General features: G+C 32.0%; 5 protein-coding genes and 1 pseudogene across 12 annotated transcripts; 3 read left to right on the top strand and 3 right to left on the bottom strand.

The window, feature by feature from the left end:
- Positions 1-11,437: 11,437 nt before the first annotated feature.
- Positions 11,438-33,580, bottom strand: LOC143071783 (uncharacterized). Of its 2 annotated transcripts, none has more exons than XM_076246360.1 (12): positions 33,437-33,580; positions 27,435-27,589; positions 25,212-25,355; positions 23,957-24,127; positions 21,479-22,944; positions 20,292-20,398; positions 18,807-18,897; positions 18,223-18,304; positions 17,812-17,882; positions 17,248-17,343; positions 15,671-15,820; positions 11,438-13,967 (listed from the first exon to the last, which is right to left on the bottom strand). In XM_076246360.1, exons 4-12 carry the CDS (start codon positions 24,100-24,102, stop codon positions 13,903-13,905), a joined length of 2,274 nt encoding a protein of 757 aa, XP_076102475.1. In that variant the 5' UTR covers positions 24,103-24,127; positions 25,212-25,355; positions 27,435-27,589; positions 33,437-33,580; the 3' UTR covers positions 11,438-13,902. The 2 variants fall into 2 exon arrangements, with proteins under 2 accessions (XP_076102475.1, XP_076102476.1); XM_076246361.1 differs by having other exon boundaries at positions 33,485-33,579.
- Positions 33,581-33,593: 13 nt separating this feature from the next.
- LOC143071784 (E3 ubiquitin-protein ligase RNF103-like) lies at positions 33,594-38,729 on the top strand. Its single transcript, XM_076246362.1, has 3 exons — positions 33,594-34,070; positions 35,248-35,497; positions 36,028-38,729. Exons 1-3 carry the CDS (start codon positions 33,845-33,847, stop codon positions 37,568-37,570), a joined length of 2,019 nt encoding a protein of 672 aa, XP_076102477.1. The 5' UTR covers positions 33,594-33,844; the 3' UTR covers positions 37,571-38,729.
- Positions 38,730-40,903: 2,174 nt separating this feature from the next.
- On the bottom strand, positions 40,904-71,222 carry LOC143071791 (triacylglycerol hydrolase DDHD2-like). Of its 2 annotated transcripts, XM_076246371.1 has the most exons (20): positions 71,017-71,222; positions 67,447-67,809; positions 66,420-66,851; positions 65,769-65,956; positions 65,109-65,252; positions 61,461-61,524; positions 59,055-59,144; positions 58,534-58,675; positions 57,778-57,880; positions 57,411-57,516; positions 55,098-55,228; positions 54,682-54,798; positions 54,256-54,351; positions 50,916-51,025; positions 50,014-50,233; positions 48,311-48,322; positions 47,815-47,908; positions 46,994-47,188; positions 44,391-44,529; positions 40,904-44,098 (listed from the first exon to the last, which is right to left on the bottom strand). In XM_076246371.1, the coding sequence occupies exons 1-20, from the start codon at positions 71,156-71,158 to the stop codon at positions 43,780-43,782; spliced, it is 3,207 nt and encodes a 1,068-aa protein (XP_076102486.1). In that variant the 5' UTR covers positions 71,159-71,222; the 3' UTR covers positions 40,904-43,779. The 2 variants fall into 2 exon arrangements, with proteins under 2 accessions (XP_076102486.1, XP_076102485.1); XM_076246370.1 differs by lacking the exons at positions 40,904-44,098; positions 44,391-44,529; positions 46,994-47,188; positions 47,815-47,908 and adding exons at positions 64,551-64,568; positions 68,343-68,381 and having other exon boundaries at positions 48,227-48,322; positions 71,017-71,211.
- Positions 59,556-60,990, top strand: LOC143071792 (uncharacterized; annotated as a pseudogene).
- A 76-nt stretch (positions 71,223-71,298) lies between the features above and the next one.
- LOC143071785 (transmembrane anterior posterior transformation protein 1 homolog) lies at positions 71,299-86,941 on the top strand. Its single transcript, XM_076246363.1, has 11 exons — positions 71,299-71,447; positions 74,474-74,604; positions 76,401-76,525; positions 77,337-77,499; positions 78,468-78,603; positions 78,915-79,012; positions 79,471-79,621; positions 80,372-80,481; positions 80,717-80,776; positions 83,764-83,909; positions 86,270-86,941. The coding sequence occupies exons 1-11, from the start codon at positions 71,417-71,419 to the stop codon at positions 86,817-86,819; spliced, it is 1,701 nt and encodes a 566-aa protein (XP_076102478.1). The 5' UTR covers positions 71,299-71,416; the 3' UTR covers positions 86,820-86,941.
- Positions 86,942-105,335: 18,394 nt separating this feature from the next.
- On the bottom strand, positions 105,336-113,312 carry LOC143071793 (uncharacterized). Of its 6 annotated transcripts, none has more exons than XM_076246376.1 (3): positions 113,237-113,312; positions 107,804-107,872; positions 105,336-106,610 (listed from the first exon to the last, which is right to left on the bottom strand). In XM_076246376.1, the coding sequence occupies exons 2-3, from the start codon at positions 107,862-107,864 to the stop codon at positions 105,496-105,498; spliced, it is 1,176 nt and encodes a 391-aa protein (XP_076102491.1). In that variant the 5' UTR covers positions 107,865-107,872; positions 113,237-113,312; the 3' UTR covers positions 105,336-105,495. The 6 variants fall into 6 exon arrangements, with proteins under 6 accessions (XP_076102491.1, XP_076102488.1, XP_076102490.1 ...); XM_076246373.1 differs by lacking the exon at positions 113,237-113,312 and adding an exon at positions 113,083-113,223; XM_076246375.1 differs by lacking the exon at positions 113,237-113,312 and adding an exon at positions 112,509-112,583.
- Positions 113,313-115,724: the final 2,412 nt, after the last annotated feature.

Raw genomic sequence — 115,724 nt, forward strand, 5'->3', positions numbered from 1 at the left:
GTTAGGAAAATTCCCATTGTTATATTATAGTTCACTTCTGTGTGTGTTACATTTTAATGTTGTATTTCTGTTGTGTCGTAGGTCTCCTCTTATATTTGATGCGTTTCCCTAGGCCTCAGTTTTAGTTTGTAACCCGGATTTGTTTGGTTTTTTTCTCAATCGATTTATGAATTAAGAACAGTGGTACACTAGTGTTGCCTTTATTTATTTAACATTTGTTATTTCGGGGACTTTTATAGCTTACTATGCAGTATGGGTTTTGCTCATTGTTGAAGTCCATACGGTGAATTATAGTTGGTAACTAATATGTCATTTGGTCTCTGGCGGAGAGTTGTCTCATTGACTATCATACCATTATCATGGTCTTATGATGTGTATAATTGATTGTTGGTTGCTTAACGTTCAGTGGCAAATATTTCATGCATATTCATGACGATGTATCAAAATAATCAAACTATGCATTATTGCATAAGATTGCAGTCATTTTGGTACATCAACCTAAAATCATAACTCTATATGATAACGGTAAATAAGGGTGTACACATATTATTTAAGGAACTTTAGGTCACAAAACAGACGACAATATGAGCTTAACTATTTCACAGATCTGCTTATATTTATAATATTTGAACAAGAATATCGCTGTTAGGGCTCATAACATAATTATCTTTAGAACAAAATGGTAGTTTAGCTTTGTGCCATACTCAAAATGGTTTAATTCTTACTTTCAGATGACACCATTCTTTACTACTTATTCATTGAGGATATGTATGATATCATAAAAACATCACATATTAGGGTCAGTCATGGAGGTCTCCATAAAACTAACAAAGAACTCAAAAAAAAAAAATTGCTAACATTAGCCGGGAAGCAATACGCATATTTACAACCAACTGTGAACAATGTATCTTGAAAAGAAAACTTTCTGACATATCAAAACTATAATTTCTGCTGACTTCAACTGTAGAGGGCAGGTTGACCTTGTAGACCTTCAATCTGTCCCCTACCAGGAATTTAAATGGTTAATGCATTATCAAGATCATCTTACTAAATTTAGCGTGCTTAGAGCTCTGAACTCTAAGAGAAGTTGCATATCAATTACTTGACATTTTTCTTCTCTTTGGTGCACCCCATATCCTCCAAAGCGATAATGGAAGAGAGTTCACTGCACTTATAATTTCTGAACTGAAATCGTTATGGTCAGAATTAGTAATAGTTCATGGGCGACCAAGACATACCCAAAGTCAAGGGTCTGTAGAAAGAGCAAATGCAGACATTAAAGAAATGCTCATATCATAGATGAATGACAATGACACACAACAGTGGTCTGAAGGTTTGCGCTTCGTGCAATTTCAGAAAAAATAGATCATATCACAGAGTAATTGATTAATCGCCTTATCATGCTCTGTTTGGTTCTGACCCAAAGATATGTTTATCTTCATCTTCTTTGCCCAAGGAACTTTTGCCAAATCTTGAAACTGAGGATGATCTGGAGAAAGTGTTTAAAGAGGTAAATGAGATTGATGGAACGGATGAAAACACAGATGCTGAATCGGTAGAATCAGAAAGAGAACTTAACGATTATGGATCAACAAGTACAACTATTGAACCCCAATCATTCTTGCTAGAAAACGTGCATTGTCTGGCCAACAAATCCAAGAAGATGTCCTTACAAGAAATACAAAACAGAAACTGAGCGAGTTCTCTGTTGGAGACAACGTTATTATCCCAATACCACAATATGACCGAGCACCGACCAATCCGAGGAATATACAAGGTGTTGTTGTAGAGTAGGAAATTTTGGATATCGTGTAGGGACAATAGCTGGTAATTAATCAGGAGTCTTAAGCAACAACCAATTAGAATCAATTAGTGACTCTTCTTTGTCCGTTACACAAATTCCAGATTTACAACTTTCCCTAAGGGAAGCTGTAAAAAAAATTTCAAAAACTGGTGGACAGGGTTATCTCTCTTGCAAATGTAAAGGCGGTTGTAATAATTCAAAGTGTAAATGTAAAAAGCTAAATTTATTGTGTAATTCGAGGTGTCATGGTTCGCTAACCTGCTCAAACAAATAAGAGCATTATATAGTATTGTATAGTATTGTAAATATATCAGTGTGTTTCATATTGATTCGTAATTCAAATTGAATTTATTTTTTATCATTTGATTTGAAACTTATTATATTTAAAATATTGTACAAGTTATAAGTGAAATTTAGCCTTATTTAGTACAAATTATAATGTGTACAGGCACTTTTTGTACAAAGTACAATTTGTACAAAGTCAAAGTACAAATTACAATTTGTACAAAGTCAAAGTACAAATTATAATTTGTACAAAGTCAAAGTACAAATTATAGTTTGTACAATTTTTTTGTACAAATTATAATTTGTACAAAATGATAACTTGTACAGAACATATACAAAATACAGATCTAAATATGTACTCGTAGTAACTTAGAGCTAGTTCAAAGTCAGACTCAACTAATGTATTTTTGTATTCTTGTCTTTCATTTTTGCTAATATGCTTTGTCTATACGTCTTTTTTCGTTTCTACATATGACGTGGCTTTGTTTTTATACATCCCGTGGTTGTGTTATTGTTCTCTGATAATATCTGTATTTTTGTCTTTCAATTTTGCTAATATAAGGGGAGGCGTCCGCAAACATGTTTGGAAACGCTACGTTCTGTGTGTGTTTGTCACAATTTAGATTCGGTGGATATCGTTGGTAACTGTCTAATATATTTTATTTATTGTTCATTGTTTTTAACATAAATCAGTTGATTGATTTTCATGTTTAAATTATTTTACGTAATAATTTAAGTTCTGTACAACATCGCAGATCTTTGTTCATAATTAGGTAAATTCAAATTCTTGTTTGGCGTTAAGTGTTAAAACATTGTATAATTATATAAAGATTATTGTTTAAACCGCAATAAAGATTTTTATTTAAACAAAATACCAGCTAAAAGAAATATACCTGTTTTCCAAATCTAACGTATGTTTCCATTGATGGAAATAAAATTAATTATTCAGATACCGGTAGTTTGTTTTGTAAAACAATCTTAAATGGTTAATGAAATCCACACTGAGAGAATTAATAATCATTTTACCAAAAGTATATTTGCCTTTGATGGTTATTATAGTTTTAATTATAACAATCAAACCAAGTCGAAATCACCAATACTAATTTAAACAAAGACTATATTGCAAAGGAAATATGAATACCTACAGTTATTGTAGTTCGGTTTGATTATTTTCGTAAGATGAATTCCTCAATTTTCTTAACGTTTTCTATAGACTCCTATTGACTATATAATGACTCTGACAATTAAGTGTCATATGACAAATAACCGCGGACATTTAATAAAGATTTGTCGGTCATTAACTATGATAATCTACAGGAGAAATAACAAGACAAATAGATATAATTTACTCTAAATTGTCAATAATAGATCTTAGAAAACGGAATATTAAACGTTAACCCTTAAGATACTAGAAAGATGTTATTACCAACAAAACGTTGTTAATATATCTGTTTTATAGAACATCCTTTTATGTCTGTGTGTAATTGCATCCTCACAGTGATTAATATTTCTTTTCCAATACGTAGATCCTAAAGCCTTTGGTTACATCTCATTGTTACTACCATGTCATTACGATAGACCGGAAAACAACCGACACTTCCCCCCGTTCTCGTCTTTAATAACGGTTTTAGATGGAAACAATATTTTGCTTCAAAGCAAATGTTAGAGCTTGTTATCTTCCGCCAAACTGTTCACAACTAGTGCAATTTATAATTAATTGAAATGATTGATGTAATTTAGGAGAAGTTTATGTTTCAGTTTTTTCAAACAAATTACTCTATATTTTCAAAACTTTCCTTAATTATAGCAATGGCTATGAGCGTTTTGGAAAAGATAATGCCAACATTTTGAAATAGACAGATTGTTATGGTTTATATAAAAAAAACATACCGGAGGGATAACAAAAGCTTTATGTGGATTAAAAATGTAAAATAAAGGTTTGGAATTGATTTCCTGTATGTATCACACCATCTTATAAAAATATTATTATTCAGTCCTATTAATTCATTTCGTTTCTCTCAGATCCATATTGTAGGAGTTCGGAGGAGTATGATTGGGATTAAATATGTCTTTATTACATTATCAGGAAAATATAGGGGCTTCATCTGTGATGGTAAAATAAACCATACTACCAATATCGTTAAGTACAAGTAACAAAAAAATCAGAAAACTTGAAGTCCATGTTTAATAATTACTTCGATTTTATTTATTTATTTTTTTCATTTTTCAAGTACTTTTTAAAATAAAATTGGGAAAGGAAATTGGGAATGTGTCAAAGCGACAACAACCCGACCGAACAACAGCCGAAGGCCACCAATGGGTCTTCATGGTAGCGAGAAACTCCCGCACCCGGAGGCGTCCTTCAGCTGGACCCTTAAAGATATGTATACTAGTTCAGTGATAATGGACATCATACTAAACTCCGAATTATACACAAGAAACTAAAATTAAAAATCACACAAGACTAACAAACGCCAGAGTCTCAGTCCGAGTCCGATGTCAGACGATGTAACAAAAGAAAATAAACAAAATGACAATTATACATAAATAACAACAGACTACTAGCAGTTAACTGACATGCCAGCTCCAGACGCAATTTCTAATTTGAATATTTTTTTAAATGTAAATCATGATAAAAGAAATATAAATCTTAATCGATCTATAATTGATTTATAAATCTCAGTATTTTATTCGAGATTTATCAAAACATATTGATGCAGAAGATGTATTAAGAATTTTAGTCCAAAATAATTTTAAAAATAGAATGATTCTTTAAATTTATCGATTATTTTTTTTTGGGAAATTAAACTAAACCCAGTACCAAAAACCTTTCGTTAAATTGATAGATCCTTGGTGTGTTGGTCATGACATAATGCTGTTTTGTGGCTGTAAACAAAGAAAATCCCAATAAGTATTTCTCGTTTATTTCAATTGAATTAGTTGGTCATGTACATTGTTTTAATCTAACGAGCGATATTCACGCAATGTAAACCATAAAGATTTTTATTTGCCGAATTTGTTCGATTTATATCATGAAAGTAATTGTAAGAAATAAGATGCAACATATAATTCGCACTTACTCCAAGCATTTGTTTACCAAATTTTATTGTATAATATATTAAACAAGGTTAAGACAAATTTTTTCCTTTGTCAAAACTTTTAAAAGAGGGACGAAAGAGACCAGAGGGAGAGTCAAACTCACATAATATATGTCTATTCGTTTGATGTGTTTTATCATTTGATTTTGCCATTTGGTTAGGGACTTTACGTTTTGAATTTTCCTTGGAATAACGTTTTTGTGATTTTACTTTTAAACAGCTGTTAAATTGTAGGTATATTTTTTTTTATCGATTAATTCTTACAGTACGAACCACATTGATATTGTTAAAAACATAGTTTGTCTTGATTAACCGAACGTCCGAAGTATAAAAAAAGACAATTCGACCTTTTCCAATTTATTTTTTCAATCTATAGTATGCAAACTATGAATTCCAGAGTTTAACAAAGAGGCAGCAGCCAGTAGTTTTCCGATTTTCGTATCTCGTAAATTCATCTATTGCATAAAGTTGATGAACGCTGTATATGTCAAAGAACGTCAAGTTTTTGTTTTTTTTCCCTATAAAACGTTTATCGGGAGATACCACGATCTTGTTGATGAATATTCCGTATCTTCACAAATAATACACTAGTGTATTAAATAAAATTGAGAATGGAAATGGGGAATGTGTCAAAGAGACAAAAACCCGACCAAATAAAAAACAACAGCAGAGGGTCACCAACAGGTCTTCAATGTAGCGAGAAATTCCCGCACCCGGAGGCGTCCTTCAGCTGGCCCCTGAACAAATATATACTAGTCCAGTGATAATGAACGCCATACTAATTTCCAAATTGTACACAAGAAACTAAAATTAAAATAATACTAGACTAACAAAGGCCAGAGGCTCCTGACTTGGGACAGGCGCAAAAATGCGGCGGGGTTAAACATGTTTGTGAGATCTCAACCCTCCCCCTATACCTCTAACCAATGTAGAAAAGTAAACGTATAACAATACGCACATTAAAATTCAGTTCAAGAGAAGTCCGAGTCTGATGTCAGAAGATGTATACACTCTAGGTGCTGACATTGTTTGTCATCTTTATAACGTATTGCAGTATTCTGTAAATTATTACTTTTACTTTTAGTATATGTTTGGTGATATCCATTTAAGGTGACTCAGTACTTGTACATCCCGTCATAACGTTGTGCTCCCGGAAATTTTGATGTTCCTTACTTTTATTTGCTGATGTGCTTTGTCGGTATGCATTTTTGTTTTTCATTCTAGATATATTTGTTTGTTTTATAGTGATTAAGATTATAACATAATGTTGACTGCTGTACCCTTATTTGTAACATTTTTACCTTTTATGTCTTGTATAATCCTGGTACCTTTGATAACTATTATGTCTATATAAAAAAGAAGATGTGTTATGATTGCCAATGAGACAACTATCCACAAAAGACCAAAATGACACAGACATTAACAACTTTAGGTCACCGTACGGCCTTCAACAATGAGCAAAGCCCATACCGCATAGTGAGCTATAAAAGGCCCGATAAGACAATGTAAAACAATTCAAACGAGAAAACTAACGGCCTTATTTATGTAAAAAAATGAACGAAAAACAAATATGTAACACATAAACAAACGACAACCACTGAATTACAGGCTCCTGACTTTGGACAGGCACATACATAAATAAGGTGGCGGGGTTAAACATGTTAGCGGGATCCCAACCCTCGCCCTAACCTGGGACAGTGGTATAACAGTACAACATAAGCACGAACTATAAAAATCAGTTGAAAAAGGTAACTATTATGTCTGTTTGTTTTGTTCACACATCGTTCTCAATATAATGAAAATATTTGCAACTGTCATACAAGTGAGAGGTTAAGAGAGCTATAAAAACATGTTTTATCAATCATTTTCTACAAAGGATTTATCCCTCCCTATTTACATTGGCCGATCTTTTTTCTGATTCAAAGCAGGACCAACTCTTTCAATCTGTCTTTTTAATTGTAATGGGGAATATTTGTGTAAAGTATAGAAAATTCAAAAGTTTTCATGCTGTTGCAAGATGAAAGAGTCTTACAGCTCTCAAACATCTGAGGATTTTTTCAGTATTTACATCTAATTCACACCAACTCTAGAAAAGGTACATTATTCCACAATAACTTTGATGTTGATAATTTAGATTTTTGGTTTCATGGAGCACTTCATCAATATACCGTTGTTTGTATGGATACGTATGTAGTTTAGGATTCCAATAGATATTTATCAAGGTACCAGGATTATAATCTAGCACGCCAGACGCGCGTTTCGTCTACGTAAGACGCATCAGTGACGCTCATATCAAATTATTTATAAAGCCAAACACGTACAAAGTTGAAGAGCATTGAGGATTCAAAATTCCCCAAAAAGTTCTTCATCTTTGGTTGATATTCCAAAAGAACACGGAACTGACCTATGACTATCAGTTATTTCCTCTTTGGTAAGTGTTGTGAGGGTATATATTGTTGTTTCCTAGTGAATTGTCATTACCTGATTAATTTCTTAAGCCGTTAATGTTATGTAATTAACACACAAAAACGACGTTGTCTGGGGTTTTATCTGCAGAGACAACAACATATTTTTCATGGAGGTAGGACAAGTGTTTTGCACGTTTGTGTCTTAAAAGATTGATGTAGCATGGGTTTTCATAAACCCATTCACTTTCTTATTTGTATTATTGACCTCGCAGCCTTTATCCAGTCTGAAAGAGTATCTGCGTCTTCTTTTTCGTGTTTAACCTTTTGTCTAGCATAATCCTCAACTGAATCCATCAGTATTTTGAAGTTGTGTTTCTAATTGATGGATTTAGACTCGTGATTTTGCGGGTCTTTGGATAATACATTTCGCAGAGAAGTTTAATTAAGAATGTTAAAGTCACGAGTAATAACGTGGCCAGTCGGATTTTCTATGAACGGGATACTAACACAGGTGCAATCATGAGGTTTAGACTTGAAGTCGTCAATATTCAGATCCGGCAACACGTGTTTGAAATTTAAAAGTGTAGTTGCAATTGATTTGGTAAAGTTATAATAATTGATAGATACAGATTGATCTTTAAAATATCAATACTTATCAAAGATACCAGGATTGAAATTGTACTTTCGCCAGACGCGCGTTTCGGCTACAAAAGACTCATAAGTGACGCTCGAATAAAATAAAAAGGTTAAAAATGCTTAATAAAGTACGACGTTGAAGAGCATTGAGGATCAAAACATTCCTTGAAGTTAGGACAAATACAGGTAAGGAAATCTACTCCGGAGGTAGAAAATCCCTAGTATTTCCAAAAAATCGAAGTATTTTCGGTTTAACTGATTTGTGATGGAGGGTATTCCCCAAGTTGATGGCATCTAGTGTTTGTTGGCAAAGAACGTTAAAGAAATGATCTTTTTCTTTTTTATTTCCAGTCTGCGACTTGCAATATCCGTATTGATTTGTATTGGTTTTGTATGAGGGTTTGTTACAGTGGTTTTTAAATAAGTCGTAGAGAATTACGTTTTGGAAGTGATAATGAACAAAGCTTCGTGCCATAATGTGCCTTATATTCCTGCGATTTATTTTCTTGTTGTTTTTTTTTTGTGTGTTTAAATTCATCATTTACCTTTTTCCATGTAAAGTATATAATGCAAAAACCATGCAAGGTTCCCCTGACCGAAACCTAGACTGACTGGTAAAGAAGGACTGTCCTTTGCCAAACAAATTTGAAAAATAAAATAAAGAGTAGAGTGATGAATTGGTTGCCTTCCCTATTTTGCCAATTTACACACAACTAATAACAATTGTCAAACAAGTGGGCGCTTTAGCTAGCTATATATCCAGGTTGTGACAAGTCAGGAATATGGCAGTTTTTTTTATTGGATAGTACTTTAATTGGTCAGTTTTTGATGACTTCACTTTTCTGGAATTTTCTGGAATTTGCCTTGGAGATCAGTATTTTTGTTAGAAAATTTTGTTACTCCTCCTTGACTCAAGTAATTAATGGCAAAACCAAGTGATCAATCTTTAATACAATAAAGGCATCAGTTGAATACCGCTGTTCGAAGAAGAATTTGAAGAGAGAACATGTATAATGAACTCGATGTCAATTGGACCTGCTTTGAATTTGCTCTTGAATTTTTTTCTAGATAACATTTTTGTCCGCTATGTAGATTTCGTATATCATCTATTTATCGGAAATCCTGTCGACTAAAAGAGGGACGAAAGATACCAGAGAGACAGTCAAACTCAAAAATCGAAACTAAACTGACAACGTCATGGCTAAAAATGAAAAAGACAAACGGACAAACAATAGTACACATGACACAACATATAAAACTAAAGAATAAGCAACACGAACCCCACCAAAAACTGCCAGTGGTGAACTCATGTGCTCCGGAAAGGTAAGCAGATCCTGCTCCACATGTGACACCCGCCGTCTTGCTCATGTTATAACAAATTCGGTAAATAGTCTAAATTGAAAGGGACGGGAATTGTAGTTACGACACAAGAAACATATCCGCAATCATCTGTGAAACGGTAATTTCCATAACAGTCAACCAGCTCGTGATGGCGTCCGTAAATAGTTATCAATGGCACCAGGATTATAATTTAGTACGCCAGACGCACGTTTCGTCTACATAAGACTCATCAGTGACGCTCATATCAAAATATTTATAAAGCCAAACTAGTACAAAGTTGAAGAGCATTGAGGATCCAAAATTCCAAAAAGTTGTGCCAAATACGGCTAAGGTAATCTATGCCTGGGATAAGAAAATCCTTAGTTTTTCCAAAAATTCACAGTTTTGTAAACAGGAAAATTTACGAAGGGATGATTTCAACTTCACCATTTGGAACCTGCCTTGTGAGCAGCAACCCTCTATCAAGAAAATCCTGATAAGATATACAAGCACGGGAATATCGTATCAATTGGGAGATATATACCCCGTATGCAGGTGCTGCTGGAATGTTGCTACTTAGAAATGGAAAGTGCACAATTGGAAAGCTGAAATGATCTCTTTTAACGTAAACTGTGCACCTTTCATTGCGGACCTGTTTCTGAATTATTATGAGTTACAATTTATGATTTAAATCAGCAAAGACCGATCGAAACAACATCTGATTAAAAAATTTAATAACACTTTCTTGGATGATACATTGGCTCCCAATAATTACGACTTAAGTATGTACACTAACGAGATTTATCTTGCCCAACTAACTTTAAATAAAGCTAATACTAACAATGAACATTGCCCTTTTCCGTATCTTGATATCAATATCTTTAACGGAAAGCTTTATACTAAAATTTTCATTTCCTATTGTTAATTATCCATTTTTAGAGGGTGACCTTTCCTTATCACCATCTCATGGTGCTTATATATATATATCAATCTTTTTCGACATTTACCTCAAAAGCTAACCGATCTAAAACAGACTTATTCAGAAGGGATATAGTTATGATACTGTTGTCCAGTCATAAAGAATGGCATATTTTGGTACAAATATTGAATCACTCATAGGGTCTTTGCTTGGAAATAAACACATTTATTCCAAAACCAGTTATTCTAGTATATATTTTAGGATGTATGATACTAAACCCCAAACGGGAGGGATCGTGCTTGATTTTCATATGATGAAGACATAATCCTATTATCAGTTTAATTGAGGTCTGGAGCTGGCATGTCAGTAACTACTGGTAGTCCATTTATGTATCATTGTCATTTTCCTAGGTTTCTTTTGTTACCTATTTTGACATCCGACAGACTTCTTTTAAGCTGAGTGTTATTGTACTTATTGCTGTGTTTCTTTATTCTGCATTAGCTAGAAGTATAGGGGAGGGCTGATAATCAAAACATGTCTATTAAGTATTGCTGCGCCTGTCCCAAGTCAGGTGCCCCTGGCCTTTGTTAGTCTTGTATGTTTTTTACTTTTAGTTCATTTATATGTATTGGAGTTAAGTATGATGTCAATTTTCACTGAACTAGTACATATTTTTATTTAGGAGCCAGCTGAGGCCCACCTCCTCGTGCAGGATTTTCACGCTGCATTGAAGACCTTTTGGTGGGCTTCGGCTTTTATCTGCTCAGTGGTCAGGTTTGTTGTCTCCTTTACATATTCCCCATTTCCAATCTCAATTTTATCTCATTATCTGTTCACTCCACTATTCTCATTTCAAAGCTTAATTCACTTCAAAATTAAAGATGGCTTAGCTGAAGGTTAATTTGGTCAAATAATTTTCCTCTTAAAGAGAAAAATAGTCACTATACATATAATTAAAAAGGCAAGATGATAGCATATGTTTAAGTTTATTGTTTTGACATAACTACATTAAAACAAATAAAAACAATATTACAAGCACTTTTTTGGCATTGATTATAAATTACATTATTAAATATTGACAATGGTATACATAGAAAGTGGCTATCTCACAAAACTTTGACAAATAAGATATAATGTGACCTTTTGCTCCTAATGATGCCCACAATAAGTACTCAGTAAATATGCAGTTGGTCAGTAATTCAAATTTATGAAAACACACAGTATATGGCATAAGCATATGAAGCTTGGAGTCACATGTCAAGAAGCTATGACTTAAAGTTGCTGAGTGTGGACAAACTAATGCCATGAACAAACCAACTTACTGTAAAAAGAGTGGTTAAACTCAGAATGGGGATATAAAATATTATGTGTACATAGTAATTGTTTCTTTGTGGTGTTTTGCTGGCCAATGTTCTATCACAAAAACTTAATAATTAAAATGGTTTTAAATTATACAATTGATTCAAGACTTTATCATAATTTTGTTCTTGCACTTTTTGTTGTGTTGAAATGTGCTACTGAAACTATTTTATCTTACCTCCTATACATTTCTAGGAATATGATTGGTTAAAGCGTCCGCGTGGAGACCTTGTATATTCAATATTAGGTTAGAAGGGAGGCAGGGCTCAATTCAATACACTGTTAGTAGTGGATTTATGACTTGGCACTGTTTGATTATTTAAAAGTATTGAAAGTTCTGTTTAACATTGTTATATCAAGGTTGTTGATAATAAATAGTTATTATTTGCATTATTTTTTGAGTGCAGACCAATTGAAGAAGGTTCTTAAAATTGAACACTTGGAACACTTTAATATAGAAATAAAAATTTGCCAAAGTATGTATTTTTTTTAAGTAACAAGGTTTCTATATTTCATTGTTCTGGAATGTCTCTTATGATTTATCAGGAATTCAAATCTTTGCAAGAAAATGTATGTACTTTAAGAATAAAAAAAACACATTGTTTTAAAAAATTACAGTTTTCCAATTAACCAGGGGTTTTAATATATATAACATGATAGTCATGATGTCATGAAATTAAAATCACTGTTCATGTTAGAAACCAACTAATGTAGTTCCATAAATGAAGTGAGAAACATGTAACTGACGATCAACTGCTACTAATTCAAAAACGAAGTCTACAAATTTTCACATTTTGTTAAAAGAATCCGAACTCAATAAAAACATTTCATAATTAAGTTAATTATTATATGTACATAATGTTTAAACTTGCAAAATAACCTATATAGTGGCTCATTCAATGCTAAAATGAGTTATTTAAATGTGGTCTTATCAATAATTTCAAAGTGGTATTTTTAGTTAATATAAGAGAATGATCTCTATTTTAATTTGATTTTTCAATGTTAAAAATACTCTCAACAATGTTCTATTAATCAGAAAAAAAATCAAGTAAAAACAAAGATCAACAGACCAAAACCTCTATTTCTACAAAACATAAGCCTTGTGTAGAATAGCAAGACATAGTTTTGTGTTAAAAACATCATAAAATAGCTATGCACACACATCCATTTAGACCATCTAATATTTTTTTAATTGCTGAAAATGCTATGAAAACTTTTTATGATATATACAAACAAAGCTAGGGAAGTGCAGCAGAGTAAAAAACAAGAATTTGAAATTACAGAGCTTTGTGAATCTCATTTAACCAATTAAATTAAATTTAGAATTATTTGAATGCACACTATGATATGTCAAAGCTTTTCTATCTACATATATAATTAGAATATTAATGTATGAACAAAATCATTTTATGTTGTTTAAAACAACTAAACAAATTTATAAATAATTATGAATTGAAATAAAAAAATATACTCCATGCTGACTCTCATACTAGCTAAACAAATATTAAATATCCATAAATTATACATGAATAAGCATGAAAAAAATATTTTACAATTTGATCACAGTAAAATAATTTAAAATGCTTTAAAAGTTTTATAACAGTAAATTGTTATCAATACTACATATTTTCTCTCTATAGATAACTTGTATCAATTCATGAATTAAATAACATGTCCCATAAACTTATCAAAATTCAACTTCAATAACTATAAAAAGTCAATGTACACAATTTAATTACATACCATGTCCAGAATTTCATTCACAAACCTAACCATACAAAGAAACATTCATTATTTGTTTTCTTGTTTTTAGAAGAAGAAAAAAACATATTCACAAATACTATCAACAACACAGTATCAAATATTTACAATTCCTCTTTTAATCCTGTCTCTTTCAAACGTATGTAAAATCTCTGTGTAACATTTTTTTTTTCTGATTGCTTCCAAGTCCATTATTTACAGAAGGACTTACACCTGGAAAGGATTAAACACATTCTGACTTCTAAATAAAATGTCAATTGATTGACATAAGTTGGTCCATTAAACAGATAAAGGTCAATAAGGTCAAGTGTTTTATTCTGAGGTAACATTTCCTTCCCATATATCATCTTTCTGTTTACGTTCTTTCTTCTTCTTATCTGTAAAATAAAACAAATATTGAACGTAAATGTTATTTGTGTTAAGTTCAGAATAAAGGGGCCATTTTTTTTGTTAATGTAAAATAAAAATTTGTAATTAATATGATAGTTGTGCAAACATAAATACAGAATGTTAATGGGGAATGTGTCAAAGAGACAACAACCCAACACTAGAGCAGAATACAGGACAAAGCCATCAATGGGTCTTCTAACAGCTTCTTCTTACAGGACTGATCCCCTCTGCCCTAGGTTTCTGATTAACAGTGTATATCCCAATCAACCATTGGGGTATATTACATACTTCAAACTATAATTCTCCAATCTTTCAAACTTAAACACATACCGGTACATGTAATTCTTTGCTCAAGTCAGTTATCAACACAAAATCAACTTTATCATATTTAAGGGTCATCTAAGCGTAAACAATAAAGCACATATTAAGCTGATAATTTTTCCAAAGTGTAACAATGTGAAAAGCCCATACCACATAAAAAGATAATTGTGAAAACTTTCAAAAGAGATATTTAATGGCCTAATTTGTACCATTATAATGTACGTAAAATCAAATATCATAGACAAGAAACAACAACAGTCACTGTACTACATGTTTCTGACTAGGGACAGGCACATACAGAATGTGGCAGGGTTAACCATGTAAGGGAGAGCTAAACCATTCCCCTAACCTGGGACAGTAGTGTAACAGTACAACATAAGAACAAACAGTGAATTCAGTTGCTTGATAGATCAGTAAAACTGATATATGATTACTCACATATACTTAAACCTAGTACAAAGTAATTTTCAACTAATCAGCTGCAACTAATAAATAAATCATGTTCTTCCAAACTAAAGAATCAATCAGTTCACATCCATTGGTTTTAGTGAAAGAAAAGTGCAATGACAATGGCAAAATATAAGTAAAAATATTGACAAACAAAAGCTGGTAATGATGCCATCAATGATGACAAAGAAGAACATATGTGGTGGATCCTATAATATTGTTCACATGTGATTTTTAGAAATCAGTTAAAGGAGTAGGTACGGTAAGGGCAGATTTTGGCCTCAAATTTCAAGTTCATCTGACGAAAGATTTTAGACACTTTTTATACACTTAAGTGTCTATTTCAGTTGATTCAATTAGTTTATGGGAAAGATTTTAACTGATTTACTCATTTAAAATACTCAAATTCTAGCTTAAATATGAAAAATCTATCAAATATGCCAAGAAATGTCTCTTTTCAGATGTTTTTTGTCAAAAATGAAAGTGGCCGCATCCGTGTTCATCCTCAACCTTTATATATGTTATGTATTATCGTCAAATACAACTTACATTTCAATATAAAGAATGAACACAAATGCGGCCACTTTCATTTAAGACGGAAACCATCTAAAATTTAACTAAAATGCTAAAATTGGGAAGATTTCAGTAAATTAGCATGACTTAATGATGCTAGTACACGATATATGTACATTGTTTGGTCAAAAACTGCTCAGATTTATGTAGCAGAAACATTTCCAATAAATAACTCAAAGTTTACATTTTAACAAGTTTGTAAAACTGCTATATTTTGGGGCCAAAACGTGGTCTTACTGAACCTACTCCTTAATCTTTTTGTATAGGTGTGTTAAGACTAAGTGTCAGTGTATCTTTTGGCATTGGTATAGCTTCTTCTTTCATCATCAATCTGGTGTAGACTTCATACCTTTAGCTTGCTTTAATTTTCTTTTTTCCTCAGTCTCCTTTTCTCTCTGTTCTTTAGAGACTTTTGTCTTTAGTCCCAGTGCTCCAGTTAACATTCTCCTAGCTACTACAGCTGTTGTCTCTGGTCTTTCCTTGTACGGTTGTAAAAATTCTGTAAAAGATGTGTTTTCATTTAGAACAATCAAGGTAACACAGGTATCACAAATCTGATTATAGGGTTTCAACAGAGAAATAAATATATATGACTCCATATTAAGATTAATGTACTGTCTGTAACAAATATTTACAGATGGAAAATATCTTTGTGATATAACTAAAGTCTACTTTTATTGACAATTTCTAATGGTGAATACAATCTCAATTTTGTCTCAGGTAGATATTTCTATTCAAACAGCTTACAAGTGAAATATATATTCTATGATGTATTAAATTCACCAATATGCATGCATTCTCCAATTTATTGTATGGTAACAATTGAAAAACTGTTTCAAAATATTTATTTGTCACTGATGCCATCACTATTTTGAAGCTTTAATTGCACAAGTGCCATAATATATATTATAATTTACTTAGTAGCAAAAACAAGTAAATTATATGTGTAATATAATTTCTCTAATTTTTGTGCTATTTTCACATTTCCTGACCGGTGTGAGAAAAATATTTCTCCTCACTAGTGAAATATCTGTTCTCTGCAAATGATTTGTCAAAATTTGATTATGACGTCAAAATGTTTTGTTTTCTTCCGAATTTTCCTATTGTGACATCATGAAAAAAGGCGACCATGCCTGATGACGTCGCATTTAAAGAACACAAGTTTCTGAAAATCTTTGAAAAAGAAGGCTAAAAGTCATCAGAGAAACAGATTCCGACACTATAACCCTTGTATTACGATATTTCTCCACTCTCGTTAGTTAAATTTTATTATTTAATAAGCTTGGCAAGCCTCACGCTTTAAATAATAAAATTTAACTGTCTCGAGTAGAGAAATATCGTAATACACTTGTTGCAGTGTAGGAATCTATATTTTTCTAATTCTTACTCAATTCATACTTTTCCTGACTTGTTGATTATTTTTATTTAATCAATGTGTGGTTCGATTGATCTCAGTTTACCATTGACTAAAATTCAATTATGACATCTAATTTTCTTGCTCTTGAAATTCTCATTGTGATGTCATGAAAAAAGGTGACCATGCTTGCTGACATCACATAAAAAATACATTCTTTTGCAGATCATTTGAAAAGAAGGGTTATGATTGTCTGCATACCTTCTAAAAAAGCATTGGAGACACAGATTCCACCAGTCTACCAAATCTCAGGCAAAAGCATATTTATCCACTCTCAACAATTAAATTTTAAATTTTAAAAACGCCTGGCTAGCCTCACGTTTTAAATTTGAAAATTTAAATGTCTGGAGTGGATAAATATTGTTTTATACTTGATGCAGTGGTGGAATTTATTTTTATAGCATTGCAGCAAATCTAATATTTTCTATTACAAAGTGTGGTTTCAAGCATAACATACCCAACAGCTGTCTTAGCTTTAAGTTAAATCTCTTCATGTTTCATGTAATACATACCAACAGCTTTTTTAGCTTTTATTTTAGATTCTCTGGAGGCTAAAGACAATGGTCCCACTTTTAGTAAAGGATGGGTAAACTGTAATGCTTCATTTGCTGTAAAATCAGAAAACAAATCTATAACAAACATATTTACTTTCTTTAGCTTAAGATATATTTTCAAACATTTGAAATGTTAAACATGCAATTCTTGACTACATATAAAATCGAGAATGGAAATGGGAGAACTGTTAAAGAGACAACAACCCAACCAAAGAGCAGATAACTGCCGAAGGCCATTTATATGTCCCATAAGTTTGCACAATCTATTATGCAAAATAATGCCTGATCAATCCAATTTTTTTACACAAAAATATATGGCCAAATTCCCTTACGTCCTGTTTAACAAAGTATTGACCTCTAGATGTCTTCAAGTTTAAGTTGTTGTCCGATAAACGTATACTGGAAATCTATTTTAAACTATATTCCTATATTTGGTAATGAAAAGAAATAAAACTGCAGTATTATCTCATATTGGTCAATTATGAAAAGCATCAATATTCAATTGAAATAGTGTTTGTTTACCTGCTATCACACTTGAAAACACTCCTAAAGCATGTGTATCATCTACCCATTTAATATCAAATCCTTTTGATCTGAAAAAAACACCAGACAGATGAATAAACTACTTTTCATGAATAGGTAAAATAATTCCATTTATACATTTCCAGCTATGAAAGTAATTTAAAAATAATTCATTGGATTCAAGTTACAGATTACATGATGCCTAACACTAAAGGATTGCTTGCATTCATTACATCATTTCATTGTCAGTCAAACTAGAATAAAGAAAACATTGTTCAGTTTTTGACAGTCTTCACAGTATTAAAAAATATATGTTTAACAGTCAATTCTATATAAACATATCAAACATCTATAAAAAAAAAAAGGCAGGATCAGACACAGAAGATTTATTCCTTTGAGAGCAAAACTTACTTGAACATGCTAAAAGCTGAGAGGAGATCTTCTGTTTTCATTTCAGATGAGAAGTCAAATATTTCTATCACATGATTCATACCTAAAATGATTATCAGGAAATGCATTGATAAAAACTGTACTAAAATGGAGGTCAACAAACAATTGATAATTTGTGAAAAGAAACAAGATTCAACAAAGAGAGATAATATCTCCAATTTCTAAAGTGAACTGCTTAAGTGTGTACTTTGCATTTAAAACTAAAGTTTGCCTGTTTTTAAAGTAAGTCTTCTTTGTTAATATACAGATACTGGTTAAACAGGTTACCCATCCAATGATTAGACTGGTAGTAAAAAACTATTGCTTCCCTTTCAAACACAATGATGATCCTAATTTATTGTCCATCAACAAACAAATAAACTTGGTGTTCTTTCACTGAATGAGATAATCCAGCTAATTCACTGAATGAGATAATCCAGCTAATTCACTGAATGAGATAATCCAGTAAATTCACATAGTTTTGCTCAGTTTTTTCTCTCAAAGAATGATAATTCAAAACTATTCCAATACATTGTAGTAAAGACTTATATTAACATTGGTTTTACCTTCACAATCTAGTTCTGGTTCCTTTGGCTGGTAATTGAGGTAGTTTATGACAGGCTTCTTTACTTTCACTTTACCAACATTACCACTTAACTGAAAATAACCAATAGGTCTATTGAAATATGTACAGGTGAAAGATCTGATAAGCAAACAGTGATCCTTTATTGTCAAACATGCTGTATGCTGTATATGTTCACATTTTTAATTAAAAATAAATTACTGGATGGAGAGTTACCTTTCTTCCAGACTGATCTCTGAAAAGAGGGTACCAGCTGTTAGGAAAAAACAAGACTTGGCATCTCTAACTGTCTTATATCTAAAATATCAACAAACCTTATCATCAAATTATGAGCTGATTACGAGGTGCTAAAAATTGGTTGTTCCTGGATCACAGAGTTAGTTTAGAAATCATATAATTGTGATGTTTGGAGGACATTTCTTTGAGAACCAATTTGATTTTTTTTTGTTCAATACATTTTTATTTGTCATTAAACACAGTAGGTTCAACAATATAAACAGAAAAGCCTACCCTTCCATAATATCACTGTTTTGAGGGATTTTTTGTTGCTGAATCTTATCTGATTTTCTGTTTTGTTTTTTGTGAATTGTTTTATCTTTTTTTATATGTTTGTTTTTTTTTTTTTGTTTTTTTTTTTTTTTATATGCCATTTTCTTGCCCCTATATCATGTATATAAAATGTTTCCCTAAAATAATTTCATATTTCTTTTCTTCATATGACATCACATCTTTTTCACTGTTTATTCTTTCCTTATTAAGAAAAAGTGAAATTTGTATATATTTTTTTTTTATCATAACCCATTCCATAAGATTGAGAATATGTATCATGGATATGTTCTAAAACCTTTGCATATGAACTTCAAAGGAGTAGGTCCAGTGAGAACCCTTTTTAGCCCCAAAATGTAGCAGTTTTACAAAATTGTTAAAATGTAAACTTTTAGTTATTCATTGGACAGAAGAATGCTTCTGCTACATAAATATGGGCTGTTTTTGACAATACAATGCACATATATTGTGTAGTAGCACCATTAAGTCATGCTAAATTACTGAAATCTTCAAAATTCTAGCTTTTTAGTTAAATTTTAGACGGTTTCTATGTAAAAGGAAGTGGCCGCCTTCGTGTACATCCTTAATATGGAAATGGAAGTTGTATTTGATGATACTACATAACATATATAAAGGTTGAGGATGAACACGGATGCGGCCATTTTCATTTTTGACAAAACCAATCTGAAAAGTACCATTTTTCGTCATATTTGGTAGATTTTTTATATTTGAGCTTAAATCAGATCATTTTTAATGACTAAATCAGTTAAAATCTTTCACATGAACTAATTGAATCAACTGAAATAGACACTTAAGCGTTTAAAAAGTAGTCAAAATCTTTCTTCAAATGAACCTGAAATTTGAGGCCAAAATTGGTCCTTACAGAACCTACTCCTTTAAGCATTGTGAGGAAGATCCCTACCTCTTCTAAAGTATTAGGATCAAGACTATCCCCATCATCATCAAACATTGTATCCCATGATGCATCCTCATCAGACTGAACAGGCTTTTTCTCTGGAACAACTGATTCTGAAAAGACAGATTTAACCATAATCAAAAGTTATATTCTATCAATTTATCATAATGTGCAAAATGTCTTTCGACTCTGGTCTAAATGTTTGTATAAATCATTGAAATTCTATACAGTTATCTCTTCATTACTTTAAAGTCATATGAGCGTTTCCTTCTCTTAACTTAAATCATTGAATTTAAGAAAACATTTTCCATTTCAAACAATAGTTTAAATTCTTATATAATTTTTTTTCTAAACATCCCATACTATATAACGTCACGGTACCCAAATTGCACATGTTTAGCAAAAATAGCAGCGGAAATCTTACAAGATTTCCTAGAGACTAACATGACTAAACAATTTGTATTTTTATGATTTGATACTATGCACATCTTTCAAAATAGTTAAAAATATTTAGACATACACAAAACGTTCACAGTATTTATCAACAAATGAAGTGTTTACTGAGAAAGCAAAATGTACGGAAACGTCACCATGGGACATCATCAAAACGTCATCTTTTTGAAATTAGCGAATACAATATGTTACAAGTATCAATTTCTTAAAAAATGCAGAGCAAGCATGGTCTAATATCCAATTGTTCAAAATATTTGAAGAAATTAAACAAAAGCTCTGTTATTCGACTTTTGACGATGCGATTTAAGCATGGATGCAATTTGGGCACTCCTCATTACAGAATCATTGATGGTTTGGAGGTCAGTTCAGACCAATTTTTCTATGATTCCATATGGATTCAAAATCAAATTGGTGAAACCATATAGTAAATAATGATAAACACATAATGAAAACTTTTGTCTGAAGCATAAATAAACATAGGTTAAAAAATTGTCAAAATAGGTGCAATTTGGGTACCCTCACGTTACCTATTTATAATTTTTATAAAAATGATCTTTACAAACAACCGACTCTTTGAAATCTAAAATTTAAACTGTAATTGTTCCCTACTCCAGTTTCATACATCATGTACATTGGGAAGAAAAACAGACAAATGTATGGGCAATCATTCAGGGTCACAAGCATTTACTATAACAAATTACGAGCAAGAGAAATTTAATATATATAGTGTAATTTAACACCTGTTTCTTGCTGATCTATCTCCACTGACTCAGCAGGACTGTCTAGTTTCTTTTTCAATTTATTTTTTCCTTTTCCAGTTTTCTTTTTTCCCGACTTCTTCTTATAATCATCCTTTTCTTCACTTTCTGCTCTTTCTCTTTCTGCAGTTGATTCATTTGTCTCGTCAGTGTACAAATCCCATCCAAATGCTGCTAGTTTATCATTACGGACAATGACTTTGGAAGAATTCTTTACTCGTTTTTCTGTGTTAGTGCTGCTCTTTTCATCTTTTACAGGTTTTTCTGAGGTCTTACTTTTAACATTTGTTGTCTTTTTTGCTTTAGGTGCTGAACATGTTAGTTCTTCATGTGAACCTGAATCCGAATCTTCATTTTCCCAAGAATCAGGCACTTCAGATTTTGACTGATTACTTTTACCATTGAAATCAGGTTGCAAACTTTTTTCATCCTTTTCTCTTCCCAGATGGTTTGATGAATCTTTCTTTGAACATGCATCCAGTACTGTTTTATCATGTGACCCTGTTACATCACCCGATTGGACGGATTGCGAATCTAATGTTCTAGCACCTGAATCATGTGATATTGAAATACACACTTCTCTTCTGTTGCTTTCTGAAGATAAAACAGTGTCACCTGATATCACATTGTCACTTTGTTCATGTTGTTCTGGTGCACCATTGTTAGAGGTCATGAGATCATTAGAAATGTCATTATTTTCAATTTTCCCTGAATTGTCATGCTTGTTGGAATGTTCATTATTTTCTATAGAATCTGGTTTATTTGTCCGATTGTTTATATTTGATTGTTCTCCACCTAAAGTTTGTTCCCTTAATAAATCTGATGACACAGTATCTAATTTATCATGAACTTTTGTACTAACATCTCCGGTACCATGTTCTGATTGAACTATATTCTCACATATATGTACAGCATCATTTGTTTCTGGTCGGGGAGAAATATCAGGGTTCAAATGTTCAGTAGTTTTACATAATTTTGTGTCCTCATTTTTGAATGACAAGACATCTCGAACAAGTTCCTTCTCCTTCTTGCAACATGTATCCACTTCAGTGTCTATATTATGTGTATCTGCATTGTCAGCATCCCATTGATCCCCATCAGAGCCTCTCTCTGAACTCTCACTCAATGACTGACCCTTTTCTTGTTCCCTCCTCCTGCCTGGAGGCATGTAAACCTGAGCTGTTTTACTTTTTCTTGGTTTAGTTTGTACAGGCTTCATATCTGAACTAGTCAAGTTTTTCTCAATATCATCAGTCTTTTCATGTGACTCTGTAGCACCACCCTGTGGATTTTTGAGCTCAGATATTGGATATTGGTCACATTCAGTAGAATTGCTCTGAAGACTTTGACTTTCTTCTGAATGAGAATTGCCACAACTACTTTCTTGAGATCTCCTTCCCCTCGGAACATAAAGTTGAACTTCTGGCTTTTTCCCCCTACCTTTGGACCTGCAACCATAAATATATGTAAGTTATGCAAATATTCAAAGTCCATGAACCATGACTGAGGGTACATGGCTACACAAACTCCATGGAAATAAGATATGCCAATGCCAATACAACTGCAAACCAAATGCCATTTACTTATCATAAGTTGTTCTCTTAACACAAACATAAACATTTACTTGTAAACTATGTGAAATTCGGTCAATGAACTATGATTAAGGGGTGTGGCTGTATAATCTCCATAGAAACGATGCCAATAAATTAGCATACCAAATATCATTGACTTAACATTAGCATTTCATCTGATCTAATCACAAACTAATACATGTAGACCAAGCAAAAAATTTGAAGTAAATAGACCATAAATGAGGGGCAGGGCCAAACATTCGCCATGGAAATGAGATGTGCTAATGCTTATACAACTGAATACCAATTAACATTGGCCTACCACTTGTGTATCACTATAAACTGACCTAATCATAAACTATTGCATGTTGACTAAACAAAAGTTGCAAGTCAATAGACCATGACTAAGGGGGCATGGCCAAATAATCTCCATTGAAATGAGGTGTGCCAATCGAATTCCTATACAACTGCATACCTAATATCATTGATTTACCACTTGTAAATCACCATAAACTAGACCTAATCATAAACTAATACATTGTCGAAACCACCGCCTTCTACGCTGCTGCCGGAAACAGCATACCTATGCCTAGCTTTTTGACTCTGTCAAGGAGGACAATGAAACGAAAGTAGTTCTAAATACCAGTAGATTCTTACCTGCTAGACTAGTTCAACAATAGTACAAAAAAAGCATCCTATATATTACCTCTCTATACTGAACTATTATGCAATTAAATGTTATAAGACAGAGAATTTAACTAATACATTTTACTAAATAAAAGTATAATACTAAGGGATGTTTACATTGACTAGCCATGAGCGTCTCATTGTCAGGGATTAGTAGTTTTTAAATATCTTAAACGTGTACCATTAATCATGTGTTTATTACCTTTGAGGGTCTGGTTTGCTGTTATGATGTTCAGAATTTGGTATCCCTGACTGTCTTACACCTACTGGTGATATTCCTGGACTATCTCCATCCTTTACTCTTCCCCTTGCCCTACCCCTACCCACTGAGGGTTTGGGGTTAGACATACAGATACCTGAGTTTGATGATTCACTGAAAAATAGTAATACAATCATTATCTTAATGTGCTACTGTCATGACTGTCAAAATGTATTTCTTTCTAAATATTTCATGTCATATTTTTCATGTAAAATATATCTATTATTAAACAGTTAAGTACATGTATGTTTCTGTGTTGTAATTTTGAAGATGAACATGAGGTTCAGAACTTCAGAGGGTAAAGCACATAAAATGAGTCCCCTGCCACTTGTATTCATCCAAGTATATAAGTATTAAAGAAACCATATTGTCTTTAAGGCACTTAAAATTATACAGCCGTCAAAAGTTAAACACTTATACAACTTTTCACATTTGAATAAGTTTGTAACCTTGATCTTATCCTCAAATATTTAACATTATTCATGAAACTTCTTCTGATTATGACAACAATAGCACCTTACAAGTTTATTGATACTCTTCATACATGTATTCAGAACAAGGCACTGCTTTATTCTTTTTTAATTTTACCAAATCTTGATACTGAGCATAAGTGATAAAATTTACAATATAAAACTAACAAGATGTGGTATAATTGCCAATGAGACAACTCTCTTGCCAGTGACTAAATGACACAGAAGTTAAAACATCTATAGATCACCAATGTCCATTTTGATTGCAAGCTTTGTTCAAATTTTGATGTTGTAAATTTAATTGAGACATAAACAGGTGTAATTTGCAACCAGATGTCAAGCAAGCAAGCAACAAGCTACATTCAAGCATGTGTAGTGGGTCTCATTGGAGTCTAAGCGTGACACGGGATTGCTGATTTTTTGTAAGCGTGACACGTGAAAGTCAAATTATTGTGTCGGAAAAACGGGAAATGAGGTCTAGCGGGACCCGGGAAATGACAAAAAAATGAGAATTGCTTATGTACATAGTGTAAGCGGGATACGGGAATCTGACAAAACAGTATAGGGGATCCGGGATCGGAACCCCCCAATGAGACCCCCTGTGTACTTACTCGCATTATATATAAATTATAGTACTTTTATGAAATTTAAAAATAAATATATATAGTTTTCATTACTTCTACATGGTCTCCATGTACATGCAATAAACATGACAAAGAATTCTTTACCAGATAAAATCTGTATGGTCACAAATAACTAGTCTCCTGAGTATTCCTTGTCCAATGGAAAAACTTTTCAATTCTTTATATTCCTCTGTGCATTTATGGGCTAGAAATCTGTGGAAACTGTTAAATGGTGGAAAGATCAACACACTGAAAATAAAAGTATACTTGATTAGTTTACATTCTACCAATAGGTTCATAGGGAAATTAAAATTATCGTTAATTAGATCTGTCCTTGTACTGTTTCACTAATTTAGTTTTCCCTTTTTTTCAAAGAGTTTCAAATTTTGAAATGACTAATAATGTTCTTTGGATTCTTTTGGTATAGATTTTCCAAGATCAAGGAAAACTTGCCTTCTTTTGGATATTTTGATTTTGTGGTTTTGCCAATGTCTGTGTACAAGCCTACATAGAATTTGCAAATTGTAAAATACATTTAAAATCTGATTTGCCTTTACCCACAAACCCACTTCAGTGAGGATCAATGCATTTGAATGGGGACATAAAAATTGATTATCCTCAATTGGCCCCCCCCCCCAAAAAAAACACAAAAAAACTTATTTGGTACGGGATGGGAGGCACTTAAATTAATAAAAAAAATTGGGTGATTGCATTTTATTAAGAATTTTCAAGTGTTTTAAGTAAAATGATTATTTTTATATGTGGTTGGTCACGTTTTAAAAAAGTGCCTCCAATGTGTTTAGTTCTGGAACAGACCTAACCTTAAATGATCAGTCTAGAAAAAATTACGTAAATTTTGTACATTATATATAGCGATTCATTTTTGTTGGTGTAAAATTCCATGATAGATCAAACACTGTTGTTCGTGTGTTTCTTTGTCAATTGTATTCTCCAATTTATTCATATTGTAGTCCTGTGGTGTTGAGTTGTCATTTTAATGTTATATTTCACATGGCTATAAAAGGGGAGGTTTGGCATGCCACAAAACCAGGTTCAACCCGCCATTTTTTCCTATAAAAAAGTCCTGTACCAAGTCAGGAATATGGCCATTGTTATATTATAGTTCGTTTCTGTGTGTGTTACATTTTAACGTTGCGTCGTTTGTTTTCTCTTATTTTTGAGTGTTAATTCACATTGCGATAAGACGTGTCACGGTACTTGTCTATCCCAAATTCATGTATTTGGTTTTGATGTTATATTTGTTATTCTCGTGGGATTTTGTCTGATGCTTGGTCCGTTTCTGTGTGTGTTACATTGTAGTGTTGTGTCGTTGTTCTCCTCTTATATTTAATGCGTTTCCCTCAGTTTTAGTTTGTTACCCCGATTTTGTTTTTTGTCCATGGATTTATGAGTTTGAACAGCGGTATACTACTGTTGCCTTTATTTATGGTACTGGATACAATTTTATCTGTTTTCTTACATCATATTTAATTGACTATCTTAGGTTTTGTCTACAATATTTTTAAGGTGTGGACCTAATAAAAAATTTTGACTACAGTTAAGAGAGCATGGTCAGAATTTTGTTAGCCAAACATAGCACAGAATATAACCTTCAATATGACTTAATGGTGGTTAATCAAAGCAGAGCCTTGGTTTTCTCTGTTGAAGTGTTACATTACTTCATGTCAATTGTCATGGCCGCTGATAGCTTACTACAGTAGGGGGTCTTCTTACTGTTGCTTTTCATCCACATTATTTAGTCTCTCAGGTTGGTGGATAGTTGCCTCATTGGACCAGATCTCCTTAATTTTACATTTAATGCCCATGCAAATCTAATATGGTGAGTCAAACCCTTTTTTTTTTTACTGTACTTTGATTAAATTAAAGCAGCACTGCAGGAAGAGAGAATGAAGTGTATAATAAACTATATAATATACAAGTGTACCTTGTATAGCGATATATAGTATGTTGTCAATTACAAATTTGAACAAAGGCTCACTACATTTTTTGGGTATTATCATAACCTCCCTACATACCCTAGGTATCCACTTCAGGGTTCACCAGGCATTAGTTCCCTTTCATTTGTAAACAAACTAACTGAGTTCTCTTAATATTAGGTACAGAATTAGTCTGAACTCTGAAGTCCATTTTGGAAAGGTTTACAACAACAGAAACATGAGAAAAGGATAAGGGAAATATAGTTCTACAGCCATTAAAACTATTTTCAGCTTAAATTCATTGGTGATACAATGTATAAACATAGTATTTACAACATTAATGATATGAATGTAGTATTCAGAATGCATATTTAAATTGTTTCTATCTTACCTTTTCTTTGTACCACTTTGTATAAATTTCTTTAAATCTGTGTTTATGTTTTCTATAAATATTTCCTCCAATGGACTTAAATATCGACTTCCAAAGAAGGATGCCAGATCGAGTCTGTTAATCTTTATATTTGATTCCACCGGTACCTTTCTTCACTGCAATAATAAACATTTAAAATAAAACATATATCAAACATTGTCAAATTATGAATGTACATGCATTTACAATATCCTTCAGCAAATAGCCTATATGTCCATCTGATGAGTTAAGCCTTTTTCAACTGATTTTTATAGTTCGTTCTTATGTTGTACTGTTATACCACTGTCCAAGGTTAGGGCAGGGTTGGGATCCCGCTAACATGTTTTACCCCGCCACAGTATTTATGCATGTGCCTGTCCCAAATCAGGAGCCTGTAATTCAGTGGTTGTCATTTGTTTATATGTTACATATTTGTTTTTCGTTCATTTTTTTTATACAAATAAGGCCGTTAGTTTTCTCGTTTGAATTGTTTTACATTGATATATCGGGGCCTTTTATAGCTGACTATGCGGTATAGGCTTTGCTCATTGTTGAAGGCCGTACGGTAACCTATAGTTGTTAATGTCTGTGTCATTTTGGTCTCTTGTGGATAGTTGTCTCATTGGCAATGATACCACATCTTCTTTTTTAAATATATCCCAGTACAGAGTAAATATACTGAGTAAGGAGACTAAAATATTCACTGTAATGGCAGCTTCTAATCATTCTTCTTAAAAACTTCATGTACATCAAAATTTTGCCTCTTATACCCCAGTCCCACTAGGCCACGATCGCACTACGATCTGTGAAAAAAATGAAAATTTTGACGAGCGTAGTGTGATCGTGTAGATCGCAGTGAGGTCGTAATACGGTCGTGGTGAGGTCTTGGAGATCGTGATGAGCGTGGCCAACTTTGAACATATTCAAAACAAGCGTGGTGCGGTCGTGGCGAAATCAGGTCGTAGTAGAAGCGTAGTAAGAGCGCAGTAAGGTCGTGGTAAGATCGCAAAGGTCCTTGTACCATCGTAGCGAGAGCATGATTCTATTCGGGGAGACTACGCTACGATCTCACAGCAACGTTATCACAACCTCTCTACAATCATCACGTTCTCACCGCGACCCACCTACGCTCCCACTACGACCATACTACGTTTACACCACACTGTTCAAGACCATAGTACGATTCTAGCACGCTCATGCCGTCCTCATCACGCTCTTCTTACGACCTGTCTACGTTCGTACTACAACTATTTCGAGTTCTTGTCATGTGCATGTAGTAATGCTTCTTCAATCAATAACTCAGATACAAAATCTTAACGACCAAGCCATGATGTTGTTATTGAGACAGCGAAGAAAAAGGATTGGAAGAACACTTAGACGGTGTATAGGTACTTTTGGATTCGTCCTTGGTTAGCAACGGATAGGAGACTCCAGTTTGGTCATTATTATCAGTTGATGAACGAGTTAAGAATTGAGGATGAACCTTCCTTCTTTATTTTTTTAAGAATGCCCTTGGTGGCATGTCTGTTTTGTTTCCGTAAAATATTCTTATAAATGAGTAATAGAAGGAATGAAACAGTATTTATATGGAGTTCGGTGCTGACATTATTGTTGAGAGCGTAGTAAGATCGCGGTATGAGCGTGGTATGGTCGTAGTAAGGTCGTGGGACGAGCGTGCTATAATCGCAGTAGAAGCGTGGTAAGATCGTGTTGCAATCGCATAAATCGTGGTATGGTCGTAGTGAGAACGTGAAGAGCGTAGAAAGGTCTTGATAAGCGTAGTGAGGTCGCAGAATAAGCGTGGTGAGAACGTGGTATAATCGTAGCGGGATCGTTGCAGAAGCGTAATGAGGACGTAGTAGCATTGTGAAAGCAACGAAAATGTACATTTTCATGCCGCTCATACCGCGACCTCACCACGATCTGATTCTATTTTAGATCGTGGTGAGCGTAGTGCGATCGTGGTCTAGTGGGACTGGGGCTTTACAGAAAAATGACTTGAGTGTGTAGGTAACAGTAATATCTTAAGCTATCTTGCTTGCTATAGCTACATGTACATGTAACTGAACCATGAAATCATTATAAGCTAAGGTACCACCTTTATGCAGGAGGAGACAATGAGTAGGCACAGAACCAATCAAAAGTAGGAGCAATATACATTGTATAAATATTGTGAAACCAATTTTACAAGTTACTTATTAAAATATGTTTTCAGGTTAAAGGTGTGCTTGATTTGCCAATTCAATTTCAGTCAATTCAAGGTGAACTGATGGAATCCATATATAGAGTTTTTTATAATTTGTCAAAATGTAGTTTTATCCTGCTTTTTTTCAAAATGCAGTGGTGACCCATACTTTTTAATAACAAAAAGTATGGGTCACCAGATATTTTTTTTTCACGATACGGGTTGTGCAAAATTGTCACATTTTTTATAGATTATGCATGGAAAATCCAATTTCGTTTGATATAAGAAAACTACACTATAGAATTTTAAGATAAAATAAAATCTGAGAAAATAGCCTTTTAACATGCTTTGAGATAAGAAAAGAAAAAGTGGGCCACCGGTCTTGTTTTCTAGTTACATATAAAAATAGGTAAATTCACACTTTCTATTATCAAAATCACTTTATTTGAGTTATCTCCCATATAATCTGAGTTATCTCCACTTATGTGGCAAAGCTGAAAAAAATGAGTCAAACACAAATATTGTGTCTTTTAGAAAATACAGTTGTAAATATGATAAAACATATAGTTTTTATAATAAATGGAAGAAAAAAACACTTTTCATGACATTTTTATATATGTTGATACATATATAAAAAGGTTATAATTGTTTGATTTTAATGTGTAATTGTATGGGGGAGTACTGCAGAAGGTGTTAAATTAAACTTAGGGGGTCAAATCACAAATTTAAAATTATTTTTTATGCACTCCAAACTCATTTTCAATTATTTTTGTGTTTTTGTAAATATATATATATAGGCCACGCAGGGCAAAACAGTATATAATCTTCAGATAATGAAGGACTACTGAAAACCTAAAGAAGAAATCTTCAAGATGTTCCTTTTACCATGCAATTGTAAAAATGTTATTGTATTGTTTTAAAAAAAATAAAGATTGACAAATCAAACACCTCCTCCAAATGCTATACACTATATTTTACAGACTGAAAAGCCAGTCATGGTCGTTTAACTACCATAATCAACACTATATTCTAAATATAGAAACACATAAATTTCTAATCTAATTTTACAATGTCTTTGCACTGTCCTCAGAGGCGGATTTAGGGGGAGGACCCAGGGGGCCCGGGCCTCCCTTTTTGGGAAAAAATTTGGTTGCTTATATAGGGAATCACTGAAGCGTGACTGGAGCGGGCCCCCTCTTAGGTCAGTCAGTGGGCCCCCACTTATGAAAATTTCTGGATCCGCCACTGGTCCTTCCTTTTGATTGCAATTGGTTCTCTACTCAAATATAAAGGTTTAATCTGCCTAAAAAAAGGGTGATACCTAACTAATAATCCTTACATATTTCACCTAGCAAGCAAGCTTACCAAAAATATTTCCTTCAACTACTATGACTACACACTTACAAGTCATTCTTCTGTAAGTCTCAGTCACAGAGGGTGGTAAAGGGTTATTTTCGTGCAACGTGATCGCCGTTTTTTATTTCACATTCAACATTATTTTACTTTTTTATTTGACGTTCAGTAGTGCAAGACGGGTGCCTCATTCAACGTGTTCTGCTTATTTAATTTAACGTGCATCGTGATTTTCAAAGTCATATTTTGCATGCTCAGTATTTTCAAATAAAATTCAAACACTTGGCAGGGATCATCAAGAAATACTTTTTTAAAAGCCATAAACCAATTAAATCATAAATGTGTATACTAAATTGGGAATATCAAGTAAAACAAAGAGTTAATATATACAAAAAGACAGTGATTCAGTCACAAAAGGTTCACATTTTATATATATAAGAGTATTTATTTTTCGTGCAACGTTCATTACAGAAATGATTTCACGTTCAACGTGAAATTATGTCTTATTTCACGTTTATTCCGTGCAAGAACCCTCCCTTTACCACCCTCGTCACACATTAGGATTTTTTACTGCTTTCCTTGTTTGGACTACTCCTGATTAAAACTTGTCATAAGTCAGATCAAGATCCTGTGATTGGTGGTTATAAATTTTTAAAACATTGATTTAATAATCAAATCAGATATTGTTTAGCAACCGCTGGTCTAGCTCAATCCAATACACCTTATAACTATATGTCCGCCATTACTAGATATCACACAGGTTCCCGAAAAATTTTGACGTCATAAAAAAAAATATCTGACGCCACAATGGAAAAGTGATTGTTGTATGCATCAAAAGTTCAAGTGGCTGTGTCAGCCGGGCCACAGGGGCTTGTTTAGTGGGTCAGACGAGGTTTTACTGTCAATGGCGTTCGCTATCCTATATAAAATACTTTAGTGGGTCAGACGAGGTTTTACTGTCAATGGCAGCGATCGCCATTGACAGTAAAACCTCATCTGACCCACTAAACAAGCCCCTGTGGCCGGGCTTGAATCCGGGTCCGTCCGCCCTGATTCTGGTTCGCCCTAGTTTCTGTTCGCCCTAATACCTGTTCGCCTCGAGTCCGTTCGCCCTGTTTTTATTTTTTAGTATAGTGTTGCGTTGTGTGTATATAATTGAATGTGTTGAAGTCAGTCTTAAATTTGGCCGAATATTTACGATGTATCATGTTGTTTATAGCTAGCTAGCTGCTACTAGGACTAGGTTATAAGTTTCTGTACATTTCAGGACTACAAGATATTGTGGCTTCAAGGTATTGCCTTGAGGACTAAGTTTGTATCTGTATGTTATTACGTTACTAGGAAATTTAAGTTTCTGTGAATTTCAGCACTACATTGTATTTTTAAATGTAAAACAACTGAAGACTAAATTATTTGTATGTAATTGAATATGTTGAAGTTTACATTCACCGAATATTTATTTATGATGTATATTCTGTGGTACTGCTATCATAGAAAATAAGTTTCTCAGAATTTCAGCACTACCGTGATTGTATTTTAAAATGTGAAACAACTGAAGACTAAGTTGTTGTCTTGCTGCTACGAGGATAAGTTTCTGTGTATTCAAAGACTACAAAGTATTTGACATAAAACAACTAAAGACTAAGTCTATATTTAACTTTATTGATATATGTTAACAATATAAAAATATTCAGTAACAGTTATAACAATTAAGATCAATTCCGAACTGTACTTCGCACACTTTTATTTCCTACACGAATTTATTTAAAAGCACTAATTTGAATTACTATTAGTGAAACAAATACCAAAAACACAGTCACACTGCTGTACATTGATCACTTGTCATCAGTGTTTTTACCCATCCAAGCTGACTATTTTATTTGAGAAAAATGTTATTTTCATTATTAATCCATCAAAGACAATTCATATAACAATCAGTGATATCAAAGATTTCAAATGATACCTTATCAGCAATCAAAATTTTGGCAAATATTCTGTATTGAACTATATATATATATATATCGTTCATTAATGTAATATATGCATAATATCATTAATGAATATATGGCGAACGAACCCAGGGCAAACGGACTATCAGGGCGAACAAACTCAGTGTGAACGAACCTAGGGCGAACATGTAATCAGGGCGAACGATCCCGATACCACCGGGCTTAGCGATATTAAAGGTGTATTGTGATCAGATTAATTTGTACCTTTTGCTCACAGAAAAAATGACCCAATATGTCATGTACGTGTCAATAGTAAAGGTTGCCATGTTAGAGTCATGTTAGTTACAACAATATTTGTTTTCAGTGTACTATAGGTGAGCAATATATGTAATCATTTGCTTTTACAACATGCATTTTGTCTTTTTGATTTTGAACTATTGACTATTCAACTGTTCAAATTCTTGGTTTGGATATATGTTTCATCATTTAATACTAACAAGGTGGCGAGTTCGTCTTCCCCTTTAAAGACCTATGTACTACTTCACCTCAAATAAACATGAATTTTTTCAAAATAGCTGCCAAACACCTCTAAAGTACAAACAATAAGCTGGAAGTTCTGTTGTCTCCGTCAACGTTTTGGTTTTTAGTTTCTCACTGACCTTTGTTTACTTCCGGTTGAATGGCAGCTTTGTAAAGTTGACGAAAGTTGTCTTTCGTCAGATAAAATGGGGGAATTTGCCATTTACCAGACCTTTCTTCTGCATTAAGTGATGCATTGTATTGAAACCTAAATTGTCTACAAAAACTGTCATTTGATTTTGTTGTCTTTGTAATCAAATTTTCTGGGAAGTTTAATGTAGACGTGTCACTTAATATTTTGACATTTGTTCCCGCCATATATAACAATGTTCATCAAGCTAATATTGTTTCTTGTATACATTGTTATACTTTTTCTGCTGACACGTATACTTGAAACTTTAACATGGATTGAAGTGGGTAATCTGTCACGTCGACTCCTTGATCCAATGACCATGTCTGTCATGAAACTGAAGGCCTTGCTAGACCAAAGAGGGATCAGTTATGAAGGAGCAATAGAGAAACAAGAGCTTGCTGAATTAGTTGAATCATCAGGTTATACAAATAACAATTTGATATTTTAAGATATGAAATGTAATCTTAAAAGTTGACAGATTTCTGTATCAAAAAAAGATACACGAAGAGATGTCACCATATGATAACTAACAAAATAAAATGATTCAGGTTACCTGATGACCCGGGCCTCTTGTTTTATGGTTGATATGCAGATTATAAAAAACTCCATATACAATGCGTTCAAGCATAAAATATATGATAATTTGATGACACGTAAAAAGTTACATACTTAGAATAATAGAATGAAAAACACGATCATAGTTTCAGAAGGAAAGAACTTCAGATTGATTTCAAGTTAATTCTATTCAAACCTAAATATGTTAAAACAGTTGGAAGTCTGCGAACAAAAAAATCTTTGTCTGATCCTACAGTAGTATGTTCATAAAAATGAGATGGTCATGTGATTGCCAATGGGCAACGTTAACGATCCACCAAAGTTCAATTGACAATGATATACATGTAAGCTACTATCCATCATCATACATGTATGGCCTTCAACAATTAGCAAAACAAAACTGTATAGTCCGCTAGTTATGGTCCTGACATGACAAAATGTGAAACAATTCAAACAAACCAAAACAATTTAAGGTTCATTCTCACAAACAATGTAAACAAAACACACATTTTTCAAGATCTTACATTACAATGACAAATGTAATTTGTCCAGTCTTATCTAATTGATTTCCAGAGTGACTTTACCATTATTGAGACACATACTAATGTACAAACTATGTAAATACAGTCCAACTGAAAATATGTGTTATAATTCCTAACCACAGTTTGTGCCAAATACATTTTCAATAACAAGCCTATACATGTATGACAGTGAAAAAATGTATGGCAAAGCTGCTGTCTATTATTTTGGAAGATGCCCTTAGACAGCTGACATATGAAAGCTTCTGATCTTGCAAACTACAAGAGCATTTGTCAATCATGTTATTACAATAACATTTTCTATTAATATTACATAATTTCTAATGTAAAGTTAAAACTATACATTCATAGAATATAAAATGGTCCAGATCTTCTGACACCAGCTGCCTACTGTAGCAGAAAAAATACAATACATGTTTTCAAACTTAAATTTTGTTTGCAAATAGAAAATGCAAAAATGTATTCAAAATTTTTTAAAATGTATATTTCAATATGATTTCAGGTGCCATTGCTGAAGACACAAAGACAAATAAGGAAGAGGAAATCTCGACAGTTGCTGTTACAAATTTCACAACCGGAAGTCTGTTTGATGAACATGTAGAGGATGCTAAGGATAGCATTTGGTTGGTTTATATCATACCAGATCAAAGCCATGTCAACTACTTAGCAGATACTAGCTGGAATATCATCAAACAAAAAATGTCTGCATTTGGAGTTAATATAGGAGTTTTTGATTGTAGTTTAGACCCTATGTAAGTACAGATATGAATCAATAAAAAGTGTATAGGTTACAACCTATAAGTATGATAAAAAGGTACAGTGAGAATGATTCATACTTAAATTGTCCCAAATATGTCGTTTTAATCTTTTTCATCTTATTCTTTTTGGCTGTGGAAACCACTGCACACCAAGTTATGAGTTGTTCGGTAATTGTCCTTTTTTTTAAGTTTAAAATACATGTAATTGATTTTAAATTTAATGCACATCAATTTAAAAGAGTGTTTGGATTGGTTTCTGAGTGGTCTACAGACTATTACAACCTGTCTAAGTCCCTATACATGTATACAGCTATCTTAACTCAAAGATATGTTGTGTAGACATTTTGGTGTTTACCCCGGTATATTTATTGTCGGTCAATTTTAGTTGTTATCCAAATATAATATACCGGTAAGCCAAAACATATCTCTCTATTCTTATACTGAAAAAAAATGTAACATACTATTGCAATTTACATGTAAAGGCCACAGAATGTTATCATTTGTCTTTATTTTATAATTTACAGGTACTGTGCCAGAAGAGATTGGTATTACACATGTCTTATACTTGGTCTCCCAGAAGAATTCCAGACAAAATCTAAAGTTACTTTGTTTCAATATACAGGTCCATTTAAAGTTAACAACATCCATTCATGGATTAAAGAAAGTATCAGTAAGAAAGTGCACACAGTGAACAGCTTGAACTCATACTCCAACAATTGGATGCAGTACATAACTCCTAAAGATCCGTCAGAAGTTAGGGTGGTCATGTTTTCCAAATATCCATCCATTCCTCTATTTTATTCTTCAGTCAGTGTCAAGTTTCCAGGTCGTGTCAAATTTGGTTTTGTTGATAGCGGAAGTAAAAGTGGAAAAGATATTCTGTATAATATTCAATCAATAAAACCTCCTACTTATCTTATCATTACAAGTGAGTACATTCTGGTATATGGACAAAACTTTGGAGAAGATCTTAATTTCAAATCCATGGAAACTTATTTGAAAACTTTATATCCTTGTGTCAATGATATCTTTATTTTGAGTTTGATAATATGTAATTGTGTGACACTGTTGGAAATAAGTTTAGCACAGGGAACATTTATAAAGAGATTGATGAAGTTTATCTGGTGTATTGTAAAGATTAATATGTGTCTGTTATTAATATGGATAGCTTTATTGACACTTTTACAACTTCCCTTAATGCATAACATAACAGTTCTGTGTTTAAAATTACTAAGATTATGTCGACTATCAACATTTGGAACTCTTTTCTATAAAGATTATTGTTTTTACTCCCGTCACTTTGTTTTTACTGAAATATTTTTTTGTTTATATCTTGTAACCGTTGGATACATACAATACAAACGTAAAGGACCACTAGAAGAGGAAGAGGATGTTGAAGTCGATGAATGGAACTTTTCAGAGTTTAGAACCTTAGAACATTTATTTAGTCCCACAGCAGGTTTGTTCAGATCTGCTGGAATCCCAGCAATTGATCCAGAAAGAGTTCATATGAGAGATATGCCTACCCTTAGACAGATATGTAGCATCCCTGATGATTATATCACAAAATTACCCAAATGGCAATTTATAATGGACAAAACAGTTGAAAATCTTGGAAACATTGACATTATTTCTCAGTCTGAAGAAACATGTAAATGTGATTGTAATTCAGATCCCCCTGGCAAAACATTCAGTACACAATTATGTGAAAAGTGTAGAAAAATACAAAATGAAAGTAATGGACCAAAATCATCTCCATCAGTAAAAAAGAAACACTTACATTTGGACAGATTGAAAAATTCCGATCCTACAACTACCGACCAATCAGACACGGACCAAGAAAAGGATGCCATGGAGGACGAACATTTACACTTAGAAAATAGTCAGTGTGTAATATGTCTGGATGATTACACAAAAGGTGTGTGGCTGTGTGGATTACCATGTGGTCACAGTTTTCATCAAACATGTATACACATATGGTTAACACGGGACAATCATTATTGTCCTGTTTGTAGATGGACTTCCTACACACCTAAGCCATCTTACATACACTTACATTCAGAATAGTCTGTTGTGTTATGTCCAATTTTGGTCTATCTCTGGAAATACTGTTGTAATCAAGAATTTACATGTAGTGGATTTTAGTTTGTTGTGAATTTGTGTGGATCCATTCGTGTATCTACATGTACATGTATTGTGTACATTGTATATTGATTATACATTTGAAATTAAAAATGAGCAGATAAATTTAATTCTGGTAAAGAGAAATTAATTTGTTTTTGATCTTAGACTTTCTTCCTGAAACGTATGAAAAACTATCGTAATATTAGAATAAAGAAAAGCTTTAAAAAAATATTTAGTGAAAATATGATTATGTCTAAAAAAGACTCTTCAAAAGTATGAAACAATTTTCACATATAATTCTTATGATTTAAAATAGTAGGAAACCTTTTCTGTGATGTGATATTGGTTGTACTTTTATGGATGGCTATTTTTTGTTATAGTCCATGTCATGTGTACTGCTTTGTTAAAAATGTACACAACATGTTATACAATGCATCTTAAAAATACAAAATAATTATAATTGATGATTGAAGAAACAAAATATAAGCATTTTTATTTGTTTTCAGTTTTATCTAAGGATTTCAGTTCTAACATTTTTTTCTTTCAATAATTATACAGTTGTTCTTTGTCAGTTTAGATCAAAAGGAATCATTTAGGATAATAGTCAATACATAAAAGTGATATTTTATTGAAGTTAATTGTAAGGTTATTTCACAATCTAATTAAAATTAAATCTCTGCACTCGCTCATTTTTTTTAGGCATAAAAAAATGAGCCAGCACTGAGATTTAATTTTGATTAGATTGGTTATTTCATTGTTATTTTCTAAAGTCCCAATTTTTTTTATTTCATTAATTGTTTATTTGTTTGAATTTATTTCAACAGTAATTGTATAATATCACTTCAAAAAGGAGTAGTTTTTCGACTAAAATGTTTTAATATTAGCACTTCAAAAACAAGATCTATATAACAAAAATCTCTTGGCATATGACAATTCTCTACTTATATTTTACATCTATGCGTATACAGTGCTGTTTTAGCTATCTGAAGTTGTTATTTTTTTTTTGTTATTTAGTTTATTTGATTTTACTTATTGAATAGTTAATAGTTATATATAATATATATTTTTTTTTCATTATTTGAATCATACTTCTACTACTATATATACACACTCATTAGTGCGTGGCTGAGCCATAACTTAACTTATTGTTGTTAGTATCAGTACAACCAAATCATATTTTGAGAAAACCAGTATAAAGAAAGAAACAAATTTTATATTAGTGCACTATATACATTTTTAGCTTGTATATTAATACATGTAGATGTAAACATAGCAGGTTTTTGTTTGTCATGTTTTCAACACTGTCTAATTCTTATATAATTTGGCACTGAAATGCAGGAAGATAAATAATGAAAATATACATGTATATGTTTTCTACATGTTCTCAAATATTTTTTTTGAGGGGGGATTAAATTGCAACAATTGACAACTATTATTGTATGACATCAGATGAGTAAAAATACACAGGATTTATTGCACGTGTGAAACATTACTAGGTTTTTGTTGCATGGGGATATTACAGTTTTTCATTGCACTCTTGCATACCAAAAGATAAAAGAAAAAAGAACTATAGTTATATCCTCAAACAAAAGAAGTTTCTTTATTTCAGTTAAAGTGCATGGTATCTGTTCAGGTTTTTTTTTAATGAGATGATAAAATTGAGAATAGAATGGGGAACGTGTCACAGAGACAACAACTCAACTAAAGAACAGAATAAGATTTTATGAAAGAAAGTTTATCACAGTAGGTCATCATTTTAGTTTTGCTCATTAAATGAATTAAAAATTTAGAAATTATAAGGTATATTAATATTTGAAAGTATGAAACATGTAAATGATATCATATTTTTTGTATAGTAACAAATTAACAACAGTATTTACTTGAAATAAAACAGAGTAGTACTAATTGTTATCTATATGATATATTTGATGAATAAAATATCATTAATTGATAATTATTATTTATTAAGCCATGAATCAATCATTTCTGTATATATATGATTTATTACCACATTTATATTATAGAAAAATTATGACAGATTAGGTCTTGAAAAAGTAAAACTGGCAATTAAATTTGTACAGCATTTTTGGTATGTGAAGCATTTTCTGAAACTTCAATAATTGATCTCACATTTTCATCTGTTGTTCAGCAATTAAAATAGCAAATGCGTGCAAAAATCTAAATATACAGTATCTTGAATTGTGAAGATGGAGAGAAAAAAAAAATATCTTTTTATCTGGTATAGCTTCCACAAAAAATATGGAGACATAGTTATTCAATAGCCCTCATTCCTATAAGGATGAATTGATGATGGTGCTTTTTTACTAAATTGTAGATCTTATTAAACTGTTGACCAATGATATAAGGAGATATGGTATGAGTGCCAATGGGACAACTCTTCATTGAAGTTACAATTTGTAAAAATAAACCATTATGGGTCAAAGTATGGCCTTCAACTTTTACATTTTCTCTGTATTTACTCAAGTTTCTGCAAAAAAACATGTAGGTAAATACATGTAGTATCATTAATGAACAATTAAACTCGGAACGAGTCAACTGATTATTTTGGCAATATAAAGTTATTTATAAATCTTGCCCAGCTGATCATTTTTGTCCAGCCTTGACAAATGATAAAGCAAGACCTAGGCATGCTGTTTCCCATAGGGTTGCTATTTCAACAATTTGTTAAAGTTTGCCATTAGGTTACCTTAGGGGAGGCCACTATAGACAATTCAATGATATTTGGTATGCAGTTGTATAAGCATTGACTCATTTCCATGGAGATGATTTAGTCTTATTCCCTCAGTCATGGTTCATTGACCATGAATGTTTTGCATATTTTACATGTTTAAGTATTGTTATTTTCATTTCAACATTTAACAGACTATTATTTGAACTTGGAATTATTTTTAATTATGGAATTTCTATTATTTTTATTTGTGGTAGTCTTAATGCCATGCTGTGGTCTGTTTTCTTCCACTGACTGGTTTTGATTGCCCCTTTCGTATTTTTTATTTTTACCAGTCAAGTTTGCAGAAATATAACATAACTGATTCTCTAATTGGTCAACTTAGGTTTATGAATTTCTCATGTCAAGGTTGTTAGCTATTGGATTTGTGTTGCTCAGTAATCAGTTTTCAATGTAGTGTTTTGTGGGTTTTTTTTTTTGTTACCATTTTATGTCATGGTGTTGTTGGTATTTTTTTCTAATAATGATTTTTAATTGTGATTTCTATTGGTATAGTCGGCCTCTTGATTCAACAAAAGAAACAAAAATACAGCACCATTAAAATTTTAATAATTTATACTTATGTACACCTTCATGAAGACACACCTTTAACAATCAAAACATACAATGTTTTGTTTTATTTATTTAATCTGGTGAAATTGAATTAAAAAAAGAAAGATTATGGTGTATTTATTCATTCTCAAAATCACTACATGCACATGAAAAAAAAATCTTTTTATACTGTAAAATAAAAATTTCAACAGATACATAGTCAAAACATGGATGACCTGACTTCATCATGAACTGTCATTTAATATTTTATGTCTAATTGCAAAACAATTTAAGTTCAAGTCAAAAATACCACATCTGGTTTAATGCCAAATAGAATATTACAAAAACAAATTGCTTCATGCAGTTATACATATATTTTTAAACTTTTAAAATGTTCTGTGAAAAAGTATGACATTTGAAGCTTAGAAAGGCAGCTTTCTCGTCTTGTTATTTTGGTTAAAATTATTAGTGACACCGGAAGTGAAGCGACTTCTTGAACAGAAGAAAAAATTGTTCAAAAGACTTTTAAATAGATTTTATTTTTAAAAAGCATGTAGTTGAAACTTTATGGCAATATATGATAATTTCCACTTATTTGTAATTTCTTGTTGGTAGTTCTTGTATGGTTAAAAATACACTTCTTCAATGCCAATACCAAGGGACAAGCTAAAATAGTTATAGTCATGATTTTAAAGTTAAATAAAACAATATTTCTGTTTTAATGTATGAATAATAGAATTGCCAATATGTTTATTTGTTTCATATTTACCAGGTTTGTTTCAATCAAACATTTATTACCTATTTCGTCTAAATACCACTAATTTCATTTATAATGCATTTCATGTTTAATTTTGTTTTTCATTAAGCACTGAATCATTCTCAAAATTGCACTACCACTCATTTACTCAATCCGCATACAACCTCACTTTAGTACAAATACATATATAACATTGAAACTAGGTCCTTTGAGGGGAAGGGATGTTCTTTGATATACAGAGACAAACTTTTCCACAGAGACATATAAGGTACTGTGAATTTTTCAGATATAAATAAATAGTACATGTATTTCCTGGAAGATACACATATCTTTTCCTTCATATTATAAGGTATTGCAAGGTATATGTATGTGAAGAAAAACTAGATAGCCATTTTCAAACTTGTACTTCAATCTTTTGCTCAGACCTCTCACTAACTACAACCTTTAATAATAATTTATATATTAATCAAAAGGATATTGATAAATGTATCAGCAACAACCTCCTTTTTTGTAAATATTAAATTGAATTTATATAACTTAAACCAAAACTTTATAATTCCTCAAAAAACAAACCCTAAAAAAATTGGAAGAATAATACCACTAAATTACTGGAATGGTAAATAAAAATAATTCTCTACAATAATGACAGAAAACAGAAGAAAAACAAAATAAACAGATAGATTTCAAACACTGATTTATAAATCATACACACATAATAATGCAGATTAAATGCTAATGTTTTCATGAGGGGGTTTATTGCAAAATAAAAATTTGGAATGCACCCATGGTTACCATGCAGGGAAAAATTAATGACAACACCCAGAAATTGATGTTGAATTAAACATTCTCAAAATTAATATATTTAAGGTGGTACCTAACACTACAGGGAGATAACTCTGTAAAATCAGCAGAACGTTTTAATGACGTTGTGTTCTTAAGGGAATATTAAGCTTCTCAATGATCAAAATGAGTGTTTGTCAAACTGCTATATAACCAGTGTAATTTTTCTGATTAAACGGTTGGTTCAATTTTTTCTATTTTTTTATATTTTTGTCAAAGGGTCAAAGTAAATACTTTGTCAAAATTTTAAGAAAATTGAACGAGCCAAATTAATTTTAGTTCAGGTGTAGGTGCCACCTTAAGCAGGACTTCACTGAAAATGTTATAATGCTGTTAAACCTCGATATTATATATATAACTAATCATGCTAATCATGAAAACATATTGCACCAACTTAAAATTATGTTAAAATGAACAATAAACCTATACAGATATGACATGACAAGAATAAAAATATATCAATGACATACATCATTATTTCATTTCAATTTAAGGAATACAATGTGATACATATGGCATTAATATCAAACTACTTCACTGATAATGACTTGTTTCTTAAATTTATCTCATCTCATGTAACTTAAAAAGTATATATTCTTACCACCAATGCAATATAAATTGTACATGTTTTTAACACCAATGTAATTACTTCAAGTGCATATATCAGTTCTAAAAGGTAACTTCATTATTTCAATATTATGCTTCAAAAACCAACAAAAAGCTGACTTGGAAACAATGAATTGATACCAAAGTTATATCAGAGGATAGTAAAGAGCTTATTTTTAGATGATCAAAATAAATAAAACCAAAAACTTCATCTTCAAACAGATAAATCACATCTATCCTTGTAAATATTTTGCACATTCAATTTTGGTTCCATTTTATAAAATACATGTACTGTAAATTCAGAAATTATTGTGATGTTTTTATTATTGCCAAAAATGCGACAGTTATAGAATTGTAATAATTTAATCTCGCACATTAAAGTTTTGTATATGAATTAAACACGATTTTTCTCAATACCGCTAAATTTAAAATCACAATTTAGTCTTAAATGCCAAAATCGAAAAAATAAATGCACACAATAATTTCTGAATTTACAGTATAATTAAAAAATGTTTAAAAATATATATGGCAAATTATGCTAATGCCAGATAAATTACAGAAATTTCAGTGTGTTCCGTAACTGTCACTAACAAACAGTATTATTTTCAGCAAGACTTTCCATTTACCTTTTCATCAATAATAAAAACATCACAGCATTATTTCAATAAATCATTTCTTAAGAAATCCTTGCATTGGAGGAGGACCAAAATTATGGCTGGGTGGTGGAGGTGCTGACATAGGTCTATTCATAGACTGAGGAGGCAGTCCAGCTGACATTTGAGGAACACTAGGAGAATGTCCCATAGGGGGCACTGCTTGTGTGAACTGAGGAGGAGGAGGTCCAACACCACTCTGTGGCTTATTGTATAAAGGTACAGGTCCTGAGGGAAAAGTGTTCTTAGATGAATCTGGTCCAGGCATTTGTGGCATCATTCCTAAAGGTCCATATATTTCTCTTAACACTAATAACACTGTGTCCTCTGACTCCCTAAACAAATAAAACAAATAGTCAAATTAGCTGATGCTAAAAAATGAACAAGGGGGTAAAATGCAGTTTTTGGCTTACATCTCTGAAACTAAAGCATTTAGAAAATTTTTTTGAATTATAAAGAAAATCAATCATTTGTAACATGAATTACTTAAAATTGTTTTATTTCAGATTATATTTAAGATAATTATCAAAATAGTTTTGTCATGTTATATACTAAATTTCTGTATGATGGTTGATAACTGCCAAAAGTTAGCTGCTCATTTCCTAGATCTAAATCTTAATATCTTACCAATAACATCCATGACTAGTTAAAGCAAATATATAATCGTTAAAGCTTTCTATAGGTCGTTCCTGTAGCACATAGTCTATCCTACGACCTTCATTTAATTGGCCTACTACCATGTCATCTTCATAGTTTGATACTTGTGCTGAAAAAAATTTTGTTAACATTGTTTATAATTTGAAAATTAGCCATATCAATTCGAAATAAGTATTGTAAATTCAGAAATTATTGCATTCATCTATTATTGTAATTTTGTCATTTAAGACTAAAATGCAATTTTAATTTTTGCAATATTGAGAAAAATCCTGTTTAATTGATATAATATTACAAAATGGGAGTTTAAATTATTGCAATTATAACTCTGTCACATTTTTGAAATAATAAAAACATGGCAATAATTTCTGAAGTTACAATAGCAGTCATATATATATCCACTGTCAATTCCATTACACATATTTTTGTTGACAGAGGATTGCAGCATACAAGGAAGCTATTGTACAAAGAATTTGAAGTTATCTCTTTGAAAGAGTAACTGACACCATCAAATATTGGTTGACTGTCATGCAATTTTTTGTCAAAGATGACCACAGATGTGTTAGGCTTAAATTAAAATATTGTTTGTTTGCAGTTTACCGACCGACCCTTGAAAATCCTCCCGACTGTGAAAATTTTATTGCTTTAAATTTGAAGAAATTTTTTTAATACTTCTATTGACGCGATCCGGAACTTTGGGTCCTTTCCGGAAATGATTAAAAGTCTGGGTCAATTACGCATTTCAAGTTCGGTTTTTCTTAGCTTCCCGTCAAGCGTTCATGTGACCATTTAATGATAAAGCACATGGAAATTGTTTACAGGTATCCATGAAGTCACGGAGGAGTACTTTACGCTGTCGTCTCGTGTCAATTTTAAGACAAATAACAAACAAAAAAGTTTATTAGTAAACTGTTTATACAGATTCAGGCACATGTAATGATGTGTGATGATACCATTGACGATGATGCAGGGGATATTCATAACTGACACGATAACCATTCTGTCTCAAACAAATCGGGTACAGAATCTGTGGAGCCTGATTTTATGGAACCAATTTCAGTGGTTAAATAATTCGACAGCAGCTTGAAGTATGGCATATTTTCTACAAATCGTTGTGAAGACGACAAAGATGAAACCACTCCTCTGTGACTTAAATCTTCATGGATATCTGTAAACACGCCTGTACGGAGGAAGGGATCATTTGAAATGTTAATGGATATAGATCATGCCAAATCAATAAGAAGCAACCCTAACTACACAAAGATTTAGAGAAAATGAATGGTTAGCTTGAAAAATAAATATACTCTCTCTATATTAAATCTATCTTCGATTGCAATGAGTATGCTCCTTTAGGATAAGGGGGCTGCCCCACTCATTGCAATTATTCTCTTTCTTACAATATTAAATATACCCAAACTGTGTGGCCTGTGTGAATTCAATTAAAACATGTCCTTAGGAGCTATGCTGCCAATTTTTTTTATGCATTAAAAACATTTCAGTACAGACCATTTACTTTTAATGGGGTGCTATGGATTTCACCCCAAACTTTAGATTTCTTTGGTTTTCATTAAAGTCTGGCAAAAATATAACCTTATCACATATAATTAAATATTGTTAGAAATATGAAAACAGTCGAATGTCTTAATACTTTTTTTTCAAGTTGCCTTTTTTTTAATTGAGGAAGATTCAATGGTTATTTTTTTTTATTAAAAATACACTCTTTAATACATTGTCTTATAAATCTTTAATATCTACATTTTTCTGATGAAAATACTCTACTCATGAAAACATTCTAGTCAAGAAGCATACATGTCTGAATATATTTCTTTAAAACAGTTCTAGTCATAATGACATTCCTTGTTTATAAGTGTTCCAGTATTTAATAATTATACCATATTTTATGTCATAAATTGGATAATGACACTAAGTTTCAGTTTTGGTTAAAAAGTTTTTTATCTGAAAATGCCTGTTCATTTGATGTTGGTTTTCAGCATGTCCAGTGTTTGTTGTTTTAAAATGTTGTTTTTTCTTCACAAGAAACTTGGTTTAGTGTAACTGCTTGTTTAAACTGTATTTTGGCTGATAAAATAAAATATTTTTCCTACCTACCGACCCTTCAGTCTGAAGGTACAGTCGGAAAACTGCAAACAAACATATTTTTAAGGTTGGCCTTACACATGTCATATCCATAATCTTGTCCTATGTTCTTTGACTATGACATAAAGTATAGGACTTCACTCTAGATCACTAATTGAAAATAAGCAGCATTACTGGTAGCCTTTATTACAACAGACAGTATTGATTCTTTCAGAGCCACTAATTTCATCCCCTGTGTTTGCTGTGTGGCATTGTATTTACTTTTAATTTGATCCATGGTGTTGTTGGTTTTCTTTGACACAAAGGTTCTGATTGCCTATGGTTTCATCTCCTTATTTTTTAAAGGGTTAACATGATGTGCTCAAATTTCATAAGTTTTAAATTTTTCAAGATGTATTCAAAATGTTACTATTTTCCAATTTTGTATCATTATATGGATGTGTATACCTATTATTTATTAAAGTTTTTAAGACACTTACAAGCTGTATCCGACTTGTCATCATCTAAGTCATGCATGACAGAAGACATCTGAGAATCTACTTGTTCTTCTAATGATAGCTGAGAAGATTTGTGAGCTTTGGCAAATTCATTGATAGAATTCCATGTACTTTTTAATGATTCCATTATCTTATGTTTTATATCTGCTCCTACTCTAGTTAAACTCTCTTTCAGTTCTGAAATATATAAGATCTAGTGTAAATCACTTTCAAATACTGTTAAAATAGAAAATGTATAACTGTAGGATATTTTGCATTACGACACAGACATATGCGTCTAAATATATATTTTGGTATTGAAATTTAATGTGACAGTCTATGGAGTGAAGAACAAGTCTCTGTAATAGAGGATATGCTATGCATGATTGTTTTCAATGTTGAAGTAAATTAAAGAAGCAAATAACCAGGCGATTTCACAAGATATCTCAAGATATTCTTAATGTAGTTTAACAATCTTGTATACATCTAACTTTAATTAACAATCATGTGATTTCTTATGTGTAACAGTAAAATGCATTGAGTGTGTAGGTAAACATGGTAAAGGTAATATCTTTGACTAGCTTGCTTACTAGCTGAACCATGAAGTAATTATTAGGTAAGGTATACTACTCTCCTTTAAGAATAGACTACTCCTACAGGCAGATAGGGTAGTATTACCTAACCTAATAATGACTTCATGGTTCAGCTAGCAAGCAAGCTCCTCAAAGATATTACCTTTACCTACACACTCAATGCATTTTGTTGGAGGGGTCTGCTCTACCATAACTATTTTGTCCCACTTTTGTATTTCTATCTGCTCTTACCTAAATGAAGTCTTTTTCTGCCTTTATGATGTGGAATTAACACAGGTTTACAACTGGATGTATATGCATTGACAAGAGGTTCCAATCTATAAGCCTACAATTTATAAAATGTGTGTGAAAAAAGGGACATAACCATACAAAAATCTAAAAAGCATTTATTTTTCTTAGTCTTTTTAAGTTTTCTTTGAATGTTAAAGTGAGAGACCACAGATTCTTATCTATATTTTTTCATTAACATATTTAATGTTTACAAAATCACCCACTGTGGCAATTCCTAAGTTTATTTTAAAATTCATATTATAGCTCTGACAAGTTATGAATTTTAACAACAAAAAATTATTGCTATATTATACAAATACATTATGTAATACAGTAGTTCTATTAAAATTCTCTTTTTTGCAGAAAAATGTTTCTTAATTATAAAAGGAAGTAAATTAAAAATTTAGCAATTATTCTTCTGTACAATAATAATAATAAATACTAATTTCATACTCACAACAGGATCAAACTGAAATGAAATAAAATGAAATGAAATTTGATGTTTTTTTAAGATTATCTTTTACAAACATTCATTAAAAAAACAAGAATGTGTCCCAAGTACACGAATGCCCCATCCGCACTATCATCTTCTATGTTCAGTGGACCATGAAAATGGAATAAAATCTCTATTTTTTTTTTCTCCAGTTATATATATATTTATTGAAATCTTTATAAATATAAATATCAAAATTTTTTCAGAAATTATTCAAAATACTCTTTATTGAACTCGGTATCTTATCTTAGAGCTATTTTTCAAATGCATGTAGTTTATAGGTTTTGTTGCCTCTTGTTTGCTTTGTTTGCAGGGCTCACGCTACCAGGCGACTTGGGCGAAGAAGTCGCTTTCCCGACCGTCACTTCGCTTTCCCCGACCCCCAAAAGCAAAAACAAGTCGCCCTGTTCTTGACGATACTCGCTTTCAGTCGCTTCCGTCATCGGACATTTTCAATTTTTACCAAGTTGATGAAACATCAATTTTTTATTGATAATTAAAGAAATTTAGACATAAACGATTCATTATCTTAAGAAAAGAGGTTGAAGCATTGTCTTTGCAGTGTGTAGCAGGTTATTTGATAAAAATACAACTTTTTATCACTTCGTGCATCCCGCAAGTTCCGGTGCTTGTTACTCGAAAACGTACATCAACCTAAATTTCGGCGGCGAAATAAGTTTGTTACTTCATTTAAACGCTATAAAAGTTGTCTCCAGTAAATGTTTTATCCATTTATTGCATTAAAAACGTCATGTTCCTTTCCAAATAACTTGTCAAACATCGTTTATTTTTGTAAATTTTCTTGCATTCGTCCGCCATTGACCGATTTCTAAACAACGGATCTGAACCGGACCAGCTATGAACGAAATCTGTATGTTTACAATAATTACTATGGACGCACGGATGGAACAGCTGACAGAAGAATATTGATCCCAAAGGGGAAAATTACGTATTCCACCACATTAAGAGACTTTATCTAATTGATTGGTGTATATAATTCCCTATATTTTTTATGGATTGTTTCAAAGTTGCTTAACTCTGAGACTATTAATTATATTATGGCCCAGCTTAATAACTTTTATATTTTTTTATGAGAAACACTGAATTTCACACACAAGATAGATTTGAATTAAATTGTAATTGATATATTATAATTTCTTTACATTTTTAAAATAAAACAAATATTTTTTTTAGTGCTAGATATTAAATATTTAGTTGGTAGTTTCTCACAAGAACCTTAGTAAAACTTAAACACTTTTAATTTGAAATGTTACTTTAATTGTATACTCAGATATGAATTGAATAATATAAAAAGAACATTATTTACATATGACCCTTTATACTATTGTAATATCCAAACATTGTAGCGCACCGCGCGAATGAGCACTTCTCTTTCAAATCTCACCACTTCTCCCTATCAGTTTCAAAAAGAGAAGTCACTTCTCCCTATAATTCTGAAGTAGTGTGAGCCCTGGTTTGTATAAAAATTTGGTTAAGCATCCAATAACATTATACAAGCTGAAACCCTGTCTATCTATTGATTGCAGATGTCAAACTTAATTACAATGCTTCAGTAAACCTTTATACAAACAAAGCAAGCTAGGCAACCAACTCTTTAAACTACATGCATTAGGAAAATAGCTCTAATGATATTTGGTATCACTTACTGGATGAAATACATTGAATACTCTGGGACAGGTAGGAAGTTTGAAATCTTCCCCTATATTCTGTACTCCTCTGGCTGATAGGAATATACCAATAGGTGAACCAAAAGCAAACAGTGAATTTGGCTGGAAGTCTAACTGAGGATATTTAACAGATGGTTGCCCTGTTCCTGCAGATCCCAATAAATAATCCACAGTCATACTGGAAGATCTGTGAGGACTACTGTAAAATAAAATAACATCTCACTAAGACTATCAGTAGATTAGCAAGTACATGTATATAACATGCATATATCAAAATAAATAATCCACAATTTTACTAGATATATACTTTCCCCAAATGGTTGATTATTTTATTTTTATAAAGTCTTTGTGTGTTTCATGTGATCTCAGTTTAGCATCGGCCAAATTCAATTATGAATAAAATTGTATTGCTTTTCTCAAAATTTGCTATTGTGAAGTAGGAAAAAAATGTGACCTTGCCTGATGATGTCACACACATACATTACTGAAATTACTAGAACTTTTTTGCCATGCCAGACGCTTTGTCTTAGTGGAGAAATATTCATACTTGATGCAACATAAAAAACACTTTTCTATCTGTGTCTTTTTGATATACATAATACCCTTCTTTCTCGTTTTAAACATAAACATGTTTAACATTGCTTTTTTTTTTCATTCATGCCATTTTAAAATAAATACTTTCCTCAATCACATTTATTTTTAAATCCCAAATTTGACCCTCATTATTGAATTATACATCCTTGTCTTATGATCTCTGTTAGATAGTTATTGGTACCACACATGTTTGATAGTTGTCTCAAGAGTACTAAACAAAGAGAAATGAATCTACAGTATACCCAGTCATTGGTTAAAGTGTATATTTCTGAGTCAGATAGTGTTACCTTTGTTGACTAGCTTCTTGTTGTTTTTCCATTTCCTGTTCTATCTGTTGTCTAATTCTCCTTTCTTCTTCTGCTTTCTTCTTTTTATCTGCTGATTGTTTCTTGTTTACCTAGTATAACATTTATATAATGATAACATTATAAGTAAAATCTTTTTCTCTAATTCTTAGTCAATTTATCCCTTTCTGCACCCATTGTATAAAAAAATTTAATCAACGTCTGGTTCGTTTGATCTCAGTTCTTCATTGGTTAAAATCTGATTATGACAAATGAATTTTCTTGCTTTCCTCTGAATTTCCTATTGTGACGGCATGAAAAAAGGCGACCATGCCTGATGACGTCACATAGAAAGAACACATCTTTTTGAAGATCATTCAAAAAAAGGAATAAGTTTGCCTGCATATTGTTTGAAAATCATTAGAGAAACAGATTCTACCACCAAATCTTGTGTAATACGATATTTATCCACTCTCGACAGTTAAATTTTAAATATCTAAAATGCTCGGCGAGCTTGCGTTTTAAATTTGAAAATTTAACTGTCTCGAGTGGATAAATATCGTATCACACTCGATGCAGTGGTAGAATCTATATTTACCTATAAATGATACCTCCATATGTTGTATAAAATATCTATTCAAGCAACCTTTGTCTTGCAATCATATTCTGCTATACTATGACTTTCTTATATCAATTAATTGATGGTTGTCTATTTTGTATATCTTTTACCTATATTTTACATTATTCCTAAGTTATTATGCATACATTGTGTATAAATATTATGTTCATATAAACCAAATAAAAAAGAAATTCATCGTAAATGAAAAATATTCTTCAATCATTATCAAATATGCTTTAATTGATAAATGAATAGGATGATACTGTCTGCTTACATTTAATAGTATATCACTAGGATTGTAATAACATGCCCAAAATTAGTACTTGTATTATATGGGTTACAGTACTATCCAAATAAACACTGTCATATAATTGCCATAACATATTTGTATAAGATATCCTGAAGCAAAATATATTTGGATATGACAATGTGATAACTAATCAGAGATCTCAAAATAAAACATTTCTGACATGATTTACTTAAATGCACAATATCGTAAGGTCTGAAGAAAATATCAGACTTAACTCATAATTATAAATATACGACAGATTTTGAAATCTTCTTTTATAGAATTTGATAATTTAAAATTTAATGTGCCAACCAGATGCTCTGCAGGGTGTAGCTTTATACGACTGCAGAGGTTGAACCCTAAACGGTTGGTGCAAGTATAGACATAACATTCAAGCTGGATTCAGCTTTAAATTTGGATTGTGATTAAATAGTTGACACAGCATAGGTTTCTGACACAGAATGAATGTGGTCTAATGAACTTAAAATTTTTGTTTTGCCTTTGAGCAATTCACTATGCTGTTGAATATTAATCCTCTCAAAAAAATGTTTGAAGAAATTTTCTTTTTATTTATGAAATCTGAAATGAGAAAAATTGACCCCATTCTGGACAAAGAAAGATAACTCCAATTGAAAATTTCTTGTAATTGTGCAATATTGTGCAATTAGATATTTCTTGCTATAGCGCAATACTGTGCAATTGAAAATACTTGCTATTGCACAATACTGTGCAATTGAAGATTTCTTGCTATTGCGCAATACTGTGCAATTGAAGATTTCTTGCTATTGCTGAATACTGTGCAATTGAAAATTTCTTGCTATTGCACAATACTTAATATAATAATTTTGGATCCTGATTTGGACCAAATTGAAAACTGGGCCAATAATCAAAAATCTAAGTTCATTTTTAGATTCAGCATATCAATGAACTCCAAAGATTCAATTTTTGTTAAAATCTAACTAAGTTTAATTTTGGACCCTTTGGACCTTAATGTAGACCAATTTGAAAACGGGACCAAAAATTAAGAATCTACATACACAGTTAGATTTGGCATATCAAAGAACCCCATTTATTCAATTTTTGATGACATCAAACAAAGTTTAATTTTGGACCCCGATTTGGACCAACTTGAAAACTGGGCCAAAAATCAAAAAATTAAGTACATTTTTAAATTCGGCATATTAAAGAAACCCAATTATTCAATTTTTGATGAAATCAAACAAAGTTTAATTTTAGACCCTTGGGGCCCCTTATTCCTAAACTGTTGGGACCAAAACTCCCAAAATCAATCCCAACCTTCCTTTTATGGTCATAAACCTTGTGTTTAAATTTCATAGATTTCTATTTACTTCTACTAAAGTTACGGTGCGAAAACCAAGAAAAATGTTTATTTGGGCCCCTTTTTGGCCCCTAATTCCTAAACTGTTCCGACCTCAACTCCCAAAATCAATCCCAACCTTCCTTTTGTGGTCATAAACCTTGTGTTTAAATTTCATTGATTTCTATTTTTCTATTTACTTATACTAAAGTTATAGTGCGAAAACCAAGAAAATGCTTATTTGGGCCCTTTTTGGCCCCTAATTCCTAAAATGTTGGGACCAAAACTCCCAAAATCAATCCTAACCTTCCTTTTGTGGTCATAAACCTTGTGTTAAAATTTCATAGATTTCCATTCACTTTTACTTAAGTTAGAGTGCGAAAACTAAAAGTATTCGGACGACGACAACGCCGACGACGACGTCAACGTGATACCAATATACGACCAAAAAATTTTCAATTTTTGCGGTCGTATAAAAAGCATCCTTATGTTAAAAATGTTTTCTTTATCCAAAGATATTTAGAAGGTATCAGTCATTAATTCTTACATTTTGAGAATCTCATAATATTGAAGACTTCAAAGAAACAGTCACATATCTATGGATATGGGTATGTATGTATATGGGATACTGTGTATAAGAAAATTGTTTAATGTCAAACTGTATACTTTTAGGTGATACACATATATTTTGATTAACTTTTAGGTGATATACACATATTTAGATTAAGCATTATAAATTTTTATTGAAAAAATTATGTTACAAACTAACCAATCTTGATGACTTCTGAAATGTTTTTAAAATGTTCATTTAGTTTTTCATATCATTCATAAAAATAATTTTACATTTTATATTATATCTTTCTTCTAACTATAATTTCAAGTAACATTTTATATAAATATTTATATACTTTTATCATTTTATAAAAATGTTTAAAAAGACAAATACATATTTCACTGTCCAGCAAAACTTTTGCATGAAATTGTAGCACTTACTTAAGCATGATATCTTTTATCAGTTCAAGAGTTTTGCTGCAATAAAACCATTATTACTGCATTAACCTTAAACCATTTTTTACTGGGAGAAATGGCATTATATAAAACTTTTGATGTATGTTACCTTTTTCTGTTGTTCTTCCTTGAGAATACCCTGCAGTTTCTTCCTTGGACCCATGGGTAAACCTAGGTCTTTAAGATCACTCTCACTACACATGGTCTGTAAAACACATGTCATCAACTATTACTTCTTTTACAAATCATGTGATATGATTTATCAGTTTTTATATGACTTCATACTAACAATCTGAAACAGCTTCAATACATGATTTATACCATTTTTACCTCAATATTGAATATAAATAAGTAAGGATTCAAATTAAATTTTTAGTATGTAAGGATTCATCTACAAATAAATAATTAATTAACCAACAGTGATGTCCCTTTTTAAAAATAAATTTCATCAGTTTTTTTAACCCTAATCTTAATAGCATTTGTTTATCTAAGGTCTTGTAATTGCAAGAGAATGTTAGATTATCATGTGACTTACCAGAGCTTCCATGTCAATCTGTTCATCGTTAAACACCTTTACTTTCTCTTTCAGTCCAACTTTAGCCAGGAGATCTTCTAATGTCATCTCTGATTCTTCTTCAGTATCTTCTTCAACCTACAAATTAGATTTATACTTATAATTCGCAGGCTATATATGGAATGATAAACTTTTGTCTTGAAGCCACAAAAACTCTCTTGTGTTTTCTTGAACATTAACAAGATTATCAAAGCTTTTAAATTTGAACTTTAAAACAGAAAGTTAGATAAAACTATATCTTGTTTGATCAATATTTGCAATATTATAAGTTATACGGTTTGCTACTGACCCCCTACAGATCCATAGTAAAACTAATAGGGGTGAGGACAGAGGTTTGATAAGTAATCTTATTATCATTTAAATTATAAAAAACTCACCTCCCCATTCAATGTCTCTACAGGTTGGATTACTTCTGGTTGTGTTGGAGGGACATACTGCTCCTGTGTGGGAGTGTCATCAATATCCTCGTCCTTCTGGTGAAGAAGTAGGTCAAACAATACACAACACCCTAAAATAATTATAATGTCTGATGAAGAAGTAGGTCAAACAATACACAACAGCCTAAAACATTTATAAGGAGTAAACTTATATAACAACTTTCAACTTATGTAAAAAGAAATAATCCTGCATATTATTTCCATGAAAATAAAACCATTTACCTAATTTAAACTAATATTGATGATGCAGCGACAGTGTACCTAATATCAAAATGATTTTATTTTAATTCTCTCAATTAATTTCCTGATTTATGACTTTTATTTCTAGCAGCAAATATTACAAACATATTCAGAACAGTCATGTATTAAAATACTAGGGATGTCAACAATAGACATGTACAGTAGTACAGATGTTGTTCTTGCTATAATCTTAACAATACCAGACTGATATGCTGTCAGATTGTATTGTGCTAGAACACAAGACATATTACACTACAGTGTTCTCCCCAGAAATTTTGGATAGCATCACATTTGGCGTAAAAAAAATAAACTGTATTTTATTCGATGTCATTTGTTGCACCACGTAGCAGTAATGCTCTATTTCCTTTATGTTATATGTTTATATTGTTCAATTCATAACTGAGAATACAATTAACTATACCCATGACAACAGTTGTTTCAATTTATGTTTTCTATATTCATTTATAGTTACAAAATTGTTTTTCCTCTTGGGCCACATATAAATATATGTGTGGTTTCAGTTACCGTACCTACATTTACCCAACACAAGAATGAATGAATGAATGAATTTTATATAAAAAGGGATGAGAAAGTATCATAAAGCAATTTCATTTTTTTTTCTTTGTCATGTCTATGAAATTCATTGTTTCATGGTAGCAGGTACATGTACTCAATGAATTAGTCCCAGTTGTTTCTTTCTACTGTAAAATTATATATAAAGGGAAATTTATGAAAATAAACAATGTTTGAAAAAAGATTAGGATTGCATGTGATGCTTTTATGCATTAAAGGGATGAAAAATTAACTAAAGCCAATTATGATCACTTTATGTATAGATTATCGGGTTTTCTACACATTGATATCGTAAAATATCAGCCGCGAGCCACAATGTGAACCTTTTTGGCGAGTGAGCATAGCGAACGAGCTAAAAAGTTTCACATTGTTTTGAGCGGCTGATATTTTACGATATCTATACGAAGAAAACCCGATAATCTTTTTATCGTTCTATTACTGGTCGTTTCTTTCTCCCTAAGACAGTTTTACGCTTGACAAAAGCAAGCTTGATAACATCTCCTCTCGCATTGTGACGTCGCTGATAATGCCTGGTTTCGTTTTGAAGTCTTATACGAGAATACGGAGCAACAGAGCAGGGTGATATAGGCGGAGGGAAGGACGATAAAAAGAAGTATCAAACTTATTTAGTTCAAATTCAAAATGTTATATATATACACTCTTGATTGACAAGTATAAATTCCAGTAGAAAAGAAAGTAATTTTTTGAAAGTAGCAAAAATATACGACCAAACTTCTTTTCTAAAGGGATAAATCGTCTGTATCTTTGAATTTTCATTATGCAAACGTAGATATTGAATTGTTTTATGATTTTCTAATTACGTTTTCTGCATGTCGAAATTTGCGATTGAACCACGTGGTATAAGGCATGTCACAAGTGTCAGCTTGGGGTATTAATATCCAATCAGTTATCACCCAAAAGGCAATTAACACCTATTTAATCACTCTAAATTGCCTCTTTTGTCCGACTTGAAGGGATTTCAATTAAAATTGATATATCTTTTATGATCACAAGTGGTAATTAGATGAAAGTTCAAAATATCGGACATGGTTTTACGATAGATACAAGAAAAATAGCATCCTAAAAATAATTATAGCGTCGCGGAAATTATTATAGCATCTCGGGGAAAAAATCATGGTGCCGCGACACTAAAATGGGGTGGGGAGAACACTGCACTACTAAATGCATTATTCTGACATCATGCTGCATAGACTATATGTTCTTACTTCTTAAGACAACCATCTTCATTGAGAGACAAAAATACTAGTTCATGAACCCTTTACATTCCCAATTTAGACAAGCAAGCTACCAGAAGACCATAAAGGTGGTTGATAATAATATTTTTAAAATGCATTACATATAAAGGTTTCCTCTACAGTCTTTTTTAACTTGAGCTCAATTAAATTGTCATGCTGAGATAACTGTTTGGCAGAAACCTACCTAAACTATGCCCTGCAACGGACACTGCTCCCTGAAAGCTGGGATTTCTGTTACAAAACAGCTGATACAATCTGTTCATTTCTGTACCAACTGTGTCTGCTATACACTACATAAAGAACAAAAATAGTTAATCAATTGCAGAACTTCCATTCATATTTAGTATCATTACTATTATTTACTCAACAAAATATAGTTGACATGATTTACTATAAAAGGGATTTTTTTTAACATTACTTGAGACTTCATGGAGCCATCTCCTCATCATTTATTTTAAGTCAAGCCATTAGACAAATTAAAATAGAATACTAATATTACTCTCATTTTCTTTAAAATATAATCAATCTAAACCCTGGATTAAATGAAATACCTGAGCATAAACTGGACTAGTATAAAACAAGATATCCATCAAAGTGTCATTTACAAAGTTACGAAGCTTCTGAGTACTTGGTAAAGTGATAGCCTTCAGCCGTCTGTAAAAACGTATTCAAAATGAGGTAAATTTAGTCCTATGCATGGTGTTAAATCACATACAGGTACTAGCATTTAAGTAGAATATTTATCAAACGTTAATTTCAGCAACATATGAACAAAAGCTAAACTGTCACCTTCCCTTTTTATTCATTACCAACAAGATGTCTGGAGCCTGTAATTCAGTGGTTACTTTTTTTTCTGTGTATCATACTTGTTTTTCATTCATCATTTTGTACAAAAATTAGGCAGTTAGATTTCCATATTTTACATTTATCATTTCTGAGGTTTTCAAAACTAAATATGCTGTTTTAGTTTTGTTCATTGTTTAGGTGATCTCTACTTGTTAAGTTCTGTGTTATGTGGTCACTTATTTTTGTATTTATTCATGTGTCATTATGACTGAAATACCCCTGCTTGCAGCAAATGAGATATCCAATGGTGTATATCTTTAGTGTTATTTTCAATCAAAAGATAACATCTTCATCAAAAGGAAATCTTTATCATTCAAATGCGCATAAAAAACAGCTCACAATTTATTAGAGCAGCTAAAAGGTATAGGCAATCAAGCATTATAAGTGCTACCACCATTACAAATAGTAGGTAACATATCGAGAGAAAAAAAATTGATGATCATTATATACAATAGACATACTGATCTACTCCAGTGGCATCTCCATGTAACACAGAATGCCAAAGAACAGGAAGAAATTCAACTCTGCCTATTCTGTTCTCATCCTTATACTTTCTAAAATGGCTATTCTGCAGTTCAAGCGATATTGAACGGAAGTCATCAACTGAAATGAAAAGAAAAAATATAACACAGATGAGTACATTTGATTGTATAACCAATTCAATTCAATAGCCTGTCAGTATACCAAATAACAAAAGAGAAAATCTCTAGAATAAGTTCTATCTAAATAACAAAATTGCAACATAATTTAAACATTGTGAAAATGGTTTAAGTACTGCTTGAAATAATGACTTGTAATTAAATGATTTTAAATCATATGATACACTTTAAACAATATATATATTTTTTCAGATAGCAAATTTAGTAATCTTTAGTTTTTTTTATCCAGTTGATAAAGATATCCATATAATTTTATCACTTAAAAACTTATACCCCCATAGGTTACAACTTTCTGACAATTGATAAATTAACATGAGACCTACCACATTCCACTATATTTCTAAATTTAACATCACAGAATTTTCCTATACCATGCACAACAAATACAACATGGTCTACCTGAGATGGTTCTCCTAAAAAATAAAGGTTTCATAACTGTTAAATATCTAAAACAATGTGTTACTTATTTCCTTTTTAATACTGACTGTTTTTACTCAAAAGCCTATGGTCATTTGATGGAAAGTTTCTTGTTTGTGGGTTCTAGAAAATAAGGTCCACAACTTGTCTCAACATAATAGAACATACTTCATGTTATAAAAACTACGCGATAAAAAAATTTCCAAATTACTTTCAATTTATGTTTTTGTTGGTTTTACTCCTTTGTTTTTTTTTCACCATATTGGTAGGTCAACATGGTCATCAGACATAAGGTTTCCACTAGACCTATAAGCTAGATGATGGAGGCGAAGTTAAGTTCAAGATTTTTTAAATGTGTATGACAGCAAATACACACTAGTCAATAGGTGTTGCAAACTGAGTGGAAAAGTCGGAGTACCTCTACTTTAGCGGACCCCATAAAAAGTACGGGAAACTATAGTAAATACTAGTATATAGGAATTGGTCCCGCCAAAAAGTTAAAAACGAAAATAGGCCAAAAATCAAAAAAAGAAGGTCAAAATCGAACTCCCCAGGTCAAGTTTTGTTTAAAAAACTGTTGTTTTAAACAGTTTTTTAAATGAAAATTACAAAATCTAGTAGAAATACGTCTTGGTAAGTGTACAAAATGTCTACGCTTCCGTAACTCAGGTAGGTGTATCACGTGATAAAAATTCCATTATCTGTGACCTCTATGTCATAAATATTCATGAATAAGTGACGTCATAGTCAACCGTAACGTAAAATCAGCTGTGTTTACAAACACTGTTACAATGTAAATACGGAAATGCCGATCAAGTTAAAAGATTTGTTTATTATTTGTGAAAGTGTTGAGAAAATTATTCAGTGGTGTTTTTCACTAGGATTAATTCTAGATTTATCTGGAGAGGTATGTAAAAAGTGTAGCCATGGCCATTTCAGTTTAAGAAAAGACAGTTCTTTTTCAAACGACATTTTTTATTGGAAGTGTAGCAACAAAAAATGCAATTAAAAGGTCTCCATCAGAAACGGATCCTGGTTTCAAGGACATAATTTAAGTTTGGAAAAAATATTATTCATCACTTATTTCTGGATTTACAAAATAGACCAAGAATTTGTTAAACATCAACTTTCTATTTGTAATCAAACAATCGTAGATTGGTACAATTATTGCCGTGAAGTTTGCATAGAAATTTTGGAAATAGACAGTGAAAAAATAGGTGGAGAAAACGTTATCGTAGAAATAGACGAAAGTAAATTTGGAAAAAGAAAATACCATAAAGGGCGACGAGTTGAAGGACAGTGGGTCTTTGGAGGTATAGAAAGAGACAGCAAAAAAAGTTTTTTTGCATCAGTAGAAAATCGGACAAAAGAAACACTGTTAAAATTAATAAAAGACAACATAAAACCAGGAACCACAATCATCAGCGACTGTTGGAAGGCATATGATTGTCTAGGATCTGAGGGATTTGAACACTTAAAAGTCAACCATTCTGTAAATTTTGTAGACCCTGAAACAGGAGCGCATACAAATACGATTGAAAGTACTTGGCGAGCACTTAAAAAATCACTTCCAAAATACGGCACAGTAAAATCCCTTTATGACACTTATTTCAGTCAATATTGTGTACGAAAAAAATATATTATTGGCTCTGAGGACCCTTTCCTAGCATTTATTAACCTTATTAAAAAAGTGTATAATCCGGAAAAACAAAAACAAGCCCTAATTACGACAGAAACTATCACCGTCAGTGTACCACAACCTGCATCAAAAAAACCAAGAGTACTAAACGAAATAACAAACACACTAAATTCTAGTCTGGATGATTTTCAAGCTTAAATGGGTAAGTGCATTATATTTATTTTTAATTGTTCAGTTTCACTAGTTAAAATCACTTTTTAAAAATCATTTACATCGACGTCTTTCGAAGCGGTAAAAAAAATGGCCGCTGTTTATATTTCAGCATAGCAACGTAACTCGGGGTTATTGGTCATGCGCATAAATTGTGCATCTTCCAACTTCCGGGGTCCGCTAAAACAGATTCTTCCCGAAAAGTCAACACTACAAAGAGCCAGATGAGCAAAAATGGGTGTTTCTTTCATCACTTGATTAATGTATTTGTACAGTACGACTAATTAAATAAACAGCGGCTGATAAAAAATTTAATTAGAGGGGGCCCAGTGACTGCCTAAGAGGGGGCTTGCTCCAGTCATGCTTCAGTGATTCCTTATATAAACAACCAAATTTTTTTACAGAAAGGGGGCCTGCTCCCCCCTTAAATCTGTCTCTAATAGACAAAATGTAAATTCCATACCATCTTCAATTGTTGCAAAATCTTCTACACCTCTTTTAACCACTCTTGGTCTCATTCCTTCTCCCTACAGAAAAGAGAGACAATTATAGAAATCTTTATCTTGTGACCAGAAAACAGATGTTTCTACTTTACCTTCTTGGTAATGTTTTTAAATAAATTTAGAACATATGCATGTGTCTGCCTGAAGTCAGAAACCTTGTTAGTAGAATGTAATATCTTATATATTTTATTTGTTTAGAGAATAAGATGAAGATGGCACAAATTTAATTATATTAGTTTATTTTTTTCATAAATATCTTTAATATTAATTTGACTTTGGAATATTCCAAACTTGTAATTTATATTCTGATACAGTAGTGCTACGTGTATCTGTATGCAATAATTTCCGATATACATAAATCAATCTTTCCATATTTGTCCAATGTTCAACACTAACCATTTTCTACATTTGAAAATGCCTGTACCAAGTCAGGAATATGACAGTTCTTGTCCATTCGTTTTTGATGCGTTTTGCTATTTGATTTTGCCATGTGATTATGGACTTTCCGAATTGATTTTCCTCTGAGTTCAGTATTTTTGTGATTTTATTTTTATATATAGTCAATATCTTATGACTTGACAATCTTTTTGTACATTTATTTAATTTCATTCGAATTATAGTGGAGTAGGTCCAGTAAGGGCTGATTTTGGCCTCAAATTTCAGGTTCATCCAACGAAAGATTGTGGACACTTTCTAAACATTAAGGATCTATTTCAATTGATTCAATTAGTTTATGTGAAAGATTTTAACTGATTTAGTCATTAAAAACGATCCGATTCAAGCTTAAATATGTAAAATCTATCAAATAGGCAAAAAAACGTCACTTTTCAGATGGTTTTTGTCAAAAATGAAAGTGGCCACATCCGTGTTCATCCTCAACCTTTAGATATGTTATGTATTATCATCAAATACAACTTACATTTCAATATTATGAATGAACGCAAATGCGGACACTTTCCTTTAAGACGCAAACCGTCTAAAATTTAACTTAAATGCTAAAATTGTGAAGATTTCAGTAATTTAGCATGACTTAATGATGCTAGTACCTGATATATGTGCATTGTATTGTCAAAAACAGCCCATATTTATGTAGCAGCAGCATTCTACTTTCCAGTAAATAGCTAAAAGGTAACATTTTCACAATTTTGTAAAACTGCTATATTTTCGGGCCAAAAAGGGGTTTTACTGAACCTACTCCTTTAATATATATCATTTTGTCATCATTGTAAAAAACATGGTATCATCATAACAAAGGAATGCAATGATTTCAATCATTTCATACAATAAAAAAAAGAACATCTTTAACCTTTTTAATATGCAATCATGTTACAATTGTCTTTACAATTTCTAAAAGTATTATGAAGTGCTTCAGTTTAAAAATCACTTTTGACAGGAAACTTGTTATTTTACATAAAGAGTCATTATCAAATCATATGTTAAAATCAACCTGAATCTTCTTTAATTAACTTTAAAGTTTACAAAGCTGTATCTAATGAACTAACATATGTTTTCTGTATACAATAATGTCCGAAGTACATGTAATCATGCTAATTCTAAAAGTTAATATCTTCTGTACATATATATTTGTATTAACCCATGCAGTTTTGAAAATTACATTAAAATTTAAATAAATGATCATGTTAAAAAAGAAAGTCAGATTTTAAATATGAGAATGTTATTTAAAAAAAAATGTTCATAGTCTTTTAAGTTTGGAATATAAAGCACTACTTTAACATCAAATCAAAATTTAAAATATTAAAATGATTAAAAGATTTTACAAAGAGACATGGAAGGCACTTTTTTCACCCCCTTCCCTATATTATATACAAATAATAGTTTTGTTTTTATACTAACAAATTAACAATTCCTACAAACTCCAAGGAAAGATGCACCCTCATACAATTGTTTAACTTTGCCTCCCATCCTCTCACCACAATCAATGTATTTTGGAACAGCCCTAACCATATCCAAGATACACACTGGAAGTGGCATAAACATGTTTTCAGTTGTTATTTAAATTATGTTAATACCACACATGCTTCATATATAATTGGTTATATTTTGTCTATACATTTGTATTAAACACATTCCTTTGACAAGCATATTAAAAGTACATTTATTGTCATACAAATCAATTTAAAACATTTTTTAAGAGTTTTCCATGCTGTCAAAGGACAGCAGTTCATCACAATGTTACCATGGGCTATTATCTCATCTCAATAAAATAAACTTGTGGTCTTAATCTAAAAGTATATAATATCATTTCTACTATTGTTTATTATATAATTTACATCTTTAAAACTTACTAGTTGCACCAAAAATACTATTAATTTTTTTACTTGGCTTTATCTTTTAAAATTTACTTATCAACCCTTAAAACTGTGTTAAGTTCCCTTCTTTTCAAATGTAATTTAAGCTATAGAAAACAGAAGTTAAATCATGCTGGTCCTACTTAAATCAAGGATAAAGTTTCACTAAAAAAGAACAAAAGCTCAGTTTTGTTCGTAAGATGTAAACTGGGATCGGAGAATACGTAATAAATTTAATTCTAAATATCAACATAAGAGCTGCATCTAATAGAAATTGACCTTATGCAAATGAATATTAATGCATGTTAACCTATTTTGGGTTGAAAACAACTTAAAGGAAAGTCTGTAACTGTTTGATATTTGAGATGGTATATTAGAATACAACAAATCAGTCCAAAATTTATCTTTTACTTTTTTAATGTTCCAAACGCAATCAAAATCTTATACATGTTCATGTATATGTGCACTTGCTTGTAGTCGATTTCTATCCAACGCAGCTCATATGCTAAAGGACATAAATTAACAGCCTAAAACATGTACACAACAGATGACATTTAAAGTTGTTAATGTCAGATACAAAATATGGTTTCACGATCCTGAAACTCAATTTTTTGTCATTCAATATCAAAACAACTCAAATAATAAGTAAAGAATATTAGCATACAGTACTAAAACCTGACACTGAAAACAAAGTAAGAAACTAAAAACAAGCACATGGGAATAAAATAAATGTTGACTCACCACCATAGGAGACATGCCCTGAATCAGAGAAAAATGGAAGATTTATACATAGCACATTTACCCATTAGTTACCATTCTCAATACATGAAGAAATATGATTTTACAAGATGATACTAATAATAACTTCACTGACTTATTAGTAATAATAACTGCTTGAAATTCTTCATTTCACAGATTTCCATTTTTATCAACCATTTTTCTCCACAATAAATGCTGAAGCCGAAATACTTTGTGCATTAAGTATCTTATTAAATATCAATAACTTTGTGTTGGTTTATACATCTCCTACTAATATTATATGATGCTAAATCCCAAGAAGACAGTATCATTGTTTTTTGTGTTAAAACAATTTCTTAACATGCTTATATATTAACAAGATGACCTTTCAAGATTATCAAGACACAAATCACATTTTTTTTCTATAACTACTATTTCTATGTTATACATGATTCAGTTTGATATGTATTGTAAAATGTTCTAGTTATATTTCAACAAGTAAATTAGTAAAAAGGCTATAAACTATAATAAAAAATTTGTATTAATTAATTTTCAACTAACCTGAACCATTCCCCACTCATCAGGCTGTGATGACGCTGTGAAATGTACGATCACATTGGCATTATGCATTACGATTGTCTCCCCTCCTGGGAACTCGAGTCTTTTATGCCATGTATTATTTAACACTGCATTTCTGTACTCATTCTGAAAAAATGTAACAACTATTGTTATCAGATGATCGGTCATGTCAATGGTCGACAAAACTAACTCTTTTTTTAAAATGCATTGGCTAGAGACATGACTGAAAATCTGAAAACAATTTTATATAATATCAACTCAATGTACTTAACTCATGCAACATCACAGTCGACAGAAGTGATAACTATGAATTGCTAGCGACAGCTGGATGCTGTCAGAAAACACAATAACATGAATGGTCTTTAAATGAAGATTAGGAACAGGTACTTTTGTTAATCAAGTTTTCAATGAAGTATCATGCAGATACAAAAGTTGGGTTTTATTCATTACAATTAAGAAAACTTTTTTGTGTTACAATTAAGAAAATTTTCAAAAAATAAAAGTACAGAAGATTATAAATCTGTCTATAACTAAATCTGTCTATAACTAAATTGTGCTCACTGTTGAAGACAATAAGGTAACTTATTGTTCTTTTTGTTGATAGTTGTCACCTTGAAGAACACATCTTATTTATATATTTACCTCAATCTGCTGGGCAAACTGTTCTTCATAAGGTACATATCTACTGTCTGATTCTCTCTTAAAGAACCAGGTACACCTGCGTACAGAGGATGGCATATCATCATCCCAATAAACAGATTTCTTTGTTCTCTGGAATATATTGACATCATATCTTCCCCCATCGGTTGGTATGTCTATTGTGTCATTACCTACAAATTCAAAAGTAAAAATATCTTCTAAAACAAAAGTAAAAATTTACTTAATCAAAACAGATCCACAAGTAAGAATCCAATATTTCAATTCTTCATTCTTTTACATGTAAAACTGAATTTAAGATATTTTATAATAAGAAACAAAATACAATGAAATAGTTCTTAGAACTAAGTTTCCACAAATAAAAAGCATATTTGCAAAGTACCTATACCAAGTCAGGAAATTGATTGTTAATAACCAACTGTTCTTCTGTTAATCATTTGAAGGTTCTTAAATCGTATTTTCATAGTTCTTCTCTACCTGTAATGGTTAAGTATAAAATGTCAAATGCGAGTTATATAAGGTCTGTAGAAAAATGCAACTGTGATATCTTACAAAATTCATCAGCTTGCTGCAGTTTTTAGAAGTAAAAATGTATATGCTAGCATTTTTGTTAGTCCTATAACATTGATATCTTACCAGAATTGTAAGCTTCTTCTAGTTTTATACTGTCCATCAGTGAAAAGGTAAACCAACATTCCTTCAGTTCCACTCTCTTACTGTAACACCAATGTGGAGTTACTGGTTGATAAATACCCTGGTCCCCTGTATTATATGGAGCAGGCTGTGATGAACTGTAATACCCAGAGGGCTGTTGACCATTGAACCCAGGTTGTTGTTGCCCATTAAAGCCCCCTTCCATATTGTACCCTGATGACATTGTGGGTGCTACTTGAGCCACTGGTGGTGTGAATGGTGAGGGGGGCAGAGGATTTGATGTGGGCCCTGGAAATCTCTGTGCTCCTGGTGGTTGTTGAAACATGTTTGGAACAGGAGTTAATGTATCTGGAGGCATTGCATATCTCATTTTGCCAGCATCTTTTCTCCTAAAAGCATTCTGTGGTGTAGAACCTGTAATGAAAACAAATTATTCTTTTACAGTTAAATGTAAATATTATATATTGTTGACAGCCTGACACATTAAAACACTTGATCTGTCAGATGGATTCTTATGTTATCATGAATACCTTAAACAGTAAGAACTAGAAGTATTAAAGTATTAAAGTTGACGGTGATAGGAAAAATTTAAGATAATTGTGAACATTTCATGGCAATTACTTTTTAATGATATTTTTTACATTTCATTTATTTCGGTACGATGCTGATAAATAATGTGATACGAAAAATAAAGAAAAACAATATATCAACACCCCATGTGAGAACAAAGTTTTTATGGCTTCATATACATAATTTCAATGTTTTTTTCCTTCCTTTTTTTTTACATACACATTGTTGTTTGAGGTCAATTGTTGTAATGGCTTCCAATAGTCTAGTCAAAATCTGTTATAGTATAATTTATTTAAAAGAATGCATGTTTGCATTTTTAAGTACAGAGAGTAAAATATTAATGTCTTTTTGAACTATATCAGTACCATATAATTTGTTAATTTAACGCTATTCAAAGATAATTCTTAAAAATCAATATGCAAATGTATAGATCTATAACCTGTAGATGGTGGCCCACCATGTCTTGGTATCTGTCCAGGTGTTCCAAACCCAGGCATCTGGCCAGGTGTTCCCATACCGGGTATTTGGCCAGGTGTTCTCATTCCAGGAAATTGCCCTGGTGTTCCCATTTGTCCTGGCCCTGGACTAGATCTCTGTGGGGGAGTCTGACTGTTGAACCTTTGTGGTATTGAACTCTGCGGAGGAGTCTGACTGTTGAACCTTTGTGGTATTGAACTGGGTATTTGTTTTGAAGGAAAAGGGTTGTGTCCCACATTAGCAAAGGGGTCTGAACCACCAACATTCTGGAAGGGATTATTACTAGGCTCTTGTCCAACAAAACTGTCTGCTTCTCCTTCTTCTTCTGTAATAAATAATATTGAGGAATGTAAATAAGGTTAAAATTACGAAATAATTTCTTGATAAATAATAACATTTATTACATGTATATACATAATCCATTCAAGTTAGGTTAGCAACATTAAAACTAGTAAATATTACATTGTACTTAATTAAGGAAATCATTTATGTAAAAAAGATCAAAAAATAGATTTTGCATTTATTGCAAATCTTCAACCACCTAACAATACACCAACAACACAGACAAAGAAACAGAAAAAATATTGCATTCACAAGGAAAATACAATTGAACATAAAAACTAAAAAAATTAAGGCACCTTCACAATATATAAAAATGTACACTGACAAGAAAAGTGGTTTTGTTGAATTAAATGTAAAGTAGTGAAGATACATTTAGGAAAAAGGCTGAGGCTAGAAGCACAAAATATTGGTTCACCAAAAACCTGCAAGCCAGGAGTGTAATGGTGAAAATAAAGTATACATTTGTAAATATCAGGACATTATAGCAATGTGAAATAAGCAAAGACATTCAAGAACCTTGGTCATCTGTGTTTGACTCATCTTGTGAAGTTGTTCCTAAAATAGTCAATAAAAAGGTGAAAATGTAATACAAATGTATATTATTTGAGCAATTATTAACATTAAAAAACTTTTAAAAAAGACCAATAAATTAGGAAAATGTTATAATGTGTATTTCAAAATCCTCAGATAACTGAAAATTGACTGATTGATTAATAAATATTTAAGACAGAGTCATGGCATATTGGTATCATGACAAACTGAATATTGGACAATGACATATAGTTTAAATATCGTCAAGGGTTAGTTTTTCTTGACCAGTTCTAACCAGAAAATTAAAAAATTTGTTTGTTGGTCGGTACATACAACAGTTAGAATGCAGACAAAACGAAATATCAAATTTTAAAGTGGTATAACTCAAGAACAGTAAAAGTGATAGAGAGCACAAATGAGAACATTTGATTTTTTTCAAATTTGAGTGTTAAATTTAGAGTGCAAAAACTTGAACTTGATTCATGTTTGGTGTTAACAAGAAATGTATATAAGTTTCATAACAATTGGTTGAGGCAAAGTAAAGTTATATTGTAGAATGTGGTGACTGCATATTCAACATTTTTTGTTAAATCATTTATATTGGATATAAACCCCAAAACAGTGAATTGATGCCACCAAAATTTCTAACATGATTGGTGTTTGGTGGTAATAAGCATTGTGTTCATAACATTTGGTAACAGCAAAATAAAATTTGAGAATAGAAACTAATTGAAAGATGAAAGACAGGGAGATGTACATGTACATGGGTAAAAATATTTGCCTTCTTTATGTCATGTATATTCAATTTTATGCTTGAAACAGTATTTCTTAAAAATAAAATGCCAAAGCTTCAAAAATTTTAAGAATGTTTGCAGAGTTATTGATGTCTAAAACTTTAACTTGTTTAACACCCCATTAAAAATATTGATTCAGAGTAAAAAAAAATCTGTATACCCATAATTCTATTTTCTTTAGCCATATCAACAATACATATAGGTTTCTACATCATTCGAGTAAGATATGAAAACTAAATTTTCCCTGCTTATACACAGTATGAGCCACTGATATCATTTTGACCTTTAATTTTTAAACATTGAATATCATTCTAAACATTTGCAAATCTTATTCACAAATTCTTTACAAATATCATCTCTTGAATATATTAAATGCAACATTATCAACAAGTTCTAAATGCATATGCAATATTTCTTGAAATCTGAAACATTGCTCTATTATGGATATGTTCCGGACCATATGAGTATTTGGACCATACGCGTATGGTCATGACCATATGCGTATACTCATATGGTCCGACCATACACGTATGGTCCGACCGTATGCGTATGGTCGGACCATATGAGTATAATACTCGTTTGGTTATTAACGGGCCGGACCATATGAGTATTTGGACCATATAGGTATATTTATTTTTCCAAATTACATTATAAACGTTTCAATAATACAAGAACTTTATCTAAAAAAAACAGTGATGGTTTAAAACATGACAATTTTTTAATTTTATAATAAAAAAAACTACGTAAAAATTTAATATTGATGCCATAGTTAGTTTTCATCGCTAGTTACATTAGTGCATGTAGGCTTGGATGACATTCACTTCCACACAGTATCATAGCTTTTTTGCATTTGCAAGTTTTGTGCACGATCTTTTTCATTTACACATTTTGTTTGCGAGTGAAAAACAAGCCTTTTTTGCAGCTGCGTACAGTGATACCGAGGTCTTTGGCAATTCTGATGTCTACAGTGTTTTTAAGAAGCTCTAGATCTCAAATATCGTAAAATGGTTGACTGCAATACACCATCTTCACAACACAACTTAAATAAACTAATAGTATGCTACTTTCCAGTGACTTCTTATGTAACAGTTCATTAAGAACTTTTTGGAATTTAATTTTTTAGTCGACATATTGCCATTTACTCGTAATAACAAATCGGTTATGACCATCGGTATAAAATGTGTTTACTTTAAATTTGACAATTAAGTAAAATTAACAATGTGAAACTTCTTATTTTTATTTAGCTTATCTTTTTATTATAATATAACGATAAAATTACCTATATGATAGCATCTTTTGAATGAACGGTCATACCATATGAAGAGTTTAGAAGTATTAAAAGTAAACTGTAACAGAGTGTTAATTACCCCGACCATACGCGTATGGTCGGACCATATGAGTATATACCCATATGATCATGACCATACGCGTATGGTCTAAATACTCATATGGTCCGGAACATATTCATGTACTTCACTGTAAAATTAATTGTATTGACAGAATTGAAATAGTAAACATATTTTGTTCAAATGTGGAATTAAATGCAGCTCCAATGGAAGTAATGAAGTTGAATCCTAACATTAGCAGATAAAAAAAAATGCAGAGTCACATTATGGTATCTATATATGTCCATATGGTTTGCTGAAAAGTCTATTATTTATCATTAATTTTATGATTTTCAATTTATTTATGATTTTTTTTATTCGATATCTATAAAAATACAAATATCTTATCAACATGTTTTCCTCCACAAATACAACATAATGCCACAATCATTTTTGAGTATTTTACAGTCAATATACTTTACTTTCATATCATGATTTAACTAAAATTTAAAGACATCACAAAGATAAATAAATCAGAACCTGAATCTAGCAGTGAAGGTTCACTTTGAACGACAGGCATCAGAAGATTCTGATTATCAGGAGGATTAAGGGTTAAACCCCCTCCAGCAGGCATTAGTAGAAGCGGTGGAGGTGTAGAGTCTTTATTTCCTCTATCTGCCATAAGTGTTTCTGCTGTCAAGAATCGGCACACGTCATTGACAACTCTTCGGTATTGGAGACAATTAAAGTGTAAATTTGATCTTAGTCGCAAAGGCACTTGAAGTAACGTCAAGATAGACCTTAATTGGAAGCATCGGAAAGACTCAGATTTGTTTACAGACGAAATGAAACTAAAAATGCCTTGCTACATATCGCATTTGTTTGATTTCTCTCAGTACCTTTAAGAGTGTCCGACTGGCAGCAAAATCAAAGACTGAAGATGAATAAAACTTCGAATCAGGAGACACCTCGTAATGACGGTTTTCCCTATATATTTTTGATTATATTTTTAGACCTCCCGGTTTGTCCTATGATGTTGAACTGTTGGAAAAATATTTGTCACTTCTCCCGTTTGGCAGTAAAACACTATGGAAGGGCATCCGTATTGAAATGAAGGATGTGTAATTGATTGAGAATCTTTAACATTTTATACCATATCTATTTTTTACCATGATTATTTCGTACCATATTGTATACTAGAAAATCTCTATGAATGCCTTTATATACATGTACCATATGGACTATGCACTTATATATACCCCCCTAGTCTTATAATTTCGTTTCTATGATAATCTTGTTAATTTCGGAAGCAGGACAAATCGCCCCACTGGCAAAACACCCCACACCAAATTGCCCCACTTTTTCACCAACTCGCCCCACTATTAAAAAAATCGCCCCAAACAGGTTTACCAACTCGCCCCACTTTTTAAAAAATAGCCTCACTTGTGAAGAGGGTTAAATCCTTCCCCGGTCAACTCGCCCCACTTTTTAAAAAATAGCCTCACTTGTGAAGAGGGTTAAATCCTTCCCCGGTCAACTCGCCCCACTTTTTAAAAAATAGCCTCACTTGTGAAGAGGGTTAAATCCTTCCCCGGTCAACTCGCCCCACTTTTTAAAAAATAGCCTCACTTGTGAAGAGGGTTAAATCCTTCCCCGGTCAACTCGCCCCACTTATTGAAAAAAGGTAAAATCTACTTCAATATATAATTTTCTGGTCTTCCATCAAGCCCCACTCAGAGACATGTATGTATTTATATGTCTCTGCCCCAATTAAATGAACACTAACTTACAAAGAACACCAAATGAAACGAAATTTATTAAACCATTATTTTTTAAGTTGAATGATCATGATGATGTTTAACATTCTTAAAATATAATTGCAAATACATTTTCGTATCATTCATTGGAGAATAACTTTATACTTGTAAGCTTAGTTGTATAACAATTGAAAAGAAACCTTTTAATTGTATCATAATCATACAATTTAGGATTTCAATTAACAGCAATTTGATGTTATAGCACTTCACCAAGGATTTCATAGGTATTGAAGTGGGACAGGGACATTGATATACAACGGGATTGCATCTTTTTTCATAAGCGGGCGAGTTGACACTAATAAATTCATTGTGGTTTATCTATTTGTCCCGAGTGGGGCTAGTCAGCAAACCTTATTTCAGCGGGATTTCAACCCTTTTCATAAGTGGGGTATGTTGTTCAACCTTTTTGCAATGGGATTTTACCCTTTTTCATAAGTGGGGCGAGTTAGTAAACAAGAGTGGGGCGATTTTTTATAAAGTGGGACGAGTTTTTGAAAAAGTGGGGCGATTTGCCAGTGGGGCGAATTGTCATTGATTATTAATTTCATTAGCATAACTTTCACGGCCAGCATTATATGACTTTCTATAAACTTCTACTTCTTTAGGTATATCCAGTTATCCGTCAAATTTTCAATTAATATGAGGCAGGCATTACCTGTGAATGGAGACGAAATCTGTGTGAATAATTTTTTTAATTCAAACATGTTAATAAAAGAAACGGAAATACCGTAACATTTCCGATTTTGGTTCTGTTGTTAAGAATTTAGTTGTGATGTTATTTAAGTTATGACGTCATATTCAATGTAAACAAAGGAAAGCTGTCATCAGGTAACGTTTTTTTCGTAACAATCAATTATTAAAAAAGAATTGGTATTGATTTCCTTCCTTATATTTTACTAAACTGATAAATATATCTATTATTCAAAGTCTCATGCGAACAAGACAGGAAAAGGAAGTAGATTTCTGCGCAGATGCTGGGATTTAAAAAAGTCTGAAAAAAAGTTAAGGATTTTGAGTTCATTAGTACATGAAGAATGAAAATTTTGGGAATTTTCCCCAATTTTTTTTTTTTTTTTACTTTGATTTTTCTACCATTATTGTGTATTTCGTCCCCATGTTACCAAAGTTCTGCTGTAGATACAAATAAATTTTTACAAATAATTCAAAAAATAAATACTAAACAAGAAAATATGGTTTGAAAATTATATAATTTACAAAAAAAATACATATAACTACTAGAAATTACTGTTCAAATTTGTACTAAGAGAACAGTCATGACAGTGGATATAATAAGCTATGATTACAGAACGGTTATTATTTTGACTATAATCTACAAATGTAGATCTGTATAAACAAACACTTAAATTGTTATTGAATTAATTTGAATTTGTATAAATTCAGCACCATTTATGTGCTACAAAATGTATTCTTCAGTATTGAAGTCATATTGACCTAAAGAAGCTGATATGGATATTGCAGACTGCATTCATTGACTCATATATGTACATTACATTAAATACATTTTCCTGTTATAAAAAATTCAGAAAGGAAATATTTAGAAACATTAAAATGTTGGAATAAAGGGTTTTAACCCAATTTGTACATTTATATACTTGTACTAAGTCAGTTTAAATGTATTCAATGATTCAATACTCAATAAATAATATTTGAACAGGAGTGAAAATACACTGTCAAAAAATTTGAGTCATGAATTTAAAGTAAAGAAGTGATTTGGTCCAACTGAATAAGGTTCAAAATTAGCACTTCAGAAGCTCTCAAAAGATTTCAAGACCCCCTTAACATAAAAGTGTCCATATTTTGAGTTAGAGCTGATGAAGTTTTCTATAATTTTGATATAAATTGTCCAGAAAGTAGTACAACAGACTGTAAAAAGTTTATTGAAAAAGCGCAGGTGGGATTTTTTAAATTTTCATTTATTGTCTAAAAGAAATGCACTACGAAATAATTGTAGTCTGGGACCAGATGTATGTCTTGTTTGCTCTGGTTTAAAACAAACTCTTGCATGCTTGAAAAAAATAAAAATTATTTTCTCCTGATTGAATTCAGTTATATACATAAGTTTTTGTATAACATATTAAATTTTCCATTTTTTGTAAGTGATCATACTCACATATATTGAAATTAAAACAATAATGTAATATTCCATGCTCTTTATTTAGGAGTGTCAGTGTTTGGATATTTTAAATCTGAGTTGACAAGAGGTTACCTGCTGGAAAGTAATCAAGAAAAGTTTACAGAAAGAAGACAGAGAGTGTATACATTTATGAAAACACCAAGGGAACTTGAAAAGGTAAGTTATTTTTATACCCCCGCTTTAAAAAAGGGGGGGTATACTGTTTTACCTCTGTCTGTCAGTCCGTCCGTCAGTCTGTCCGTCCATCAGTCCGTCAGTCCGTCAGTCAGTCCGTCCCACGAAACTTCGTCACATTTTTCTCAGGAACTACACATCCACCCTTTCTGTAATTTGGTATCAACATTTATATATGTCAGCCATACCGTGTGATGCATTTTCAGATTCATCACTTGACAACTTCCTGTTTACCGAACACTTGTATGATTTTACACATGATAGCCAAGTTGAAAATTTTCGTCACATTTTTCTCAGGAACTACAACACAAGGATTTCTGTAATTTGGTTTCAGGATTTATATAAGTCAGCTATACCGTGTGATGCGTTTTCAGATTCATCACTCGACAACTTCCTGTTTACCGAACACTTGTATGATTTTACACATGATAGCCAAGTTGAAAATTTTCGTCACATTTTTCTCAGGAACTACAATACAAGGATTTCTGAAATTTGGTTTCAGGATTAATATAAGTCAGCTATACCGTGTGATACGTTTTCAGATTCATCACTCAACAACTTCCTGTTTACCGAACACTTGTATGATTTTACACATGATAGCCAAGTTGAAAATTTTTGTCACATTTTTCTCAGGAACTACAATACAAGGATTTCTGAAATTTGGTTTCAGGATTTATATAACTCAGCTATACCGTGTGATGCGTTTTCAGATTCATCACTTGACAACTTCCTGTTTACCGAACACTTGCATATTTTTAAACTATTAATATTATCCACTTGCGGCGGGGGTATCATCAGTGAGCAGTAGCTCGCAGTTTCACTTGTTATTTTTAAATTCAGAAATATAACTGAACTAAGCTTGAATAAACCAATAGCGTTGATCATGTTGATTGTAGAAGTTTACATACTAGAAGTTTCCAAATGTTTTACTTATATAAGTACTATTATAATAGTACATCTGTCTCCTATTTTCAAATAAAAGGATATTTTACATACATGTAGTTTGAATGTTAAATTTTCTGACTATTGTCTGTATATAAATAATACCTGGCATGACTGGTTCAATTATCTTTTGTTTAGATATTTGTGATGATTAACCAAAAAAGGAAAAAAAGAATATATATTTATATTTTCAAATGATTGTATCTTTCAATATAATTGCTTGTTATGAGTTTGCTGTGTCCATTTTTATTATACATTTGATCTGTGATGGGATATTCTGTGTTTATGCATGAGATATACGTATAGATTATAACATGCCCTTTTCCATATTGGCCCTGGTATCATCCAGAGACTCCCATATCAGCCTCGAGGCTTTCCGAGGGCCGATATGGGTTGAGGGATGATACCAGGGCCAATATGGAAATGACATGTTATAATCTATTTATCACATATTTAAGTTCTGCAGAAAAAAGTTCAATTTTAACAATTTAATGAAACATAATAGGTAAAAATCTGAAAAATTTTATCACAAAAGTGTCGTTAAGGATGAAATGACGTCACGTCATTTGGAATCAGGGCACAATAACCAATAACCTCTTTTTTGCCTCGGGAATTTTGAGGTTATTACATATGCAAAACCTGACGTATTCATATTTGTAACAAATATGTGATAATAAGTGTTACTTATAAGAAATAATTACAAACGTTTTTCGTTATTTTACTTACTCATGTTTAGAATCTTGTTGATTGTTTTTAGTCACATTTGATTTTATGTTGGTACTATATTTATAGATTTTATATACATATTTCATTTTTATTTTCATTTCTATTTTCAGTTCTTGTTTTATGGGTATTTGCACTTAATGGATGCATTCCTATTTATTTTTACATTCCTACCTCTCAGAATACTTGTAGCATTCCTCAAGATATTAACTCATCCATGTGGGCTACTCTCATCAAGGTAATTAATATATACATATGATAGTTCCAGCATTCTTTACCATACATATGACATAGTCGAGTAGGCAAATGGTTTTAAACTGGTAACTTTTTGGGGCCCTTGATAGCATGCTGTTCGGTTTGAGCCAAGGCTCTGTGTTGAAGACTGTACCTTGACCTATAATGGTTTGCTTTTATAAATTGTGACTTGGATGGAGAGTTGTCTCCTGGCACTCATACCACATCTTCTAATATCTAACTAAAGGTTACATGTAGGATCAGCGTGATCTTTCATTTATTAATTATTTTTGTATAGTTTTCGCAGAATCTCAGTAGAACAAAACTTTGGCAGCTTCATTCCAACATACAAATTTTGATTTCTTGCACATTCCCCTAAACTTCATAGGTCGTACTGCTTATATTATAATGTCACAGTAAAAACCAAGTGTTCGATGATGTTAGTTATTCCGAATGACCTGGAGACAACCAGTGTAAATGATTCATAAAAAAACAACTAGTGATTGGTTATGTATATGTTAAAAATTATGTTGGATAATCCTACTGAATAACACAGCTGCCTTAACAATAAAAAGATGAAAGATTTTAAACACTAATGTTTATATTTCCTCTGCACTTACACATTTAAAAGTTAATTGCTGTAATGGTGGTCGAGTGGTCAGATATTTACAAATTCAATCAAACGAGGACACGATAAAAAAAGAAATATGGATAATTGACATACAGACAGCAATCTTAAAACTTAATGAAAATATAATGACAGAATATTGTTCTTTGTATACATAGACATTTCAAATTTGCGTGGTTTTTTTTAGGACCAGACATATATTAGAGCCAGCCCAAGCTTGTGATATTCTGAAGGGCATTATTCTAGTAGTATGCTGTATTATAGTCAACTATATAGACACGTCCATGATGTACCATCTAGTTAGAGGTCAAGCTGTAATCAAACTGTATGTCTTCTATAACATGTTGGATGTAAGTATATAGACACGTCCATGATGTACCACCTAGTCAGAGGTCAACCTGTTATCAAACTATGTCTTCTATGACATGTTGGATGTAAATATATTGACACATCCATGATGTACCACTTTGTTAGAGGTCAAGCTGTTATCAAACTGTATGTCTTCTATAGCATGTTGGATGTAAGTTTATAGACAAGTCCATGATGTACCACCTAGTTAGAGGTCAAGCTGTGATCAAACTGTATGTCTTCTATAACATGTTGGATGTAAGTATATAGACACGTCCATGATGTACCACCTAGTTAGAGGTCAACCTGTTATCAAACTGTATGTCTCCTATAACATGTTGGATGTAAGTATATAGACACGTCCATGATGTACCACCTAGTTAGAGGTCAACCTGTTATCAAACTGTATGTCTTCTATAACATGTTGGATGTAAGTTTATAGACTCTTTTATGATGTTCCACCTTAAAGTGTTAACCGTGAAATACTGGTAATTGTATATTGAATATCTTTCAGATCCCCTCGAAACCATATTATATTCTGCATTGCCATTGTAATAACTATTAAGTGTCCTATATTATAAGGTTATTCATGGTTGATGTTGGGGTTTCATAACCCATAATGAGGAACAAGCTATTTTTTATGCCCAACCTACAATAGGAGATAGGCATAATGTTTTCTGGTCTGTGAGTCTGTCTGTCCATTTCTCTGTCTGTCCATCCGTCCGTCTGTCCTGCTTCAGGTTAAAGTTTTTGGTCATGGTAGTTTGTGATGAAGTTGAAGTCCAATCAACTTGAAACTTTGTACACATGTTCTCTATGATATAATTTTCTAATTTTAATGTCAAATTAGAGTTTTGGCCCCAATTTCACAGTCCAATGAACATAGAAAACGATAGTGCAAGTTTGGCATCCGTGTGCTATGGACACATTCTTGTTTTTTCTTATTTTAAAATCTTCATTTTACTTTCAGATGGCTGATAGACTGTTCTCAAGTTTTGGCCAAGATATTTTAGAAGCATTATTTTGGACAGCAACAGAACCAAAAGATAGAAAGAGAGAACATGTGGGCGTCATACCACATCTAATATTGGCTATTATTTATGTCAGTATCCTTTCGAGAAATTATTGATACACAATCATTTAAATGTCATTATTATTATAATTATGATTTCTGTTTGCATGAAACATACATGGAATACAAATTTTATATTGTTAGAAAAGTCAGGTACATGGACAATTTTCTTTTAAATTATAATTACTGGTAAAATAATGCAAAAAAAGTGCATGTTCTAGTGTGGAAATGTATTGTCAGATATAAGAGTCTGGCTTTTAGCAAGAAATCTTTTAATTTTAAGTTTATAAAAGAAAAGAAGTCTTTCCTACATTTCTTAGAAATCATTTCTTAACCTATCATCAGTTATACATACATTACTGATTTTGTTCCAGGCTACTGTATTGAATGTAGCATTTAATTCTCACAACAAAGCTTTGTTAACAATAATGATGTCAAATAATGTGAGTACAGCTTGTCTTTATTTGTTGATTCTGTTGTAACTAAAAATTAATTGTTGACACAGAGATATGTCTTGTTTCTGTGTAATTTTTTTAAGTATAATTCAAAGGTTAAAGAGGAATTGGCAAAACTTTAAAATGTAATTTTGCAAAATTTGATGGACACATAGATTTTGGGATGGTAACAAGTAATCTTATGGAAATACATGATTCACTGAATTACCAATAGTGGTTCATCTTAAACAAATTCAATCACAAACAGCACATGAAAAGAATGCCTAATTCTATCTTCCATTGCAGCTTTGCAGGAAAGACAAACCAAGGCATTAATTCTATATAAAGTTTTGAGTCTAATGTTTTATTAAAGTATAGAACATTTCAGTTCAAGTAGAATCATAATGGATTGAAAGAAGATATTTATTTTTCAACTGATACAACTTTAAATGTTTGTTTGCTTTTAGTTTGTAGAAATTAAATCTAACATGTTTAAGAAGATAGATAAAGGATTTCTCTACCATATAGCCTGTAGTGATGTAAAGGAAAGATTTGTATATGTTATACTGCTGAGTGTAGTCTTCATAAGAAATATGACAGAATTCTCCTGGAATCCAGGTATGTGTCACATGGTCTGTAGAGAGATTTACAAATGAAATACATAATTAGCAGAAGGCTTTTTTTCCTTCTTTTATTACTAATAACATCAAAGGGATACAATATATCTCTAGACTCATTGACATCACAATTCATTTTTATGCCCACACTTAATAGCAGGGGCATTAAGTTTAACCATTGTTTATATATATGTACGTACAATTCATTTTTATGCCCACACTTAATAGCAGGGGCATTAAGTTTAACCATTGTTTATATATATGTACGTACATGTGTTTGTCCGTATGTATGTCCTAAAATTGGTTTCTGTTCTCTAACTTTAGTTTGCCTTAACCAAATGATATGAAGCTTATACACAATTCTTATTACCACAAAACACAGATCAAGGATGAATTTTGGTGGTGTTATTTTAACTCTTTTAGAGTTATGGCCCTTTACAGATGGGAACATTTTCGGTTTCCGTTCTCTAACTTAAGTTTGCCTCAACCAAATGTTATAGAACTTATCAAAATACTTATTACCACAAAACTCAGATCAAGTAATCATTTGGGTATGTTTACTTTTACTGTCTTCAGTTATGTCCCTTTCTAACTAGATATGATATGCAAGCAGGGGCATCATCTGTGTCCCATGGACACATTCCTCATGTATTCTATTATTGTATAGGACACATGTATATAGCAACTAGAATTTCAATCTTCATGGTTTGCTTTTTCATGACCGGAAAGTTTTATACATTTTGTTTTTCAGATCATATTTGGGTGATTATTCCAGACGCAGTTATGGTATTAATAGCTGAGTTATTTGTAGACTGGATTAAACATGCCTTCATAGTCAAGTTTAATGAAATACCAGCTGATGTAAGTTAACAAGATAGGAGATATTGTATGAATTAAGTTTGATAATGAAATACCAACTTTTGTCCATTATTCATGGAGCCTCAAGAATGATAAAATATAAGGTGTATTATTCTTTCTTTGTAAGATGTAGTTTTGATATGATTTTAGGTGTACCATTGTTTCTATGTAAGATAATGTTGATATAGTTTAAGGTATAACATTCTTTCTCTAAGATATAGTGTTTATATAATTTTAGGTGTACCATTCCTTCTCTGTAAGACTAGCAGAAGACCTTGTAGCCAACAGACAGAACAGGGTATAACCTTTTATGTATAGTTATTATGTGATGGTTTTTGTTCCATTTCTGCATTTTCAGTTATCAGTCAAATATGGCATAAGATTTTTATACAAAGTAAAACCAACAACCTTTAACATATCAGGAACTATCTCTATCACAACAGAGATAAGAGTACCCAGTGAGGGAATTGACAAGAGTGTTTAGGAAATCCTCTTTGTGTTTTTACATATATGATAAGTATTCAATGAATTCTTGCACGCAATTTTTTGGTATTTTAGAATAATAAGCTATTTTGAAAGATGTAAAAATTACCAAAATAACCAAACTATAGGTCAATGTACGGCTTTCATTAATGAGCTGAACTCATTCTGCATAGAAACTTTATATAAAAGCCCCCATAAGGACAAATGTAAAACAATTCAAACAAGGAAAACTAAAGGCATGAACAAAAAACAAATATGATATGCAGCTATAATCAAACACCCTTGATTAAAGGCTCATGACTTCGGACAAGTAAATAAGGGTTGTGGTTGCACATGTTACCAACATCCAACATTCCCCTAAATCTGCGACCGTGATGTAACAGCACATCATAACAACAAGCTGTTTAAATTAGTTGAATAAGGCTAACATCCACTTCTTTTGAACTTTGATGCATAATTGTCTCTTTGGTCTCATTCAACTTGTCCTTCTTTAATCAACTCATCAGTTCAATACTATGTTTAATTTTTTTATTCTGACTGGTTAAGGTGATCAAGCTTAGGTACTTATTTTTATATGACCGCAACAAATTTTGCGGTCATATATTGGTATCACGTTGTCAGCGTTGCCCTAAGACGGATGGTTTCCGGATAATAACGTTGGTATAAGAAAATAGAAATCAATAAAATTTTGACACAATAATTATAACCACAAAAGAAAGCTTGGGATTGATTTTGGGGGTTATGGTCCCTAAGGTTAAGGAATTAGGGGCCAAAAGGGCCCAAAACAAGCATTTATCTAGTGTCAGGACAATAAGTTGTGTATAGCTTTTTAAATTGTTCTAAAATTGTACCACAATGTTTAATATCATAAGTAGAAGGTTGGGATATATTTTAAGGGTTATGGGGCAAACAGTGTAGGGATAAAGGGCCAAAAAGGGGCCAAAAACAAGCATTTTTGTAGTTTAAGACAATAAATTGGAGTTATCTTTCTTTGTCCAGAATGGTTGTTGAATCACCTAAAACCAATGCTTTATAAAATTTTCTTTAAAAATTGGAGTTATCTTTCGTTGTCCCGAATAGTAGTTGAATCAACTTAAATCAATGCTATATACAATATACAATGCAATATTCATTTTACTTCCAACTGATAAATTGAAGCAATCTTTACCATTCAGTGTTTACAAGCACTCTGATTACCATTCTAGGGTTATGCCCTCTACAAGTGGAAAAATTGAAGAATTTTTTCGTTTCTGTTCTCTTAAAGTCATAAGAAACGAGTGGGTGAAAAATAATGTTCTTCCAATTCTTGAACCAATGCATACAAACATCACAAACTTAGTCTTCTGTGCACGAATTTATCATTTTTGCATACGGAAAATATGTCGGGGGAATTGCTTCCTGGAAGGAAGCAATTAAAATAAAGTAAACTTCTTCTAAATATGAATAAATTAAAGAATTTTCTTCAGAAAAAAGTATATGTACATAAGTTTTATAATGAAAACTATCCATTGTGTTATAAAAAATCATATGCATTATTTTTTTTGATTTGAGGTTTCTTATGACTTTAACTAAATTTAGTCTCAACTAAATTTAATTAAATGTATATGATGCTTATTACCTTTAAACTCAGTTTATGTTCAATTTTTGGCAGCTTCACTTTTATAGTTCTTGAGTTATGTCCCTTTATAACGTTATATGCTATACCGTATTTATTCTATTAAACGCCCCAGGGGCGAAGACAATTTCCGAAAGGGGGGCATCAATTAGAGAAACGAATTTCGTACCTTACTTCATTGACCTTTACCTGAATTTTGTTGAAACAGACTATATAGTAACATACACGTGTTTCTTATTGTCTCCATAATCTATAAATAGCGTTTATCGTTAATGTGACCTCATCTAATAATTTGTTAAAATTTATAACGTACTGTGTAACTGACAGATCTATTTTTGGAACTTGTACACACTGTGTTGTATTATCGGAGTGGATTAAAACATGGAGGGGATCCCGGATCCCGCTTGCTGTTTTGTCAGATTCCCGTTTCCCACTTACACTATGTACGTAAGCAATTCTCAATTTTTTTGCAATTTCCCGTGTCCCGCTAGACTCCATTTCCCGTTTTCATGGCACAATAATTTGATTTTCACGTGTTACGCTTAAAAAAAATCTGCAATCCCACGTCACGCTTAGACCCCAATGAGGCCCACTATGGACGTTATTGATTTTTCGTTTCATGTTTCTGAGTGACCGGGTCAATGTCTTTGAAATATTGTAATGGGTAAGTTTTAAATTAATTTTTTTAACTTCAAAATGGGGGCGTTTATTAGAAGTCAAAAGTTCTGAACACACCATTTTCGGTAGGGGGCGTTAATTAGAAGGGGGGCTTTAAACAGAATAAATACGGTATATTTTTTGAGAGGATTAATATTCAACAGCATAGTGAATTGCTCAAAAGAAAAAAAAATATTTTTAAGTTCATTAGACCACATTCATTCTGTGTCAGAAACCTATGCTGTGTCAACCATTTAATCACAATCCAAATTCAGAGCTGTATCCAGCTTGAATGTTGTGTCCATACTTGCCCCAACTGTTCAGGGTTGGACCTCTGCGGTGGTTTAAAGCTGCGCCCTGCTGAGCATCTGGTGACAGGCTTACATAGATTATTCTGATATGTTGTTTTGATCAAGCCTACCTAAGTTTTACAGGCTTACATAGATTATTCTAATATGTTGTTTTGATGAATCTAAACTATTTTTTTCAGGTTTACATAGATTATTTTGATCTGTTACCTATTTTTACAGGCGTACATAGATTATTCTGATCTGTTGGCCAGGAGGATGGGATTTACACCATTACCACTAGCCTGTCTACTAGTCAGGATATGTACCAGATCATTTAAGATATCAGGTTCCCTTGGTGTCTGTATTATAATTGCTCTATATTTATGGTGAGTAGAATGTACTTTTTATTTAAAAATAAACCATTTTTAAGAGTAGAGACTTTAAGATAATTGCCTTGCCAATGTAGAATATCTTGCATGGTTGTGGTTGCATTGCAAATTTATTTAAATATGAATTCATTTTGCATGAGTTCAATATTGGTTTTAACCAGATTTAATGGTATTGCCTTATTAAGCCAGTGCAAATACAGAAAGAAACCTTAAATTTTTGGTTCATCCATACCCTGGAAATCAACAAATATTGGTATCCCATGAAAAATAACAAATCCACAGTGCTATGACAATATATTTTTTTGTAAGAATTCAATTATCATATATTTTAATAATAAGGAATTAAAAAGAACATGACTTAGGAAATAATTCACAAGATACAGAAATTGGATTTCATGAATTAAAGATTTTCATCTGCATTTGAAGAGGTAAAACAGTCAGGATTCTACTTCGTCAAAATTATCTCCCCATTACGCCAGTTCGTTTTCACAATCGTAGAATTGGAAGCCATTGTAGGGATGACGTGCTGCCAATTTTGCTCTTGAAAACAGATAAATTTATCCACATAGCACCATTACAATTCTTATACGTCAGCTGTAATTTAAAAGACAAATTTATCTACTAGCTAATGAGCATCAGTTAATGATCTTGTTTGCATTGGTTCAACTTAAAACTATTGTCTGAACGGTAGTCAGGTGGAATTTTCGAAAATTCTTAAACATTTAAAAAAATTCTAATTAAATATTTTGTGGAAGGGCAGACAAAATATTTTCAGTGGTTGAACACTGGTTATCACGCACAAAAAATTACATTTTTTTGTAGATATGCATTTTCATCATTCAACTTAAAAGACTGTCGTCAAGTACTTTTAGTAAAAAATTAGCTATTTGAATACACCTACTCTGTTTTTGTGATTCATTAGATAGGTATTTCACTTGACCCATATATTTCATTTATTGTACTGTGATTTTTTTATGTTATAAAGTCAACCTGTAGCTTTGATATATAAAAATGATAGAATCTGAAGCGAGATGATAGTTAAAATACTCTTGCTTTGTACGATTTAAAGACAAAATATACTCCTCAAACACACCCTATCATGAAAAGGTGCACTCGATTTTCTCTTTTCGATACAATTGTTACCCATTTTTTGGAATTTTTTCTTGAGTCACATAATGGAAGGGCAGACAGGAAAATTACTAATAGATTGATATGTTCTCCGTCCGTGGTAATTTTTTTTTTAAATCAGAGATTTTCTACATCCAACTTGATAGATACCCATGTCGTCGACTTGATATCTAATTGTTCTGCATTACTATGTAATAGATGAATTGAAAACTTATGCTCATGGTGTTTTTAAAATAAAACACTTGTTAATTGAAAAGAAAATTGTTGTTTTATTTGTTTCTATTAACTTATATAATTTTTGTTACTATAGTTCAAAACAGTAAGCATTTATCGCCTTCTCTTACAAAGAGCTTCAATTCTTTTGTTCTATTTCAACTGGGTTTCCGTCTGGTAAAAATGTTATTAAGATTATAAAACTTCAATCAAACAAGAGTTATTTCCCATGCAGTATTATAGTCAACATAGTTATCCTGTGTTACCCGTCAAATTTCTTTAAATTAGCCAATTCATAAACTCAGTTCTACACTAAAAGTCATTCTTTATCAATAAGATTATATAAAATAATAAAAAAATATTAAATTATTGGTTTGGGTTGGAACTTTGTTTATTGAAATGAATATATAAATAAAAAAAAGAAATACATAACTTTTGAATAACTGGTTTGAACATGGATCATATATTTATTAAATTCTGCTTTCAATATGTGTAAGTCTAGAATTGCAGGCTGATTTATATATTATTAACTTCAATCGTATATAGCAAAAAAGAGTTCCATTAAGAATATATCTGAATGTCTATTAAAATGATTCTAAAAATACATCATGACATATCTCCCCTTCCCCAACCTGCAACCACTCAACCCCCAGATAAGATTGCTACTTGACCACATACAGATCCATAGGCGGTCGACGTAACAGTATTAAACCAATCACAATATCACTAATTTATCCGAGGTGCAATAAGTATTCATATCATGAGATGAGTTTTTATAGATTAACAGTTTACCATATACCTGTGTATTCTTTACATGATAATACCTTTCCTTTACTAGAATGTGTTTGTTGTGCCTTTCCTTTACCAGAGTGACTTATATACATGCTAAAGTTGAAGGGAATATATCTTCATGGTAATAGGACAATCCCACTTTGACACTTTTTAAACCACTGTTTATATGATATACTCAAACCTAAAAAATAGGTTGAAACATAAAGTTTTATTTTATTTTTCAGTTTGATGACATTTAAAGTCCTAACAAGTATAATAGTTCTAGGTAAAGCTTATGATCTCATTAAAGACAAACCAAAGGAAACAGAAACAACAAAATCTACAGAGAAACCATGTTCAACAGAAACAACTGATGTATTTGCTGACTCTTCACAAATTCTCACACAGTCCAGCTTTGTGGATAATATTGGACCTGATATTGACAAACAGCCAACAGGAAATCTTAATAATTCTTTGAAAAGTAACAGCTCTATTTCACAAAAGTCTATGACAAGTGATTTATCCACAGAAAATATGACTTTGTCAGATGACCATATAACATCAACACAAACAGTATTTACAGAAGAAATGAATATTTCTAAACCAGAATTATTTTCACAAGAATCAGTATCAGACAGTTTTATAAATAAGGAAGATGATACAGTAATATTAGAAGAGAAAAAGGATAAAAATGAAGAAACTGTTCATGATATTGATAAACCTGTTAAACCTTATGATAATCCTAGAGAAGATGAAGTTAGGCACAGAAAAATGACAGTAGAAAATAAAGATTAAAGAACTAAATACTTATAATTGCAGCAGCAGCCTTTTTTATACTACTGTTTGAAAAAATCAATGTGCAATGAATGTTTGTCGTATCTACAATATAGGTCGTACAAAGCTAGAGATAGGTGTTACTTTTCAGTGTTGTTGTTAATATGTTGTTTGCAGCTTTTTATATCAAGGGTATTAAAAATCAGAGACAATCCATAATTATAATAATATACTGTTTAAAATGTCATAATACCTACATTCCATTTAGACCGAAATTGTCAGACAATTTTTTATTGGTTATTAAAGTTTTTTTTTACCAATGTTTTAACATTTGGCTATTTTTGTTTTATAACTATTACAGTGAAAGAAATAATCAACAAGACAAAATCTACAAATAAATCCACATTGTTGGTATTGTCAATTGATAAAATTGAGAAAGGAAATGGTGAATATGTCAAAGCGACAACCACCCGACCATAGAGCAAACAACAGCCGAAGGCAACCAATGGGTCTTCAATGTAGCGAGAATTCCCGCACCCGTAGGTGTCCTTCAGCTGGCCCCTAAAATATGCATAATAGTACAGTGATAATGGACGTCATACTAAACTCCGAATTATACACAAGAAACTAAAATTTAAAATCATACAAGACTAACAAAGGCCAGAGGCTCCTGACTTGGGACAGGCGCAAAATTGCGGCGGGGTTAAACATGTTTATGAGATCTCAACCCTCCCCCTATACCTCTAGCCAATGTAGAAAAGTAAAAGAATAACAATACGCACATTAAAATTCAGTTCAAGAGAAGTCCGAGTCTGATGTCAAAAGATGTAACAAAAGAAAATAAATAAAATGACAATAATACATAAATAACAACAGACTACTAGCAGTTAACTGACATGCCAGCTCCAGACCTCAATTAAACTGATTGAAAGATTATGTCTTCATCATATGAATATCAGGTACAATCCCTCCCGTTAGGGGTTTAGTATCATACTATCATAAAATATATGAGAAGAACATAACCCGTGTCATGCCAACAACTGTTTTTTTTAAGAAATAAATGTGTTTAGTTCCGATGCAAAGACCCTATCAGTGAATCAATGTTAAAGCCAAAATATGCAATCTTTAATGACCTGACAACAGTATCGTAACTATATCCCCTTTTGATAAGTCTATTTAAAGGTTTTGTTAGTTTCTGAGGAGAATACTGACATTTTTGTGCTTTATAAAGAATATTTCCATAAAATTTTGGATGTGAAATACCTGAACGTATAAGATGTCTGCATGTTGAGTTATATTTACGAATTATTTCCTTATACCGGTGATAAAATTTAGTAAATGTTTTGACCAGTTTGTGATATCGAAAACCCTGGTGTAATAATTTTTCAGTAATACATAAATTTCTCTCGCTAAAATCTGATACATTGTTACATACACGAGCGAATCGTACAAGTTGAGATATATAAACACCATAAGATGGTGACAAGGGAACGTCACCATCTAAAAATGGATAATTAACAATAGGAAATGAAAAATCATCTCTTTTATGATAAATTTTTGTATTAAGCTTCCCGTTTATGATATAGATATCAAGATCGAGGAAAGGGCAGTGGTCATTGTTATCATTAGCTTTATTTAAAGTAAGTTCTACAGGATAAATTTCTTTAGTATACATACTGAAGTCGTCATTATTTAGAGCCAATATATCATCCAAATATCTAAAAGTATTGTTAAATTTTTGTATCAAATGTTGTTTTGATGGGTCTTTGCTAATTTTAGTCATAAATTGTAACTCATAACAATACAAAAACAGGTCCGCAATAAGTGGTGCACAGTTAGTCCCCATTGGAATTCCAATAACTTGACGATATACGGAATCTCCAAAGCGAACAAAAATGTTATCAAGTAAAAATTCAAGTGCATAAATAGTATCAAAGCATGTCCAATTGACATAGTTCTTTTGTTTATTGCTACTAAAAAATGATCTAAAAGAGTTTGAACATATGTACTCGCATTCCGACTTTTTAAATGCCCAGTTAATTAGGGATGTGAATTTTTTCTTAATAAGAATATGAGGCAAAGTGGTATATAGGGTAGAAAAATCAAAACTTTGAACAGATTCAAAATCACCAATATATGCATGCAATTTATCAAGTACTTCCAACGAGTTTTTGACACTCCAAAAGTAATTAATTCCACTATTTTCAAAGGCCTTATTTGAACAATTTATTATCAGGTTTTTTATTGTACCAAGTGTACTAGTAAGTAAAACAGACAATTTAGTAGTTGAACAATGGCTGGAAGATGAAATAAATCTATATTTGTAAGGTTTTTTGTGCAGCTTCGGAAGCCAGTACATAGTTGGGACTTTCATTGTGTTTGGTTCTGCTTGTAAAGAAGTAGTTAAAAGTTTATGTTTGTTACAGATGTCGTTTTCTGAAAATGAAGTCAGTTGGAATGTTGGTGAATTCGTGATTTCCTTTTGCAGAACCTCTATATAAAATTTACGTCAAACAATAATGATATTATTAGCAGCTTTATCAGCCGGGACAAAAACAAATTCCTTGGCTAGTTCTGTTAGTTTATTTTTGATACGCGAAATAGGGTTTTTATAGTTTTTGTTGAGGGTAAAATGTTCTTTAAAATGTTGTATTCGAATATCAACTATCTTCATTACTGAATTAAAAAAAGAGTCCAAAGATTTTTTGTCAGCTTTTTCCCGTTTTACCCATTTCAAACAGTAGGCGCGGAGTGAGTCGTTGATGATATTACGACACTCATTCCAGTTAATAGTTGACGGGGGACGATATTTAGGTCCTTTACTAAGGAATGATTTTAACTCTCGGTCGCGAACGATGTTAAGGTCTCCTGTTATAACATGGGAAATTGGTCCATAGGTGTATTCTGAATTACTGCAATTACACGACATAGGTGTATTTTCAGTGATATTTACATCTTTACACAATTGGCTATAATTAAACACATATTTTCGGGTAGATTTCTTGTAAATATAACAAATGAGAGGGAGTTCAGTATTATCAAAATATCCAGGAATTTGGTCTTTAACAGAATGGTCGTTAAAAATACCTGCAATATTTACAAAATCAAAACCTTTATTGACATACTTTATTTTAATAAAATGTTTTTTATGATCTTCAGGGCGATCAATTTTTGGAAACAGTTTAGAATAACAATATGCCATTATAATTTGGACAATTTCATACTTAGGACTGTAATATGAAATTGTGTTGCAATCCTCTAAAATTTTATTTAATTTATTTATAGGTAAAGAACAAAGCTTGGTTAACAGATAATGTCTGCCGTTGTTTTTTGAAATGGAAATTAGGTCCGAAATATTTGTATGGTTGGTCCGGTGAGACTTTAAAGGAGCAATGGTTCTTAAATGGGGATTTATTTACCAATTTATTTCTTTTTACCAATCATTTTGAAAACTGTAATAGTTTAGTTTAAACATATTTATTTATAGTGGATTGGAAAACAAGTCATTGCAACTTATATTACTCCCTTTCAACTCAGTTGCGCTTGAGAGTGCTGCCTTGTAGATTAGTCTTTTCTTTTTTTGAAATCTACAATGGTGTCTTTTACATGCAAAGAGATATGGCGCTCTCTTTACCTGGGTCAGCCAATTATAATCCCCTTCCGACAGACTATCATTGTTTCTCAAGACCATGCATACAAATGGTGTCACGGGAGAGCCCCAGAAGGGGGAAAGAACCAGGAACCTTTGTGAAAGAAATTCGATGTTCTAACAACTACACCATGGCTCTTCTAAAAACTGTAATAGAATGATATAGAAAAAATGATCAGCAACACAAAGATCTACAAATGAGTCCATCTGATTGAAAACTACAAATGATGACAGAAGTTGTTTCCCCTAGATTACAAAGTATGCTTGAACAATAAGTTACCTTGAATTGAATCGAATGGAATTGAAATCACAATTTTTATTAGTTTTGGCCTATTTTAAATTAAAAACTATAGTGGGGAGACAGAAACTGTCCAGCAAAAAGAATCAGATGAACTAGATATATGCCCACACAAATTGCATTGAATACAAAGGTTTTAGTTGCATTGAATCATTGTTATGCTTAAATGCAATGTGAACAATGAGCCTTGGAGACCTGGTTTGTTTTTAACTTTTAGGTATAATATCTCAAAATGGTTTTTAATTTTCCTTTATTTAATGTTATTTCAGTAATTTTTGTTTCTGCTACTAGGCTAACTTTGAAATTTAATAAGAAGGTTCAATACCACATAAGGAAAGTTGGGATTGATAAGCATATTCCTAGTTTCAGGATAATAACTTGTGTATAAATATTTCGAATGCTCTGAAATTGTACCACAATGTTTGATACCACAAGTAGAAGGTTGAGATTCATTTTAGGGGTTATGGGGCCAACAGTTTAGGAATTAAGGGGCCAAAAACAAGCACTTTTCTAGTTTCCAGACAATAACTTGTGTTTAAGTGTATGGATCTCTCTGAAATTGTACTACTAAGGAAAGGCTGGGATTGAGTTTTAGGGTTATTGCGCCAAGGGGGTTTCAAATAGTGGGGGGGGGGGGGATTTTTTTCCCCAATTTTTTTAAGGGATTCATATCTTTTTTATCAACATTTTTCAAATTTCGAATTACAGTTGCACAGTATTGCACAATAGAATTGAAAGATCTTTGACCACATTTGTTTTGTGTCAGAAACCTATATCATGTCAAAAATTTGATCACAATCTAAATTCAGACAGTATCAAACTTGAATATTGTGTCCAAATTTGTCCCAACTGTTCAGCGTTCTATCTCTGTGGTTGTATCATGCTGCGCTCAGCAAAGCATTTGATTTACCTTTGTTTTTTAGGTGAGGCATTTCTGTGTGTTCACTCCTGTTTTTTTGTGATTTACCACCATTCCTAGCAAACATGTATATTTATTGTTATCATTGTTCTATTTTGCTACTGTATACATGTATCAGAAAACTTTATCTTTACAGTATTGAATACAAATTTTATTTTTTAGGTAAATCTTCCTGAGTTAATTAAAGTTTTGAATAAATTAATCAGTATCTTGTATTTTATTTTTTAACATACAAAATTCTGAAAGAATAAGATCTTCTAAATAAAGACTTTTTGAGCAAGTCACATTGATGTCCCTTCCAGCAACATATCTGAAAAAAATATTTGTAAAGAATAGATTTAATGTTAAATGTTTTGGTAATTTACATGTTTTTAAGGGTTGCTTTTTGTGACACTGTCAGCAGATTTTCTGACTAACACTGTAGAGGGTGCTTTGATATAATAATTTACGTAATGAATTGTTTTTGTGCTTCTTTCTACTATGCAGTATGACTTTTGAATATGTATGAATATGTAAAAAAAGATTTTTGTCAAATTTAAAAATAAAACAAAAAATATTATAATAAGTATTTCTTCATATAAAAGCAACTGCCTCAGTGGTTTCATGGAAGTGTGCTCACTTCAAGTTTCAAAGGTGGTTGGTGCCATCACTAGCATGGTTGGAAAAGAATTAGAATGATAAGTTGGTTGAAATGCTTTCCTACTGCACTTTACATATTCATCTCAGCATGAGGGTTTAGCAGGTTATATCCATATCGCATTTACATATTCTCTTCCCTTACATTCATGTAATGGTGCCACTTAACATTAAACAGTTACCAATTGATCAAACCATCATTTTTGAAAAGCTTATGTAATGTACTTAAGCAGTCAGTGGGCCCCCACTTATGAAAATTTCTGGATCCACCACTGACTTTTGTCTGTCTTGTGTCTTCCTAATCTCCTTCCAAGTCTCCACAAGGTCTTTCATCTCAGTTTCTACTGTTCTATGCCAGGCCGCTTTTGATCTCCCTCTTTTTCCTCTGTCATCAGGTGTCCATCACAAAGCAATCTTTGTGATACTATCCTCATTTCCTTTCCCGAATACATGACCAATCCAATGCCATATCTTCCTTTTAATCTCAGTCTCTATACAACATTGGTTGGTTTTGTGGTACAGGTCTTTGTTAGGTTTTTAATTGGCCTGATTTTACAGATTAACAGATTTTCCTCATGCAGGTGAAATAAGGAAAGCAAAACAGCACACCAACAATAAACCAAGTCACAAAAACAAGAAAAACAATGGCTGATCTGGTTAAAAAGTTTTTGTTTAATTTCAACAAGCTATCAAAGTTACAATCTTAACCGTCAGTAAGTAAGTAAGTAAATTTAATTTAAAGTCGGCAGATATATACATAATAACAGACAAAACATGAGCTCTGGTAAGCTATTTAACCGACTATCACATACAAATTTAGCAGCATCATGCAAATAATTAAAAAAAGAAAAAGCATGCAAGTATAATGAAAGCAAATTGATTTTGATTTCTGAGCCTCCACAGTCCATGCTCATACGGCAAGTGTAATGGGTTATTTCTTCCTCTGTGATATTTTATCCTGGGGATGATTTGTCACAATAATTTTTTTCCAGGCATGGTATTTCAGAGGTAGATTTTTCCAGAAGAGTGAATTTCTATCTGTCTTAGTGATCGTCCTATCCAATGAAAACATTAGAATGCTACACCATATGTAATATTAATAGGAGTTCAAAGAAAAACAATGTTATCAGAAATTTGTCCCAAATGGTTTTATGACTTGGTCAGGAATAATCAGGAATGCTCACAGGTGTGAAAAAAATATTTCTCCTCACTAGTGAAAAATCTGTTCTCAGCAAATAATATATGAGATATCTTATATAATCTGTTTTTTTATAAGATATCTTATATTAAAATAGCAGATATCTTATATAGTTTATAAGATATCTTCTAATGTTTATAAGATATCTCATATATTATATAAGATATCTTGTATACTTAATAAGATATCTCATATATTATATAAGATATCTTGTATACTTAATAAGATATCTCATATAGAAAATGAGATATCTAATAAAGTTTATAAGATAACTCATATAGTTTATAAGATATCTTATAAACTTAAGAAGATATCTTACAAAGAAAAGTATATGAGATATCTTATTAACTATATAAGATATCTCATAAACTATATAAGATATGAGATATCTTATAAAGTTTATGAGATATCTTGAAGTAAGAATAAATAGCAAAACGGCTTGCCATACAGCAGGTATAATCAAGTATGAGATGGCACCAGATTCTTCACAAATTCATCTTTTTTCCCAAAAAAAATCTGGAAATACTTCCCAAATCTTTTAATTATAAAAGTATAAATATTATTTAAATATACTTGAAATGTTTGAAAATTGGTTTCATTTAACTTGAGGTATATTTTCTCAGGAACACTTACCTCACTTTTATTAACTGGGCCGTCACTACATTGAGGCAAATGCCTTATGTAGGAAATTTCAAAACCAAACGCTTGTCTCCATATCAAATTGTGATCACGGTGAGTGCCTGGCAAGAAGCAAGTTATGTTCTCCCTCAGACGTAGCCCCTGATCTTTTGGGATCAAGGTTTTTTATTTATTTTTCTTTTGTTCATTGATTTGCCCTTCTGTATTCTGTTAGTGTTGCATTCCTTTTGTAATTTAGTAATTATTTATTAACTTGATAATGAGTTTTAAAAACAAGAGTGCACACGCTGAAATGTCTCGCCTTCTTTACTAATCATTGATATTATGTTGATAGTCCTAAGTATAAAGCTTTATTACAACTGTCACATCAACTTAACATTAACCAAGATAGCTAAACAAAGACCAATGAACCATGAAAATATGGTCAAGGTCAGATGAACCCTGTCTGGCAGACATGTACAGCTAACAATGCTTCCATACAACAAATATAGTTGACCTATTACTTATAGTTTAAGAAAAATAGACCAAAACACAAAATATTGTACAATGAACCGTGAAATTGAGGTCATGGTCAAATAAAACCTGCCGGACTGACATATAGATCATAAAATATTTCCATACACCAAATATAGTTGACCTTTGGCATATAATATTAGATAAAAAGACCAAAACTCAAAAACTTAACTTTGACCACTGAACCATGAAAATGAGGTCAAGGTCAGATGACATTTGCCGCTAGACATGTACACCTTACAATCATTCCATACAACAAATATAGTAGACCTAATGCATGAAGTATGAGAAAAACAGACCAAAACACAAAAACTTAACTATAACCACTGAACCATGAAAATGAGGTCAAGGTCAGATGACACCTGCCAGTTAGACATGTACACCTTACAGTCCTTCCTTTCACCGAATATACTAGCCCTATTGCTTATAGTATCTGAGATATGGACTTGACCACCAAAACTTAACCTTGTTCACTGATCCATGAAATGAGGTCGAGGTCAAGTGAAAACTGTCTGACGGGCATGAGGACCTTGCAAGGTACGCACATACCAAATATAGTAATCCTATTACTTATAATAAGAGAGAATTCAACATTACAAAAAATCTGAACTTTTTTTTCAAGTGGTCACTGAACCATGAAAATGAGGTCAAAGACATTGGACATGTGACTGACGGAAACTTCGTAACATGAGGCATCTATATACAAAGTATGAAGCATCCAGGTCTTCCACCTGCTAAAATATAAAGCTTTTAAGAAGTTAGCTAACGCCGCCGCCACCGCCGGATCACTATCCCTATGTCGAGCTTTCTGCAACAAAAGTTGTAGGCTCGACAAAAACCAGAAGCCACAGAATTAACTATGTGATTAACTACATTTTTGCTATATCATGCATATTGGTCTTTTGATGTATATGTTGTCCCTAGAAACTTAAGTCTTACACTGAATCTATACATTTTGCTTTGAGACCAAAATATTGTCAAAAAAATTATTAAAACAGAACTTGCACTTTCAGATTAAGAAAGGGTCTGGGGAACACCCAGAAAGCATGATTTTGCATCATTTGTTCTATAGCTTCTTGGGCTTTAAGTGGCTCCAAAACCCTTAAAAACAATTTTTGCCTCGCTACGCTCGGCACAACATGTTTGCCAATGCTTTTAAAAGAAGGCTATATACAACTAAACTTTCATACTGTGTATGTATGCAATACATGTATATGCAGTTGGGAATATAGAAGATTAATTTCTGTAAAAGATGATTATGGCAAGCCGTTTTACTATTTATTCGAATTTCAAGATATCTCCTATAATATATAAGATGTCTTTAATGATATATTATATATCTCATGAAGTTTATATGATATATTATATACTTTATAAGATATTTTTTAAAGTTTATAAGATATCTTATAAAGTATATGAGATATCATATACTGAAACAATTTTTATGTAAGATATCTTATATAATTTATAAGATATCTTATATAGTTTATAAGATGACGCCTCCGGGTGCGGGAATTTCTCGCTACATTGAAGACCTGTTGGTGACCTTCTGCTGTTGTTTTTTTCTATGGACGGGTTGTTGTCTCTTTGGCACATTCCCCATTTCCATTCTCAATTTTATAAGATATATTATATAGTTTATGAGATATCTTAATATAAAGACAATTATATACAAATATAGCCTTTGTATGAGGTCGATACAAGGATATATTGAACAGAAAGAAGTATATTGACTGAGGACGAAGTCCGAGGTCGATATACTTCTTTGGGTCGATATATCCTGTATTGACCTCATACAAAGGCTATATTTGTTATATTAATAATTTCTGACCATATTTGTATCAAAATCGTCATTTAAGTTTGTAGGAATTTTATAGATATTACATTGTCTTCTTGACAATAACAACATATTAGTTGTTATTTCATTTACTTTTTTTTTGGACATCTTATGTATTTGAAGATTTTTTTCGTCAAATAATCGATCACAGATATCATGTGTTTCAAAACGTTTTAAACAATATCCTGAAATTCATTACATGACGTCACAAAGTATATTGGTTTTTAGATATTCTAAAAATAACCGTGCAATATGCTTTTTGCAGGTCAATATGCGTTTTGCTATCCGCCGTTTTCTCTCTACCTTCGAAAATATAGTTTAACATGTGACTATCTCTAAACGAATCAAATTTGTTAAAATATACGAATTAATAATATTATAAGATATCTGATAAACTATATAAGATATCTTATAAACTATATAAGATATCTTATAAACTATATAAGATATCTTATAAACTATATAAGATATCTCATAAACTATATAAGATATCTTATAAAGTTTATGAGATATCTTGAAGTAAGAATAAATAGCAAAACGGCTTGCCATAGATGATGATTAATTCTGATTAAATGGTACATAATGACTTAACTATACATGTATTATTTATAATAAACAAATAATTTAAAGATTGTACGTTTTCGAATATTATAAATATACTGTGAAAATAAATAATCAGTCCCATGCTTAATGAAAATGAAAAATCTTGCTTCAATAGTGCAGAAAATAGATAATCTGTCCTCTTAGTTTACAAAAATAAATAACCGATCCAAAACAAATCCTCCTGTCCCCCCTCCCCCCCCCCCCCCCCCCCAGAATATCAAATGGTTGTCCCCATACGAAAATAAGATACAGTCTGTGTTTGAGGCAATATATGTCAAAAATGAAAATTCTAAAACAGAATATGAAAGTAAATTTTACTAGCAAATATCTTAGATAGATTTAAACTGTTAACTGTTTTCAACCCACTTTGTTTAATTGTTATCAGCTTTTTCGCATTTGTTGTTAACTGTTTTTGTCAAAATCGAGGTGTTGTTAACATGTTGCCCCCTTATTTGTTTTGGTTTCTTTTCTTCTTCCGTTTAAATTTTGTCTCACCTGCCAGAATGCGAGACACAGGTAATACACCTGTTGATGATGTAGAATATTTGTATATAAGCTTTATTTTTCAGAAGCTAGAAGACTCTGATGCTTCGTACGTTTTCTTATGATTAGGAGATAATGTCTGTAGCAATTCTTTTATTATTTAACTTGAACATGCTGTAACTGATAAGGGTGTTATTTTCATACATTAGGCTGATAATTATGTATTTGAATATCATTTGAAGGATTGTGCTTAATCTTATATACGATGATGAACAGTATCACGGCCGACACTCGGCTAACCGAGAGATAGGTCGGTTAATCTATATTGAGTATGCGGCTATATCGGCGGTGGGTCTGTTAATCGGGTTGGCTAAAGTCTGTTAATCAGGTGTTATCGTGAAAATCAGTGCAAGGTCAGCATGTTTCATTGTATTACTTTTTAATTATATTTATATCATAAAAACTATTCATGTCTGACAAAATGATTTGGAGTACTGAATACAGTGGTGTAATTAATTTTTTTCTAGCTTCAATAAACGATCTATAAAATGAAAAGGCGAGTTACTCATCAATAAATTTATACACATTTTACACACACAAAATGTACACAAAAATGACAAGTTGGTTGAGTTTACTTGCATGCAATCTTTTGAACTTCGAAAAAAGACTGGCATTATGTTTGTTTACTATATTAACATCAATATGTGAAAAATCTACACGAAAAACTGTATTTTGGTGACATAAATCAATTTTTGATAAAAATATGGTCTGTTAATGGGTCGGATGTATAAAACTCGGTCTGTTAATTGGTCTGTTAAGAGTTATGAATGACATTACAAGTATAATTTAATTGCTATATGTGATGTTATCTGAATAAAGAGATAGGCCAAAGATTAGTGGCTAGAATAAATGGAAACAACACATGAACAATGAAACATAAGTTTAGACAATGGAATCTGAAAATTGATAGAAATGATTTTAAAAAGTGTAAAATCAAAGTAATATTAATTTCATCAAAGAATGGTCGCATATATCATGTGGATTCTGTTTCATTGATATAAATGGCACCAATTTGTCATTTACATAGTTAACAAGTACATACATCAGAGATAAACTTCGTAATGTTTTGATTTTTTTTAACAAATGAACTGAAATATGTTTATAATGCAAACAAATATAGACAAACCTTTCAACATCAACCTTTCTTTACACCACCTTGAAGGTCACTCGATAGAAAAACAAGCACGTTTGCGGATTGCGAGTCGGCTAAATGACTTACGATATCATAGGAATACATCATTAGTCGAAAAATAAAATTAATATTATGCATTTATTGTGATTTACAGGAATATAAAATTGTCTTGTTGTTACACATTAAATCAGCACCCAACACTAATATAAAAAACTTACTAATGTCTATTTCTTGTTTAGAACCACGGTTTAGAACTTGGTACAGACATTTCCTTAGGCGGCAGAAAATGAGAATGATGACTCGGTACAAAGGAAAATACATACCGGAAATAAACTTCTCATAGATACCAGGATTGAAATTTGATATTCGCGCCTTATATTTACGCCAGACACGCATTTCGTCTACGAAAAACTCATTAGTGACGCTCGAAAAAGATGTTTAAAAGGCCAAAAACAAAGTTGAAAAGCATTCAGGAAATACAACTAATACCGGCGTCACACATCAGCGTATAGCTCCGGCGTGTTAAAAATCATTTACGCTGCCAATATGCTTTAAGCGTGTATTGGGCGTACTAGAAGCGTACCTAAGGCTAAGCGTTTATCCGGCGTTCAAGAAAAGTATGTTGGCGTATGTTGTATGTTTTTTATGCTGCATACACATTTCCTCGGGTTGTAGCGTTCATCAAGCGTATTTACTTTCCTTCAGTGGCTAGAGATATAGAGGGAGGATTGATATCTCATAAACATGTTTATCCCCTCCGCAATTTTGCGGCTGTCCCAAGTCAGGAGCCTCTGGCCTTCGTTAGTCTTATATGATTTTTAATTTTAGTTTCTTGTGTATAATTCGGAGTTTATTATGACGTCCATTATCACTGTACTAGTATGCATATTTTTTAAGGGGCCAGCTGAAGGACGCCTACGGGTGCGGGAGTTTCTCTCTACATTGAAGACCCATTGGTGGCCTTTGTCTGTAGCTGTTCTATGGTCGGGTTGTTGTCGCTTTGAAACGTGCCCCATTTCCTTCCTCAATTTTACCTTTGTTTTTCGACGTACTTCAAACTTATGCAACGCGCTTTGAACGATTGCTAAACGTTCCTATGGCGTGCAACTAACGTATACCGACTTTGTCAGTTTTCTCTGTACGTTTGATGCACGCCGGTCTATACGCCAATGTGTGACGCCGGCATAAGGTTATCTATTCCTAAGGTAGAAAAGACGTAGTATTCCAAAGAAAACGCATGGAATTTAACCAGCTGAATTGCAACGCATGACAGATTCATAGATGTTACAGACTTTGAAAAAACAAAAAAAATAAGGCTGATTGATAACTTGGCGTAAATAATAAATTCATGCGAATTCGAGCGGCCAATCAGTCCATATAACGCTAATTTGAAATGACACACCCTTTTAATGAAATGCAGAGAATTTTTTTTTAAATAAAAGTGCTCTTTCTATAAGGATACTGTTGCACCGTATTGTAATTTTTCGTTATAAGTACATCTCATTTTTTTCAATGTGAAAATATAAACTCAAGGTAGTAAGACTATTGTCGTGGCTAAATAACTCTTAACTGACACGATTTAAATTGTCCAACCCATTAACAGACTGTATTCCCCCAATATTCATTAAAATGTGGTATAACTCAACTTATATAACAATTATGAAATATTCATCAATGACAATTGATTTTTTAGAACCAAATTACTATTTTGTGTCCTTTAAATCATATCTAAAAATGGTTTTTAGCCTTTTATCTAAAATATTGCTATGCGAACAAGCATAAAAACCACATACTTGCGCGACGCCTTTTCGTTTTACTTAAAATTGCGCAGACTATGCATTTTTTTTAATGGTGGGAAATGTTCTATGATAGATATCATTTTGTCAGACACTTTTCTTTTTTTGATGTGATTCTCATAATGTGCCAAAAAATCTGTATACTTAACAGAGTTTAACATTAAATTGTGAGTTTTACTCTTAACAGACGTATAACCAACCCGATTAACAGACCCACCGCCGATATAGCCGCATACTCAATATAGATTAACTGACCTATCTCTCGGTTAGCCGAGTGTCGGCCGTGAGTATACAATAGTGTTTCATGATGGTTGATATATTTCCTCTAGAAAACAAAGTATTTCTGACTCATGTTTTTATTTCAGAATAGAGTACCTTATGTATATCTAAATAGATATGACGCAATGAGAGAGAGCAACAGAAGACATATACCGGAATTCCCTGGGTCTTTCATAGCTTACTGCTTATTGAAAGCGGTTCTGTGATCATCTGGGGCAAAATATATGTCTTTAACAAGCTTTTACAAGATGAAGCTTCCAGTTCTGTTATTGTGACTTTGGCTTCCTAACTATATTTTGTGATACCATGGAACTTCATGTACATATCTTTTTGTTTGTCTCAGTGGTTTTATTTTGTATTTATCTTTCTTTATTCGCATAATCATTGCAGATACAAAGGTACAGAGATAGTGCAACATATGTACATATGAATGCATCTATTTACATATAACCTTCCTGATAAACACAAGTTAAAATCTTCTAGTGAAGTTGCAAATTTTATTGATAAGTTTGATAGGTGATCGCGTGATTAAATTGTTCTACTATTATTTTGATTGTTTACAGTTCTTGTTAAGGAACGATGTACATGAACTTTATAAGATTAAGGTATCTTTATAATTAGATTTTTTGTTAATAAGATAGTCAAATATTTGAATTATATGATTAAATATGAATAGCACTTGACAATAGGTAAGCTACAATTTCGATTTCATTCTTAACAATATTGTTAGAAGCTTATGTCTAATATTGACAAGATAGTAAGAGTCCAGTTTAAGTACATTATTGTGATTTACATGAGCAATTAATTGTATCTTAAAGATGCCATGGTAAAAGTAAACACTCACAAATTGTTGTCAATATTTAATGAAATTTAATGCGTCTTGTCATACAAGAGAGATGTTTAGCTAGCTATAAAACCAGGTTTAATCCACTGATACCTACCAATACCTATACCAAGTCAGGAATATGACAGTATCCATTCGTTTGATGTGTTTGAGCTTTTAGTTTTGTCATTTGATTAGTGACTCGGATTTGAAGGTATTAGTTCTGTTAATATTGAACAAATACTTGTCAGTACAAAATATGGCACAAATTTATACAATTTAAGTAGTATTGATGTTGGAAATCTTGTTATGTCTTGAGTTTTCATGAAGAATTTGTTGTTCTTACTGATGAAACATGGTCCTAATGTTACATAGCTTTTACTTGACAATGTTCAGTTTACAAAGATGCAGGATTCAGCCATCTGTTCATAGTTTCCCTGGTAACATCTTTTGTTATTGAGTTAATAGTGATAAGATGAAAATATAAGTTAACGAATGTCAAGGTCCTTACTTCCCATTATATATAAAGAATAAGCAAAAGTTGCATTTTAATGGATAGTTGTTTCATTGGCAACTATACCACATCTCCTTATTGTATATACCTACATAGGAGTTATAAACATGTAGTAACAAATGAAATCTACCGAATTATAAGTACTAAGTATGCCAGTGCATTGATTCTGATGTAAATAGGATATGGTAAGTTTAGATTTTGAAGAATTTTACTCTATTAAATAACATGTCACTAAAAGAGTTATCTAAATTTAGTTATTGTATGAAAAAGCATTAACGGTAGCAACTTTTATGCACCAGATGTGTATTTCGACTATTCCCTGTTTCTATTTCTCAACTCAAGAAGGTAAAAAGTTTTCTGCCATTACATTATCACCACTGGTTGATAAATATACAGAATGACATCTTCATTGAAATCCCCTTTTCACCCATATACAAACCCATGGTCAAGCTGGTCAAGGCAGTAATCAAATATTATGAATCGTTTTTCATTATGGAAACGTGTTTGTAAACTTGTTTACACACTTACATTTATTAAAAAAAATCTTTCTAAAGTTTAAATATGTTCAAGGTCTAATCCTTACAGCAAAGTTGTTTATTAAGCTTATGGGGTCAGTTTTAAGAATGGTAAATAAGGAAATGTCACGCTAGCTTAACATTTGTATTACTTAAATGTACTTTAAATTTCCTGATCTTAGTGTGAAAAGACATAAATATTGTTTAACCTCATTCAAAACTTTCCGTATACATTCATTATGAATTATATGAAAAGCTAAAATCAGAAAGATTAAATTGACCACGATAGTCCTTTTCATAAAATACAGGTATTCCTTAAAATATATATGTTAGTTATTTCCCGACGATGTTGAGATACTAAGGATTAAAAAACTATATGAACACAAAATCAATGGGAAAAAACTTAGCAGAGCTACTACGTTTCTCCCTGCATTGAAGACCCATTGGTGGCCTTCGGCTGTTGTCTGCTCTATGGTCGGGTTGTTGTCTCTTTGACACATTCCCCGTTTCCAAATCTCAATTTTATTACAAATGATAGACGCGTGTTTAATCCTCAAAGACTCGTCAGTGACGCTGGAATTGCATGTATCAGATAAGCACTGTTGATACGTACATGTAACACTATAACAGACCAAAAACAATTTTATCAAATAGCAAAATTTATGAGATTTATATGTGTATGTATAAAATCATACATATCAACTAGGACAAACATACCCGACAAAAGTATAACTTTAGACCTCCAAAAATATATAATCACTTCAGAATTGTTTAAATTAAAAAGTAAAGAGAGGTGACATGACTGTCAATGAGGTAACTATTAACAAAAGACCAACATGATGTTTACAACTACAGGTCACCGTACATCCTTCGGCAATACGGAAACTCATTCACGACATAAATACCTTATATTGTAAAGAGTTCCGAGTTTGTAATTTAAAGATATGTCACTGGAAACATTTACTGGATCTTGGCTGACTCATCTGTAATTTATGGTTCCAGCACTTTCATTTCATCCGTTTCTTATACGTTCCTTCGACACACAAACCCTATTCATCAGAAGATGAAAAATAGATATACAAACAAAGAAAATCAGCAACTAGCAACGCTTGGTCCAGAAATCCCTACTTGGCACAAGCACAGAATATGGGGTTTTTAAAAGAAGTTGAAATATCTTGGTAACACATGACAAATTCGTTCGCTGCTTTGTCAGATGGTGCAAAATTGAAATTGAAATTGAAATTGAAAGCCAATAACCAAGAAATGATTCACTTTAAGTCACAAGTTTCCCTATTAAAGATGACATACACACTAGATTATATAATTTAAATGTGATGTATCATACCTGGATCATCTTACATAGATAGAAAATCACAGTTAATAAAGAGGACGTTTTGGGTAAACAATTACAACAAGTACGCACACACATAAACAATGCTAAAACTCAAAGGGGAGATTCTTGCTTTAGGATTGTTGGTCGGAATATCAGAAGAAATTGCAGTATACGACACAAAAAGGTTATATTGGGATGATGCTTATCACATATTCGTTGGGTTTTACATATGTAATAACCTCAAAACTAATATGTTGTTATTGTCTAGGAGACAATGTGATATCAATTATATTCCAACAAATTCAAATGTCAAAGAGACAACAACCCGACCATAGAGCAGACAACAGCAGAAGGTCACCAACAGGTCTTCAATGCAGCGAGAAATTCCCGCACCCGGAGGCGTCCTTCAGCTGGCCCCTAAACAAATAAATATACTAGTTCAGTGATAATGAACGCCATACTAAACTCCAAATTGTACACAAGAAACTAAAATTAAAAATAATACAAGACTAACAAAGGCCAGAGGCTCCTGACTTGGGACAAGCACAAAATTGCGGCGGGGTTAAACATATGTATGAGATCTCAACCCTCCCCCTTTACCTCTAGCCAATGCAGAAAAGTAAACGCATAACAATACGCACATTAAAATTCAGTTCAAGAGAAGTCCGAGTCTGATGTCAGAAGATGTAACCAAAGAAAATAAACAAAATGACATTAATACATAAATAACAAATGACGATTTTGACAATAAAAAAATATGGTCGGAAATTAATAATATAACAATTATAGCCTATTTATGAGGACCTCAGTCAATATACTTCTTTCAGGTCATTATCATGATCCTTGTATCGACCTCATACAAAGGCTATTATTGTATATTATCATATACTTAGACTAAATAACATATGATTTTACTGTATGACAATAGCATTAAATTAACGTAAATTCCATTTTGTTTTGAATTGGATGGGGGTCCGACGTCCGTGAACCTTTCACTCCTTGAACTTCAATTTGGGAACCACGTAAAAATAACAATATATATATATGAATCTGTTATTTTTCTCCATTGTTGAAGCATATGAAAAAAAGATCATAACATGTCATTTTTCATATCGCATGAATTATCAGATCTCGGTCAATATCAGCCCTCGAGCCATGCGGCTCTTGAGCTGATATTGAACCTAAGGCTGATAATACATGCGATATGAAAAATGCCATGTAATAATCTGATATAAGTATATCAAATTTATAAATATTTTTGATAATTTTTTTTTTATAGTTAAACATTTCCTTCTGAATAAAACAATTCACTGTTTTAACTTTTAATATAACTAACTTTGTAAAGTTTTACAAAAAATGCCAAGTTGATTGAGATAACAAAGGTCACATTCTACATTGTATTTTAACATATAATACAAGGGAATATTTTTATACTTTATATCTTATGTTAAAACTATCTAGAGTTGTCTATTATAGATGGAACACAGGTATAACGTCTTTTTCTTTGAATCTTGATATTAAATTAAACACTTTAACTTCACATGCCTTCAGAGATCCATGCGTAATAAAGAGTTTCATATCTGGTGAGATTGAGATGCCTTGTGGATGAAAGATTCCGTCGTGTTTGGTGACAACTTGGCGAACAAACTCTCCATCTTTTGAGAAAAATGAAATTCTATCGTTGTAATGATCTGCTACAAATATATTTCCAAACTTGTCGCAACATATACCATAAGGGACCTTTAATTGTCCATCATTTGCGCCATAACACCCAAATGTCTTTTTAAAATTTCCACTGGAAGAAAATATATAAATCTGATGATTTCCCGAATCAGACACAATGATATCACCTAATGGAGAAACTGTCACATATCGGGGTGTTTTGAATTGCAAATCATGATTATCAGGCAGACAAATATCGTCCAACCATTTCCCACTCCAGTCATGTATAGAAACTTTCATTGCCTGGATGTCTGTAATAATTATTCTATGGTCCTGTGTTGTAGCGATACCACATGGATCCTGGAATAACGAGTCACCAAAAGACGACTCCTCAAAATCACCAGTCTGTGACAATTTAAGGACCAGCTTTTTCCGCCTAGAGGTCACAAGGACAATATCCTCGTGTATTGCTATTCCCCAAGGCTCGATTGTATCTTCGTTTTGTATTGTCAAAGTATTTCTTCCTGATTTTGAAAATATGTTCAGTCGACAATTGAGTAGATCGGCTACAATACACCTTCCTTTATCCAAGTAGCTTATATCAGAACCATCTTTTATATTACCTTCCCTGGTTCCGTGACACCCGAATGTCTTGTACAGAAGAGCATGTCCATTGACCTCTTGTTCGAATGAGATATTGACATGTCCACAATCACTGTCCTCGCCCTCGCTAGAACTGGTACTAAAATCATCTGATAACATCACTTTGTCAGATTCTGGTTCCGAGACATGCTCTTCGATTTCGGCTATATCGGAGGTAGACACACATCTCTTTCGTTTCGACTTTTGTTTTAGTCTGAATGGGAGCAGACTAAACGATGTTGATCTTTTTTCTTTAAACTTTGGATTGGAAGGATATATACCTGTAATAGAAAATGATACACGTGTATACAAATGGAAATGATTGAAAATGAGAATCCTGATAAACGTATAAAAAAAGAAGATGTGGTATGATTACCAATGAGGCAACTCTCCATAAGAGACCAAATAACACAGACATTAACAAATATAGTTAACCGTACGGCCTTCAATAATGAGCAAAGCACATACCGCAAAGTCAGCTAATAAAGACCGGGCGTAATGACAAAAGTAAAACGATTCAAATTAGAAAACTAACTGCTTTACACGATAAGATGATGATAATGGTGAATTGGTGTTTAACGTCTAATCACATACTAGTATATATTTATCAGATGAGGAAATGTTAAAGAGATATTTATACAAATATGGACCCTGCCATCTACTGGGTAGACACGCTGAGCCGGATGTTACTGTGCTCGATCGCAAGGTAGACATTTCGTCCTACCCTGTTTCGTTATTCTGACTAACAGCCGACCAGTCCGAACCGTTTCTCCCAAATACCCCGTTCTTGAATAGAATCAGCAAATACCATTTTTTGAGTCTTTGGTTTAACCCAGCTGGGTATAGAACCCATGACAATCCGCATTCGAGCACGCTATCACGAGAATCAAAAGCAGGTTCTATTTCAGATAAAAAAAACGTAAATCGGGAAAATTAATTTCATGTTTTCATTAGATTTCCTGCCACTGGGTTATTGTTTATAATGTTTTGAAAACTTTTTATATTTTCAAATTAAGAAATGTTATAACCAGCCCTAATTTTCTTTTACGCATTGTTGATCTCAGTCAATTTGTATATCCTTTTTATTTATAAACTTAAAGATAAAAATTAACTCAAAACGGTCATTTTAGTTCTTGGTTTCCTGATGAATGCAACACAGGAAACATTCAGACGTATGTTTGTCTTTCTGTTTTATAACGATTGGCTGGACATCACTGTAGGTGGACTGAAAGTTTCTTATGTCAATGTCATGAACAATCGAATAAGTTATTTGGCTATTCAAAACCGCTTTAAATTCCCCTTCTATAAATATTTTTATGATGGCCTCTTTCGCCCAAATATTGACTATGGGCTGGTGATGGTTCATTCAACTTACACTACATGTATAGCATTTCACGGCAATATTTATACATATATGAGATTTAGAATCTATAAAACTGTTCTTAACTTCATGAATGAAATACAGTTGACTTACATTTTTGTTCTACGTCGGTACTAAATACTTCCATCACTTGTTTTTCTTCTTTTTTTTCCATGTCTTTATCTGGCAAAGAAAAAGTCAAAAGATGTAAAGTTGTGCTTGAGCATATCTTATACCTAATGAATACTTTATAAAATCGAGTAGAGGTCATGATCTTAAATACTAGTAGTCTGACGAGAATAGACGTATAGATGCACTTATCGTATTTAAAATCTTACCAGAATGATAAAAAAAATCATAGAAAAACTGAAATAGCAAGAACCATCAGCATAGTCCACAACTAAGTATATAAGCAAGCAGATATGGTTACTTATTCATAGATATTTGAGTAGTTTATATATGTTCCAGTATTAATTCTATCGTTCGATGTGTAGGACGATTTCAGTTTAAACACATGTTAGTGTCTAAAAACCAGGACAAATGGATCAAGCACAAGAATGTCTTCTCAATTACATTTTTAAATGCATAACAGAAAAAAGATTTTACATTTGCAAATCAGTTTGTTTTACCTACGTTAATTTCTACGCGGGGATTTACAGTCATATGAAACGAGTGACTTGTGAAAAGTAATGCTTATCCAATTCTTGAACCAATGCATGTATATATATCATAAACTTAGTCTTCTGTGCACGATTTTATCATTTTTTACGCACCCATACCGTATAATCATATGCTTGGGGTCTGTTATGATGTGAAAATATGGCAGCTAATTATTTGTCGTGTTTTGAAGCCGAAGTGTCACCTTTATCGTAAGCAATCAACAATGTAGCATGAGTATTGAGCACGCATATAACATTTAAAATAAGCACAGGCACTTGTCTCAGAAAAAAATCCCTATATGTTATATTAAGGTATAAAGGATTTTTTTATTCTGAGACAAGTGCATGTGACAATAAGATAATAGTTGATTTAATGACAGATCCATGCGTAATGCGATGACCGGGTTTTTACAAGAAAGGTCACACTGAGTCCACAGCTTACGTAAAACATATCGGCGAAAAAAAAAGTAAATTTCTTCTGAATTTGGACACATTATAGAATTATCTTCAAAAAAGGTATATGTACATAACTTTTATAGTAAAAACTAGCCATTTAGTCATAAAAACATATGCATGATATTTTCCAGTCTCATATGACTTTAAGGTAAATGAAATTCAGAATTATTTTTTTAAAATCTTTTATTTTTAAAATATTTTTTTCGGAATTCACAATTATCAACTAACTATAGACGATTCAAAAATATAAAAAAAACAACATCTTCAACAGCTTATAGTTGCAAATCAACATTTTTATGCGATCGTAAATTGTGTTTCGGTAATTACCATTATCAGGTACAACCGAGACTTTACTTAGGAACAACCTAAAATATAAATCGTTTGCGAGTACTAAATCCAAGAGGTCCTAAACTTGAAAGCCTAAATCGTCTGAGTTTTTGACCGGTAAACAGCAATACTTCACACGCTAACCAATTTCAAAATTCTATGAGACGCTTAAAAGTTCTTATTGAACTGTCCAAAATCAGAGACATTTTTACAAATGTACTTCGAAACTATATTAAATCATATAACAAAAAAGACAACCGATGGCCGCTTTAATTCAATAATAATAAATGATCAGAAATCGAAAAACAAATTAACGAAGAGCCTTAAGTACGATAACCACTGATCAACAAGATTCTGCCCAAAAAAGACGCTTTTATTGGGGCGGGTGTCAAACATGCTTGTGATTGCTTTGTAATTGCGAGATAATTCACAAAACCTCATATTATTAAAAGATCGGTTCGCATGACAACAATTAACCATGACCTAAATACGCGCTGTCAAGTTATTCAAAATATAATTTTACTTGACTTCAACACGACCAGTTCACTAACAATTACAGTGTGATAGCGTAAAACATATAAAACATTTCAAAGAAAGCTTGACCTTATCCATGTCTAAAAACCGGAAAGTTCTTGTTTTATCTTCCCATACTAGCAATTGCCCTTATGTGTCTGAAGGCTATTTGAAATTATAATTACATCTAACTAGCATAACAAGTACAATATGCACTTACCTATTGCAATGGTATGTTGATATAAAAGTTGAATCTCAATAAACTTAAACCTGATCCCTCAATATTTCAAAAGAAAAAAAATACCATGGCGTGCACAGTCATTTTGTTGTGAAGTACTTTTAAAAGGTTTGTTTTTCTGAGATGTTTTTTTTAAACACGCGTCGATGATTATCCATACTAAATTATAGTCTGCGTGCGGGTGGACTAAATATCAGGCTCACAAATTACCAATATAGACACTTACTGTTGCTTCCACAATACGGATTGAGACATAAATTTCTAAGGCAACATCTCCGAAAGCATCGAACAGCAGAAACAATTGCTTTACGGCCGGGAAGGATTTGGACGTATGAAGATTAACGTAGTTTTAAAAGAATTTCGGAAAACGGACTTTTTTTTTTAACGTAAACCATAAAATTTTTATTCGAAGAAAGAAAAACCACAAAAACATTTACCTCTTTATAGTTCTATAAATCCAGTCTGAAATGACTACAAACATCAGTTAATCCGTTTTGTTAGTCCCCCTGTACCGTGACCGTAACATTGACGCATTTTATTTGAACTGATTGACCTGTTCAAATTTTAAAACCCAAACTAAAAATGACCAAATATTTACATATGAATAAAGTGGGTGTACGGTATACATGTTGATCGTTTGTTTAGCGGTTATAAAAATATCCTTTACTAATTTGCATAATTTTTCTTTTAGAATTGTTTTTAAAATTGTCTAGCTCCTTTGCGGTACCAGTGACGGTTGAAATAAAAAAATCATAGACAATCTGGCAATATAAGAATAGTCGAATGAATGATTTCCAAATGGAGAAAGGCCAAAGACTGAAGTTACGTCTTCACAATTGTCAATTTGATAAACTTTGATATGAATCAGCAAATAGGCATCTTTTTATCAATTTCATTGTACTGTTTTGTTTACTAAGGAAAATAGTCTAAATGAATAAATAAACAAATGAATTGATGGACGAATGAATATAAAAGAAAGAAATAATGGATTAATCAATTTATAAAAAGCTGACTAGTAAACAATCGGCATCTGATACTAAAGCTAAGACACATTAAAATGGTTAAATAAAACACCAGCGGCCAAATTGTTTCCAAACAAACAACAATTGTTTGAAAACAAATGACAGAAATTGAGACACCAACATATCGTGTTTACTTCTTTGTTATTATAGGATAAATGACTCCTGTTTTATCATTGGAATGCTGTAGTGAATGGATTATGAAAACACATGAAATACAACTCGGTCAAAAAAACGTATTTAAGCTGATCAGTTTACACCATTTCATCAATCCAAGGACATTTAAACTTAAAATAGACACGGTTTCAGGACAAGTTCGTTGAGCAGAGCTGTTAATAAAAAAAAAAGCTAAACAACATTAGTTTTAACAAAGAGATTTAAATACATAGTTATATAGTAATATCCTAACCAATGCCACCACATCATATGGTTTTACTAATGCACCTGTTTTGTCTCCCTTTGTTTGTCGTGGTTTTGGATTGGTTTGGGTTTTTTTTCTTTTGGGGATTTCGAATTTTATTTTGTTTTTCCAATTTGATATTTTGTGAACTAGTTTGAATTGACGTGAATCAATTTGTATTTTTAATTTTTACTTTCATTTTGATATATATTTTTTTTATTATACATGTGTCCAGCGCTCTAGACCACATAGCCAACTAGACTGAACTAAAAAATCAGCTTTCGGTGGCCTAGTGTTACATTTTCTCGTCAGTAGAATCTAGAGTTGTATCACAGTACATGATATATGTTTATAAGCCATGAAGACGGAACTAATTGCAGATTAGCTAAATTATATGTCGTAATTTTGTTTAAACAAGTGACAACTCTACGAAAGATCCATTCATTGGATCCCAAGTTAAGGTGATACGAAGCTGAAAACACATTTTAGATTCACAATTACTCATAATATCAATGTTAGATCTGCGCGGCGAGTGATGTACACAAATTTGAATTTTCAGATTTAACATTAACTGCTGATATTTAGAGTAATGAATAATGTCATCGAAATGCAACTCTTTACTGTCCCTACACAAGACACACATCATTTGTGACTGAGATTTGGGACCAAACACGGATAATAATTTTGAAATTGTTAATTTTCAGTATATATACAAACTACAGATAATTGTGATCATATGATTATTACATAACATTTTATTGTTTTGTAAACATTGACCTCTGGTTAATTTGACTAAAGTATATAACTGTTTAAAACAAGATACATTTTCGTGCCATAGTATAGTTATGTCCGTCAGTCTGTGTCGTTGTCGTTCCTCTCCTTGGTCACGTTTTCGATACACAATTCATAGTTGAACAAGGTATATAGATTCATATTAAAGTTTGGTGGAAGTGCTGAACTATCGAATACTATTTTTCCAAAAGAAACTAGTTCCACGCTTAACTTACCACCACTTTTATATGGACGCATTGCAGTACAAGTTATTGTATTTCCATCAATAATTGTTTTCGACTTGTCGCCAAAAAAATGGATTGTTTTTCCAGGCAAAAAAAAGGTTGTCGGGGGAAAATAATCCATAGCACACCCCCCCCCCCCCGAAAATCAAATGGTTGCTGCCTTAAAAAAAAACATGAACGAAAATATTTACCAATTCGTAATGCAAAATCCTTCCACAAAAGCGTGTTGACTCAATAGTCACCAAACTGAGAGTAAACTACCTAATGTGAAATCATTTATTGTAAGAAAATTCAAATATTAAGAACATTGAAACAAGAAAGAAAACCATCATAAATTGTTCGTTATCGTAAGACCTGCAGATTTACAATCTATTCTTTGATAAGTTGAATCACTTTTGAAAACAAAATATATGTTTTTTAGTGTGCGTACTGAATGTACTTACATTTACAGTCAAGATTTTTAGAAATTGATACTAATTAATAATTCTAAGACCATTGCCTACCAAATATCATTATTCACACTAACAAAAAAAACATATGATTCACACCTGGTAAATCATCAAATCTCAAACAAAAAGTTATGCGAGAAAAAAAGTTTACTGGCATTTTCTGTTTAGCTTTTTTGTTACAAAATATCAAAAAATGTTAATAGGGTAGGTCGACTTTTCATCAATTAATTGTCAACCTGTAAATATTTTGTTAAATTTTGTTTTAAGATATAAGACAAAACTATGGTACATTAAAGTAAAATGTGTGTATACATACCATGCGTTAGCGTTAGTAGTTTTTTACTGTTCTACACGGTGTGGCCCTATAATTGCTCATTCCAAAGTTCTTATTGTTGATTTCGTTTAATTCAATGGTTCACAATTTCCACTATAAGGTGGAGTATGGGTCGAGAATAAAAATTTTAACATACCATGTATTTGACTATAATCCTTTCATATGAACATTACTCATCAAAGACTGAAACCCGTCTTTATATATGTTACCAGTATATACTGAGCAAAAAAGGAAACGCATACTAGATCACACTAAGTAACTTATTTATAGCATTGCAAATTATGATTACGACAGGAATATAACGAAGGGGAAATAATACGATATTTTTTTCATCGGGCATACATTTTGAATAGGCTAATTAGTATATCAAGAGCTAATGTGCATGTTTGTTGCTAAAAAGATAGGGGGTGTCATGTTTTAAATAACCCTGATTGTAAATATCAAGATAGGATCTCTATACAGTCTACGCTGGATGTGACAAGTCAATTCAATGAACAAGAACACAAGACAAGACAAGACAAGACAATATTTTATTTAATCACACATACTGTATGCCTGTCTATCACATTTAATTACTAAATGAAATTAGTGACAAGATTACTGGAGTTGACAAAGCTGTTGATAATCTCTATTTAAATGTCATGGGCTATGCATAGGCATTTGTCTCAGAAAAAATGATCCTTTAAACTTTTAAGTGTTATATTTTAAAAGGATGTATAGGATTTTCTTCTTCTGAGAAAAATGTCTGTGGGGCTATGGGGGTACCGCTAAAATATGATTTTTTTTTTTATTAAGACATTGTATAACACCTAAATCTATATCTATACCTATATAACGAAAGCTTATTTTTATAAGGTAGAGTTAGAGGAGGGGATAAGGTCTCTGTGCAATGCTAGGCGGTGTTGTCGTAGAAGTTGGAAATAAAAAGTACATGTTCCAGCCCCGGCGCCGGGAAGGAAGTTACGAATCAGATCTACTCTAACATCGTTAGGTTGATTTTCTAGGCACTTTATACCTATATAACAGATACAGATATAATGATCACAAGTTCATACAGGCGCAGCAGCAATTTATGATTCCAATTAAACGGGTGTCAAAGTCAATAATCTTTTGCTTGAACTATGGGGACCGAAGCATCAGAGCACTCAGTCATAATAGCATTATTAGCTCGTATGGGCATTTAATTAATATACCTATAGTTTATCTTTACTAAAAACAAGGAACACAGTTATATGTATGCAAGATCCTTTTGTAATCGTAAACCAGTTGTGTAAAAAGGGGCAGGGCCAAGTAAAATAAAAATTAGATAAAACAAAAAGAATAAACGGATATAGAAAATAATGAAGTCATAAATATTTGCCATTTTTTTGGTTTGTTTTGAATACCATTTTGAAGCTTCAAATTTTTATTGAATGAACTAATGATGAAATATTTGTATTGACATGAAAGATCAATTTTTACTTTCCGCGTTTTTTCTTTTCTTTTTCTTTTAACTAAATGATACAAAATTAATTGATACAAATATAAAAAAGAAGATGTGGTACGATTGCCAATGAGACAACATGACACAGAAATTAACAACTATGGGTCACCGTACGACCTTTAACAATGAGCAAGGCCCATACCGCGTAGTAAGCTAAAAAAAAAAAAAAAAAGCCCCCGAAAAGACAAACGTAAAACAATTCAAACGAGGAAACTAACGGCCTAATTTATGTACAAAAAATTTACAAAAAACAAATATGTTACACATCAACAAACGACAACCAACCACTGAATTGCGGACTCCTGACTTGGGACAGGCACATACATACAGATTGTGGCGGGGTTAAACATGTTAGCGGGAGTCCCTCCACATACACTAACCTGGGACAGTTGTGTGACCGTACAACATAAGAACGAAATATAAAAAATCAGTTGAAACTTATCAGATGGATACAAATAGAAATACTTCTAACAAATATACAGAGGGGACGTGGCCGGGTACTTTTGTATCCTAACAACAAAAAGACACTAAGTACTGATCTGACAGTACTCGCAGTTACTGACAGCTAGTTCAAAGCCACTAACAACTAAAACAAATCATGCATCTAAGACTAAATTATCAATCAGTACACATCCAACATTCAATGGATTTAGTGTAAAGACGTCATAAACAGCCAAGAGAAAAACATGGCCTTGTGCAATGCCAAGACAGGTTGTAGATCCATGAATGTGTATAAGTATATAACAATAATTTTTAGTTTGCTTTTAATTTACTGATAATATAATCAATAATAATACCAATAAAACAATATTCAATGATCTAATTAGTCTTAAAAGTCCTTATGCTCAAATCAAAATATTGTACATCCAAGAAAAAAATTGAGTATGTAAAAAAGGGAATGTGTCAAAGAGCTCAAGGCCAACAATTGGTTTTGAACACAGCAAGTAAATCCCGCACCCAGAGGTAAGTTTCAGCTGGCCCTCTAAAAATGTGTACTAGTTCAACGAAAATGGACGTCATACTGAACTCCAAAACATATATATATCTGAACCAAAATTGTAAAAAAAATAAAACAGGAGTAACAAAGTGCATGTAGGCTCCTAACTTGGGACAGACGAAAAATGCGGCGGAGTTAAAGATA

This window comes from Mytilus galloprovincialis, chromosome 4, assembly GCF_965363235.1.
Source record: "Mytilus galloprovincialis chromosome 4, xbMytGall1.hap1.1, whole genome shotgun sequence".
Classification (NCBI taxonomy): Eukaryota; Metazoa; Mollusca; class Bivalvia; order Mytilida; family Mytilidae; genus Mytilus; species Mytilus galloprovincialis.

What these genes read in the sequence shown, in the direction of transcription:
- LOC143071793 (XM_076246376.1), bottom strand. Translation starts at nt 107,864, where the DNA reads ATGGAAAAAAAAGAAGAAAAACAAGTGATGGAAGTATTTAGTACCGAC. An exon ending in TACCGACGTAGAACAAAAAT is followed by an intron (nt 106,611 to 107,803) that starts GTAAGTCAACTG and finishes TTTCTATTACAG; the next exon opens with GTATATATCCTTCCAATCCA.
- LOC143071783 (XM_076246360.1), bottom strand. Translation starts at nt 24,102, where the DNA reads ATGTCTAACCCCAAACCCTCAGTGGGTAGGGGTAGGGCAAGGGGAAGA. An exon ending in AGCAAACCAGACCCTCAAAG is followed by an intron (nt 22,945 to 23,956) that starts GTAATAAACACA and finishes TTATGGTTGCAG; the next exon opens with GTCCAAAGGTAGGGGGAAAA. An exon ending in TCAGCTTTTAGCATGTTCAA is followed by an intron (nt 17,883 to 18,222) that starts GTAAGTTTTGCT and finishes TGTTTTTTTCAG; the next exon opens with ATCAAAAGGATTTGATATTA.
- LOC143071791 (XM_076246371.1), bottom strand. Translation starts at nt 71,158, where the DNA reads ATGGCAGATAGAGGAAATAAAGACTCTACACCTCCACCGCTTCTACTA. An exon ending in ATGAGTGGGGAATGGTTCAG is followed by an intron (nt 61,525 to 65,108) that starts GTTAGTTGAAAA and finishes TCTTTTCTGTAG; the next exon opens with GGAGAAGGAATGAGACCAAG. An exon ending in GATGCCACTGGAGTAGATCA is followed by an intron (nt 57,881 to 58,533) that starts GTATGTCTATTG and finishes ACGTTTTTACAG; the next exon opens with ACGGCTGAAGGCTATCACTT.
- LOC143071784 (XM_076246362.1), top strand. Translation starts at nt 33,845, where the DNA reads ATGTTCATCAAGCTAATATTGTTTCTTGTATACATTGTTATACTTTTT. An exon ending in TGAATTAGTTGAATCATCAG is followed by an intron (nt 34,071 to 35,247) that starts GTTATACAAATA and finishes ATATGATTTCAG; the next exon opens with GTGCCATTGCTGAAGACACA. An exon ending in GATTGTAGTTTAGACCCTAT is followed by an intron (nt 35,498 to 36,027) that starts GTAAGTACAGAT and finishes TATAATTTACAG; the next exon opens with GTACTGTGCCAGAAGAGATT.
- LOC143071785 (XM_076246363.1), top strand. Translation starts at nt 71,417, where the DNA reads ATGAATAAAACTTCGAATCAGGAGACACCTC. An exon ending in CAATAATGATGTCAAATAAT is followed by an intron (nt 79,013 to 79,470) that starts GTGAGTACAGCT and finishes GTTTGCTTTTAG; the next exon opens with TTTGTAGAAATTAAATCTAA. An exon ending in TAGCCAACAGACAGAACAGG is followed by an intron (nt 80,777 to 83,763) that starts GTATAACCTTTT and finishes CTATTTTTACAG; the next exon opens with GCGTACATAGATTATTCTGA.